This window comes from Heterodontus francisci, chromosome 16 (genome assembly GCF_036365525.1).
Source record: "Heterodontus francisci isolate sHetFra1 chromosome 16, sHetFra1.hap1, whole genome shotgun sequence".
Taxonomy (NCBI): domain Eukaryota; kingdom Metazoa; phylum Chordata; class Chondrichthyes; order Heterodontiformes; family Heterodontidae; genus Heterodontus; species Heterodontus francisci.
Window position 1 is genome coordinate 25,065,566 of NC_090386.1, and position 144,179 is coordinate 25,209,744.

At 45.8% G+C, this 144,179-nt stretch overlaps 1 protein-coding gene across 1 annotated transcript; it reads right to left on the bottom strand.

Annotated features, from left to right (window-relative positions):
• Positions 1 to 25,522: 25,522 nt before the first annotated feature.
• Positions 25,523 to 108,292, bottom strand: tfap2c (transcription factor AP-2 gamma (activating enhancer binding protein 2 gamma)). The gene is made up of 7 exons (XM_068048765.1): positions 108,154 to 108,292; positions 105,429 to 105,869; positions 103,714 to 103,765; positions 61,214 to 61,439; positions 49,418 to 49,536; positions 47,828 to 47,969; positions 25,523 to 28,062 (listed from the first exon to the last, which is right to left on the bottom strand). Exons 1-7 carry the CDS (start codon positions 108,199 to 108,201, stop codon positions 27,771 to 27,773), a joined length of 1,320 nt encoding a protein of 439 aa, XP_067904866.1. The 5' UTR covers positions 108,202 to 108,292; the 3' UTR covers positions 25,523 to 27,770.
• Positions 108,293 to 144,179: the final 35,887 nt, after the last annotated feature.

Below are 144,179 nucleotides of genomic sequence, written 5' to 3' on the forward strand. Positions count from 1 at the left end.
TGATGAAGCAGCTGAAGATGGTTTGGCCACAGACACTACCCTGAGGAACACCTGCAGTGATGTCCTTGAGCTGAGATGATTGATCTCCAACAGTATGTGGGTGTTAGGTGTTTCTCTGTGTGTGTCTGTGTGTGTGTCTGTGTCTGTGTGTGTGCACGTGTGCATGTACGCATGCGTGTGTATGTTGGGTGTTTCTCAGTGTGTGGGTGTTGGGTGTTTCTCAGTGTGTTTGTGTTGGGTGTTTCTCAGTGTGTGTATGTTGGGTGTTTCTCAGTGTGTGTGTGTTGGGTGTTTCTCAGTGTGTGGGTGTTGGGTGTTTTCCAGTGTGTCTGGGTGTTGGGTGTTTCTTAGTGTGTGTGTGTATGTGTTGGGTGTTTCTCAGTGTGTGTGTGTGTGTGTGTATGTTGGGTGTTTCCCAGTGTGTGTGTGTTGGCTGTTTCTCAGTATGTGTGTGTTGCGTATTTCTCAGTGTGTTTGTGTTGGGTGTTTCTGTGTGTGTGTGTGTTGGGTGTTTCCCAGTGTGTGTGGGTGTGTGTGTGTTGGGTGTTTGTCAGTGTGTGTATGTTGGGTGTTTCTCAGTGTGTGTGTGTTGGGTGTTTCTCTGTGTGTGGGTGTTGGTGTTACCCAGTGTGTGTGTGTTGGGTGTTTCCCAGAATGTGTGTGTTGGGTGTTTCTCAGTGTGTGTGTGTGTTGGGTGTTTTCCAGTGTGTGTGTGTTGGGTGTTTCTCAGTATGTGTGTGTTGGGTGTTTCTCTGTGTGTGGGTGTGTTGGGTGTTTCCCAGTGTGTGTGTGTTGGGTGTTTCTCAGTATGTGTGTGTTGGGTGTTTCTCTGTGTGTGGGTGTTGGGTGTTTCTCAGTGTGTGTGTGTTGGGTGTTTCTCAGTATGTGTGTGTTGGGTGTTTCTGTGTGTGTGTGTGTTGGGTGTTTCCCAGTGTGTGTGTGTTGGGTGTTTCCCAGTATGTGTGTGTGTTGGGTGTTTCTCAGTATGTGTGTGTTGGGTGTTTCTCTGTGTGTGGGTGTTGGGTTTTTCCCAGTGTGTCTGTGTTGGGTGTTTCCCAGTATGTGTGTGTTGGGTGTTTCTCTGTGTGTGGGTGTTGGGTGTTTCCCAGTGTGTGTGTGTGTTGAGTGTTTCTCAGTGTGTGTGTGTTGGGTATTTCTCAGTATGTGTGTGTTGGGTGTTTCTCTGTGTGTGGGTGTTGGGAGTTTCCCAGTGTGTGTGTGTTGAGTGTTTCTCAGTATGTGTGTGTTGGGTGTTTCTCTGTGTGTGGGTGTTGGGTGTTTCCCAGTGTGTGTGGGTGTTGGGTGTTTCCCAGTGTGTGTGGGTGTTGTGTGTTTCTCAGTGTGTGTATGTTGGGTGTTTCCCAGTGTGTGTGGGTGTTGGGTGTTTCCCAGTGTGTGTATGTTGGGTGTTCCTCAGTATGTGTGTGTTGGGTGTTTGTGTGTGTGTGTTGGGTGTTTCCCAGTGTGCGTGTGTTGGGTGTTTCTCAGTATGTGTGTGTTGAGTGTTTCTCTGTGTGTGGGTGTTGGGTGTTTCCCAGTGTGTGGGGGTGTTGGGTGTTTCTCAGTGTGTGTGTATGTTGGGTGTTTCTCGGTATGTGTATGTTGGGTGTTTCTCAGTATGTGTGTGTTGGGTGTTTCTGTGTGTGTGTGTGTTGGGTGTTTCTGTGTGTGTGTGTTGGGTGTTTCCCAGTGTGTGTATGTTGGGTGTTTCTCAGTATGTGTGTGTTGGGTGTTTCTCTGTGTGTGGGTGTTGGGTGTTTCCCAGTGTGTGTGGGTGTTGGGTGTTTCTCAGTGTGTGGGTGTTGGGTGTTTCTCAGTGTGTGTATGTTGGGTGTTTCCCAGTGTGTGTGTGTTGAGTGTTTCTCAGTATGTGTGTGTTGGGTGTTTCTCAGTGTGTGTATGTTGGGTGTTTCCCAGTGTGTGTGTGTTGAGTGTTTCTCAGTATGTGTGTGTTGGGTGTTTCTCTGTGTGTGGGTGTTGGGTGTTTCTCAGTGTGTGTATGTTGGGTGTTTCCCAGTGTGTGTGGGTGTTGGGTGTTTCTCAGTGTGTGTATGTTGGGTGTTTCTCAGTATGTGTGTGTTGGGTGTTTCTCTGTGTGTGGGTGTTGAGTGTTTCTCAGTGTGTGTGCGTTGGGTGTTTCTGTGTGTGTGGGTGTTGGGTGTTTCCCAGTGTGTGTATGTTGGGTGTTTCCCAGTATGTGTGTGTTGGGTGTTTTTCTGTGTGTGGGTGTTGGGTGTTTCCCAGTGTGTGTGTGTTGAGTGTTTCTCAGTATGTGTGTGTTGAGTGTTTTTCAGTATGTGTGTGGGTGTTGGGTGTTTCCCAGTGTGTGTATGTTGGGTGTTTCTCAGTATGTGTGTGTTGGGTGTTTCTCTGTATGTGGGTGTTTCCCAGTGTGTATGTGTTGAGTGTTTCTCAGTATGTTTGTGTTGGGTGTTTCTCTGTGTGTGGGTGTTGGGTGTTTCCCAGAGTGTGTGGGTGTTGAGTGTTTCTCAGTGTGTGTGTGTTGGGTGTTTCTGTGTGTGTGGGTGTTGGGTGTTTCCCAGTGTGTGTATGTTGGGTGTTTCTCAGTATGTGTGTGTTGGGTGTTTCTCTGTGTGTGGGTGTTGGGTGTTTCCCAGAGTGTGTGGGTGTTGGGTGTTTCTCAGTGTGTGGGTGTTGGGTGTTTCTCAGTGTGTGTATGTTGGGTGTTTCCCAGTGTGTGTATGTTGGGTGTTTCTCAGTATGTGTGTGTTGGGTGTTTCTCTGTGTGTGGGTGTTGGGTGTTTCCCAGAGTGTGTGGGTGTTGGGTGTTTCTCAGTGTGTGTATGTTGGGTGTTTCCCAGTGTGTGTGGGTGTTGGGTGTTTCTCAGTGTGTGGATGTTGGGTGTTTCCCAGTGTGTGTGGGTGTTGGGTGTTTCTCAGTGTGTGTATGTTGGGTGTTTCTCAGTGTGTTTGGGTGTTGGGTGTTTCCCAGTGTGTATTCGATGTTGAGTAGTTTTGAATATCACATTGAGCTATCAGCTAAATTGTGGTATCTTATGTAGCACACACATTTTCATTTTCAGGAGTAATACGGAAACAACTGCAGATGAATTTAATAGTGTTGCCATTCATATTAACATGCAAATCACTGGCACATAAGCACCACAAGTTGTCGTTGGTGCAACATGCTAGTTGTAGAGTACATGCATATCAGCAGTGTAGTTTCATGAAGTAATATCATTTGATATATGAATCTGTCTTTACTATCCCAGAGGCTGAAGGAAATGTTGGTCCAGCACTTGTGAAGCTTTATTTGCTAAAACTCAGCCTCCCATGTTGTAGCTGTGTGTCTGACTAATACTCAGCTCCTGTCAGGCCCCACACTGCCAGCAGATCCTCACTTCCTCTATCCTATTTTATTTCTAACCTTCGCAGATTATTTAGTTTTCTCACTTCCAGGTTAAGTGATGCAGACTGAGATCGCTGAGCTCTTCCCATTTGAATTGCTGTATTAATTGGATCCGAGCAATATTCCCGTTCGGAAATCAGTGTGGGATTATTAATCTACATGGAACATCACTTGGAGGAAGTGTTGTGGAGAGAGTTTGCAGTGTGATTTAATTAGCTGAGCAGGCTGCGAATGTTTATAATGAGGAGACAATGCAGTCAGAGAGAGGCAGCATCTGCCTGGCACTGTCTCAGCAGGGTATCTGCCTCTGCTCTCACACCCCACACTGACATATGGGGTAGGCCTGCCTCGACCGCACTGCCAGCCTCAACCAGGTTTAGCCTGAGGGGAAAGAACACAACAGCTATATCTTACCAGCTATGAGAGTTGGGGGAGCAGAGAGTGAGGGATCGGGAGCAGGAGTGGCAGAGATCAGAGGGGCAGACAGCAAGGGATGCAGAGCCTGGGGGAGAAGAGTGCAAGAGCAGAGCAGGGGTGGCACAAAGAGCAGGTGTTGCTGGAAATCTGCTGCACATCTTGTCCAGAGGAGGATCAAAATGGCATCGGGTCCTCAAAAGGATGTCAGACCTCCCCCTCCTCAAACCCTGAATTGAAATATTCTAATGAAGCCACACCCACCCCCACCCCCACCCCCGCCCCATCCTCTGTCTCGGGCATCGGTGCTCGCCACCTATATCAGAAATCACATTGGTTAGGCATCAGGTGGCAAATAGAAACAAAACAAATTCGACCTGCTTTCCTTCACTATGAAAAATGGTGCAGCCGCCCATGGGAATCACCCCTCAGAAACAGAGACTGCCTTTGTCAGAACTAGGTGTCGTGGCAATTACAGAGTGACCATCACAGGGAAAGTTCATCCGTGAAAATAATGGAGACAGTTAAGATTCGATGCAAGTTCATACAATAAATTCTGCTTTTCTAACCCATTCTGTATCAAATCAAAATCATTCTCTCACGTCCAGCAATTTTAAAGAGCATGACAAACTGCGATATTCTGAACAACAAATGGTCCCTCAACTCGAAGCTTATATGAACATTGGCACCCGGTTTAGCAACATCTCAATTTTAAAATTCTCATTCTAGTTTTCATATTCCTCCAGAGCCTTGCCCCTTCCTAGCTCTGTATCCTCCAGTCCACAACCCTCCAACATCTCTTCACTCATCGAAATCTGGCCTCATGAGCATCCCCATTTTAATTGCTTACACCATTGGAAGCCGTGCCTTCAACTGCCTGGGTCCTAAACTCTGGAATTCCCTCCCTAAAACTCTCTGACCTTCTACCTCTCTCCTCCCTTAAGATACTCTTTAAAACCGAACTCTTTGACCAAGCTTTTGGTCATTTGTCCTAATATCTCTTTATGGCCAGAATTTTACATTGGGCAGGAGGCCCCGCCCACCAGCCGAAAAGTTGGTGGCGAGCCCACCTCCGCTGGGCCTGGGGAGCCAGACTGGAATTTTTAGTTCCCTAGGCCCTTAATTGGTCTTGAGTGGGACTTCCACCTTCTTGAGGCAGGAAGACCCGCCTAATGGAGCTGCCGGCCAATCAGCGGGCTGGCAGCTCTTCATCGCAGCAGTGCTATCGGGAGCGGTGGCCACTGTGGAGACTACACCCAGCCACCACAGCAAGAGGAAAGACAGCCCTGGAATTCAGGTAAGATTTTGGGGCCTTGCCGGAGACAATCAGCCAGGTCCCGGTGAGGCAAGGGGGGGTCTGTGGGGGGTGTGGGGGTGTGTTGTGCATTGGGGGCAGTTGGGGCTTCGGGGGCAGCCCTCCTTGGGGCACAGGGTGCCCAATCAGGAGGGCCCTCCCAGCCCGCAAGAAGGCCAGGTGAGGTACTTGAGGTTTTTGCCATCCAGCCGCCGAGGGTAAAATACCCGCAAAGGCGGGAGGAGGTCCTTAAATGCCAGTTAAGTGGTCACTTAAGGGCCTTGATTGGCCTGGGGTGGGCGGGCTGTTTCTCGCCGCCGCCACCCGGCGGAAAATTGCAGCAGGGGCAGGAGGGGGTCAGGAACGGCACCATCCCCGCCCCCGTCACCCACCTCCCACTCAATTTTACGCCCCCCACCCCCCCCGCCACCAGCTCGCCTCATCTGGGGGCCATAAGATTCCAGCCTCGATGTCAAATTTTGTTTGATAATTCTCCTGTGGAGGGCTTTGGGACACTTTACTGTGTAAAAGGTGCTATATAAATACAAGCTGTTGTTGAAATTAACAGGCAGGAAAAGATAAGCTGGTCATGAAGCCAGACGAGCATTAGTATTGTGGCTAAACATGGTCTACCACCACCCAAAACCACTGCATACACCTCCACCCCAACACCATCAACCTTCACCTACAGCCAAGTAATCTCCTGGGAGTGGCAATGAAACAAAAATAAAACCTAGGGTCAAAAAACTGCAGGAGGTGTGGTGAGAAATCTGTACAATTCATTTCTGACTCCCGCAGGTGAGCAAAACGAATCCAGGAGATCAAATAGACCAAGTGTTATCTATAACGCCACTTACCTTCTTTCTAATGTGATCTCCGCCCCAGTCAGGAACCAGTCCAGCCCCCTCTTGAAGGCACCCACCCAACAAACCAGCAACTCATTCCAGAAGCTTACTACTCTCTGGAAAAAGGTCCACCTAACACCCAGATCAACAGTTCCAGTTGCCTCTTACTCTGTGACAGAATAACCAGAACATCAACTGTAAGAATAATCCCCTTTCTATGCTCACTTTTAGTTGCGTTGCTTAGAGGCAGGAAGCAAAGGGTAATAGTCGATGGTGTTTTTGTGACTGGAAGGCTATTTCCAGTGGGGTTCCGCAGGGCTCAGCACTAGGTCTCTTGCATTTTGTGGTATATATCAATGATTTGGACTTGAATGTAAGGGGTATGATCAAGAAGTTTGCAGACAATACAAAAATTGGTAGTGTGGTTGATAACGAAAAAGAAAGCTGTAGACTGCAGGAAGATATCAATGGACTAATCAGGTGGATGGAACAGTGGCAACTGGAGTTCAATCCGGAGAATTGTGAGGTAATGCATGTGGGGAAGACTAACATGGCAAGGGAATTCACAATAAATGGTAGGATACTGAGAACTGTAGAGAAACAGGGGTACATTGGCCGGTCCACAGATCCCTGAAGGTGGCTGGACAGGTAGATAAGGTGGTTAAGAAGGCATACAGGATACTTTATTAGACGAAGCACAGAATACAAGAGCTAGGAGGCTATACTGGAACTGTATAAAACACTAGTTAGGCACAGATGGAGTACTGCGTGCAGCACTATAAGAAAAACGGGATTACACTGGAGAGGGTAGAGGAGATTCATGATGATGTTGCCTGGACTGCAGAATTTTAGTTATGAGGAAAGATTGGTTAGGCGAGGGTTGTTTTCTTTGGAACAGAGGAGGCTGAGGGGAGACCAAATTGAAGATTATCATCTAGATGGAGTGGATAGGAAGGCCCTGTTCCCCCTGGTTGATGGGTCCATAACCAGGGGGCATAGATTTAGGGTAAGAGATAAGAGGTTTAGAAGGAATTTAAGGGGAGATTTTTTTCACCCAGAGGATGGTAGAGATATGGAACTCACTGCCTGAAAGGGTGGTAGAGGCAGAAACACTCATAACATTTAAAAAATACTTGGATATGCACTGAAGATATGTAACCTACAAGGCTACGGATGAGCAGCTGGGAAGTGGGATTAGGTTGGGTGACTCCTTGTCAACCAGCGTGGACACGATGGGCCGAATAGCCTCCTTCCATGATGTAAATTTCTATAATTCTATGATATGACATGTATACCTCCCCCATGTTACAGAGGATTCCATACAGTCACTTGGGGCTTCAACCTTTGACTCAGTGCCATTATTCGCATCTCTGAGTCAGACGGTGCAGGGTACAAACCTACTCCTTCAGTCCTGGCGAGTGGAGACTGGAGTTCCGGCTCTGAATTCTGTGTTGACATCCAACTGGATACTGCTGTCCAGTGGGTGTAGGTGCCCCCTCCACATCTGATGGCTTGTTGGAGCCCAAAAAACCCTCCCACTGTACAGAACTAACCACTCTATTGGCTGGTAAAAGGATGGTTATGACCATGGAAGGAGTATTCACATCACAGCCTGTCAGATTGTCAATCAGCCTGTGAATCCTTCCACTACTGCACACTGTTCTCCGAGGGAAGAGTTTAAGGATGCAAGCATGTAATCCTGTAATTAGCATTTTAGTAGAACAAGCATTGGCAGAAAGACAGACGTTAGTTAAAAATAAAGCTGATCCTGAGATCTTGGCCCAGGGTTTGTTTACATTTGCATTTACATTTGAGTATTATTTGTTTTACACATGCACACAGATACACATATACAGCAACAACGACAACCTCAATTTATATAGCATTTTTAGTGCAGCAAAACATGCCAAGGAGCATTAGCAAACAAAATTTGACACCATACCAAATAAGGAGATATTCAGATAGCTGACGAAAAGCTTGGTCAAAGAGGTAGGTTTTAAGGAGGAGAGTGAGCTCGGGAAGTTTAGGGAGGGAATTCCATCATGGATTGAAGAAAGCGGGGAATGGACAAGAGGCCAGAGGTTGACCAGAGTTAAAGGAACACACAGTTCTCAGAGGGTAAAACCTGGTGCCCCACAGTGGGCCCCCCAACAGCACAAGCCGCCACCGATGAAGCACCTCTCCCTGCCCTCCTGAGTCATCTCCACCCTCTTCACCAGGGCTGAGCTGATTGTCCCCAGCAAGGCCCGAAACCCCATTCACCTTTATGGAGGCCAACATGTTCTTCTGGTTGGGTGCAGTACTAGCAGTGGCCACTGCTCCCAGTGGTGCTACAGGGACAGAGGAGCTGCCAGCCCTATGATTGGCTGGCAGGTCTTGAAGGTGGGACTTCCTGCCTCAGAGGGGCAGAAATCCCACCCAAGGCCAATTGAGGGCGTGGGCCATGCAAGATCACTTCATGGCTTCCAGGCCTGGTGGAGGCCAGCTTGCCCTGACTTTTAAGCTGGTGGGTGGGGCGCCCGCTGCCACATCAAACTCCAGCCTCTGTTTTTGTGATATTAATTGAGAAATTAATATTGACCATCATACTGGAGATAATTCTCCTTTTACATCCATCTTAGAGGATAGACAAAAACCTCAGTTTAATATCTCATTCAAGAGGCAGCAACTCCTCAGTACTGTACTAGATTGTCAACCTAGATTTTTGTGCTCAAGTTTCGGCAGTGGGATTTGAACCCACAACCTTGTAACTCAGAGGCAAGAGTGCTACTTGCAAGTGCTGAAGCTATAAATGCACAGCTGAGGGTTTCAGCAGCAGATGAGCTGAAGCATGGGTGGTGACCGTCAAAAATACAGAGATGGAAGTAGGTGATCTTACTGATGGAGAGCATATGAGGTCAGAAGCTCATCTCAGCTCAGAGTCAAATAGGACGCTGAGGTTGTGAACAGGCTGGTTCAGTCTGAGATAGTGACCATGCACACAGCTATGCACACACACACACATAGGTACAGAAACGTGCACACAGAGAAACATGTAGAACCACTGACACATAACACTACATATAGCACAACATATGTTGTGCACTTAACTCTCACAAAGACTCTCTCACATACACACACACAGTCACAGAACCATACAGACACACAAACATAGACACACACTCAGACTCACACAGATTCTGTCTTTATGAAAGAATGACCAAATTATTCTTTGTTTCCCTCCAAGATTTTCTCAGCTGTTACACATCTTCTGTTAAAAGGCTGGTTAAAAATCCTTACTCTGCACACTGTGGAGTAGATTGTGACTTTGTACGACAATGTGAAACAGATGAAGGCACGATTCGGCAGAATCTTTCACATTTCTCCACGTTCTTGTTTTAATTAACTTCAGGAATGAGGGCAGATGTAAAACATGCTGTCGATTTGTTATCACTCATTTTACACTATTGCGCAATGTCACAAAGACCCTCCCCCAAACCCCCCAATTTTAACATGTTTCCCTCATCCATGCAGCTTTCCAGTTCTGTCCCTTACTCAGCGAGCTCCTGATCTAGCATGGATGCACATTATTATTGCTAACAGACAGCTGCTGAGGGTTCTGACGATTTAGCATATGTTGTGCCTGAGGCAAGGGGAGCTGCTTCTTTCACACTGCCAATAGGGCAGAGCAGCTACTAATCGAGCCTGCACTTTCAAACAACTAGGAACATTAGCATTGGGAGCTCGATGCACTCTGCATCTCTGTCTGCACTTGGACATCATATTTCTCACAACCCTCAGAGCAAGGTGACAGTTAGATGCTGTCTGTGGCTCAGTGATAGCACTTATACCTCAAAGTTATAAGTTCAAGTCCCACTCCAGAAACATGAGGAGTGGGCTATTTAACACTCATGCATAATATTCCAGCCTAGTGCAGTAAGGGAAAAGAAAGACCTCAGGACATCCCAAAGTGATTTCGAACCAGTGAAGTACTTTTCAAGTGTAGTCACTGTTGTAATGTAGGAAGTGTGATAATCAGTTTACGCACAGCAAGCTCCAAAAAACTGCAATGAGATAATGACCAAACAATCTGCTTTTGTGATGTTGGTTGAGGGATAAATACTGGCTAAATCAACAGGGAGAATTCCCCTCCTCCACTGTCAAAGGTGCCGTGGGATCTTATACACTCTCCTGAAAAGCTCACAGGTCCTTGAATTATTCATTCTCATTCAAGAGACTAAAAACATACACAGTGTGTAACCTGTATTGTGTATAATCACTACAGAACCCACTGCAAGCTGCTTACATGTAAATGTCAAGTAACATAATGGGCTGAATTTTATTGAGGGCTTTGGGATCCTGACATTGGGACCAAATAGGGGTCCCAATCCGGCACTTGCCAGCAGTGGGAACAGCTCAACGATTTTACCACAGGCGGCCTCCTCATTGGCTGCAAGTCCAAAAATTACATTAATAGTGGAGCCACTTACCTGAGGTTGTGATAGAGCATGTCTAACCCAGCCCGACCCGACCCGAGCCCAAATGCCAGACCCGGAAATGAGACCTGACCCGAACCCAACATATGTCGTCGGGTCCCGTTGGGTTCAGGTCGGGTAGCCAGTCTTTACCTCAGCCCAGCCTTATACAAGCTCTAATGCAACAGTGTGACGTTTCTGTATCAGGGGGATGGGAATCTGAGCAGGGAGACAGAGGAGGGGGCAACAAGGATAGAAATGAAAGACAGAAAAGCAAGAAGCAAAAGTGGAAGGCAGAGAACACAAGGGCAAGAAACAAATGGGACCATAGTGCAAAATAAAGCTAAGATGACTAACAATGTTAAAAAGACAAGTCGAAAGGCATTGTGTCTTAATGGGCGGAGCATTCGCAATAAGGTAGATGAATTAACAGCGCAAATAGATGTAAACTGTTATGATATAATTGCGATTACAGAGACACGGCTGCAGGGTGACCAAGGATGGGAACTGAATGTCCAGGGGTATTCAATACTTAAGAAGGACAGGCAAAAAAGAGAAAGGAGGTGGGGTAGCATTGTTAGTAAAAGAGGAAATCAATGCAATAGTGAGGAAGGATATTGGCTTGGAAAATCGTGATGTGGGATCTGTATGTGTGGAGCTAAGAAACACCAAAGGGCAGAAAACATTGGTGGGGGTTGTCTATAGGCCCCCAAACAGTAGTGGAGATGTAAGGGATGGCATTAAACAGGAAATTAGAGATGCATGCAATAAGGATACAACTGTAATCATGGAAGTCTTTAATCTATATAAACATCTAAACAATCTAAACATATAGATTGGTCAAACCAAATTAGCAATAATATTGTGGAGGAGGATTTCTGGGAGTGTGTATGTGACAGTTTTTTTAGACCAATATGTTGAGGAACCAACTAGAGAACAGGCTACCCTAGACTGGGTATTGTGCAATGAGAAAGGATTAATTAACAATCTTGTGTGGGGTCCCTTGGGGAGGAGCGACCATAACATGATAGAATTCTTCATTAAAATGGAGAGTGAAGTAGTTGAATTCGAAACTAGGGTCCTGAATCTAAATAAAGGAAACTATGAAGGTATGAGGCGCGAGTTGGCTATGATGGATTGGGAAACTTTACTAAAAGCGTTGACGGTGGATAGGCAATGGATAATAATTAAAGAATGTGTGCATGAATTACAACAATTATTCATTCCTTTCTGGCGCTAAAATAAAACCGGAAAGGTGGCTCAAACATGGCTTACAAAAGAAATTAGGGATAGTATTAGATCCAAAGAGGAGGCATATAAAATTGCCAGAAAAAGCAGCAAGTCTGAGGACTGGGAGCAGTTTAGAATTCGGCAAAGGAGGACAAAGAGGTTGATTAAGCGGGGGGAAATAGAGTATGAGAGTAAATTTGCAGGGAACATAAAAACTGACTGTAAAAACTTCAATAAATATTTGAAGAGAAAAAGATTAGTGAAGACAAATGTAGGTCCCTTACAGTCAGAAATGGGGGAAGTTATAATGTGGAACAAAGAAATGGCAGAACAATTAAACATATACTTTGGTCTGTCTTCACAAAGGAGGACACAAATAACCTCCCAGAAATGTTAGGGAACCAAGGGTCTAATGAGAGGGAAGAACGGAAGGAAATCAGTATTAGTAAAAAAATTATTTTAGGCCTCCTTACCTCGAGAGACAATGGATACGCTCCTGGAGGTGGTCAGTGGTTTGTGAAGCTGCGCCTGGAGTGGCTATAAAGGCCAATTCTAGAGTGACAGGCTCTTCCACAGGTGCTGCAGAGAAATTTGTTTGTCAGGGCTGTTGCACAGTTGGCTCTCCCCTTGCGCCTCTGTCTTTTTTCCTGCCAACTACTAAGTCTCTTCGACTCGCCACATTTTAGCCCTGTCTTTATGGCTGCCCGCCAGCTCTGGCGAATGCTGGCAACTGACTCCCACGACTTGTGATCAATGTCACAGGATTTCATGTCGCGTTTGCAGACGTCTTTAAAGCGGAGACGTGGACAGCCGGTGGGTCTGATACCAGTGGCAAATTCGCTGTACAATGTGTCTTTGGGGATCCTGCCATCTTCCATGCGGCTCACATGGCCAAGCCATGTAGTGCTAGGGAAATTAATGGGGTTAAAGGCTGACAAATCCCCAAGGCCTGATAATCTACATCCCAGAGCACTGAAGAAAGTGGCCCTGGAAATAGTGGATGTATTGATGGTCATCTTCCAAAATTCTATAGACTCTGGAGCAGATTGGAGGGTGGCAAATGTTTAGTGGCACTATTTAAAAAAGGAGGGAGAGAAAAAACAGGGAATTACAAACCAGTTAGCCTTACATCAGTAGTGGGGAAAATGCCAGAGCCTATTATAATGGATGTGATAGCAGAACACCTGGAAAGCATAAACGGGATTGAGCAAAGTCAGCATGGGTTTAAGAAAGGGAAATCATGCTTAACAAATCTACCAGATTTGAGGATGTAACTAGTAAAATAGATAAGGGAGAACCAGTGGATGTGGTGTATTTGGATTTTCAGAAGGCTTTTGATAAGGTCCCACATAAGAGGTTGGTGTGCAAAATTAAAGCACATGGGATTGGGGATAATATACTGGCATGGATTGAGAATTGGTTGACAGACAGGAAACAGAGAGTAGGTCTTTTTCCGGGTGGCAGGCAGTGACTAGTGGGGTACCGCAGGGATCAGTGCTTGGGCCCCAGTTATACACAATATATATTGATGACTTGGGTGAGGGAATTAAATGTAACATTTCCAAGTTTGCAGATGACACAAAGCTGGGGCGGGCGGGGGGGGGGGGGGGGTGGTGGGGGTTGGCGGGGGGGGGATGTGAGTTGTGAGGAGGATGCAAAGAGGCTCCAATGTGATTTGGACAAGTTGGGTGAGTGGGCAAATGGCTGGCAGATGCAGTATAAAGTGGGTAAATGTGAGGTTATCCACTTTGGTTGTAAAAACAGAGAGGCAGATTATTATCTGAATGGTGATAGATTGGGAAAGAGGGAGGTGCAACGAGATCTGGGTGTTCTTGTACAGTCGCTGAAAGCAAGCGTTCAGGTGCAGCAAGCAATTAGGAAAGCGAATAGTATGGTGGCCTTCATTGCAAGTGGATTTGAGTACAGGAGCAAGGATGTCTTACAGCATCCTTGGCCTGTGGCATTGATGAGACCACATCTGGAGTATTGTGTGCAGTTTTGGTCTCCTTATCTGAGGAAGGATGTTCTTGCCATGGAGGGAGTGCAAAGAAGATTTACTAGGCTGATTCCTGGGATGGCAGGATTGACGTATGAGGAGAGATGGGTCGACTAGGCCTATATTCACTAGAGTTTAGAAGAATGAGAGTGGATTTCATAGAAACCTATAAAATTCTAACAGGACTAGACATGCTAGATGCAGGGAGGATGTTCCCGATGGCTAGAGAGTCCAGAACCAGGGGTCACGGTCCCAGGATACGGGGTATACCATTTAGAACCAAGATGAGGAGAAATCTCTTCACTCAGAGGGTGGTGAACCTATGGAATTCTCTACCGCTGAGGGCAGTGGAGGCCAAATCATTAAATATATTCAAGAAGGAGATAGATCTATTTCTTAATGCCAAAAGGATCAAGGGATATGGGGAGAAAGCGGGAACAGGGCGCTGAATTAGACCATCAGCCATGATCTTTTTTGAATGGCGGAGCAGGCTCGAAGGGCAGAATGGCCTACTCCTGCTCCGCTTTTCTATGTTTCTATCTGCAGCACCAGCCTTCCTCTAGCCTCTCTGAGTGAGAGTGAGTGCTGAATTGGGACTGTTATTTTACACTGTGAAGTGCAACAGCTGGTAAAGATTGGATTAAGATTGCTCAATATTCCTTCAGTATATAGAATACAACTCTCCCTGAGCAAGTGCTCCTTTTAATTTTCAGTTAACCAGCAGATTATACTGAAATTTCCATTTTTAAGAAATGTCACTACTACAGTATTAGGATCTGAGTGGGAGGGAAGACTAGATTGATTTAGCTCAGAGAGAGGGAGATAGTGGGTGTAAGACTTGGAATGGGACCAAGGCACAGTTACATAGAATTACATGGAATATACCGCACAGAAACAGCCATTCAACCCACCTGGTCTTTGCCAGTATTCATGTTCACACAAGCCTCCTTCCACCCTATGAGCATTTCCTTCTATTCCTTTCTTCCTCATGTATTTATCTAGCTTCCCCTTAAATGCATCTGTACTGTACACCTCAACCACTACCTGTAGTAGCGAGTTCCATATTCTAACCACTCTCTGGGTAAAGAAGCTTCTCCTGAATTCCTTATTGGTTTTATTCGTGACTGTCTTATATTTATGCCTCTAGATTTAGACTTCCACACAAGTAAATATCTTTTCTATGTCTATCCTATCAAACCCTTTCATAAAGATCACTATCAGGTCACCCCCTCTGCCTTTTCTTTTCTAGAGAAAAGAGTACCAGCCTGTACAATCTTTCAGTGTGTGATGTAATTTCCACACAGGAGGTCAAACCACTAGCCCAGACATCCTGCTGGGAGGTCATTCCCAAACCACTAGCCCAGACTTCCTGCTGGGAGGTCATTCCCAAACCACTAGCCCAGACCTCCTGCTGGGAGGTCATTCCCAAACCACTAGCCCAGACCTCCTGCTGATCTCGTTGTGGGTTTTGCTTCCCATGGAGTTTTGCAAATTAATTACATCCAAAGAATTAAGCAGCTCCCATACCATCTGGTCACCTTATGGGGGGGAGGGGGAGGGGAGGAGGGAACACTGCACTAGCTCCAGTGTATGTAAACAGGGCCATTTGTTTTCGGGGATTCAAAATGTCAAATCCCATTTTTACTACGTGGGGTTCTGAACCTTTGCATCTTGAAAGGTTCCTTCCGTTGTCTGAGCTCTCAGGCGGGACGGCAAGAGGAGACCATCACTGCCCTCCGTGTTCCTAGGTCCAGGAGAGAAAAATACATACATACGAACATACAGATTCGGAGCAGGAGTAGGCCACTCGGCCCTTCGAGCCTGCTCCGCCATTCAATAAGATCATGGCTGAACTGATTACGCCACATTTCCATCTACCCCTGATAACCTTCCACACCCTTTGCTTATCAAGAATCTATCTACCTCTGCCTTAAAAATATTCAAAGACTCAAAGTCAGACAGCATTCCTACTCCTGATCTCTATCCAGTGACTTCTGCTGGAAAACACGAGTAGATGTCGAGTTCAGATCGGTTTGGCCTTCTACAGACGAATAGCTGATTGACACACAGGCCATAAAATTTGGTTGCACAGCACCCATATTTTGATGAAATGAGTGCCATCTTGGTTCCAAAATGGCATCCATGGCACGCAGGCACACCTCTGGCGTGAGCTATGCCAGACGCCATCTTGCGTAGGGTGTTAGTGCGGACAGAGGGATTGTGCACAGGAAGTATGCTAAGTAGGCAGATCTTGACATCATCAGCGTGTAACATTGATTTGATGCCAGCGCTGTCATTTGGGAGTTCAATGCTCCAGCTAGCAACCTCTCAGCCCTTGTACCAGTGCTAATTAAAAGCATCATCAACTACCTTCTGGTTAGTTGCTGATTGATTTTACTGGGTCTTGCTGCAATTGTAGAAGTGTTTCGTGGTTTGTACAGTTACATAAAGTTGCTGAAGTCGATAGGGAGTAGTGTGACAGGTGATGATTGTCCAGACTGCAAGGATTCTGCACAGACCACTTTCTCCCAGTCATGGGTGCTGTAGTTTCTATCCGCCTTGGCCTGCAGCATGACAGAGAGGATGAGTAGAGGAGAACAGGCTACTCGAAGAGGGAGAAGTGGGAAGAGAAGGACTCTCTTCAGAAGGCCGTACCCGCCCAGAGATGTACCACAACAGGAAGGGATTCCACTACCTCAATGTCCACTGGGGTGAGACCATATTCAGTGCATCATGCAGATCATGCCCAGTATCCTGCCAGTAGTCATGATGCCATCATTCTGCGCAGTCCACTGTACCATCTGCTTTCAAGGTGTAATGAGAAATCATGACAAACCAGAGGGAGGTAATTGGGTGAGAAGGGTTATCTGCTGACAACATGCTTGATGACTCCGGCGCGCAACCCAAGCACACGTGGGCAGCATGTATAATGACAGCCATTATGAAATGTGATCAATTGGGGTGCTTAAACAATGCTTCCGCTGCCTGGACCACTGTGGAGGAGCCCTGCAGTACACGGCAGAGTGCATGTCAAGATTTGGCGAGGGCCATTGTATGCTGCAGAACCTCGTTATCCTGAGGACACAGCCCTTGCCACCAGGTATACAGTGAACAGTTGAGGAGAAGGAGGAGGAGGAAGAGGAGCGTAAGGATGAGGAGAAAGGGAGGAGGCAACCATCCCATCCCCTTTCTGACCAGGTTGTCTGTGATCCAGTCATCCGACTGCAGTACCAGTGGACGAAACCTCAATCCCCCATTCACCAACTTCCCACTGTCACTGATCATCACAGCATCTGCTTGACCACAATGCTAAAATAAAAGGCACCACAAAATAAACATTCCAAACCAAATTTATGAATCGAACCATCCAACATTCCAAACAAAAATCAACTAATCATCCTTCTGCATTCCCTTAGCGCCTGTCTTGCAGGTGCCTTTGCCTGTCCTAGTGCTCCTATTCATTGCTACCCCAGTGGCTGCTGCAAGGCTGGTGGAAGTCTGCTTACATCACTAGGGAAGACTTCACATGGCCTTATAGGATGGTCTCCACCAACTTTGACTCTAGAAGACCTGGCTTCAGTCTGTGCCATATTGGCATGGGTGCAGCATTCTGGGCTGGCTGGCTGGCAGAAAACATCTAGGGCACTGGCAGTGACAATGGTAGGAGGATGAATGCTACTGTCCTCAGAGGAGACAACAGGTTCATGCTTCATCACACCACTGCCGCTCCCACGAGGCAGTGCCTCTGCAATCCTCAGCAATGTATCGGAAGTGAGACCCTGTAAGCACCTTTGAATACTGGTATCCACAGCTATGACAGCCATCTGAGCTTCCACTGCAGCACCCAAACGTTGGATGGCTTCTGCTTGTGTTTCAATGGAAGCTGAGACATCAGCCATTAAACATTACATCATGGATGGGTCCGCAAGTGTTCTCATGGAGTTGGCCACTACTTACACGCTGGAAAGGGTGGGCTCCAAACTCTGCACAAAACCCTGTACCAAGTTGGTGCTGAACGCCTTCATGCTCCTTGACATTGACTGCAGGCTTTCTGGAAGGCCTGTCAATGCACCAAGCATTTCAGGTATTCATTTCAGGATGGCTTATCCATCATCCTTCTTCTGTAGGCCACACCACTGAAGTCCTCATCTGAGTTCACTGCAGCAGAACTCATGTATGTCCTCACCTTCTGGCACGCTGGCACCTGTGTTACACTTACCCCCTGCCCTGTCTGCAGCACACTCATGCCCCGTGTGTCACTGTGTGCCGATCCCATCTCTAAGCTATCTTCTAAAGTAAGCATCGTGTCAATATCTGAGGTAATGGCTGCCAGTGGGAGAGAGAGTGTTTCTTCATCACTGTCTTCCTGCACTTCCACCTGTTTCTCTTCCACCACTGCCTGCCCAGGTGATAGTTCTTGGGTATCTGAAAGCAGAAAGGCCCAAGGGTAGGGTTGTGGTGGGAGGAGGTGGGGGGAAAACAATAGGTGCATGCTTACACCATCTGCAGTTTGTGAATCAGAAAGGACTGGGATGAGGGGGAAGTGGAATGTGAGGATAAGGATTAGGTATGAGAATACTGTCATCTACGATGGTTTCTGTCCCCCACTACTCCTTGCTGGTCAGGGCATCCCTATAATTTTATTTTGAATTTATTTATTTAGAGTTACAGCACTGAAACAGGCCCTTCGACCCACTGAGTTTGTGCCGACCAACAACCACCCATTTATACTAATCCTACATTAATCCCATATTCCCTACCATATCCCCACCATTCTCCTACTACCTACCTACACTAGGGGCAATTTACAATGGCCAATTTACCTATCAACCTGCAAGTCTTTGGCTGTGGGAGGAAACTGGAGCACCCGGCGGAAGGACTGGAGGAAAAGGGGTAATCTGCCATGGGTGTCTAAGGAAATAAGGGAGGCTATCAAATTGAAAGAGAAGGCATACAAAGTGGCCAAAAACAGAATGAAACTAGAAGATTGGGAAAACTTTAAAGGTCAACAGAAAGCCACAAAAAGAGCTATAAAGAAAAGTAAGATAGAACATGAGAAAAAACTAGCACAGACTATAAGGACAGATAGCAAAAGTTTCTATAAATATATAAAACGAAAAAGAGTGGCTAAAGTAAACGTTGGTCCTTTAGAGGATGAAAAGGGGAATTTAGTTATGGGATATGATGAAATGGCCGAGGCATTGAACAGGTATTTTGTATCGGTCTTTACAGTGGAGGACATTAATAACATGCCAGTAATTGACAAAGAGACGAACGGAGTTGAGGACCTGGAAACAATCATTATTACGGAAGAGGTAGTGTTGGGCAAGCTAATGGAGCTAAGGATTGATAAGTCTCCTGGCCCTGATGGAATGCATCCCAAGGTACTAAAAGAGATGGCAGGAGAAATAGCAGGTGCACTGGCAGTAATTTTCCAAAATTCGCTGGACTCTGGGGTAGTCCCAGCAGATTGGAAAACAGCAGATGTGACGTCACTGTTTAAAAAGGGAGGTAGACAAAAGATGGGGAATTATAGACCGGTTAGCTTAACCTCTGTAGTGGGGAAGATGCTTGAGTCTATTATCAAGGAAGAAATAGCAGGGCATCTCGATAGAAATTGTCCCATTGGGCAGACGCAGCATGGGTTCATGAAGGGCAGGTCATGCTTGACAAATCTTTTGGAATTCTATGATGACATTACGAGCAAGGTGGACAATGGGGACCCAGTGGATGTGGTGTACCTAGATTTCCAAAAAGCCTTCGACAAGGTGCCGCACAAGAGGCTGCTGCATAAGATAAGGATGCATGGCGTTAGGGGTAAAGTATTAGCATGGATAGAGGATTGGTTGACTAATAGGAAGCAGAGAGTGGGGATAAATGAGTGCTATTCCGGTTGGCAATCAGTCACTAGTGGAGTGCCTCAGGGATCGGTGTTGGGACCGCAATTATTTACAATTTATATAGATGATTTGGAGTTAGGGACCACGTGTAGGGTGTCAAAGTTTGCAGATGACACTAAGATGAGTGGCAGAGCAAAGTGTGCAGATGACCGTGAAACCTTGCAGAGGAACATAGATACATTGAGTGAGTGGGCAAAGGTCTGGCAGATGGAATACAATGTTGATAAGTGTGAAGTCATTCATTTCGGTAGGAGTAACAGTAAAAAGGATTATTACTTGAATGGTAAAAAGTTGCAGCATGCTGCTATGCAGAGGGACCTGGGTGTCCTTGTGCATGAATCACAGAAGGTTGGTCTGCAGGTACAGCAAGTAATTAGGAAGGCAAATGGAATTTTGTCCTTCATTGCTAAAGGGATTGAGTTTAAAAGCAGAGAGGTTATGTTGCAGCTGTATAAGGTACTGGTGAGGCCGCACCTGGAGTACTGTGTGCAGTTTTGGTCTCCTTACTTGAGAAAGGATGTACTGGCACTGGAGAGGGTGCAGAGGAGGTTCACTAGGTTGATTCCGGAGTTGAAGGGGATGGCTTATGAGGAGAGACTGAGTAGATTGGGATTATATTCATTGGAATTCAGAAGAATGAGAGGGGATCTTATAGAAACATATAAAATTATGAAGGGAATAGATAAGATACAAGTAGAGAGGATGTTTCCACTGGCAGGTGAAGCTAGGACAAGAGGGCATAGCCTCAAGATTAGAGGGAGCAGATTTAGGACTGAATTAAGAAGGAACTTCTTCACCCAGAGGGTTGTTAATCTATGGAATTCCTGGCCCAGTGAAGTAGTTGACGCTTCTTCAGTAAACGTTTTTAAAGCTAAGGTAGATATCTTTTTGAATAATAAAGGAATTAAGGGATACGGTGAGAACGCGGGTAAGTGGATCTGAGTCCACGAAAAGATCAGCCATGATCTTATTAAATGGCGGAGCAGGCTCGAGGGGCCGGACGGCCTACTCCTGCTCCTAGTTCTTATGATCTTATGAACCCACGCGGTCACAGGGAGAACTTGCAAACTCCACACAGGCAGTACCCAGAACTGAACCCGGGTCGCTGGAGCTGTGAGGCTGCAGTGCTAACCACTGCGCCACTGTACCACCCCTAATGGAAAGCAATGTCTCCTCCATGGAGGTTAGAATATGTGTCTGTCCCCCGCTGGTTAGCTCCTGCTGCCTCTGATTATGCGCCACCTACAAGAGAGTGGGAAGTGTGTCAGGGAGAGTGGTGCTATGTGTTTGGGTGTTGTGGCTATCGTGGTTGAATAACTGGCAGCGTGTGAAAGCTCTGAGATGTGAGTGTGAGATTTGCAGCAGTGTTATTTGTGCAAGGGTGAGATGAAGCAATGAATTTTAGGTATGAGTCGTGATTGATAAAGATTGTTGGCAGGTGAGTGATGGAGGTGTGGTGCATAGAGCAGTGCAAGAAGCTAGTTGGGCCATTGGTGGGATATCACATTTGAAGATGTGCTTACTGATCTTGACCACTCATGTGAGGTCATTGAATTCTTGCAGTATGGCATTCAGGTCCTCGGAGCTACTGTGGCATTGAGCCCCCCAGGGCTATCTGGCCCCACTGCCTTTGCAATCTCTGTCTAGAGGGTCTCCTGTGGATAGAGGACCTCTCTACTCCCATCCCACTCCTCCACCAAGGCCTCCAGTGCAACATCTGAGAAACTTGGAGCATGCTCTCTCTCTCCCCTGTTGCACTATAGTCACTCTTCTTGCAGGTCAGACATTCTTCCCCAGCCACTTCCAGCACCTATTCCAGCCAGAATGTACATCTCCTCTTCAAGCCTCCGGCTGAGGCCTGCAGCCACTCAACAGCACATTTCAGAATCACAGAATTTAGCAGTAGGCTGCCACCTACAATCATTTAAAAAAGCAGGCTGCATGAAGTTTGTATGCTGCCTGCATTGGAAACAATGGGCATGAGTTAATGGCACATCACGATTCCCATGCTCATTTTTGGGGGCTATCCAATTTTGCACCCTCAGTGTCTGAAGTTGACATAAGACCAGCTGAAATACTAGAGGCACAGCAACTACTGGTGGGGGAAATGAGTGACTTACGATCCTCCAGCTTTTTGACATTAGGGGCTTGATTTTCAATTCAGGGTCAGGAACCCGACAGCCGGATAATTTCCAGATCCCGCCCCCACTGCGTCATTCACGCGACACAATCGACAAATGTAAATGCCGTAATTGGGCCGGAGGTGAACTCGGTGCCCAGTTAGTGGCACTGAGCGTTAGCAGGAGTCGGGAGCTGCCTGCGCAGCAGGAGCAGCAAAGGCAGACAGCAGCCATGATGGGGCCTGCTGCTGCCTTGCAAAAGAGAGGAGGCACACTGTGGAGGGACAGCAGCGCTCACACAAAAGTGAGCAAATGGCCAACTGAAAGGTACAAAGCCTGATCCAGAGCAAAATCCCCCACGTTCCAAAAGTTTGAAGCATAAAAAAAAACCTTCATACCTGCCCACGTTGAACCAAACTGCTGTGCGCTATTGTGCACCAGACTGGTCAGGTTTGCTGGTTTATAAAATGAAAATTACCTTCTCGCCATCCCCATCCCATTAACAAGCTCCTCATGGAGTTTAACAAGCCATTAATTGGGGACAAGTGGGTTTCTGAATTACACCCCCGCAACTTTGAAAATTGGAGCATGTCCTGGAGGTATTGGGACACTGGCAATGCCATCCAGGAGCACAATTTTCAAAGCGTGCCCACTTCTGTTCCCGCCCCCATGGGCAATTGAAATTGCCAGACTAGGTTAGCAATGCTTATTGCCCCAGTTTCGAATCGTTTGTGAAAGAGGGCAGCTGGGATCCTTGGAATAGAACCCCCAGCAGACCCCTGAGTGAGCAGTTTTAAGAGTGGAGAGATGCAGCTGGGAAGATCATTTCAAGCCCCAAAACCAAATAGACTGGCCTCAATTATCATTTTTCTATAATGTGGTAGAGAGGTGTTTGTTAATGGTAGACAATGAATGTAATGCTTCAACCCCATCAGGTTCAAATATTACAGATACTGAACACCATTTTACACACTTGTTTTCTCCGCTTCTGTCCTGAAGCTCGTCACCTGCCTGGTTCGATCTCCAGCTTACCCCATGATTAATATGGAAATCTAAGGAAGTCACAATCAAACTGTACAGAGCTCTATGGAGACTGTCCCTCAAGTACTGGGTCCAGTTTTATCACTGAGACACAAGGGAGATGTTCAGATGTTGGAGACAAGGCAAATAGGAGACCTGAGGCTGAGCTATAAGGAAAGATGGGAGACACTTGGGTTTTTGAGGCATAAAAGGAGGCATCTGAGAGGTGATCTTAGAGGTGTAGAAGATGGATAAGGGAATGGAAAAGGGTAATCCAGGCTATTACTTTAAATTAAATCGCAAAAGTACATAGAAACAAAAGAACAGGAGTCTCGTCAGCCGTTGGAGCCATTCTGTTAAATAATGTCTGATCTGTATCTTAACTCCATTATCAGCCTTTGCTTCAAATTCCTTGATGCCCTTACCTAACAAAAATCTCTGTCTTGCAAGTATCAATTGACACCAATATCCACAGCCTTTTCATAGAGTTCCAGATTTTGAATACCCTTTGTGAAATAATTTCTGCATCTAACCTATCCTTTTAACTTTTTAAAGCCAATGATTAGATCCCCACTCAATCTCCTATATTTAAGGGAACACAAGCTAAGTTTTCTTGCAACCTGTCTTCATAATTTAACCCTTTAAATCCCTGCATCAAATAATAACAGTTCAAGCAGGTTTAAGCTAATAATGGCAAATTTAGGAATTGTATCAATAAATTCTTCATAAAAAAAGTCAGGAACCCTTGGAATGGACTTGTGGATAGTGAAGTGGAGGCACATTTCCTGGAAGCATTTTAGAAACAACTGGGTGTTGCTGTGGATTTTACTAACTGGATCAAGTTGGACTCAATGACCTCCCTCATCATCAACTGTTCTCACCTGGCGAGATATGGAGTGAGTGCATTTTAACCCCCCCCCCCACACCAGCCCCCTGCCTGATGGAAGTCAGAGGGGTGTGCAGTTAAAATCACCCAGGTTACTTTCCCCCCAGGAACTCTACTGTTCAAAATTGTAACCTGCTGTACTGAGCAGACAGCAAGGACAGCTGGGGTCAAAGAGGCCCAAGCAGGTAAATGTATTAACTTTTCTTGTGGGGCCAGTTGGAGCACTTAGGAAAGCTTAAGACTCTGTTGCTGCAGACTGCTTCCCTTTCCTGAAAGCAAGATCCCCCCCGCCCACGAGACCTAATGTCGGCGGGTGACCTCCGGGCCAGGCAATATTCCGGGCCAGAGGCCCAGGAGTTAAAATAGCATGGGCTTCAATTCTGCAGCAGCAGCTGAGTTTCCATCTTGCCTCTTTACCCATCCAAACAGGGAATAAATAACTAACTCAACACAGACCCAGTGATTTGAGCTGAAACACCATGGTCTGTAGAGCTGAATTATTCGAGGCTTAAATCAAACCAAATGCCAGCTTTCACTTTCACTAAAGGACAAACCAGACAGGGTGAACAAACAGTGCCTTAAATTCAGAATATCTTTATTTTTTTCTCAATTGATGTTATATTACAGGACAGAAAGACACTGAATCCACAACTTTTCAGGAGCTGCACCTAAAACATCCATTCGCTTAAAATTCACAGAAGAGATTTAAAAAATTCTCACTTCATTTACAGAAAGAAAATACCGTACAACTCACACCGAGAATAATTATTGCTTTTTCCAGAGAGTTGGGTGAGTGTTGAGGAAGAACACAGCTTTCAACTCACTGCCAGGCACTCTGCACCTCCAACACATTTAGATACCCTGTTTTATGTTTCTCGTCATTATAACTGTGCAGGAATGAATAAGGAATTATATCCTAGCTTACCCATTACCAGGAAAATACTTTTCCAAAAGAATAAGAAAACGGGAAGACTAAGCCCTATTTACAAGAGGTAAACAAATTTTTAAAAAAGGTTTTAAGGTTGCACCATATTTACATTACCCATTAAATTACACATAAATAAATATGTACATTCAGAACACTGGTTCCCTTATTACCCTATTTACCCTGTGGAGGAAACTCTCCCGCCATTTGGTGAGAAACAAGTTGTTGGCTGCCTGGAGACCACACACACACACTGCTTTTCAAGTAGATTTGTAACTGGCCAAAGACCGGCCTCTGGACCACAACAGGTGAACCGCAGGGTGAAGGCCAGATGGGAAAAGGCTCTTTGCACCCTATGAGTTGGCACATGCAGCCTTTCAGTGTATAGGTTGTAGGTCAGTTACTGTCGCGTTCAATGCTGATGCGACAACGATTGACCTGTGACCCCCATGTCCCAGGCCACGATCATGGGAGCTCTCATGCTCTAGGGTCGGTTTGACTGCCCTAGACTCCTGCTGGCCAGTCGCAAAAAGAAAAAAAAATGATGGTCACATGTCCCTGAAATTGGGCCGAAGGAGACTCTGTGAAGGTTTACAATGTTCATTTGACGTTCCTTTCTGTGCTGTTCTGGCCCAGGGGTGTTAATCCTTTTAAAATAAGCTATAAGCACCTCCTCTACAATAACAGAGAAAATTTCAGACAAACCTGTTAAGAATTAATCCAGTACCATTCCCAATTCAAGGTCTCTCCCTCTTTTTCTCTTTGCACCCTATGTGAAACTCTGCCCACAGACACAAGCAGCAGCAGAGGGGAACAGGTGAGAGGGCAATGGACGACAGTCTCGTCTCCAGAGGACAACAATTTAAGGTGATTGGCAAAAGAAGCAACAGTGACATGAGGGAAAAAACATGTTATGCAGTGAGTGGCTAGGATCTGGAATGCACTGCCTGAGTGTGGTGGGGACAGGTTCAATCCTGGCTTTAAAAAGGAAATTGGATAATTATCTGAAGAGAAAAAATTTGCAAGGTTATGATGAGAAGGTGGGGGGAGGGGGGGCGGGGACCGGGATTGTGTAAGATGCTCCTGCAGACAGCCAGCATGGACACAACAGACCGAATTACCACTTTCTATGCTGTAAACATTCTACGATTCAAAGATTTTCCACTTTCCCCCAGGTTGTGTACTAGGAGCACCACTGAGCCAATAGCGCCTCATCTGTCTCAGTGCTGTCAATTCTTTAGATCATTTGGACCCACCAGATAAATAGTTTAATTTTTAAGATTTAAGCTGCAGGTTAAAGGATGTGCAATGAAAATCACTAAAACACTTTATAAAATGGCAGGAAAACCCAGAAACACCCATTGCCATTAGCAGACAAACATTTAATAAATATGTTTGTGTAACATTCCTCAGTCTCCTATTTTCACCAGCCGTTGATCAGTTTGTTTTAACAGGTTAATGCTTAGTATGAACCTGTCAAGTACGGGTCTTGCCTGCCAATATTTTCATCAGTAATTTCTAGGCTCAAGCTCAAAAACATTGATTTTTTTCTAATTTCTTAGCTGCACTCACTTGTGGAATAAACATTAATTAAAAAGATCAAACCCATTTCAAAGATCTGAGCAGCAGAGCCAGTGACATGGAATCGAAGAAACCATTGTCCTTCCGATACACTGACACCCTATGCTGTCCATAGACTTGGGCATCTCACATACCTGGCCCAGATAGAGCTTTCAAATTAAACAGAGCTTCATTTACTTTTCAAAAAAATATTCAATTAAGCTTGTTTCAAATGGGACATCTCCATAGCTAGCCAAAAATGTCTTTAAAATGGGATTAAACTGACACCCGTTTGAATCCCAGTTCGATAACACGAGTCTGGAATGTACTCAGCTGAAAGAACCTCATCACATCCACACTCCAACTCCCCGTGATGGGCTGTACGTGCAATTAAGTTGTGAAAAAAAACTTTTGAGTCCCTGAATAAAGCACAGCAGTAGATTCTCCACAGGGATTGTTCAAGTTCAGTGGCCTTTGCGTTATGTAGTGAGCAGAAGATCTAAGGAAGCATTGAAGGTTAAAACCATCCTTTTGTACCTGCATGGATCAGAGATTCAATTGACACTTTCAGCAGTTTGAATCCTGCTCCTGTCAAAAATACAAGTCCGACCTGCTCAATCTGCATCATCTACTTCAGAGCTCACAGATGATCGCTGGTCATTAGAGGTTAATCATTGGTAAATCGAGAGCATGAAACATATTGACTCCTTTCCAGCATGTTTTTATGTACATGCTTCAGCCTAACTAGGTAACACCTGTGTATTGACATCTAAATCTGCGATCCGGTCCGAGATGATAATGATGCAACAAAGTGTAGGCATCAGAGCGTTGATTTCTGAGCTCAGACAGCAATGTGAGCAGCCCCAGGACATGGACAGGGAGTCATTGATTATTGGTACCCATTGTAAGGGCTGGGACCATTTGCAGTCTTTCAACCTATGACCCCTAGGCAGACTGATCATTCCATCTTCCTTGACCTATGACCCCTAGGCAGAATGATCATTCCATCTTCCTTGAGGCTACTGTCATGTCTAGCTGTGCGCTATTGGCAGAGCTGGGAATCCGTCTGCTTCTCTGGTTATCTGGTGAGAAACAACAAGGAGCTGCTATTGGAAGCCAGCTATCCCAGCATGCACAATGCAAGTGAAAGGGCCCTATTGAAACTAAAGAGCCTTTTGTTTTATGAAGCTATTAGTCCTGCTTTTTTTCTACTCCCTTAAAAGAAGTGCTCAGGCCCCACTCATCAACTCGGGATGGTACGTTTGAAACCAAGAGCTCACAAGCTGTCAACATGGATTCTGATGTCATCACTCTGTGGCAACGGTGTGTTGGGAGCCTTCTGTGCGTTGGGGAGTGGGGATAGAATATAGCTTGGCATTTCACCTCTGACAAGCTGGTGAATAGCAATCATCTAGATACCATTGACACTGCAAAGGAGGCCAGTCTGTTTCATCAACTCTCACTCTGGCAAAAATGACCACCGGCCCAGGGTCTCAATTGGAAACCTGATGACAAAGCATGTACACTCTGAAGGAGCCGGTTGTATTTGATATTTGGTATATGAATAAAACGGTTGGTCCTGGAGTAGTAGTGCAGATCTGCAGTCTTCATGATGCACAGGAGGTATCAGCCAGCACCTTACCGTCGGGTGCCATTGTGCTTTTCTGTTTTGTTGGGTGTTGACCATGTTTGGATAGTCCCAGATGCCAAGGGGGCGGGTGAGAGGGTTAAAGTTCACAAGGTCATGGCCAGCGGCTCATTTCCTGTGCTTCTCATCTTTGTCCACGATTTTGTTGGGGTTGTCCTGTGGGCTCTGGCCACTGCTGCTAGTCATGTACATTTTGTCCAGGGCCCTCACTGCTTCGTTCAGGTAATTCTGCAGTGAGGTCATGGCAGCACAGATGGCCGGGCTCCCGAAGCCATGCGTGATGAGGCTGAAGTGGGTCAGGCAGCCCTGAATGCCAGGTTCCAGGATTGGGCCGGGCCGGGCGTTGCCCAAGGGAGACCGGTCCTGGGTCAGCATGTCGGTGAACTCCTTGAAGATTTGCCTGGAAACATAACAGAAAAAAAAGATGTTCACTCATGCAAGGCTAAGCAGTAGAAACAGGTTTCCCACAAATGATTGCATTATATAGAATGTACTGCACTGAAACAGGTCTTTCAGCCCAACAAGTCTGTGCCAATATTTATGCTGCACATGAACCTCCTTCCACCTTATCAACATACCCTTTCTCCCCAATAGAAAATAATATATAATTATATAGTTATAGTTACATAATTATATAGTTCCAAGTTCCTGACGTGAAACTATATCGCCGTCCCTTCACTGTCACTGGGTCAAGATTCTGGAATTCCCTTCTAACAGCACTGTGGGTGTACCTACCCCACATGGACTGCAGCAGTTCAAGAAGGCAGCTCACCACCACCTTCTCAAGGGCAATTAGGGATGGGCAATAAATGCTGGCCTAGTCAGCAATGCCATGAATGAATAAAAAAACAAAGTGCTGGAAATATTCAGCAGGTCTGGCAGCATCTGTGGAGAGAGAAGCAGAGTTAACGTTTCAAGCTTATGACCTTTCATCAGAACTGGCAAAGATTAGAACCTTCCTCCCTCATCCAGCTTCACCTTAAATGCATCGACGTTATTTTCCTCAACTACTCCTTGTGCTAATTAGAGATGAGGGAGACCATTTTGCCCATCTCGGTTATGCCATCCAGAGACAGCCTAAAGTAAACCCCCCCCCCCCCCCACAATGCAGCATCCATTTGTTTCTTAAAAGATTCCACGGTTTTCACCTCCACTGCTCTGTATGGGACTCTGTTCCACAAGTTGATCATGGTGTGGGAAAAATGTCCAAATAATCAATCCTAAATTTACATTAGTTGTTTAAACCATTCTCCCTACCCAAATCTCACAATTTAAAAGTAATATTCTAGATTAAACATTTACCATCTTATACACTTCTATAAGATCATGGGGGAAAAAATTAGATTAACACACATGCATTCATTTTGCATTCCTTCATGCAAACTTTGTGCCATCTGCTTATTTAAATGATTGCAGCATGTAGCCAGCGTTAAGTGGTTGCATGACTGAGTACGGGGCAAGAGGCTAGAATGAGTTCGAACTAGCCTGCACTACTTAAAGCCAGCCTACACCTCAAAGAGGAGATGCGTTTTGGTCGGGACAAGTGTTGGATTTGACCTGGGAAAGAGTGAGGAATGACACACATGGCAGACTGCATGCTCCAATGTTCTCTGACACAGCACTGGAGGCTTTGGTGCAGGAGCTGGACAGGAGGAAAGAGGTCCTCGGGGCCAGGAGGCCCTGCAGACAAACTCTGAGAAGGGAGTGGGTGTGGATAGCCGGACAGGTCAATGCCAGCAGTGTAGCCCCAAGGACCTAGTTGCAGTGCTGAGAGAAGCTCATTGACCCCAAGATCAGTCAAGATCAGTGAATACATCTTCAAATGCCATATATCTTTACAACGGCCCCAGTAGCTTCTCAATGCACCACACCTCCATCACTCACCTATTATCAATCATGATTCATACCTAAAAGCCATTGCTTCACATCACCCTCAAACGCTTAGCACTACAGCAAACCTCCCGTTTCCATCTCACAGCTTGCACATACTGCCAGCTATTCAATGATTGCCACATCACCCAAACACATTGTGCAACACTCACGGACACACGTCTGTCTCTCTTGCAGGAAAAGGTGGCTCACAACCAAATGCAGCATCAGCCAATGGGCAGGTGACAAGCACCAGTATCTGCTGACCACCTGCCTTGTAACTCCAGTGCACAACCCAACTACACATGGGCAACATGCATCTAAGAGGAGCCATCCTGCTACACAGAATGCCATTGAACAGACCATTGGGGTGTTTAAGCAACACTTCCACTGCCTGGACTAAACTGGAGGAGCCCTGCAGTATTCTCCAAAGCACATGCCACAATTTGTCATGGTCTGTTGCATCCTGCACATCCTCAGCATCATGAAGACATCGCTCTTGCCACTAGGTATTCAGTGAACAGCTGAGGAGGAGGAGGAGGAGGAAGAGGGGGAGGGGGAGGAGGCAACCAACACATTCTCTTTCTGGTTGGGCTGTCCGTGATCGACTGATCAAACTATGGTACTAGTAGACACAACCCCAATTCCTCATTCAATGATAGTCCCACACCTTAACAGCAAGCTGTTATAGACCATCACAAGGGGGAATGGTAACTACAGCACCATAACAGAGCAAGTGGTGGGAGCAGAACCCTTGAAGTGAGAATCTGGCCTTCACCAGATGCAACACTGCTCCTTGTAAACTTTACCCAACTTTAAATGGGAGTACAAACCCCAAAACACTTTTACTAACTCATCAACAGCCAGCAGAAATCAATCAGCAACCAACCTGAAAGTAGTTGATGATCCTTTAAATAGCGCTGGTGGGAAGGGTCCTTCCTGCTGCTGAACACATGTTCAGCTGTGCGAGGTTAAGCAAGGGCATTAGCTGGAGCCTTGAGCTTGAAAATAGCACTGCTACAGTTAAATCAGCGCTACACACACAATATTGATCTACCTGCTGTGCATACTTCTGGCAGAAGCTCCGAACACCCGTGCTATGCCTTCACCAACATGACATCCAGCACAACCCATATTGGAAGTGTGTACACATGGTGCAGATGCCATTTTGCACACAAAATGGTACCCATAGCACCAAAACTACAGGTGCTACAGAACAGAGTTTTGCAGTCAATATCTGGTACCCGTATCTGAGACTGAAATGTTCAGTGCCCGACAAACTAGAGCAGGGCTTCACATTAATCTGAAGGACAACCAACACTCAAACAACTCCACCGTACAACATGCTTACATTTTCCTATGAAGCATTGTAACGTTTGGAGAGAACACATTATCAGGAAACAAACACACGTGATGCAGTTGATAAATTGTGAACTTTATTCTTCCTATTTGTTCTCAGTCCTCTCCTGAAGATGCCGACTCTCATCGGGGTATGCTCCATGGGTGACAGCAGCCACCATAGTCTCCCCTAAGTGGCCATGACCTAGGCAGTGTAAGTCAGTGGGCTGTTCCACTACAAAAGGTTTCACAACTGAGTCCAAATCATGTCCTCAGCAGATATCCATGTACTGGATCCTGGTCAGGAACAGGGACTCTGGCTAGCTTTCCTCTTTCCAATTTGCTATGCCTCCTGTTTTAGTTGATTTTGACCTTCACTTCCTGGGTGATAATCTGGGAGGGTTCACCTCTCCCATTTTGTAGTACTCATCCAGTTTTCATCCCATCAGCCAGCAGATCAGTTCTGTCTGTAAACTCTTCTGGGTCTCTATCCAAATCACTGATACATAGTGAGCAGAAGTCCCAAAGCAGAACCCTGTGGGACACCACTGGCCACTTCCAACCACACTGGAAAAACTGCCCTCAATCCCTACTTTGTTTCTTCCCTTCTAACCAGTCTTCAGTCTAATTTACTACACACTCTACCCAGATTTCCTTACCCCTTGATTTTCTCCAGCAGTTTCCTCTGTGTTATCTTGTCAAAGGATTTCTGGATGTTTATGTACATCACATCCATCATATCTATCATCTCCTCAAAGTTAGCAGCCTGGAACCAGGCTTGTTACTTTGGTGACTTGAACTGTTAGTCATTCAAAGTCAAGTGCACTGAGATGGCTAACTCAATGCAGGCCCCTTCTAATACTTATGCTTCTGAAAATACAATCACAACCAACATGGGACAAAATGTACTTGAGTGAAGAAATAACCCGTCCAGCCCATTCCTCTCCTCCCTCAATGTCTGAGTGGAGATGTAGACAATCAGGTTTTCTATCGAGTCCTGTTGACCAAGAAGACCCATGTTCAATCAGTGTGCTGTGCTCCGTTGATGGATTTCAGCAGAGAGTGATGGGGTTGAAGACAAAAACACAGCCAACTGTATAACTGCAGTCTTCCAGCCCAGTCTCTTAGGTACCAGTCTATGACCCAGTGCCTGGAGAATAACTCAAGAACATAAAGAACCATTGACAATCTCAACATTTTTTGAACAGATGTTTGAAATAATGAACCGAGCATTGATTAGTGGAGAGTATAGAAAATTATATGCAGTCATTATGCATCCTACAATCCCAAACCACAGTGACGTCGGCCAGAGTTAAAGGCCTTGCACATTCCTCAGGATTTCCTGGTTTAAACAGTGAAAACCACAACACTAAATTCCAGGGCTCAGTCTGCCACCGGGCTCACATCTTCCAGCTGATGTCGTCAACTACAACTTTAAACCGTCTTAAGTTAAACCTTTCTTAGCAATGCTCTTGACAGCCAAGCCCTTCTTCGTCAGTACGAACCCAAACACTAACACAAACATACATTTTCACCTTTGCTGATTGGATAGTAACCTGGTAGACTATCTGCTCCCTTTTTAGAATCAGTCTGCTTCCTGTTCTATTCATTTCTATAAAGGGCAAGTGATTATTCCGGCAGATTAGTGATCAGGTGGCAAAGATTAAAAGCAACCCCATTGTGTTTTGAGTGTCAGCTTGACTCAGTTGGTTGCACTCTCAGAAGGCCATGAGTTCAAACCTCACTCCAAGATTTAAGTACCAGAGCTCACACTCTCAGCACTGTACATAGGGAGCACTGTGTAATCAGAGACACTGCCTTTCATCTGAGATGAGATATCAAACTGAGGTTCCCGGTTTCTGCCGACCTGCTCAGCTGGAGGGTAAAGATTTCATTGCACCTGTTACGACCAGGTGAGAAAGGGGTCTACGGTTCCCTCTCAGCCTTCACCTGGTCTTACCATAACAGGGTTTAATTTTTAAAGACACTGTGTTTTTAGCTCCCCCTTGTTCATTGCTTTCCAATTATAAGGCAAAGAAACCAGCACAAACAGGTTTTCTTAGGTTTAAAGAAGAAAGGTTAAAATTTATTAAACTTAAACTCTAATTCGGTTAACGTTTACGGATACACAATGCGCCCACGCTAGCATGCATACGTGATACACACATGCAGATAGAGACAGAAAAGAGCAGAAGAAAATAAAGTGGAAAAGTGTGAGGCAATATCTGAAGAGTTTTTGTTACGGTTCTTCAAGCTCACTGTAGAGTCCTTGATTGTCGGTAGATCTTGCTCTTCGTTGGGGCCCAGTATTCTTCTAAACCTTGTTCACTGTAGGAGACCTTTCTCTCTTGGGGTGCACGTGTCTTCAGTGGATTTGGAGTTCCATGAGAAAGATAGGGAGAGCCAGACAGGAGAGGTCTTCTTCAGTCCAGGAGCATACTGCAGTCTCTCTGTTCAAAAACCCTTTGTACAATTCAGAAAAACCAGGTTGCCAAGCAGGCTAGTCATGTGACCAGCTGGTCTGACCACATCTATTTGTGGATTCGGCCATCCCTGCAGTCATCCTGAAATTTGAGCTCTCTCACCTTCAATGTCTGGTGCTCAAAGTTCATTGTGAGTTAAATTGGATAAGGGAAGTAACCACTTTGTCTCCACAAGCACTGTCTGTTAATATGCAAATGTCTTTCCAGCCAAGGGCCTGGTGATTTCTTTTTTTACACAAGTCCTTTCTTCTCTTCAGCAACAATTTTCAAATCAATGCTAATGTGCCTCATTCTTGGCAGGTGGGGGGTCTGCATGACACACCTTTTGGAAAAAGAGCAGGAGATTTCCCCCCAGTGTGCTAGATACCATTCCTCCTTCATCCAACACCACTAAAAACAAATTATCCAGTTATTTCTCTCAGTACTGTTTGTGGGAGGTGCTGTGTGCAAATTGACTGCTGTGATTTCTTACATTGCAACAGTGACGACACTTCAAAAAGTATTTGATTGGTTGTAAAGAGCTTTGGGGTTTACTAAGGTTGCAAAGGCCCTATAGGAGTGCAAGTCTTTTTCTTTTATCAAACCGAGGCCCCAAACCAACAACCCAGGGGCCCCCACCACAACAATAACTTTTAGTGCTTTTACCACCAAAAAACATTCCAAAGCACTTCAGAAATACAAGGTAAAAAAAACACAGACCAAAAGTCAAAGAAGAAAAGATTAGGAGAAACCAAATTGGGGTCCCAGGCTATCAGAATCAGGAGAAATACCGTCTAGAAAAGCCAGTCACATTAAATGATCAAACACGGGCAGAGAGATTGTGCTACACATTAATGGATGTACCAGCATGTTTGCATGCATTTCCTCAGCCCACTATTTGCTCATTATAAATTATGGAGCTACCTCATATGAACAGCTTAGTGCACACACTTTTTTGTTTTTATATTCATGTACAGGATGTAGGCATTGCTGGAAAGGTCCTTGCTAGCTCATTACAGAGGGCAGTTAAGAGTCGACCACATTGTTCTAATTCTAAAGCCACATATAGGTCAGACCAGATAAAGATGGCAGATTTCCTTCGCTGAAGGACATACGTGAACCAGATGGGTTTTACAACAATCCAGTCGTTACAAGGTCACCATTACTGACACTAGCTTCTTTATTACAGATTTTCTTAACTAACTGAATTTAAATTCCCTAGTGGTCATGGTGGGATTTGAACTCATATCTCTGGATCATTAGGCCAAACCTCTAGATTACTAATTTAATAATAAAACTGCTATGCCATACCTGACATTTTACATTAATATCAGTAAGGGCACAACTCCAACCCTTAACCTCCATTAACACTTGCATATAAGGGTAACTGTTGGCTGCTGCTGTTCTCACACTCATGGTTGACACATTCCTGTGTAATTTTAACTCAGGCATTAACCAGTTGAACTCCAATGTTAAGATAAGGCAAAGATTGATTGATTGGATTGTCAGAATGTGATTAGACACTGTCCACCCACTCAAGCTGTTTAAAATGTAGCAATAGGCATCCATCTGTCTCAGAAGATAATGGGCTGCGTCTGTATCACTTTTGAGTTGAACATCGTCTAATGTGGCTGCAGAGGCCGACTCGTGAGTGGCACTCCCTTCCACAGCTGGCAGATAAATATCATTAGCCCAAGGTTGACTGATGTTTTTTCCTTCTACCAGGCTCTCTTTTCCACCAGTCATTTTTTTCCATCCTCTGCTTTTTCCACACTCTGACTGACTGCCATTCTCCAGGAACTCCAGTCAGCAGCAAGGACTTCCCATGCATCGATACTAACCAGGGTCAACTTGAGGTCTTGCTTGTAGACTTCCTTGTTTCGCAGACACGGGAGACCTGTTGGTGTCGTGCTGACAGTAAGCTCGCAGTGGAGCATGTCTTTGGGGATGCGGCCGTCATCCATTCAGCTCACATGACCCAGCCAACAGAGTCGCTGCTGACTCAAAAGGGCAAACATGCTGGGGATCCCTGCACGCTGGTGTACCTCCGTATTTGGCACTCTGTCCTGTCAGGAGATGCCCAATATCCATCTGAGGCAGTGGAGGTGGAAGCTGGTCAGCCGCTTTTCTTGGCTTGCATAAGTTGTCCATGCTTCTCTACTGCAAAGCAGGGTACTGAGAACACAAACCTGGTACACGCCGAGCTCTGTATTTTCAGTTAGATTGCTGTTGGTCCACAGTCGTTTGAGACGACAGCTGCAGCCTTGGCAATCTGGTGCTGATTTCAGCATCAAAGGACAGATTGTTGATCCATGGTATGTGAAGCTGTCGATAACCTCCAAAGTGAAATTATCACGTTGATGGAAGGTTTTGTCTCTACGTCTTGGCCCATAACTTTGATCTTCCTGATGCTGATCGTCAGTCCAAACTCCTTACAGGCCAGGAAGAACTGATCTATAAGCTGCTGCAAGTGAACTTCATAATGGGATATCAGTGCAGCGTCATCAGCAAACAGCAACTCACAGACTAGGACTTTACAGAGTTTGGTCTTGAAACACAGTCTTGCCAAGTAAAACAGCTTGCTGTCAGCTCTGGTATGCAGGTGGACACCCCCATTTGAGTCACCAAAAGCATCAATAGCAGGAATATGCCAAAGAGAATTGGCGCCAGGACGCAGCCCTGCTTTACCCCGCTGCCAATCTTGAAAGTGTCTGATGTTGCTCCATTGTAACTGATGGAACTGTGCATGTTCTCGTGGAAAGAGATGATGCCCAGGAGGGCAGCCTATTTTCCGTAGCAGTTTGAAGAGTCTGTCTCTGCTGACAAGATCGATGGCCATGTTGAGCTCTACTATGGTGGGCTCACTGTCCAGCTCTTCCATGACAGGAAAGTCTGGAATGGCGCTGAGAGCTTCTTCAGCAACAACATCCTCCGTTGTAGAGTTCGAGGTAATGCTCCACCCACCTTTCCATTTGCTTACTAGGTTCAGTGATGATCACCCCTGTCTTTGTCTTCTAGGGAGTTGATTTAGTTACTGGTGGCCTGTTGCTTTCTTAATTCCTTCATACAACCCTCTAGCATCCCCTGATTCAGCAGCAGATTGTATGCTGTTGCAGAGTTTCAACCAATATTGATTGGCGCAGTGCCGAGTGGCCTACTGAGACTTGTTTCTGGCAGCTCTGAGCACATCACGGTTTTATTTGCTGGGGTCCTGCCTGTAGTTCATGAGCCCTCTTCTCTTACGTTGCAGTAACTGGCTCCATTTCAGTCCATTAAGCCCCAAACGCGTACTAGTGAGTATAGAAATAGGAAAATACACCAGATGAATGCGTGGCTGGAGAGATGGTGCAGGAGGGAGGGTTTCAGATTTCTGGGGCATTGGGGCTGGTTCTGGGGAAGGTGAGACCTGTACAAGCCGGAGGTCCTGCACCTGAACAGGACTGGGACAAATATCTTTGCAGGAATGTTTGCTCATGCTGTTGGAGATGGTTTAAACTAGATTGGCAGGGGGATGGGAACCTGAGGGCAGTATCAGATAGGACAAATTCAGGCAGGGAACGGGAGGCAGCAAATTAGCAAGAGACTCTGAAAGACAGAAGAAGCAAAGGTTAAAAAGTGTACAGCACAGGAATTTGGCAGTGTTAAAAGGTATTTAAATGTAAGGAGTATAGTAAATAAAGCTGACGAGCTGAGGGCATAGATAGACACAGGGCAGCATGATATCATAGCTATAATGGAAACTTGGCTTAAAGAGGGGCAAAAATGGCAGCTCAACATCCCTGGATAAAGAGTTTTCAGGCAGGATAGAGAGGGGGATAAAAAAGGAGGGGGTGTAGCATTATTGGTTAAAGAATCAATTCCAGCTGTGAGGAGGGATGATATGCTAAATGAATCATCAAATAAGGCCATTTGGGTTGAGCTCAGAAATAAAAAAGGGGCAGCCACATTACTAGGAGTGTACTACAGAACCCGAAATAGTGAGATAGAAGAGAAATATATAAGCAAATTTCTGAGTGCAAAAACTATAGGGCAATAATAGTTGGGGATTTCAACTACCCCAATATCAACCAGGATACAAACAGTGTGAAGTGAACAGAGGGGACAAAATTCTTGAACTGTATTCAAGAACATTTTTAGCCAGCACGTAACAAGCCCAACGAGAGGGGATGCAATTCCTGATTTAAGAAATGAAGCTGGGCAAGTGGATGAAGTAGCAGGGGGTGACCATTTTGGAGATAGCGACCATAATAGTTAGATTTAGCATTATTACGGAAAAGGATAAAGCAGGGGTGAAAGTTCTAAATATGGGAAAGGCAAATATTATGACACTGAGAAGTGACCTGTCGAAAGTGGACTGGATACAGCTACTTGAAGGAAAATCAGTGACAAACCAGTGGGAGGCATTCAAAAGTGAGATTCTACAAGCACAGTGTAGACATGTCCCCACAAAGATAAAGGGTGGTACTGCCAAATCTAGAGCGCCCTGGTTATCTAGAAGCATACAGGGTAAGATAAAGCAGAAAAAGAAAGTTTATGACCGTTACAAAAAACTTAATACTTTAGAAAGCCGAGAGGAGTATAGCAAGTGCAGGGGTGAAGTAGAAAAGGAAATTAGGAAAGCAAAGAGAGAAGGTGAAAAAATATTAGCAGATAAAATCAAGGAAAACCCAAAGATGATTAATCAGTACATTAAGAGCAAGAGGATTACTAAGGAAAGGGTAGGGCCTGTCCGAGATGTACAAGGTAATTTATGCGTAGATGCAGAAGATGTGGGCAGGGTTCTTAATGAATGCTTTGTCTCTGTCTTCACAAAGGAGAGGATTGATCCAGACATTGTAGTTAAAGAGGAGGAGTGTGAAATATTAGATACGATAAGCATAATGAGAAGTACGAGATCCGTGAAAGTGGATAAACCACCAGGGCCGGATGGATTGTATCCCAGGCTTTTAAAGGAAGCCAGGAAGGAAATAGCAGATGCTCTGAGGATCATCGTCAAATCCTCACCAGATACAGGTTAGGTACCAGAGGATTGGAGGTCTGCAAGCTTTGTACCATTGTTTAAAAAGGGAGCGAGGGATAGACCAAATAATTATAGGCCTGTCAGTCTGGGCAAATTATTAGAATTGATTCTGAGAGATAGCATAAACTGTCACTTAGAAAGGCATGGATCAATCAGGGTTAGTCAGCATGGATGTGTTAAGGGAAAGTCGAGTCTTACTAACTTAACTGAATTTTTTGAGGAAGTAACAAGGAGGATTGATGAGGGTAGTGCAGTGGATGTGGTCTACATGTATTTTAGTAAGGCCTTTGACAAGGTCCCACATGGCAGACTATCAGAAAAGTAAAAGGCCATGGGATTCAGAGGAATGTGGCAAGTTGGATCCAAAATTGGCTCAGTGACAGGAAACAAAGGGTAATGGTCGACAGATGTTTTTGAAAATGGAAGGAGGTTTCCAGTGGCATTCCATAGGGCTCAGTGTTGGGTCCTTTGTTGCTTGTGGCATACGTTAATGATTTGGACTTAAATGTGGGAGTCATGAGTGGGAAATTTGCAGATGACTCATAAATTGGTCGTGTAGTTGATAGTGAAGAGGATAGCTGTAGACTCCAGAATGATATCAATGGTTGGTCGAGTGGGCGGAAAAGTGGCAAATGGAATTCAATCCGGGGCAGTATGAGGTAATGCATTTTGGGAGGGTAAACAAAGCAAGGGAATACACAATAAACAGGAGGAGATTGAGAGGGGTAGAAGAAGTGAGAGACCTTGGAGTGCATGTCCACAGGTCCCTGAAGGTGGCAGGACAGGTAGATACAGTGGTGAAGAAGGCATATGGAATCCTTTCCATTAGTGGCCGAGGTATCTATGATTCTATAGAATACAAAAGCAGGGATGTAATGCTGGAAACGTATAAAATACTGGTTAGGCCACAGCTGGAGTATTGCGTACAGTTCTGGTCACCACATTACAGGAAGGTCATAATTGCTCTGGAGAGAGTACAGAGGAGATTTACAAGAATGTTGTAGGGCTTGAAAATTGCAGCTATGAGGAAAGATTGGATAGGCTAGGGTTGTTTTCCTTAGAACAGAGGAGGCTGAGGGGTGACTTAATTGAGGTGTACAAACTTATGAGGGGCCTAGATAGAGTAGACAGGAAGGACCTGTTTCCCTTAGCAGAGAGGTCAATTACCAGGGAGCACAGATTTAAGATGACTGGTAGAAGGATAGGGGACACGAGGAAAAACTTTTTCACCCAGAGGGTGGTAGGTGTCTGGAATTCACTGCCCGGATTGGTGGTGGAGGCAGAAACCCTCAACTCATCTAAAAAAGGTACCTGGACCTGCACCTGACATGCTGTAACCTGCAAGGCTATGGACCAGGTGCAGAGTAGGTGGGATTAGATTGAGCAGCTAGTTTTTTCCAACGGCACAGACATGATGGGCTGAATGGCCTCTTTCTGTGCCGTAACTTTTCCACAGTTCAAACCAGTCAGCGTTGCTCCAATCTCTTTTCCTGTTCACAGCGAGTGTAGTTATATATGGCGACTTGCAGATGATCCCACTTTGACACTGCACTGAGGCCTTGGGCATTGTTGTCCAAAAGAGCCTGATCGGGAATGTTGAGGAACTCCAGGGTCCTTTTTGGGTCAGTGGTGTGGCATGTGCTGATGCGAGAATGATGTCTTTTGGAGTGCTGTAGCTTCCTTGTCTGAAGCCCGACCTTGCTACACATCAGGGAGTGGTCAGTATCACAGACAGCACTGTAATAGCTGTGAGTGATGAGAGTGGTACGTCTGGTGATAGGATCTCGCTGTTGCCATTGGTGTGATCTCAGATGTCATCAGGACACCTTGTGGCACGGCTTGACCTGGAAGTAGCTGTTCATCACAGAGTCCATGGTAATGACATAGCTCCAGCAACCTCTGTCCATTTTCATTCATCTTGACAATCCCCTGGTGCCCTGTGCACGTCGGCCAAGCTGTGTAGTCGGTACCCACGCTTGCATTGAGGTCCCCTCAAAGATACAGTCCCTCGGTGCTGGGAATTCTACTGATGGTAGTGTCAAGTGTCTCATAGAACTGATCCTTGGCATCTGGGGTAGAGGTGAGTGTTGGGGCATAGATGCACATGAGATTAACTGGGCCCGCAATTGTTGACAAGTGAGGAGTGCTGAACCTTTTGTGGTGGATTCAGTCATCACATGTAGCCTGTTTTTTTACTGTGAAACCCACTCCATGCTCACGAGTTGCCTCTTGGGTTTTCCCCTGCCAGAAGAAGGTGTAGTATTTCTCTGAGGGATCCACTTTGAACGAGCCTAGTTTCTTGCAGCACAGCAATATCCACATTGAGCCTTGTGAGTTCTTTGTCGATCACAGCTGTCTTGTGTGTGTCATCAACCTGCAGAAGGTTGTCGGTAAGGCCAGAACACCTGATCTTTACGTTCCAGCTTGCGATGCGAAGGACTGGTGTCTTCTTTGTTGAGTTTGTCTTGCCTGGTGTATAGATTATCAACCTGCCTGTTGAGAGATGACTCTCTAAGCTCCAAGCACCCATTGAAGCAAGCAGGTCGTGGCAGGACAGCACCTAACTAACTGGGGGCTGCCTAGCTTGGAACGGCTGGTAGCTGTCCAACGAGACTCGATGATCTCTCCCACCGTTGGAAGTAATCCCTGGTGCTCATACTCTACACCAAATCGAGCAAGAGCTTATAATTGGTAACTGTTGCTTCCCGTGTTGTGCCAACATTTAACCACGTAGCTGGAGTGTCCTCTCCAGGGTGCGGGCCTGGGCAAATAGTATGGAGACTCTGAGTTGCTCAAGCACCTGAACCCCCTCTAGGCATTGCTACTGTTGTCCAAAAGGAAAGGAAATAAAGTACTGTTTGGAACCAGTTCTGCTGCAGGATTGTCAGGTAAGCTGCCTGATAAGTAACAGGTAACCACCTACAGGACTCCACTCTGGATTTTCTGTCAGGGTTTGCTCCCTTAGCCTTCTTCTCTGCAGAGACACCCACAAGGCAGTGCGGCTGTTTATCCATAGCTGGGGATCTGTTTCTTGGCACCAGGGCAGAACCACATGCCAGTGGGATGGCATGCCATGCAGCTGGGCGCCAGGCCTCCCAGTAACCCACAACCACCCAGGGATAAAACCCCCAACAACTCAGGGATGGAGCCCTCAACAACCTGTTGACAAAACTCCAATGACCCAGGGACAAACCCCCAGCATTCCCCACCTCCCCCCCGACTCCCTGCAACAATCACAACCTCCTAGCTCCCCAAACTCCAATCCCATTGCACAGGTCCGCCCCCACAACCCAGGGCCAGGAGGCACGCCCACACCCCCCCCGCCCATTGAGGGCAAGGGGGCACGCCCCGTCCTCACTCTGACCCCCCCAGGGCCAGGGGGCACGCCCCAGCCCCCCCCCCCCACTCCCAAGAGCCAGGAGGCACGCCCACACCCTCCGCCCCTCAAGGGCCAGGGGGCATGACCCGCCCCACCCCGCGCCCCCCCCCCAGGGCCAGGAGGTACGCCCCCACCCCCAGGAGGCACACCCCACCCCACACCCCCCCACCAGGGCCAGGAGGCATGCCCCACACTCCCCGCACCCCCCAGGGCCAGGAGGTACACCCCCATCCCCACGGCCAGGAGGCATGCCCCACCCCGCAGCCCCCCCCAGGGCCAGGAGGCATGGCCCCCCCCGCCAGTGCCAGAAGGCACACCCTCGCACTTCCACCCCCTCCAGGGCCAGGAAGCATGGCCCCGCCCCCCCTCCCACAGGACCCAGGCAAGCAACCTCCGCCACGCCCTCTTTGTGCAGGCTGAGCTCATTGTGCGGAGGCAACATGGTGACCTATGGGGAGATCATCACGCACAGGTTGCCGACATGAACTCTTCCAATGCCTGAAGGTGAGGCAAGTGAGGGTGATTCTTGCCGAACATAGACCTGGGATATCTCGGGGAAGAAGCACATGGTTTTACTTTCTTTCTTTTGGGCCTCCTTATCTCGAGAGACAATGGATACGTGCCTGGAGGTGGTCAGTGGTGTGTGGAGCAGCGCCTGGAGTGGCTATAAAGGCCAATTCTAGAGTGACAGACTCTTCCACAGGTGCTGCAGAGAAATTTGTTTGTCGGGGCTGTTACACAGTTGGCTCTCCCCTTGCGCCTCTGTCTTTTTTCCTGCCAACTACTAAGTCTCTTCGACTCGCCACATTTTAGCCCTGTCTTTATGGCTGCCTGCCAGCTCTGGCGAACGCTGGTAACTGACTCCCACGACTTGTGATCAATGTCACAGGATTTCATGTCGCGTTTGCAGACGTCTTTAAAGCGGAGACATGGACGGCCGGTGGGTCTGATACCAGTGGCGAGCTCGCTGTACAAGGTGTCTTTGGGGATCCTGCCATCTTCCATGCGGCTCACATGGCCAAGCCATCTCAAGCGCCGCTGACTCAGTAGTATGTACAAGCTGGGGATGTTGGCCGCCTCGAGGACTTCTGTGTTGGAGATACGGTCCTGCCACCTGATGCCAAGTATTCTCCGGAGGCAGCGAAGATGGAATGAATTGAGACGTCGCTCTTGGCTGACATACGTTGTCCAGGCCTCGCTGCCATAGAGCAAGGTACTGAGGACACAGGCCTGATACACTCGGACTTTTGTGTTCCGTGTCAGTGCGCCATTTTCCCACACTCTCTTGGCCAGTCTGGACATAGCAGTGGAAGCCTTTCTGCATCGAGAGACAGGTTACTGGTGATAGTTGAGCCTAGGTAGGTGAACTCTTGAACCACTTCCAGAGCGTGGGCGCCAATATTGATGGATGGAGCATTTCTGACGTCCTGCCCCATGATGTTCGTTTTCTTGAGGCTGATGGTTAGGCCAAATTCATTGCAGGCAGCCACAAACCTGTCGATGAGACTCTGCAGGCACTCTTCAGTGTGAGATGTTAAAGCAGCATCGTCAGCAAAGAGGAGTTCCCTGATGAGGACTTTCCGTACTTTGGACTTCGCTCTTAGACGGGCATCATACTTAGGTATCATTATAAGCTGCAGATCAGGAGAGATGGTCACTGATGGTGAGACGGTCTGAGGGGAGGTTAGGATCAACAGAAGGGAAGCTGAAGCCTTCTTTGAGGAGTCTAATGAAATATCAAATGACAAAAAAGAAAGCCTCATCACACAGACTGGTTTGTCTCTGCACATTTGTACCACCCCTGCGCTACATGGTTTGAAGGAACGTTTCTTCTTTCAGATCAAAAGAATGTTCTTGAAGAATGTTCTTCAAAAGAAGTCAAAGAATGGGGGAAGCTTTTGCTGGTAATATCACTGAACAGATGGTGGGTACTGTAAGCAGGATATTGTTGTACCATCCAAAACCAATTAAAGCAGGGTAGATAGGAATATTGAATGAGCTAGCAAACAAGAGTTTCTAAGAGGAGTACCACACGCACACAGCTTCAGGCTGAATCAACTCTTTTTGGAAGATCTGCAGGGCCTGAACTGTGCTGTGATTTGATGGAGGCGAACTTGGTGAAGTGAGTGAATCAGCCTCAAGAGGGTCTCATTTTAACACCATTCCATTTGTGAGGAAGAATCCTTTTGTATTCCTGGGACTCTGACACCCTCGGGCACACTCTTGCCATGCTTTCTTTCCTGTTTGCCTCGTTGTGCCAGTGTGCCTATTTAATATAAACATCCAGCCACGGTCTTTTTCTGTGGGAACTTCCCCAGCTGCTGACAGATTTCACGAAAGGGACCCCCATCTCTGCCAAGTTTTGGAGCTATCCGTCAGAAACTAGCTGACAGTACTTCCCCATAACAAGACAGTACCGGAACCTTACCACACTTCTTCATTTACTGCTTGATTTATCATTGCAACAGCATCGTTTCGACTTTGTGTGAATGTGTGAAACAAGTGATAGTAAATCAGGAGCCTTTACTAATCGCTCCCATTTTCCATTTAAAAATGGGGAGAAATGCAACATTGTCTACCGATTCACTATCATCTGTTTCACAAAAAGTCATGATTGCCTCCATCTAGTCAAAGTGTAGAGTCTTTGATAGAATTGCTGCTAGGTTCGATCCTTTACTCAGCAATAAAAAGACCGTGCACACACGAGCGAGTACGCAGACACACACATACAAATGTGAGCAGCGGACACAAACGAGTACAATTCACACACGAGCGAGTATGTGAGCACACACGCAAACAAATACACACACTGCAGCGAGTACATGCAGCCACTGGCAACACACCCAGACTCCAGACTTTGTGAAAGGCCATGACCAAGAAGACGGTTATACACAATTTGATTACTAAACCAAATTAGGAGTCAGGAATAATTTTAATTTGTCAAAAAAATGTTGCTAGCAATGCTGCTGTAATCAGGCCTGTGCACACACATCCAACTGCAAAACTGCACAGGCAGCCAGAGTGAGGGAAAACAAATACCTCAGCCCACTTGGCATAGAACTAAGTCAAAGATGCCCATTAGCATGGAACTCATGCTCACTTTATAGAGACAATATTCCACTATTCCATCCTTACAGTTTGGAGTGTGCTTCACACATCAGTGGAAGTGGATGCCTCCTGGCAATCAGCTTTTAATCTCTTGTCTGCACATTGACCAAGATGAATCTTAGATAATTGGTCAAACTGCAAGGAGTAGGCTCAGGATGAGGGAGGGATTTCAGACAGAGGATGTAAGAGAAGTTAGGCTGTTGGAGATAACTACCTAATTCAGTCCAACACAGGCAACTAAAGATCATGCATTCATGACATCAGGAAGTTCCAAAACACTTTACAGCCAATGAAGTGCTTTTGAAGGGGAGTCACTGTGGTAACGTAGGAGACTCAGCAGCCAATTTAGCAATAAGCTCCCAAAAACAACAGATAACAGTTAATCTCTTGCAGGCGTTAGTTGAGGGATAAATATTGACCAGAACATTGGAGAGAACACCCCCGCTTTTATTTGAAATAGTGCCATGGGATCTTTTACAACCAAGTGAGAGGGCAGACAGGGCCTCAGTTTAACATCTCATCTGAAAGACAGCACCTTTGGCAGTGCAGCACTTCCTCAGTACTACACTGGAGTGTCAGCTTTGATTATGTGCTGAAGTCTCTGGAATGTGGCTTGAACCCAAGATCTTCTGTCTGAGCCAAAGCTGAGAACCAGCATCGAACATAACAGCACCAACTGGCCATCTCATCACATGTAAAAATTCCAACATATACACCATCAGCGCCAAGACAATGGCACTTAGTGGCAATGGTGCTTCTTACATTTTACCATTCTGAAGAAATGGTCATCTGGCCTCAATAAAGACATAGAATCATTTTCCATCCCTCACACTATACCTCAAAACTGGATTTTTTTTTAGATGGTGGCTCCATCACCCCAAAGCCTTCAACAACAAATGAGAGACTTCCCAATAACTCAGTGGTGAACCATTCACCTTAACAGACCAGGAATCCCCAAGTTCAATCCCTACTCTGCTAGAACAGTACCTGGACACTCCCAAATCTTTCAATTACCGCTGGGTTAGGGAGTTGGAAAGAGACCAGCCAGGGCTCCTGCTCGCTGTCACTATCCAGTGGCTCCTGCTGGGAGTGTAAGTTAAGTGAGGGCAGGAACAAGGTCATAGAGTCATAGAGTTATACAGCACAGAAACAGGCCCTTCAGCCCATTGTGTCTGTGCCGGCCATCAAGCACCTATCTATTCGAATCCCATTTTCCAGCACTTACACGTAGCCTTGTATGCTATGGTGTTTCAAGTGCTCATCTAAATACTTCTTAAATGTTGTGAGGGTTCCTGCCTCTACCACCCCTTCAGGCAGTGTGTTCCAGATTCCAACCAGTCTCACTATGAAAAAATGTTTCCTCAAATCCTCTCTAAACCTCCTGCCCCTTACCTTAAATCTATGCCCCCTGGTTATTGACCCCTCCGCTAAGGGGAAAAGTTTCTTCCTATCTACCCTATCTATGCTCCTCATAATTTTGTATACCTCAATCAGGTCCCCCCTCAGCCTTCTCTGCTTTAAGGAAAACAACCCTAGCATATCCAGTCTCTCTTCATAGCTGAAATGTTCCAGCCCAGGCAACATCCTGGTGATTCTCCTCTGCACCATCAGCTGTGACACTGCAGAATGGCCGAGGAATTTCAAAGAAAGAAAGATACCCATTTCAAAAAGTTACAAAAAACAACTTTCAGACACTATGACACCAGTCCACGTCTGTGGTGAAGTTGAGATAGTTGCTAATGGACGTGCTATCAAGTCTCCTACTGACTGTAGGAATGGGTACATGCCAACTGTTTTCAGCCCTGTTCATGTTACTGGTATCAGTTTAGCTAATTTTAATCTCCCTGAAGATGCCCACCATCCACCATGGCTCACCTACCCCACATGTTGTGACTTCAGTGAGTCCCAAATCAGGCACCAGCACTGGCTGCCTGGAAAGAGGGGCTAAAAAAGCTGAATATCATGTGAAAAGCAATTAACTGGCATGTATAGGAATTTATCAGACCGACAGTGCGAGGGAACTGAATGAAGGCACGGTACTGTTGTGTTTGTGACTTTCTACTGATTTGAATTCAGGGAGCCACTGCTGGCTGGCTGGATGGAGTGCATCACTGGGTGTGGTACTGAGTCGTACCAATTCACACTCAACGTATATTGAGTGACCACACCCCCTGAGCAAAACCAGAAAGTGAGTTCTTTCAAAAAATAACATTTGTGACATGTGGTGAGTGTAGTGTGCTTGGAAGGTACAGGTGACTTTTGACCTATGGTTCCCAAAGCTCTCCACCACTGGGGCTTTCCTCACCTCACGTCTGGCTGTGTTATAGACTAATTGATGGAGATCGATTACTATAATTAGTCAACAATTCCTTTATCATTGCATCATGTGACTACCAGGATGGTAGAAGAACAAGATGGACCTTGATCATTTCTCATTTAGCAATTCCTATATTCCTACGCTCGATATCCATCATTCTAGTTTTCAGCTGCATAAACATGGAATCATACAGCACATTGTGTCTGTGGTTACAAGTATATATTTAATCCACATTTGAAGCTTACTGCTTCCACCACCTTTTCAGGCAGTGTATTCCAGATCACTCATGGTGTAAAAAAACCAATTGCTCCTCATCCTCCCTCAGATTCTTTTGCCAACCATCTTAAATCTATCCCTTGTTTACCCACTCTCCTGCCAGTGATAACAGCTTCTCCTTAATTACTCCATTAAAATCATTCATAACCAGTGTTTTCTAAAGGCTCAGCATAACTTCCTTGCTTTTGTACTCTATACCTCCGTTTATAAAGCCTACAACTCAACAAAACAAAATGGTAATGGTAGAGTAGCCAAGGGATGTTCACATTGATGAGAACAATCTCTGTTTACATATCTCTTCCCTCCCCCTCTACACCCACTTCTTCCCACGAACACTGCCTTTCACAAGACCCCAGTTGCTCCTCAGTAGCAATTCTAACAGGAGGTGAAACTTACTTTGCTGCGAGCAGCATGTTCTTCCGGCTGCCGATCTCACTGCGGTCTATATGCTGTCGAGTCAGGTATTCTGCGGCTGCTTTTGCGGGGAATTCTGTCTCACACACATAACCAAAGTCACGGGCCAGATGCACAGCTTCACCTAAAGGTAAGGTATCACATGGATTTAGCAACTCAAAGCGGGCAGCATCTACACCCACCTGATGGAGCATAATGGATGGCAGTGGAGTGACAAACACAGGAGAGCTTTGACACATCTCTTAAACATGATTCACATCCCATTCTGGAGCTGGAGAGCACCTTTGGCTTAGTGGTAGTATTCCCACCTTGGAGTCAAAAGGATTCAAACCTCACTACAGATGGTCCAGCGAGTGGAAACCAGAGCTCTGGCTCGGAATTCTGGGTGGACATCCAGCAGGATGCTTGTGTCTGGTGGCTCTGGGTATTTTATAAGGGAGCCCATAAAACTCTCCTATAAAAAACTAATCACCCAATTGTCTGGTATAAAGATGGTTACAACTATGAAAGGGGTGCTCACACCATGGCTTGTCGGCCTGTGAATCCCCCCACTACTGTACGTGTTCTCCAAAGAAAGAGTGTGAACGTACAAAAATAACATCCCCATACAGTAAACTCTATGGCAGGGACATGTGTGGGAAAAGATTATAAATGGGTAGAGTCGAGTCCACTTTAAGGGATTTATGTACAAGGAGCTTTTCTCATTCTATATTTTCTTTAAACTGTGATCACATCACATTCAGACTGATGAGTACAAAATTATGTATTTTTGGTGTCATCACCCATGTAGTATTGGTTGTAATATTCAAGTCGTTTCCGCTTGGATCTACAATGGGGATTGTTGTGTGATTGCCTTTAAGAGTGATGTCCCTTTCAGATCTTAGTATGCTAAGGAGCGAAGTACCAGTAGTCATGTGACTCCATGCCAGGTTCACTCTGCTACTGTAACACCAAGAGGCATGGCCTGTATATAGATAACTCTGTACTGTATATATTAGCTGTTTAATAAACCTGTTTGAGATCTTCAACAACCTGAACTCCACGCATCTCATTTATGTTGCATCAGACAACATTAAAAAAGCTTCTCATTACAGGGATTGCTTGGGTTGGGAATGAAACATGTCAGGGGACAATAAGCATTACAGGTTTAACATCCCTGTGTTTGTTCTGAAAATAAATCATGAGGGGAGAGAAGCAGATAAATTTTGTCTTTAATTATTTAATGTCCCAGCCTAACTTTGTGAATCTTTGGCAGTATTGGTTTCAGGTGACCTATCTGGTATTCCAAGCAACACTGGAGGGATGGGGGACAATTTTCCTTGCCTCACCTTATGTAATACAATTATAAGCCCCTTTTATAACAAATTGCCAGAACCTTCTTTCATCTCCTGCTCAGTCATTGGAACATCAATGCAAATCCTGGATAAACCACGTAAACATGGTTTCCACCAATATGATGTCTGGTGTGGAGCAACCCCGAGGAAACTCCCAGTGAATGTGATTACAACACGTCACACAGAGATTACCCTGGGCTTTCATGTCCAATTAGGGTGAAATGGAAAACTAACGTACCTTCAACTAGTGAGGTCAGCAGGGTCACATTGGCAGCTTTCCGTCTCCCAGCAGGAAGGTTTAAACCTATTTTGTCGAGCCTCTCACGTAATGATCTTCCTCCATTTTTTGACTTTGCCCTGGAGGTAAAACAATTGACAATTTTACTTTCAAAGCACGAAATTGTGTGACACATCACAAGAGAAAGGCAGTGAAGAGACAAGATTTCTCTGCTCCAGCACTATTCCAGTGTGTGTGTGCAGCAGGGTGGGACAAACACCGCCACCCAGACCAGGCTTTAATGGGACTTCACAGAAATGGCTGCATGAGCTAAACTTCTGCAGTGGTTTAAGGGGCCACCAGATTTACTGCCGAAGAAGAGGCAAATTTTAATATAACCCAGCCAATCCATTGTCCCTCATTCGATTGATGTTATTTTTGTTTCTTCTCACTGTCCCCTTGGAGAATAGTGTGAGGTAGGGGAAGGACTCATAAGCTGATTAGTAGTCTGCAACAAGGGTTCTTTCCATGGCCATAACCATCTTCATACCAACAGATGGGGTGGATGGTTCTATACAGTGGGACTGTTTCATGGGCTCCCACAAACCATAAAATGAGGGAGACCGTCCAGACTGGATATGTTGTCATCCAGAATTCAGAGCCAGAGCAGTCAATACAAGGAACAGCAACATAATCAGTCCAGCAAAAAGTTCAACATTTCAATTACTTTGACTAAAAATATGATAGCATAAGTTTAGTCATGGACATTTGATTGGTCCTGTGGCTCAGTCGGAAAAGGTAGCACATGGTGTAGCACTTCACTACACAGGCCTAGGAAGATCCTGTGCGTCTTTGGTTGGTTGATCTCCATTGGGAATGCTAAAATTAATATGGAGGTCTCCATACTACAGAGAGGAAAATCAGCCTGGATTCCTATTCATAGAATTTAACAGCACAGAAACAGGCCATTTGGTCCAACAGGTCAACGTCCCACCTTACTTCATCTAATCCTATCAGCATATCCTATTCTTTTCTCCCTCATATACTTATCTAGTTTCCCCTTAGATGCATCTATACTGTTCACCTCAACTACTCCACTTGGTAGGAAGTTCCACATTCTCACCACTCTAAGTCAAGAAGTTTTTCCTGAGTTCCTTATTGGGTTTATTAGTGACTATCTTATATTTATGATACCTAAATTTGATGATACTTTAAAAGAGAAAAGCTCACAAGTACTGGAGAGTATGTCCTTAGTTTGAAACCAGTACTCTTGAAGTTTGTCTTGTTACGATCACCTGGTTTGCATTAATTTTCTAGAGGTACTTTTAATTTGGGAATTCAATTTTTTTTAATGCAAGACAATGAAAAAACCTGGTTTGAGAATCTCGCAAACAAACCTAGGGTGGTTACAAATCAATGGGTGACCGATGTTTCTTTAGTAAGGTCATATTGGGAAGTGTAAAGAATGGGAACCCCTCTTAACTGCTTTATGGAGACGGTGCATCAGCAGCTGCCATAATCAGGGGTTTAAATTATTCATATGATTTCCCAGAACAAAGATTTGGAGTTGGCAATAATTAGTTTAAATTGCTTCCTGGGACATCCAATATGTACCGCCTTGCTATGGAGATAGATGATGCAGGGGGTGCCTGTTTTTTGATCTGTGTGCTTGCTGACACAGCCAGACAGACAGAGACAGACTAGACATTGGAAAGCTGTTGGTTTCAGACGAGGAATTGGCTTTTGGAAGTTAGTTGGACTCAGGAGCAAAGAGACCATCAGGAACCAGGAATGTTTCTGTTTTAAGGTAGGCCCGCACTCAAGCTGGGAAGTCCAGATTTGGAAGGTGATCTTGTACTTCAGAAGACAGCTGAGAAATTAAGGAAATTTAAGTGCATTCCAAAGAGCTGTGGTATACTTTGGTGAAGTGAACAAATGACCAAGATCCTGTAATATGTAGGGAAATTCTTGGGGTGGAAGTAACAGTCAAACTGGAGTGACTGTTGAGATTTAGAGTTTGAAGTATACAACGTCATGTTCTGTTAAGATTTTAAGTTTCAAATATAAATGTTCCCAAATTATAGTGTCAAGTTAGTGGTGTTTTGCTTTGTTTAACTCTTGTACAGTAAAGATTTTTATTTAAAATGTGAAATCTTGTGATGTAATAACTGGGAATTTGACTTCCTCTTTTGAAGAGTTAACAGTCCCTAACGGGATTGTAACAGGGTACTCAGAAGCTATTGCACCTCAAAATAATTCAATGTGTGAAGCTCTTTGAAAGGTTTCTGAGGGACTTGTAAAAGGGATTTCCTTTACACTCAAAGTATCTGAAAAGCTCCATCAGATTCACCAGTCCAATCCTGCAGAGCGACTGTTTCTGAGGTTATTCGTTCTGTGAAAAACTTTTGACTATTTCATTGTGAAAGTTCCAGTGATTATGACATTACATACATGGAAAGACCAGAGTTCAATTGATTAGAGAGACCTGATCAATACAGAGAGAACAAATCAAGATCTCATTTTAAAAATACATTAGTGAGTTCAAAATATCAATAAAGAGAGTAAGTTTTGGACAGAGATCCTATTTTCATAGAATCATAGAATACTACAGTACATAAGGAGCCCATTCGGCCCATTGAGTCTGTGCCAGCTCTTTTGAAGAGTAATCCAGATAGTCCCACTGCCTGGCTCTTGCGCCATATCCCTGCAATTTTTTTTCTCCTTCAAGTATTTATCCAATTCCCTCTCGAAGGCTGCTATTGAATCTGTATCTACCAGCCTATCAGGCAGTGCATTCCAAATCCCAATAATTCGTTGCAAGAAAAAACATTTTGCTCAAGTTGCTTCTGCTTCTTTTCCCAATCACTTTAAATCCGTGACCTCTGATTATTGACCCTTCAGCCATTGGAAACAGTTTCTCTTTATGTACTCTTATCTAAAACGCTCATGATTTTAAACAGCTCTATCAAATCTTCTCTTAGCTTTTTCTGCGCCAGGGAAAACAACCAGTCTATCCATGTAACTGTAATCGCTCATCCCTGGAGCCATTCTAGTTAATCCCTTCTGTACCCTCTCCAAAGCCTTCACGTCCTTCTTGAAGTGTATGCCCAGAATTAGAGACTATACTCCAGCTGCAGCTGAATTAGTATTTTAGCATTACTTCCTGGCTTTTGTACTATATTTATTTATAAAGCCTAGAGGCTTTATTAATGGCTTTGTTAACCTGTTCTGCCACCTTCAGAGATTGGTGCATAAACGCCCCAAGGTCTCCCTCTTCTTGCACCTCCCTTTTAAAAGTATACCATTTAGCATGTATTGTCTCTCCTCAGTCTTCCTACCAAAATGTATCTCACACTTTTGTGCTGAATTCCATCTGCCAAGTGTCCGCCCATTCTTGCCTGTCTTTGTTCTCTTAAAGTCTATTACTATCGTCATCACTGTTTGCTACACTTCAGTTTTGTGTCACCTGCAAATTTGAAAATTGTGCCCTTACCCCCAAGTCCAAGTGATTAATGTATAGCAGCAGTCCTAACACTGAACCTTGGTGAACTCCTCTATAGGGCGGCACAGTGGCGCAGCGGTTAGCACCGCAGCCTCACAGCTCCAGTGACCCGGGTTCAATTCTGGGTACTGCCAGTGTGGAGTTTGCAAGTTCTCCCTGTGTCTGCGTGGGTTTTCTCCGGGTGCTCCGGTTTCCTCCCACAAGCCAAAAGACTTGCAGGTTGGTAGGTAAATTGGCCATTATAAATTGTCCCTAGTATAGGTAGGTGGTAGGGAAATATAGGGACAGGTGGGGATGTGGTAGGAATATGGGATTAGTGTAGGATTAGTATAAATGGGTGGTTGATGGTCGGCACAGACTCGGTGGGCCGAAGGGCCTGTTTCAGTGCTGTATCTCTAAACTAAACTAATATACAGCCATTCACAACTCTCCGCTTTCGGTCCCTTAGCCCATTTTGTATCCATGCTGCTACTGACCCTTTATCCCACAGGCTTCAATTTCGTTAACAAGCCTAATATATGATATTTTATCAAATGCCTTTTGAAAGTCCACATATACAACATTAACTGCACTGCCCTCATCTTCCTCTATTACCTCATCAAAAAACTCAAATCAAGTTATCAAACACGATTTGCCTTTAACAAGTCCGTGCTGCATCTCCTTTATTAGTGCATAGAGACTCTTAATTTTCTCCTAGATTACTGTTTCTAAAAGCTTCCCCACCACTGCCATTATACTGATTGGCCTCTAATTACCAAGTTTATCCTTTCCCACTTTTTTGGACAAGGATGTAACATTTCCAATCCTCCAGTTCTTTGGCACCACTTCCGTATCAAAGGAGGATTGGAAGATTGTGGCTAGCACCTCCGCAATTTCTACCCTTCCCTCAGCAACCGAGGATGAATCCCATCTGGACCGGATGACTAATCCACTTTAAGTACTGTCAGTACTGCCTCTCTAGTGCCTCCTCTATCTATTCCAACAAGCTCCTCATTCCCCACAGCTTTGGCAAAGTCCTCTTCCTTGGTAAACACTGATGCAAAGTACTCATTGTAGTACCTCAGCTATACCTCCTGCCTCTACCAATAGATCTCCATTTCCTGAAATTTATATGCAAAGCAGATGAGAAGAAACCCCACACAACACGAGACACCAGCCAGATTCTAATCTAATCCTGCCATGTATCCAGTTTCATCATATTGTAGTCTGTTACCTGTCCTAATTTCTCAGATCCTTCCTCGTGATTTTCCCAATCTGCCATTAACTTTTCTGACTCAGAATTCATGGAACTTCAAGCAGTCAATTCTCCAAAAATGTCAAGTGATTAAATAATAATTTATTTTTCTGCTTGCTCTAAAAAATTTTGTAAATACCACTCAAGCTTCATAAGCAAAATCCTTCCTTTAAACATTAGTCTCCCATCGGTAATGAATAAGAATATAGGAATTCTTACAGCAGGACGAGGCTCATCCTTTAACACACATCAGCCCCACCTACCCGCCTTCTCATATATCTCAGCCTTACCTGACAGCATTAATTGCTATTTAAAAACACTTATGCTGTGTGGTTTAACAATCTTTCCTGGTAACTTATTTCATAACTCTGAAAATAATTCTCTTCTGACTTTCATTCTTATCTTATGCCCACTGAGATTTGAACCTGTGACTACAATGAATAATTTGCCCAGATCGGTTTTGTTGCATTTATATAGCACCTTCCATATTTAACCAATTCTTTAGCATTTCAGACATTGGACTGCTGTTTCCCCAAACAAATTTTCCCTATTAATACAGAGCGATTTGTAGCGAACAACCTGGCACCATCACTGGCTGGAGATTTCTGAACTTTTCCCATAATGATTCTCTTTAAAGAGCTCGGCAAATCATGTGAAGAGTTAGGCAGCATATTGGTGATTAAAAAGCTGAGACAGACCATGCTTGGCTCCTACTAAGTCCATGGAGTTGAGAGGCAGCTGCAGTGGGGCCTTTAAGGCCTGATGTTCCACCCCTTGAAGTCCAGTCAACACTGGCCTAAATCATCCCTTCGACTATTGCAAATTTGCTAGAGTTGCTTGTCCGACAGCAAGTACTGGATGAGCAGAAACTTTCTCCAGCTAAACATTGGGAATACCAAACCCATTGCCTGCAGTCCCTGCTACAAACTCTGTTCCCTCGCCACTGACTCCATCCCTATCCCTGGCCATTGTATGTGGCTGAGCCAGACAATACAACCTTTGTGTTGTATTTGACCCTGAAATGAGACTTCTGATCACATATCCACTCCATCACCAAGGCCACCTACTTCCACCTCTAACATCATCCGACTCTGCCCCTACCTCAGCTCATCTGCTGCCGAATTCTCATTAATGCCTTTACTACCTCTAGACTTGGCTATTCCAATGTACTCCTGCTTGGACTCCCATTGTCCACCCTCCATAAAATTAACCTCATTCAAAACTCTGCTGCCTGTATTCTAACTTGCACCAAGTCCCATTCACCCATTACTCCTGGTGCTCACTGACCTACATTGGCACCCAGTCAAGCAACACTTCAATTTTAAAATTCTCATCCTTGTTTTCAATTTCTTCATGGTCTCGCCCCTCCCCATCTCTGTAACCTCCTCCAGCCCTACAGCTCCTAAATATCTGTCCTCCTCCAATTTTGGCCTCTTGTGCATCCCTGGTTTTAATCATTCCACCATTGGCAGCAGTGCCTTCAGTTGCCTAGGCATTCCCTCCCTAAACCTCTTCACCTTGCTACCTCGCTTTCCACCCAAGACATGGCTTAAAGCCTACCTCTTCAGCAAAGCTTTTGGCCATTTGTCCTAATATCTCCTTATGTGGGTCAGTTGTCAAATTTTCTTTGATAACATTCCTGTGAAGTCCCTTGAGATGTATCACTGCTTTAAAGGTGCTATATAAATGCAAAATGGGGTTGTTACATTTTTCAGATTTGTCCTGTTTTGAGTTTTGATCATTTAGAAAGGGTGCTTTTTATAGTGGTGTTGCCTCACTGGTGGATCAGCCCCAATACAGTTGTGTTAAAGGAAAGCAAATGAATTTATACTTCTTACAACTGCAGGGCATCCCAAAGTGTTTTACAGCCAAAGTAGTACTTTTGAAGTGTAGTCATGGTTATAAAGTGGGACACACGCCAGCTATTTTATGCACAGCAAAGTACCACATTTGCAGGAGAGGCTGGAGGGCAACTGGCAGACTCGGTCCTGGTCCTGACATCCAGCACAAGTCACTGCATACAGGGGAGAACATTGAAATAAGAACTGTATATTGTCTGCTACTGTAGGCAGTCTCACTCTACTGTTTGCATTCAATGATCACATTCAGTTCTTTTTAAAGCTTTTTCTAAGAGGTCGGACAACCAAGTCAAAGTCATAAGTCTTAAAGAGAGTCTACAAGCAGGGTTTATTTAAAGCTGTTCAGTTACAAACACAGGGGGTGAAACTGGGCTGTACTTGTATTGACAGAAAGGCTCATTGTGCATCAGCAGCCCAGAGAGAATTTACACCGTGTCTTATTTTCTGTACCACAATAGGAAGAAGATGGAAAAATCGAACAATGTACAAGGAACTGCTGAGCTATGAGTTCAAATGGCGGAGATCAATTTCACCCCCAAAATATTAAATGTGTTGTGAAAATGTAAAGACAGAGAAAAAGAATACACTTCACTACCATGAAAATTAAACCAGCTTACTCACTTACACAATATTTGCATTTCAAATTCAAGCTTAGTTGGATTAAAGCAGACCTACAGATGGTCAAAATCCTAAACTCATGAAGATTCTGCAGTCTAAAGTCTGTCCACTTGACTGAACCTAGAACCAAAGGCTTGAGGCCACATCACACTGGTCCAAGGTAGCTCTCTCAGCAAAGGCTAAGGGGCTTTTCACACTTATGACAGTATTTGGCACCTGCATAATGAGATTCATAGACCTCAGGTCTACTGTAATGCACAAAGAACAAAGAAAATTACAGCACAGGAACAGGCCCTTCGGCCCTCCAAGCCTGCGCCGATCCAGATCCTCTATCTAAACATGTCGCCTATTTTCTAAGGGTCTGTATCTCTTTGCTTCCTGCCCATTCATGTATCTGTCTAGATACATCTTAAAAGACGCTATCGTGCCCGCGTCTACCACCTCCGCTGGCAACGCGTTCCAGGCACCCACCACCCTCTGCGTAAAGAACTTTCCACACATATCCCCCCTAAACTTTTCCCCTCTCACTTTGAACTCGTGACCCCTAGTAATTGAATCCCCCACTCTGGGAAAAAGCTTCTTGCTATCCACCCTGTCTATACCTCTCATGATTTTGTACACCTCAATCAGGTCCCCCTCAACCTCCATCTTTCTAATGAAAATAATCCTAATCTACTCAACTCTCTTCATAGCTAGCGCCCTCCATACCAGGCAACATCCTGGTGAACCTCCTCTGCACCCTCTCCAAAGCATCTACATCCTTTTGGTAATGTGGCGACCAGAACTGCACGCAGTATTCCAAATGTGGCCGAACCAAAGTCTTATACATGTCTTATACATAGACATCACATGGTTCAGTGTCACAATACCCAGAATCAGGTCTGGCTCTGGGGAGCAATCTGGCCATTTATAAGTATAATGAAGCAAAATTTAGAAACCCCAAAGTGAAATTAGCAGTCTTTAGAAGAGATGAGCCATTTGGGACATACAGCAATGAGACAGCAACTGACTGACAAACACGTGGATTATTTGTTGAGTCTCGCAGAACCACAGATGCATCATCACTATTGCCAGAGGAACACTTAAAATTGCACAGGAGCAAGAGCAGTGCCTCTGACACTTCGTTCAAACTTAGGTGAAAGATTTGAAGCATGTGCCAAAAGCAATGAAAGCACGATGGAAATGGGTAGAATGTTGGATGTAGACAATGAGCTGCACTTTCTGACACAAAGCATTTGCAAAACCACACCATGAAACCAGCGAGCAACAGAAGGCCGACACCTACTGTGTCCACGGGACCCGCTCACCACCTCTCTTGAAGGTGCCAACACTTGCTTGGTGCAGTTCCATGAGCATCAAGAGCCATCGCATAGCTCACACAAATGACCATTCTTCATGTGCGAGCCCATTCAGTGTGTGCTGGTTGGCTGCTATACTGCGAAGGGCATCACAATCCTCAACTCAAGGAACATCCACAGATATGTACTTTCCATTAGAGTTACTAGACAGTGATCAGGAGCAGTATCCCTGACTAATTCTCCCACTCCCTAGTCTAGAGATGCTGAGAACAGCAGTGGCATCACAATCAATTCTCATAAAATCACAGCACTGCTGTGTTCGAGCAAAGATAAACTTAATACAAGAGCAGCCAATGGAGGCCAGCATTAACTCAATCGTGCTCAATTTCTTGTCCAATTGATGAGTATATATTATTTGCAAATGCTCAAGTGATACCATAAAGATCAGAGAAAAGTCAAAATTCGATCTATGGGATTTTACAGCACAAAAACGGGTCATTCGGTCTACACTGGTGTTTATGCTCCACACGAGACTCCGGCCATCTAACCCTATCATTCAACTCCTTTCTCCCTCATGTATTTATCTAGCTTCCCCTTACATGCACCTATGCTATTTGCCTCAATTACTTGTGGTAACAAGATCCACATTCCCACCTGATGATGGGTCACTGACCTGAAACGTTAACTCTGCATCTCTCTCCACAGATGCTGCCTGACCTGCTGAGTATTTCCAGCACTTCCTGTTTTTATTCCACATTCCCACTACTGTCTAGGTAAATATCTTTCTCCCGAGTTCTCCATTGAATTTATTGGTGACCATCTTTTATTTATGGCTCCGAGTTTTGGACTCCCCGACAAGTGGAAACATCTTAACTAAAATTATTAATGGTTTAATAGACCTCAAATAGGCTGCCCTCAGCCTTCTCACTTCTACAGAAAAGAGCCCCCAGCCTGTTCCGTCTTTCCTGATAGTTATAATCTCTCAGTTCTGGAATCATCCTTGTGAATCATTTTTTGGTACTCTCTCTCTGGAGCCTCAATGTCCTTTTCATATTATAGGCCAGAACTCTGCACAGTACTCCAAATGTGGTCTAACTAAGGTTCTATACAAGTTTAACATAACTTCTCTGAAGGAAGAATAACTATTAAGTTAAAAATGTCACAGTGCCAAGGGGCTTAGGTAGAAATCACACATGCATTAGCCATTCAGTAGCCTTAGGTCAGCATTGTGGGTTCTGGAAAGTTCTCCTGGTAAACCAGGATGAAATTAGGAATGATTCAGTAGATGTGCAGAGTTTTCAGTAGAACCACAGCAACATAGAGGGTTGTTCCAGAGACCCCAGGTGTGGTCATTTGCTGCATACTTTCTACTCCAGATAACAATGCACCGGGAATGGTGATGTGGGACTTGCTCTTTAAGTGCATTAGCTTGGCTCAGTTGATAGCAATCTTCCTGTGGGTCAGTGCAGATACTACCCTTTGGACAAGATGGCAAAGAGCAGGAAGGTCTCCTGGTCAATATCTTTCCCTAAATAAACATCACCAAGACAAGGTTCTCCTCGACGATTTTGAAATATTGATCTCACAGAATTGCTACAATGTTGAATTATATTGAGGTCTCAGTCGTGGCCCAGTGGTTGCACTGAGTTAAAGGTTCTTCGTTCAAGCACCACTTCAGAGACTTCAGCCCATGATTCAGGCTGACACTTTAGTACAGCACTGACAGAGTGCTGCACTGTCAGAGGTGCTATATTTTGGATAGATGCAAAAGATCCCATGCAGGATTCAAAGAGGAGCAGGGGAATTCAGGCCAATATTTATCCCTCAATTAAAAGTCACTAACTCAGATTACAAAAGCCTCCCAGTTTTTCCATCACAACTTCCAACCCAGTGCTTCCAACATGTCTTCTTTGTTCCTTATTCGAAGATTCCCCTTCACCGTCATTGACAGGGCCTTCAACCAGGTCCATTCCATTTCCTGCACTCCTGCTTTCACCCCTTCCCTCCCAGAACAACAATAGGGTTCCCCTTTTCCTCACCTTTCACTCCACTAGCCTCCACATTCAGTGGATTATCCACTGTCAATTTCTGCCACCTCCAGCATGATACTACCACCAAACACATCTCCTCCCCTCTGCTTTCAGTATTCCAAAGGAACTATTCCCTCTGCGACATCCTGGTCCACTACTCAATCCCCCCCAGCACCCCTCCTCTTCCCATACAAGCACAGGAGTTGCAATACCTGTCTTTTACCTGCTCCCTTCCCATTGTCCAGGGTCTCAAACACTCCTTCCAAGTGAAAGAACAATTTACTTGCGTTTCTTTCAACTTAGTATACTGTATTCATGCTTATGATGCGGTCTCCTCTACATTGTGGAGACCAAACGCAAATTGGCTGACTGCTTTGTGGAACACCTCCATTTGGTCTGTATGATACAATAAGCATGGCCCCAAGCTTCCGGTCTCCTGTCATCTTAAACTTTGCCTCACTCCCACTCTGACCTTTCAGTCCTCAGCCTCCTATACTGTTCCAATAAAGCTCAATGTAAGCTCAAGGAACAGCACCTCATCTTTAGACTCGCCATTTTACAGACTTCTTGACAACATTGAATTCAACATTTTCAGATCATAACCTTTGTCCCCAATTTTTGGACGGAGCTGTTTAGTGATGATTCTGCTATTTCCATTTACACTTCCTCTAGACCCATATTTTTGTTCTTTATTTGTCCCATTACCATTTTCTTTTGCTTTGCACCATCAACCTTTTTATCATTTAATCCACCTACCACCATATCATACACCTTTCCTTTTGTTCTTACCCCCACCTTCTGTACTTGCTTAAAACCTGTTACATCTTGAACTTCTTCCAGTATTGACCAAAAGTCATTTCCCCGAAACATTAACTGTTTCTCTCTCCTCACCCTGGCCTGCAGAATACTTCTAGCATTTTCTGTTTTGTGTACTAAAGCAGAGCATCTGGGCATTTATCTCATTGCTGTTTCTGGGAGCTTGCTGTGCACAAGTTATCTGCCATGTTACCTACATAACAATAGTGACTACACTTCAAAAATACTTCATTGGTTGTATAGTTGTTTGGGACTTCCTGAGGTCATAACTAGGTGCTATAGAAATGCAAGCTCTTGCTTTCTTCTTTATATAACAATTATTACACTCCAATCAAAGCAACTCACTGAATGAGTTCCAAAAATGCTGCCAATCTTAAAGTACTTATTATAAAACACCCCTCTATTCCCTCCCAAAAAAAATAATTAACAGCCGGCTTCCTTCTACAGTTTGTCTGCTCACCTCCGCAGGACTCCCCCTAGAAGCGATGCATTCAGACACTCGGGTGGAGACAAGCGTCTCTGGACTTCTGCCACCGTCACCTTGTACTTGGATGTAGAACTCAGGAGTGAGAGCCGACCAGGAACTGAACAAAACACTTCATTGGGATTGGTAACTCCCGCAGTCAAACTTTCCTTCTGGTAGGTCAATGTAGACAATGCTGTGCTTTTGGACATTGATATTGGCCCTTGGAAAGGAAAAACATAATGTTGGTTAGTTGGCACAATAACAAAAGGACACCAATAATGTAAGTTTGGCTGCACTTAGTCCTGTACCAGCCAAAAATAGAATGGGCAGCTTTACAGCCTTGAGCCCCATATTGACAACAGGTGGGAGCTGGGTATTTTTATACTCCACAATGGGTTATGCATTTCCAACATTTTGCCAACTATGTCAGCTTACAGGAAACTGAGAGTGTGCATCCTTTAAGGGAGATAGGGAAGGAGTTTGAATTAATTATTTGAGACATACCAATTGAAAAACACATCCAATCAGAATTCAGAAGAACTCAAAGTATTAGATTGTACCATTGCAAACTCAACCATGGCAAGACTCCAGCTTAGGAAGCCTGGCTGAAGCAGCAGAGCTAAGTCAGAAACTAAAGCTCAGATGTTATGGTTCTGTTATACAATTGTATTGACAGACTTCTAAACCTCTCTAAAGTTGGAACCCAACTCTAGCATCCAAACAAGCAGAGCCTATTCCACAAGGGAACAAGCAGGCACCTGCCACTAAGTCACTACGAGAACACTGTCATTTTTTGCCTATCCTTCCATCCACAGCTCAATATGGAGCATTGCATGGAACGACTTGCATTTATCTAGTGTCTTTAGCATAGTAGAATGCCCCAAGGTGCTTCACAGGAACATTACCAAAAAACATTTCATGCTGAGCCATATAAGGAGATATTAGGGCAGATGACCACAAGCTTGGTCAAAGAGGTAAGTTTGGAGGAGTGTTTTAAAGGAGAAAAGAGAAGTAAAGAGGCGGTGAGGTTTAGGGAGATAATTCCAGAGCTTATATGTCCTCGATAGCTGAAGGCACAGCCATCAATGCTGGAGTGATTAAAACTGGGAATGTGCAAGATGCCAGAGTTGGAGGAATGCAGGTATCAGAGGGTGGTGGGGCTGGAGGAGATTACAGAGGTAGGGAGGGTCAAGGCCATAGAGGAATTTAGAAACAAGGATGAGAATTTTAAAATTGAGGCATTGCTTGACTGGGACCAAAGTAAGTCAGTAAGCACAGGGGCGATGGGTAAACAAGCCTAATTGCAAGTTAGGATACAGGTAGCAGAGTTTTGGATGAGCTTAAGTTTATGGAGGGTCGAAGATGAGAGGCCGGCTGAAGTGCATTGACATAATCAAGTATGGAAGTAATAAAGGCATGGCTGAGGGTTTTTGCAAACACAGATGTACAAATGATAGCCTTAAGCTAATCCACATTGATAAAAAACCTGCATATTCTTATCTGGTAGGAGAACAAATCTAAAGATGCTATGAAGTGTCATGAGGGGTGAAATTATAAACACCCTGGGCCTAATGGATGTTTTCTGCTCTCAAGAATTCATGTATTTTATTAGCCTGACACAGGAGAACCAAATTGAGTATGTGCATGGTTAAAGCAGATATTTTAAATAACCCTTCCGAATGAACTCTGGTTGAGGGAGGAATGTTGACACGGACTCCAGGAGTACTCCCTGTTCTTCTTCAAATAGTTCTAGGTCTTTAACATCCACCTAAACAGGAATACAGCCCAATGTCTCACCTGAAAGAAACCGCCTCTGAAATTGTAGCACTCCCTCAAATACTGCACTGGAGTGCCACTCTGGAGAATAGAACTGATATACCAAATAGAGTCATAGAGAAATACAGCACTGAAACAGGCCCTTCGGCCCACCGAGTCTGTGCCGACCATCAACCACCCATTTATACTAATCTTACATTAATCCCATGTCCCCTACCACAGCCCCACCTTCCCTCAATTCTCCTACCACCTACCTATACTAGGGACAATTTACAATGGCCAATCTACCTATCAACCTGCGAGTCTTTGGCTGTGGGAGGAAACCGGAGCACCCGGCAGAAACCCACGTGGTCACAGGGAGAACTTGCAAACTCCGCACAGGCAGTACCCAGAACCAAACCTGGGTCGCTGGAGCTGTGAGGCTGCGGTGCTAACCACTGCCAAGAATAACCAGGAATGCATTGTGGGTGCACTTTCTCGATAGCATGATTTCCTAATTATACAAGCTTAAACAAGTTTCCAGCTTAGAGGAGAAAGGGCTACCAATCATGCTCATCTGACACACAAGACAAGTCAGAAAGGCATGTTATTCACACTCAAAGAAGTGAAGTGAAGTAGCAGCAGTGTGACTCAGTTTGAGTCACACCATCACATTTTTTGGCTATGAATGGGAAATACTTGTCCAATTCTTTGATGAAAATTGTGTCCCATTAAAAACGCCCAGTAGTATTCTTCAGTCTATTAAAGACAATATCATGATATCCACCAAAAAGAGGAGTGATCCACTCTGTTCCTGTGAACTTTGGTTAGGCAACACGAAGTATTGTGTTCAGTTCTGGTTTCCATACTACAAAAATCACTGGAGAAAGTACAGGAAAGATTTACAAGGATGTTAGCAGAAATGAGAGGATGCAACTATTAGGAAAGACTAAGCAGGCTGGATTTTTTACCCCTCAGGAAAAGAGAAAATGGAGGAAACTCAATAGGTATTTTATATTATGAAGGAGTTCGACGGCATGGATGTGGAGAAACTGTTTCCACTTGTGGGGGAGTCCAGAACAAGCTGACATGAATTTAAATAGTCACTAACAGATCAAACATACAATTTAGGTGGAATATCTTTACACAGACAGTGATGAGAATGTGGAACTCTGTCACATGGGCTGGTTGAAGCAGAGAGCATTAATGTATTTAAGGGGAGGTTTGATGCAGACATGAGGAAAAGGGAGTGGAGGGATGTGAAAGCATGATGGGAAGAGGACACGAGAGCAGGCAGAGGTTTGTGTAAAGTATAAACACTGACAGAGCAGTTGGGCCAAATGGCCTGTTTCTGTGCAATTCTATGTAGTTTAACACACAGAAACCCACAAACAATACAGTCAAGGGTCTGTTGGATCTAAGGAACAGGGGGAAATACTAGCTTTGGTGTCTTGTAAAACAGACGTTCCAAGCCCTCGTTGTCCCCAAGCATTATCAGGTACTGGACTTCCAATCAAAAGGACCGAATATTGAATCTCAGCTTGGCTGCCACTTGAACTTTCCTATTCTTGAACAGGTTCCACCAATTGACAAGTGGGTTTTGTTTAGGTGAGCCACACAGGGAAAAGCTCAGAAGGTCTCAGGGTCAATCCCTGGTCAGTGCTGAGTTGTCTGTGACTCAGACAATGTGGAGGCAACACATGTGTATCAGAGCTTTGCCCACCACCCTCCCAGCACCATTGAAACATCTAGGAAGGAGCTGATGGATTTGTAAGCTCTTTCACGTGATGCAACCATGGTGTCGCAGTGAACATCCTAAGGTCTTTTAATCTCATCCCTCACTGCTTGTATACCTCACTCAATAGACACAAATGGCCTCACATCACTAGCTCTTTACTATACAATGCCAATGCAAACAAAAACACCACAAGGAGATTGAATAATTACAGTCACGGGGTTTAAAAACAGGAGGTAACAGATATAAACCATCTAGACACACCTATGCATGTCAATACTCTGCAAGTTATCTAAAAGCTTTATTCACATCTTCGCATCAAGCCAGTGGAAACCTAGTCTGTAATCATTTTATACTTTGCTCATTGTGTTGCAAGCAACCAATCTGATACCATTAAAATTAAGAAAGCAGGAACACTTGCATTTATCTAGTGTCTTTTACAACCTCAGGAGGTCCCAAAGCACTTCACAGCCAATGAATTATTTCTGAAGTGTTGTCACTGTTGGTAATGCAGCAGCCAATTTATGCACAGCAAGAACCCACAAACAGTAACAAGGTAATTACCAAACAATCTGTTTCAGTGATGTTGGGTGAGGGATAAATAAATAAAGAGACAGACATCAGCCAGGACATCAGTAAGGACTCCCCTATTCTCCTCAAAAGCACTACAAGATGTTTTACATCCATCTGAAAGCAGATGGGGCCTCTGATGTCTCACTCAAGACAGCACCTATGACAGCGCAGCACTCCCTCAATATGGTTTATTCGCTGTAGTCGCTGGAGTAGGATTTGAATGCATGATCTTCTGCCTCAGAGATGAGAGTATACCCATGGGCCACAGCTGAACATCAAGCCTTCATGATGAAATAAATGGCCTTGTGGTTAAATATAAACCATGCCCCACATCATTGAATGGTACCCAGTAACCAAACTTCTTTTTTCCTGCATCTGAAAATGATTGAGGTGATGGCTGAGGCGCAGAAACATGTAGCCAAGGTGGGCACCAAGAAAGCCCTGAGTAAAGTCACAGCAAAGGAGGGCAAGAGGTGGAGAAGGTGGAGGAAGCAGAATTACTCTTTCTACATCAACAAGTCAATGAAGCAGATTCACCTGAATACCGGCATCTCCAAAGGCCACAAGCACCATGAACTCCCCTGTGAATGATGTTTGACAGCATCGCGGGTGAGGCTTCCCACCTGGCCTATTTCAACAAGTGTTCAACCAGCAGAACCAAGTAAAACTCCACAACGGACAGGAGGTAAAACCACCAAACTATCCGATGGCCTGCACACTTTTGCTGCTGTAACAACAATGCTCGAAGATGATTGGAATGATACACAAGACTGCGTACTCTAAATAACTAACTACAGCAGCTACAATACTCACGAAGCAAAGTGGGTTCTCAATTGAAAATTACCTTGTGCATGAGCACCCAGTAAAGCACTGAGCCCTCTAGATTGAGAACATTCTGGTTTTGTCTCCCAGCTGTGTGATCCGATCTCAGCCAAGGTAGCAGCTGTGATGCGATGATTGATCTGAGTGTTTTTTTGGGCCACAGAAGGGAGAAAGAAATCCATCCAGGGCTCCCAGCCCTAATTACCATCCAGCAACCCCTAGCTGCCTGGTGAGAGAGTATAGAGGTGCAGTGAGGACAGAACCAAGCTTGGCTGTGATCGGATAAACTGCCAACTGGCACTCAGGGTGCTGGGTCACACATGGTGTGCAAGAAAGAAAACCATGGAACTGAGCCCAGCTCGAGTCAGGGCAACAGAGGAGAAAATAAGGAAATCTTCAGGGAGGCACATCTCAACATGCAGCCTCTTTATTTTGACCATAAAATACATCCCCCAGGGAATAAGACAGTGAATTCCAACATATGTGAGTCTCTGTTATTGAACATTCATTGCCTGAATACAGGAAAAGCTTTTAATTGCAATTCACCATGGCAACCAAAATAGGCTTTTTATTGGTGGATGAAAAGAAGACCAAGGTCCATCTAGTTCACCTTCTACCATTCTGTTATCACATCAAAAAATCATAGAAATTAACAGCACGAAAGGAGGCCATTCAGCCCATCAGGCTCTAGCTGGCTGACAAGTAGCCATCCAGCCTAACCCCACTTTCCAGCTCTTGGTCTGTACCCTTGCAGGTTACGGTACTTCAAGTGCATATTCAAGTACTTTTGAAATGTTATGAGGGTTTCTGCCTCTACCACCCTTTCAGGCAGAGATTTCCGGACCCCCACCACCTTCTGGGTGAAAAGATTTCCCCTCAAATCCCCTCAAATCCCCTCTAAACCTGCTACCTCTTACCCTAAATCTATGCCCCCTGGTTATGGACCCCTCAACCAAGGGGAACAGGGCCTTCCTATCGGCTCTGCCTAAACCCCTCAATTGTACACTTCAATTCAGTTTCCCCTTAGCCTCCTCTGTTCCAAAGATAACAACAGTAGCCGATCTAATCTTTCCTCAAAACTTAAATTCTCCAGTCCAAGTAGCATCCTCGTAAATCACCTCTGTACCCTCTCCAGTGCAATCACATCTTTCCGACAGTGGGGTGACTAGCACTGCACACAGTACTCTAGTTGTGGCCTAATTGGGGGAGAGACAGAGACAGAGAGCGAGAGAGAGAAATAGGGGGGGGGGGGGGGGGGGGGAGACAGAGAGAGAGGGGGGGAAACAGAGAGAGGGGGGGGAGACAGAGAGGGGGGGGGTAGATTGAGAGGGGGGGGGGAGATAGAGAGGGGGAGACAGAGAGGGGGGGAGACAGAGAGGGGGGGAGACAGAGAGGGGGGGAGACAGAGGGGGGGGAGAGACAGAGGGGGGGGGGAGAGACAGAGGGGGGGGGGAGAGACAGGGGGGGGGGGGAGAGACAGAGGGGGGGGGGAGAGAGACAGAGGGGGGGGGGGGAGAGAGACAGAGGGGGGGGGGGGAGAGAGACAGAGGGGGGGGGGGGAGAGACAGAGGGGGGGGGAGAGACAGAGGGGGGGGGGAGAGACGGGGGGGGAGGGAGAGACGGGGGGGGGAGACAGGGGGGGGAGACAGGGGGGGGAGAGACAGAGGGGGGGGAGAGACAGAGGGGGGGGAGAGACAGAGGGGGGGAGAGACAGAGGGGGGGGAGACAGAGAGAGGGGGGGGAGACAGAGAGAGGGGGGGGGAGACAGAGAGAGGGGGGGGGAGACAGAGAGAGGGGGGGGGAGACAGAGGGGGGGGAGACAGAGGGGGGAGACAGAGGGGGGAGACAGAGGGGGGAGACAGAGGGGGGGGGAGAGACAGAGGGGGGGGGAGAGACAGAGAGGGGGGGAGAGACAGATGGGGGGGGAGAGACAGATGGGGGGGGAGAGACAGAGGGGGGGGGAGAGACAGAGGGGGGGGGAGAGACAGAGGGGGGGGGAGAGACAGAGGGGGGGGGAGACAGAGGGGGGGGGAGACAGAGGGGGGGGAGACAGAGGGGGGGGAGACAGAGGGGGGGGAGACAGAGGGGGGGGAGACAGAGGGGGGGAGACAGAGGGGGGGGAGACAGAGGGGGGGGAGACAGAGACAGGGGGGAGGGAGACAGGGGGGAGGGAGACAGGGGGGAGGGAGACAGGGGGGAGGGAGACAGGGGGGAGGGAGACAGAGGGGGAGGGAGACAGAGGGGGAGGGAGACAGAGGGGGGAGACAGAGGGGGGAGACAGAGGGGGGAGACAGAGGGGGGAGGAGAGACAGAGGGGGGGGGAGAGACAGAGGGGGGGGGAGAGACAGAGGGGGGGGGAGAGACAGAGGGGGGGGGAGAGACAGAGGGGGGGGGAGAGACAGAGGGGGGGGAGACAGAGACAGATGGGGGGGGAGAGACAGAGGGAGGGGAAACAGAGAGGGGGGGAAGACAGGGGGGAGAGACAGAGGGGGGGGGAAGACAGAGGGGGGGAAGACAGAGGGGGGGGAAGACAGAGAGGGGGAAGACAGAGAGGGGGAAGACAGAGAGGGGGAAGACAGAGAGGGGGAAGACAGAGAGGGGGGAGACAGAGAGGGGGGAGACAGAGAGGGGGGAGACAGAGAGGGGGGGAGACAGAGAGGGGGGGAGACAGAGAGGGGGGGGAGACAGAGAGGGGGGGAGACAGAGAGGGGGGGGAGACAGAGAGGGGGGGGAGACAGAGAGGGGGGGGGAGACAGAGAGGGGGGGGGAGACAGAGAGGGGGGGGGGAGACAGAGAGGGGGGGGGGAGACAGAGAGGGGGGGGAGAGACAGAGAGGGGGGGGAGACAGAGAGGGGGGGGAGACAGAGAGGGGGGGGGGAGACAGAGAGGGGGAGGAGACAGAGAGGGGGGGGGGAGCCAGAGAGGGGGGGGGGGAGCCAGAGAGGGGGGGAAGGACAGAGAGAGGGGGGGAAGGACAGAGAGAGGGGGGGAAGGACAGATAGTGGGGGGGGGGACCAGAGAGAGGGGGGGGGGGACCAGAGAGAGGGGGGGGGGGGGGACCAGAGAGAGGGGGGGGGGGGACCAGAGAGAGAGGGGGGGGGGGACCAGAGAGAGAGGGGGGGGGGGACCAGAGAGAGAGGGGGGGGGGGACCAGAGAGAGAGGGGGGGGGGACAGAGAGAGGGGGGGGACAGAGCGAGGGGGGGACAGAGAGAGGGGGGGACAGAGAGAGGGGGGGGACAGAGAGAGGGGGGGGACAGAGAACACAGAGTGAGGACCACTCAGAGAGCGGGGGCGGGTGGGGGGGGAACACAGAGAGGGGGGAACACCGGGAGAGAGACAGAGAGAGAGATCAAGATCACTCCTTACAGATGGATCTCTATCCAGAATATTCTGCATCGCTACATCAAGTGTGCGGGCAGAGACTGTACTTATGCAAGCAAAAACAATGGCAGGTATGTCACTAAATCAGTTTTCAATTTAGTGACAAGAAAGTAAGTCAATAAATTAGTCTTCTCATTTAAAGCTTCTTCATAAAAATGCACATTTGTTGTTGTTTTTATTAGTAAATTTTTAATGCCTTTATCTTTCAAAATTTGCTCGCCGGTCCCCTGGGCCAAGCAAAAATCATAATATGGCCCGCCGCCCAAAAAGGTTGGACATCCCTGTTGTAGATGTTCCAGCCCTGTTCCAGTGTGTACACTGCTGCCACTGTGCATCTGTGGTGAAGGGAGAGAATGTTGAAGGTGGTGGATGGGGTGCCAATCAAGCATCCTCCTTGTTACCCCCTCAAAATAAATTTGATCATGTTAGTCAGACACGACCTTCCCTTAACAAATCCTTGCTGACTATCTTTGATTAACCTCTGTCTTTCTATATGACGATTTATCCTGTCCCTCAGAATTTTACTAACAATTTTCCCACCACTGAGATTAGGCTGACTGGCCTGTAATTACTTGGTCTATCCCTTTCACCCTTTTTAAACAATGGTACAACGTTAGCTGTCTCCAGTCCTCTGGCACCACACCTGTAGTAGAGAGGATGAGAAAATAATGCTCAGATCCTCCATTATTTCTTATCTTACCTTCTGAAACAGCCTCGGATACATTTCTTCCAGGCCTGGAGATTTATTCACTATCAAAGATATTAAACTCCTTCATACTTCCTCATTCACTATGTTATCTAGTATGTCACACTCCTCCTCCCTGATTGCAATGTCTGTATCATCCCTTTTTGTGAAAATAGACACAAAGTATCCATTAAAAACCACGCCAATGGCCTCCACCTCCACACACAGGTTATCTTTATGGTCCCTAACAGGCCCTACTCTGTTAGTTACCCTTTTGCTCTTTATGTATCCATAAAAAAATCTAAGGGGTTTCCTTGATTTTACTTGCCAATATTTTTTCATGTCCCCTCTTCATTTCCTTTTTGATTTCACCCACACACTTATTATATTCCAAGTTTTCAGCAGTATTGAGCCCTCAGTATTGGTCATAAGCTTCCCTTTTTTTCCCATTTATCCTCTCCTTTAAGCCCGGGATTTGTTAGTCCCACCCTTTTACTTGAAGGGAACATATTTGTTCTGAACACTCACTCTGTCTTCCTTGAATGCCTCCCATGATCTGCACTGATTTACCTTCAGGTAGCCGTTTCCAGTCCACTTTAGCTAAATCACCTCAGCTTCATCAAATTAGCTTTTCTCCAATTGAGAACTTTTATGATACACATGATACAATTATCGAGTTGTTATCTAATGACAACAATCCATCAATCCTATCAATTAGTCTGCAACACACAGGCACGAGGTGAGGAAAACCCCAGTGGTGGAATGGGTCCAATATCACCTGTTCCTCCTAAGCAGACTGTACTTACCACATGTCATGTCTTTACATTCTTTTGGGCCTCCTTATCTCGAGAGACAATGGATACGCGCCTGGAGGTGGTCAGTGGTTTGTGAAGCAGCGCCTGGAGTGGCTATAAAGGCCAATTCTGGAGTGACAGGCTCTTCCACAGGTGCTGCAGAGAAATTTGTTTGTTGGGGCTGTTTACATTACTCATGCACTATCCCACCGCTTCTACTGAATGTGTTGATAGTATCTCAATTTTCCTGCTATAAGCACTGGGCGATATATTTGGTATTTCTAAAATTATAAGAGAAGCATATGCCAAGGTGAAAAAGACCTGCCAAGTTATTTTAAAGGAAATGGCACCATAATTATTTTATAGGAACCCCGAGTTCAAGCCGTTAATATCCATTTTTAGGTCTGTAAAAGCTCTTCAAAGGAGTAATGAAAGCCCATAGCTAAACATAGGCATAAAATGTATATATGCACTCAGAACCAGCTAGCAAAAAGTTGGCTATGCTGAGCTTTGTTAAGTATAGAGGATTAAGATAATTGCAGTTTAACAAGGTGCCACAAACTGCTGAATCTGTCTGAAGTAGCCAGCACCTTTGTCATCAACTCCTATGCTGATGGAAAATGGCCATCATTAATGGCCTGGTATAAAGCACAGTTTGTCATAATTGTAGACAGTATAAATGGTCAGTACTGTACCTACCAAAATGTTACTTTCTGAAAGAAATCTGATTAGAATGTGAACCAATCAATACTATCTGCTTCCATCAGCTCCTGAGGGAGTCAGTTTCATAGATTGATCACTTTCTCACTGAAATATTGTTTCCATAGATTAGTTTCCAATTTACTTGCATTTCGAAAGCAGTCACTGGTTCGACTGTTCTACATCATTTGAAACAGCTCATCATTGTCTACATTATCTGGTTATATTAAAGTATCTGATCTGCTTAAAGTATTCTGATTCACCAATAGCCTACCTTCTAGCTATCCGATATCCCGGGCTATTCAATAGGTCAGGGGTTCTCAACCAGGGGTCAAGGATCCGCCATCAATAACCAACAGGGTTTCAAAAGATAAAAGGGATTGGGTGACCGCTTTGTGAAACACCTCCGCTCAGTTCGAAAGCATGACCCCAAGCTTCTGGTTCCTGGCCATTTCAACACACCTCCCTGTTCTCATGCCCACATTTCTGTCCTTGGCCTGCTGCAGTGTTCCAGTGAACATCAACGCAAGCTCGAGGAGCAGTACCTGATCTTTCGATTAGGCACACTATAGACTCGTGGACTGAACCTAGAATTCAACAATTTCAAAGCATGTCTGGCCTTTTTTGAAATATATTTTTCTTTTTTAAAATTATTTTATTTTATTTTTTAACGATGTGCGTGCTTTTTCATGAGGACAGAGCTGCTCATTATTCTGCCATTAACACTCTCTCTTGACTAATGCTCTGTCTTTCACCACAACCAGTAACACACTCTTTGCCTTTGTCCCATGATAGCTTTGTCATTTAATCTCTCTTGCCCTCCGCCCTATCCTTTTGTTCTCTTTCCCAGCAAAACCCCCTCCACTTCACTTGCTTCAAACCTAATTCTTTTCTAACCTTTGCCAGGTCTGATGAAAGGTCACAGACCTGAAACGTTAACTCTGCTCCTCTGTCCACAGATGCTGCCTGACCTACTGAGTATTTCCAGCACTTTCTGTTTTAATTTTAGGGTTTAAAAAGACTCGGATTTCAAGAAAAATACACCGTTGTGTGAAGGTGGGATGCAGCTCAGCAAACTGGCGGCTCTGGCCGCGACTCAGACTGGTTTGACCCTCCCAGATGTCTATGCAATGATGGGGACTGCTGCAGCTGAACAAAGGCCGCCGTTTACTGAGAAGGGAGAGGGGTGGTGGTCGCTGAGCACAGATCTCTGGGCTTGAGCTCTCTGCTCTCCTCTCACCAGGCCCTGCTGTATATTTGTCCCACCATGCTGCAATGGGTTGTCGTTTTCCCCCCTCCCCCCAGGCTCATTGTGGCAGTTGCTGTTCTACTTCCATCCCTTACTCCCTGAATCCTCTCACTGCTATACATCACCACCGGCAACTGTAAACCATTCAGTTCAAGTCTCCCGCGATAATTTAAATCAGCCAATGGTTGTTCCACGCACAAGCATACGTCAGTTCCATTTCAGATTTGAAATTTTGTGCTATTTGTTATTCATACAGTCGCAATTGTCAGATGAAGAAAGGGCAAAGGAAATAGGCAACAGCTGCAAGGAGGAAAGGAGCTCCTTTGGGGTCCAGTCGACATGGGGAAAGAGCAGAATATGTCAACTTCAGGAAATTGATTAGGATTGATACTATCAGCAAAACTGAAACAGTTTGCAAACTCATTTAAATATTCTGCACTGTCTAATTTCCACCCCCACCCTCCCACCATTTTCAAAGTGTCTTCAAAGTGTGAGTCACACAGTGTGGTATAGTTACAAGCTGCTAGTTGCCCCTTGGTGCCTAACCTCACTCATCCTTCACCTGTGAGCCTATACCTTGAGCGTTAGCCGTCTTGCTCTACCAAAGACGGTATTCAAAGGCAGACCCGAGTGTTCACACCCAATGTCAACTTCCAGTTGGGATTTCAACCTTCCAGAATTGTCAGGAATAAAACATTAATTTGGATGCTGTTGTGAGCAATTTGTGGGAAAAATCGTACAGGCCTTAAAGAAAATGCTTTTTTTCCATTTTAATTGTACACCTTTGTTTATTAGCTATAAAACTATTGGAGTTTGGGGAGAAAGGCTGTTTGACTGACAAACAAGCAGAGAACCAGGAATGCCCAATGTGCTGGGAACAGTCGGTGAGCAAGTTGGAGTTTGAGGGGGAAAGAGGGAAACTGAGATTCGGGAGACTGAGATTCAGGTGACTGGGACTCATATGGAGGGAAAGAGGGGATGGGATGAGCGTGAGGACCAGTGTTTTCTGTAGTGCTGGAATAGCAGAAGCAGTGACATGGTGAGTGGGCGCAGTGCTGAGAGTATTTTTATACAGAAAAAATACTGGTCTAATGTTAGAGGGTTTGTGGGTTTTTTATAATCTGCAGAGGATCTCAGAGGCAAAAAGATCAAGAACCCTATAAGTGGTTCTGTTTCACTGACCAATAATTCACTTTCTATAACAATAGTGGGCACATCCCTCACTTTCCAATAGTCCACCTCCTGTTATATTGGGACTATTCCTCGCTACCAAATAGGCCAACTCCTGTTACTGGGTTTGCCCCTTACTATCCGATAGCTACCCCCCCCCCCCCCCACTGTGCAGCTTTATATGTAAAATAAACAGTGCTTCAGCCCCAAGCTCAGAAGAGCAACACATCCTACACTAGTGTGATTCTTTGCCATTTCCCACACCAGCCATCCTACTGCCTGTTGAAGTGAGACTAAGAATTCAATCCAATTAATGCTGAATTTGGGGCAGGTTTGTATTGTAGCTTTATGGCTGCTAGGGCCTGGATTGACACCACTCTTCCGGTTCTAACAGCCTCAGTACTGCATCAAGCAAGATGTGTGTACGCACTAATGATTGGGGAGTTGGCTGTAATTTCACCTTTTCTCTCTGTCAGGTTTTCTCCTTCCCTGTCATCTCCTGAAGGTGTTAATTCTTTCGCTGGAGCATGGCTCAGTGGATAGCAGACAAACTCTGTTTCCTGAGTGGCCATTCTTCAGAACGACAATGAGGCTAAAGGATAACTGAATGAAATCAGGGCTTAAAGGGTTTAATTATGAGGACAGTTTGTATAAACTTGGCTCATTTTTCCTGGAGTATAAAAGATTGAGGGTTGATTTAATTGAGGTTCTTAACGTGATAAAGGGGTTTAATAGTGTAGATACAAAGATACTTCCTCTGGGTCCTGGAAATCTGAAACTATCTCCCCAGAAGGCTGGTCACTGGTTAATTGGAACTTTCAAGACCGAGATAGATAATACCATTACCCAACAAAAATCTAAAGGACATAGAACAAAGGTGAACAAATGGATGATATACAGATCACCCATGATCTCATTGAATGTCAGAACAGGCTTGAGGGGCTGAACGGCCGACTCCTATTCATATGTTCCTATGTGTGAACATCGGCACTGAATGCTGATAGCTATAATATCTCTGCCAAAGGTTTAATAGCCTAAGCCTGGACCTTTCTTCACCTGACAACCGCGCTTGGCCTTTCAAAGAGAGGCTGTGTATACTGCAATCAGGAGTGCATACCCTGCCTCTTTATTCCCTAGCAGTGCTGAAGCCGGGATTGCATCCAGGATTGCCTGGCTGAGATTAACTGGCTCATTACGGATTTGGGCCCTTCTCAGTCTGTATGGCTGAGTTACTCACTGGATAAAACTCACTGACTTATGGGTAGTGAGGGAGACTCCCACTATATGGGAGGTGGGCCAATGGTTAATGAGGGACAATTCCATTCTCAACCAGCACTCTACCAGGATGAACCATCAATGTCCAGCACTGGGATAAACCAGTACTGTACCAGGAAAATCCCATCCTCAGTCACTAGAGAAACACATTCTACTCATTGAGTATTCATGACCAAAGTACAAAACCATGTAGAGGAAGAGGGACAAAGGAATCAGGAGGCACCATGCCACCATGGGTCAACCAATGGGTCTGTTGCAAATTAACCCCGTTTTAACTGGTGGGAACATATGAAATAGGAACAGGGCCCTTCAAGCCTGCTCCACCATTCAATGAGAGTATGGCTGATTTTCTACCTCAACTCCACCTTCCCTCACTATCCCCATATCCCTTATGTCCCTTAGTATCCAAAAATCTATCAACCTCTGTTTTGAATCCACTCTACAACTGAGCATCCACAGCTCCCTGAGGTAGAGAATTCCAAAGATTCACAACCCTTTCGAGTGAAGAAACTTTTCCTTATCTCAGTCATAAATGGCCTACACCTTATTCTGAGATTGTGACCCCTAGTTCTACACTCCCCAGCCAGGGGAAGCATCCTCCCACCATTTACCCTGTCATGTCCCTTAAGAATTTGAAATGTTTGAATTAGATCACCTCTCATTCTTCTAAGTTCTAGAGAATTTAGGCCTAATCTGCTCGACCGCTCCTCGGCAGACATTCCTCTCATTCCAGGAATCAGTTTAGAACCTTTGTTGCACTCCTTCAAAGTCAATTATGTCCTTCCTTAGATAAAGGAGACCAATATTGTACACAGTACTCCCGGTCTCACCAAGACCCTATACAATTGTAATAAGACTTCTTTACTCTGATACTCCAATCCTTAGGTATTAATAAATGCTAACTTACCATTTGCTCTCCTAAAGGATTGTTGCACCTCTATGTTAACTTTGTGATTTGGGTACAAGGACATCCAAGACCTTTTGAATAGCAATATTTCCCAGTTTTTCACCATTTAAAAAATATTCTGCTTTTCTATTTCTCCCCACCAAGGAATTCAGGCTGTGCCTGCTTTAACCTGAGGCAGACATTGAAAACCAGGGCACTCTGGTTTTGAGCTGCATTCACACACTGCGACCAAGCCAAAGCCAGGCCAACACCATCTCAGGAATGGATCAAAGAGAGTACATCCAGTGAGAAGCTGAACCTTGGGAGGCCAGCCATGTCTCAGCACCAATCCCCTGTTTGTGTTCAGTTAGTTAATGTCAGCTGGGAGAGTGGCAGGACTGCTAAAACTGAATGAGAGCCAGGGATCCCACTCCAAGTACTCCACTGCTGGAAATTACTGGGGTGAGGTCAGGATTAAGGTTGGTTGCAATGCCTCCTGTGATCAAATATCCTATTGAAACTTATCAATAAGGCTCGTGGTGAATAATGGCTAGTTTGGTAATTTACCCAAATACTCTCAGCCCCACAACACTATTTTAACAAGGAGTCAGTGCTTTCAAGAGAGAACAAGGAAACTGGCAATCATTGTGCTGCTCCTGCATCATGGTTCATATGGATTGTGAACCCATTAAATGGCTCATACCCAGAGGGGGAGTGGCTCTCTTTAGATTAGTGTGTCCCGACCTCAGTTCACTGAGGGTGACCACACAAACAAAATTTAACAAGTTAGCGACAGTCACCACCTTAAACAGTACATGAAAGCCATTTAACCAAGGGGCTAAAGCACCCTACAGACCCAAGAGCCTGGGCACAGAGCACAGACCTGGACATGGATACATACAGAGCATGGGGCCTGGCCATCTGTATATACCACAGTAGGAAACATCTACGACTACCTCATTCTTTTCAGAAGCAGGAGAATAGAATGGAATTATCCAGACTGACAATTAGAATTTTCACTTGGTAGAATAGCAGCAAGAGTAAAACTATTAATAAGATAAAGTATGAGGTATGATTCTAAAGTTGTAATATCTTAAAATGGTTACAGGTCAGACAGAGATCCGGCAGAAATTCTCCTTCTGTTCATTCATTAGAGTGAAGGCCTTAAAGATAAACACTTGCCTGAGAAGGACCATAAATCAGGGACTCAGCCAGATTTCTCCGATTGCTAGGATTAGTGCTTTGAATTGAGGAGAGTACTGGGGACGGTAGCATTATGGCAATGTTACTAGACTAGTAATCCAGAGGCCCAGACTAATGCTCCAGAGACATGGGTTCAAATCCCGCCATGCAACTGGGGGAATTTAAATAAAGCTGGAATTTTTAAAATGCTAGTCTCATTAACAATGATCATGAAACTAATGCATTGTTATGAAAACCCATCTGGTTCACTAATCCCCCTTAGGGAAGGAAATCTGCCGTCCTTACCCAGTCTGATCTACATGTGACTCCAGATCCACAGCAATGTGGTTGACTCTTAACTGCCCTTTGAAATGGCCTAGCAAGCCACTCACTTATATCAACCTGCTACAGGAAAAGCACTGTAGGTGTACCTACACCACGTGGACTACGGCAGTTCAAGAAGGTGGCTTACCACTAGCTTCGCAAAGGCAATTAGGGATGGACAATAAATGCAGGCCTTGCCTGTGACACTCACATTCCCAAGAACAAATTTAAAAACAAAAGAGTACTGGCTCGTTATAGCAAAAATTGGAACCAGATGAGTTTAAAGAAACATATTTGAACTTCAAGAAACACAATTTGTGTTGGACATGGTTGGACTTGAAGACACATTTTAATGTGTTGTAGACCTCTTTGATGAGGAGTCGAAGAGAAAAAGGGGCCTGGTGGTCCAAGGGTTGTCCATAACCTGTAAAGTCTTGGGCAAACAACTAGAACACTGCTCAACAGTGTAATAAATTCAGTGAGAAAGGATGGGAGGAACATGGGCATGTTTTAAATGCAGTTGTAGCGATGAGACCAGCAGCCAAGGGAGATAGTTGTACATTGAAAAAGGGACTGGACACTCAACTGGTTCCCCAAAGCCCCCATTCCCCTGTATTCTGTGTCATCACACCCTTGCCGTTGTCCAAAATTAGAGAGAGTATAAAAGTAAACATCAAAAATGAAAATTGTTGAGAGAAACAAGAAGCAATAAAAGTTAAAGGGTTTCTTTTGTTTGTGGACTGTCATTTTAAAATTCTTTAGAGCTGCAGCTAGCTCTCCCTCTTTTTCAACCTGCAGTGTTAAACTAAACTAATTTGTGCACAAAAGGGTTAACATTAAAAATGTTATAAAGATTTTGATCTGTTTTTCCTGAAAAAGCTAACTTTTCTTTAGTTATATTCAGTATTGTTACAGTTGTTTTGAAAGAAAGAAAGATAAGACTTGCATTTAGATACTGCTTTTCACGACCTCAGAACGTCCCAAAGCGCTTACAGCCACTGAAGTACTTTGAAGTGTAGTCACTGTTGTAATGTAGGAAGAAAGGCATGCTGAAGGAAGAACAAGAGGAGGGTGACTTGTAATTTACTAGATATTTATTGGCACATGGTGATTTATATATGTGTGTTGTTCTGAAATATTGGGTGGAATCTTCCTGGCCCTGGAGACAGCTTTGCAGATGGAGGGAATGGAAATTCGAACCAAGGCATGCCAGGTCCGCTCCCCGTCGTGTTCCCACTCTCCAGGAGATTTTCCTGGAGGTGGGCTCCCTGCAGCAGCGGCTGCCTGATGGTCTGGCAGCTAGCCAATCAAGGCATGCAAAAGGGCAATTAGTCCTTAATTGTGTGCAGCAATGTGATCTTACGGGAGTCGTGCGGAGCCCGCACTGTGTCGGGGCCTGGCATTGCATTTTAAGCTGCTGTCCACACTGCTATCAGAGCCGTAAGACTGAAACGGGCAGAGCTGCAGCCAAATGCATTTTTATGGAGAGGACCCCCCGCCACAATGATGGCCCGAACAGTTGTGAACCTTCTTTTTATTAATTACTCTGAATCCTGCAACAACGCCTCCATTTTGAGGCACCCTCATGCTTTCCATCTGCCTCAACAGTGCCCACCTCTCCCAGTGGACCCTTCCATTGGGCCTCCCCCATCCTTGTCCTGCCCACTGTCCTTAATTTGATGGCAAACACGGAGGTGGCCTGTTAATTGTCTGCCTCCCGTAATATCGCACTACTGACACAATTGAGGTCAGGACCCACAAATGATCCAGACGCCTGAAAATCTTTAAAGGGGAGAAGATAGATTGATAGATAGGAAGAAACTTTTTCCTTTAGCAGAGGGGTCAATAACCAGCGGGCATAGATTTACGGTACGGTGCAGGAGGTTTAGAGGGGATTTGAGGAAAAATGTTTTCACCCAGAGAATGGTTGGATTCTGGAACACACTGCCTGAAGTGAAGGGGTGGTAGAGGCAGGAACCCTCACAACATTTAAGAAGTATTTAGATGACCACTGGAAATGCCATAGCATACAAGGCTACGGGCCAAGTGCTGGAAAATGGGATTCGAATAGTTAGGTACTTGATGGCTGGTACAGACACGATGGGCCGAAGGGCCTGTTTCTGTGCTGTATAACTCTATGACTCTATTGAGTTGATCTATTTTGTATATGAACTGAATTGGAATTTACAGGATGAGTGCCTAATCAAATTATTAAATTCTGAAAACTAGTCTTTTATCGCAGCCACTTTAAGATTGGTTCTTATAAATTATGTGAGCAGTCTCCGGTTCATGATATTGTCAAGTAGAAATTGGGACTTCTGAGTTCATCATCCCCAATGGGGATTCATTGATTTAAAATGCTAATTTTGAATGTAACCAAGATAACTGGAATTATTGTTAAGTATCGGAGAATGAGGATACTGTTGACAACTAAGAAAACGTCATCTGAGAAAGGTAATGGATTTCTTCAGCGTGTTCAAGATAGCTTGCTGCAATGATATGCCCTTGGACCAAAAAGGGGGCATGCCATATTAGACTTAGACTTAGTAATGAGTAAGGAGCCCGATTTGGTTAACAACCTCACAGTCCGTGAACAGTTATCTAATATTGATCATAACATAAGAGAGTTCAGCAGTGTTTGAAAGGGAAAAACGCAGAACAGCTCTTAAGATTCTAAGATTCATGGCTGACTTTAATGAAGAGTCAGGAACTGTCCACAGTAACCTGGGCAAATCTGTTAATGGGTAAAACAACAGAGAATCAGCAAGAGGTGTTCACAAAGGATTTAATGTGATACAGAACCAGTTTATACCCCCAAGGGGTAAGAGCTCTACGTGCCAATAAAAAAGCCATGACCCTCTAAAGAGATGAGAGACATCATAAAACTAAATGAAAAGCATACAAAAATGCAAAAAATAGCACAAATCCTGGCTAATGGGAGAGATACAAAGGACAACAAAAGATAACAAAACACATCATAAGAACTACAAAAAATGGATGAAAAGAAACTCTCAAAGAGCTATCAAAATTAACAAAAGAAATTTACAATTATATGAGGAAACATAGGGTGGTGAGAAACAATGTGGTCCCTTTCAAAACTGATAACATTGTTGTCAATGCAAATAGGGAAATGGCAGACATGTTGAATAATTATTTTGTGTCAGTATTTACAGTCGAGGAAGAGATCAGCATGCCTGACATCCTAAGGAAACTAAGGAGACAGGGGCCGGAATTTTACATTGTGACGGAGGCCCAGCCCACCAGCTGAAAAGTCCAGGGTGAGCCGGCCTCTGCCGGGCCTGGAAGCCACACTGTAATTTTCTGTGGCCCAGGCTCTTAATTGACCTCACTCGGGACCTCCAGCCCTCTGAGGCAGGAAGTCCCACCTCCAAGAAATGCCAGCCCTCTGATTGGCCAGCAGCTCTTCAGTCCCAGCAGTGCCACTGGCAGTGGTGGCCACTGCTGGAACTGCACCCAACAGGAAGGGGATGATGGATGTCACCCTTCAAAAAGGTAAGCAGGGATCGGGCCTTGCTGGGGACAATCGGTTGGACCCCAGCGAAGGGGGTGGCAGTCGGACAGCAGGGCAGGAGGAGTAGTTTTAGCAGGGACAGCTCATGCTGCTGGGGGACCCCTCTGTGGGGCACAGGGTGCCCGATCATGATGGTCCACCCAGCCCGCAAGGAGCCACCAGGTATTAATGGGCAGTCTCTTCAGTGCTGAAGTGTCCGTCCGCTGCTGGTAAAATACCAGTGACGGCGGGAGGACGCCTTTGGTTGGCCACTTAAGGGCCTCAATCAGCCTGGGGCAGGCAGGCCATTTGCCACATCCCCTGCCATTGGTAAAATAGTAGTGAGGACGGGTAGGCGACAGGCTTGACTCCCACTTGATTTTATGCCCCACCCACACCCCAACCTCCCAGCCCGCTCCCTGGGATGGCAGGAGTGGCATAAAATTCCAGCCAGGGACTCACCAGAATTAATGTAAGTAAAATTACAGTAATTAATAAAATGATACTAAAGAGTGACGAATCCCCAGCCCAGGTGTTTTCATCCAGAGGTTTAAAGGATGTAGGTGAGAAAATCACAAATGCTCTAACTATGATTTTCTAAAGTTCTTGATTTGGAAACTCTTCCTTTGAATTGGAAATTTACCCATGTCACTCCGCTATTTAAAGTGAGAGAGAGAAACCGGGGAATTATAGATCTGTTGCCTAACATCTGAAATTACTAGATATCTATAAGGAGTAGAGTGATTGTACATGTTGAAATATTTCAGTGGATCAGAGAGCCAGCATGGATTTGTAATGGGTGTTGGGAGAACTGCAGTCACAGGACTATGTTCTGTTTTATTTGAGATGTGAGATCCAAATATGTCGTTTTCTTTTCAATTTTCTTTTGAGTTTATCTGAAATCTGCACGATTCTCCTGCTGTTTGGGCTGAAGCTGGTTCTGCCCCTTCTTTCACAAACAGCGTGATTTAATTTCCTTTCCTAGTACAAGTGCATGCTCTGCTGATTAACCCATTCCAAGGGTGTCCAGAGGCACAGTGGATTTCTTATCCTTTATTACAGGTGATCATGGTTTTCAGGATTGTATCAGTGCTGGTGGTGCTGGATTACCAAAGGTATTTCTTTCACATGAAGGTAAGCTGCAGAGTTAGTATTTGCTGGAAAGGCAAAATACCGTGTATGTAGGAAATCTGAAATAACAGAAAATGCTGGAAAGGTGTTGGTGCAAGGAGGAGATCCAGTAATGTTGAGAATTTAAAATCAGAACTACTGATATCAGAATATCAGCAAATGTCACAACCTGGTGACATGCTAAACTACTATCTTCCCTCTCAGGCTTGGTTTTAACATATGCAGTGTCCTATCTCAACTTGCGAGACGGAGTGATCGGAGTGGTAGGAAGGGGGGAATGGGAAGAGATATGGAACTTGCCACCAAAAGGGAGTGAAAACACTCCTATCTCTGCTGTAAAACCACCAAGCCTAAGCATCATCATCAATAAATCAAATCTATTGATGTGAGTTGCTGTTCAAGGACTGGAGAAGATAAACATTTAACTGAATGGTTTCTATTAGAACATTACAGCGCAGTACAGGCCCTTCGGCCCTTGATGTTGCGCCGATGTTCTATGAACGAACAAGGGTTAATCAATGTTTTACTATAAAGTTTAGTTGGTTCTTACAGAATGCTGCATAAAGTATGATTGCAAGAGAGGAAGCAAGTTTTATTTTTCGATGTCAGTCAGCTGAAATTGGTGAAAATTTTGGGAATAACATTGATAGGAGAGAGATTAATTGACTACAAATCCTAAGCACTCTGGAACCATCAGGATCCAGGGACCAGTACTCAGGAATCCATACAGAGTAAGATTATTGAACATGCCCAAGTCCTGCCAGGCGAGTCTGAACTTAATCTTGGTCTCCAGGGGAATTGAGGCACACTATAGTGAGATAATTAGAGAAAAACATCCAGAGGGTTTAAGTAAAATAAGCAAAAATGTTAATGATACATGGGACCAAACCATCACGATTATATTGGATAATTAGTTTCCTCTAGGGCTTATGAATATGATGGCAAAATTGTATTATGGGATGTGTAAAGTAAACAGAATGTGACTAAGGGTGTAAGGTAGAAACAGGAGAATTACCGCATCAAATGGTCATTGTCTGAGGTGATCATGGGTAAGTTTCAGAAACCACAACAGAAGGGTTAGGGAAGAAATGTGCAATTGCACCTGTGGGTAACAAATGACCAGCGCTCGATTCACCTACAGATATCAATCTGGTATCAATAGCAAACTAGAGAAAGTCAGGATAGTGTAGTTCAGAATAGTTACTGATCATTTTCTTGGAGATGATATTGCTCATTTTAAGCAAGAACAAAAAGAAGAATGCATTTGATAGCCTGGTCACCGCCATGCAGGAGGAGATGAGCAAAAATTTACAGACCACATCTCCACTCACGATCTTTTGACAAGGTAGCCTGAAAACACAAGAACAGTTTGTATTTGATGTCAAGTGTGGCATGATCTCCGGATACCACTGTGTGTTGAAATGAGTGCATTCCATGCGAGACAACCAATTTACAGTGTCCATACTAGTCCATATAGAAGATGGACCTGGTCATCCATCCATATCGAGCAAGGACCCAGGCATCCATACAAATTAGCAAAGGGGAAGAAAGCAGAGAGTAATGGCAAACTATTGTTTTTCAGACTACAGGGAAGTATATAGTTGTGTTGCCAGGGTCAGTATTGGGACTTTTCTAATAAAAAACTCCAGCGTGATGCCACTACCAGTCGCATCTTCCCCTCCCTTCCCCTGTCAGCATTCCGAAGGGATCGTTCCCTCCGCGACACCCTGGTCCACTCCTCCATTACCCTCACCACCTCGTCCCCGTCCCAGGGCACCTTCCCCTGCAATCGCAGGAGGTGTAATACCTGCCCATTTACCTCCCCTCTCCTCACTATCCCAGGCCCCAAACACTCCTTTCAGGTGAAGCAGTGATTTACTTGTACTTCTTTCAATGTAGTATACTGTATTCGCTGCTCACAGTCTGGTCTCCTCTACATTGGGGAGACCAAGCGCAGACTGGGTGACCGCTTTGCGGAACATCTCCGCTCAGTCCGCAAGCAGGACCCTGAGCTTCCGGTTGCTTGCCATTTCAACACTCCCCCCTGCTCTCATGCTCACATCTCTGTCCTGGGATTGCTGCAGTGTTCCAGTGAACATCAACGCAAGCTCGAGGAACAGCATCTTATCTACCGATTAGGCACACTACAGCCTGCCGGACTGAACATTGAGTTCAATAATTTCAGAGCATGACAGCCCCCCATTTTACTTTCATTTTTAGTTATTATTTCTTCCTTTTTTTTTACATTCCTTTTTACATTTTTTACAATCTTTTTTTGCATTTATTTCATTTCATCTTAGTTTGTTCAGTTTGCTTACCCACTTTTTTTTTCAGGTTGTTTTTCTTCAGGTTTGCACTTGCTGCTGTTCAATATTCAGTGTATTCACATCTAATCTGTACTAATGCTTTGTCTTTCAACACACCATTAACATATTGTTTGCCTTTGCTCCATGACCTTTTGGTCAGCTATGTGGCCTGGTCCAATCTGCACCTTCTCCTTGGTTATCTCTTGCCCCACCCCCACCTCACTTGTTTATAATCTGTGACTTTTCTAATATTTGTCAGTTCCGAAGAAGGGTCACTGACCCGAAACGTTAACTCTGCTTCTCTTTCCACAGATGCTGCCAGACCTGCTGAGTGACTCCAGCATTTCTTGTTTTTGTTTCAGATTTCCAGCATCCGCAGTATTTTGCTTTTATTTTAGTGTTTAATTCACTGCCACTTCTCTTCCAGGAATGCCTACCTTGAAGAAGTTCTGCTCTTCTCTCCGACGGGATTTTCGTTTGTCTCTTTTACCTTGTTCACCTTCATTGCTTTCTATTTCCCTCCTGGTGTTTGATAAGGTATCTACCAAAACTCGTTTTCACAGCCACATCTCCTTCCTCAGTGACTGTCTCCGGCTCCGACTTATTCCACGTGGATTCCAACTGCAGTTTCACCCATCATGCTTTGAAACCACCCAGGATCACAGGTATCTCCGAGAAATACAACGTTCCTCGGACTGCTACTCTCGCCGCATCCTGAGATCCACACTCAGTGCTATGCGCCGCCATATGCACACACTGGACCTCTCTCTCCAGCAGCACCGTCTCACCTTATCTCAAATCTGTTCTACTCCGCAGTTTCATCTCATCTTACGTCTCATCCGACGCATTAACAAAAAACTTTTTTTCTTCCTTTCAGGTGTTAAGGAACGCAAGCTCCAGCAGCTGATGGGGACTAATGCCCCTCCAGATCCTCCTTCCGCTTCACTTCCCTCTGACCCCACCCCTTCTGATCTGACCCCTTGCCGTGTATTCACTATACCCTCTGACCTCCCCCTCTCTGATGCTGAGCGTTCTGTACTCAGCAAAGGTCTCAGTTTTATCCCCTTACGCCCCCACCTCAATGAATTTCGCGCTCGGCATGACGTTGAGCTCTTCTTCCGTCGCCTCCGCCTCCGGGCTCACTTCTTCGACCAGGAGTCCTCCCCCCGACCAGCAGACCCATTCACCCGCCTCCAGCATTCTCCCTCTACCTGGACCCCTCCCCCTGGCCTCTTACCCGCTCTTGATCTCTTCATTGAAAACTGTCGGCGAGACATTGGTCGTCTCAATTTCTCTGCCCCCCTCACTCACTCTAACCTGTCCCCCTCTGAACTTGAGGCCCTCCGTTCTCTCAGGTCTAACCCTGACATGGTCATCAAACCTGCAGACAAGGGTGGTGCTGTTGTCGTATGGCGTACCGACCTCTACCTTGCAGAAGCTCAACGCCAACTCACAGACACCTCTTCCTACCTCCCTCTGGACCATGACCTCACCACCGAACATCAAGCCACCGTCCAAAGGACTGTCACTGACCTCATCTCCTCTGGAGATCTTCCCTCTACGGCTTCCAACCTCATAGTCCCACAACCCCGGACAGCCCGCTTCTACCTCCTTCCCAAAATCCACAAACGGGACTGTCCCGGCAGACCCATTGTGTCAGCCTGTTCCTGCCCCACTGAACTTATTTCTTCCTATCTTGACTCTATCTTTTCTCCGCTGGTCCAGTCTCTTCCCACCTACATCCGTGACTCTTCTGACGCCCTACGTCATTTTGACAATTTCCAGTTTCCTGGTCCCAACCGCCTCCTCTTCACTATGGACGTCCAATCGCTCTACACCTCCATCCCCCACCAGGATGGTTTGAGGGCTCTCCGCTTCTTCCTGGAACGGAGGCCCAACCAGTCCCCATCCACCACCACCCTCCTCCGCCTGGCTGAACTTGTTCTCACATTGAACAACTTCTCCTTCAACTCCATGCACTTCCTTCAAGTAAAAGGTGTCGCTATGGGTACCCGCATGGGTCCTAGTTATGCCTGTCTTTTTGTGGGATATGTCAAGCATTCTTTGTTCCAGTCCTACTCCGGCCCCCTCCCCCAACTCTTTTTCCGGTACATTGATGACTGTATCGGTGCCGTTTCCTGCTCCCGCCCCGAACTAGAAAACTTTATCAACTTTGCTTCCAATTTTCACCCTTCTCTCACCTTTACATGGTCCATCTCTGACACTTCCCTTCCCTTCCTCGACTTCTCTGTCTCCATCTCTGGGGATAGGTTGTCTACCAATATCCATTATAAGCCCACCGACTCCCACAGCTACCTCGACTCCACTCTTTCACACCCTACCTCCTGTAAGGACTCCATTCCATTCTCCCAGTTTCTCCGTCTCCGACGCATCTGCTCTGATGATGCTACCTTCCATGACGGTGCTTCTGATATGACCTCCTTTTTCCTCAACCGAGGATTTCCCCCCACTGTGGTTGACAGGGCCCTCAACCGTGTCCGACCCATTCCCCGCACCTCTACCCTCGCCCCTTCCCCTCCCTCCCAGAACCGTGACAGGGTTCCCCTTGTCCTCACTTTTCATCCCACCAGCCTCCATATCCAAAGGATCATCCTCCGCCATTTTCGCCACCTCCAGCGTGATGCCACTACCAGTCGCATCTTCCCCTCCCTTCCCCTGTCAGCATTCCGAAGGGATCGTTCCCTCCGCAACACCCTGGTCCACTCCTCCATTACCCCCACCACCTCGTCCCCGTCCCAGGGCACCTTCCCCTGCAATCGCAGGAGGTGTAATACCTGCCCATTTACCTCCTCTCTCCTCACTATCCCAGGCCCCAAACACTCCTTTCAGGTGAAGCAGCGATTTACTTGTACTTCTTTCAATGTAGTATACTGTATTCGCTGCTCACAGTGTGGTCTCCTCTACATTGGGGAGACCAAGCGCAGACTGGGTGACCGCTTTGCGGAACATCTCCGCTCAGTCCGCAAGCAGGACCCTGAGCTTCCGGTTGCTTGCCATTTCAACACTCCCCCCTGCTCTCATGCTCACATCTCTGTCCTGGGATTGCTGCAGTGTTCCAGTGAACATCAACGCAAGCTCGAGGAACAGCATCTCATCTACCGATTAGGCACACTACAGCCTGCCGGACTGAACATTGAGTTCAATAATTTCAGAGCATGACAGCCCCCCATTTTACTTTCATTTTTAGTTATTATTTCTTCCTTTTTTTTTTACATTCCTTTTTACATTTTTTACAATCTTTTTTTGCATTTATTTCATTTCATCTTAGTTTGTTCAGTTTGCTTACCCACTGTTTTTTTCAGGTTGTTTTTCTTCAGGTTTGCACTTGCTGCTGTTCAATATTCAGTGTATTCACATCTAATCTGTACTAATGCTTTGTCTTTCAACACACCATTAACATATTGTTTGCCTTTGCTCCGTGACCTTTTGGTCAGCTATGTGGCCTGGTCCAATCTGCACCTTCTCCTTTGTTATCTCTTGCCCCACCCCCACCTCACTTGTTTATAATCTGTGACTTTTCTAATATTTGTCAGTTCCGAAGAAGGGTCACTGACCCGAAACGTTAACTCTGCTTCTCTTTCCACAGATGCTGCCAGACCTGCTGAGTGACTCCAGCATTTCTTGTTTTTGTTTCAGTATTGGGACTACTGCTCTTTGTGATATATATTAATGACGTGAACTTGGATATAAAGGGAATAATTTCAAAGTTTACAAATGACACAAAGCTTGGAAATATAATAAGCAGCAAGGAGGATCGTAGCAGTCTTCGGGAGGTCAAAGACAGTGTGGTGAAATAGGCAGACACATGGCAGATGAAATTTAATGCAGAGAGGTGTGAAGTGATGCATTTTGGAAGGAAGAATGAGAACAGGCAATCAAAACTAAATGGTTCAATTTAAGAGGGTGCAGGAACAGAGAGACCTGAGGGTTCACATATACAAATCTTTAAAGGTGGCAGGACAAGTTTAGAAGGCTGTTTAAAAAAAAAAGCATACAGGATCCTGAGCTTTATCAATAGAGGCATAGAGTGCAAAAGCAAGGAAGTTATGATAAATCTTTATAAAACACTGGTTAGGCCACAGCTACAGTACTGTGTCCATTTCTGGACTGAAGGATGTCAAGGCTTTGCAGAGGATGCAGAGGAGATTTGCTAGAATGATACTAAGGATGAGGAACTTCCAGTTATGTTATCAGACCAGAGAAGCTGGGCTTTTTCTCCTTAGAGAGGGTTAAAGGGAGATGTAATAGAAGTGTTCAAAATTATGAGGGGTTTTGATAGTGTAACAGTTGCACCCTATTTACTCTATCAGAAGGACAGGTAACCAGAAGACACAGATTTAAGGTAAGTGGCAAAAGGATCAGGTGAGATGAGAATTTTTTCCATGCAGTGAGTTGTGGTGAGCTGGAACGCACTGTCTGAAAGGGGTGGAAGCAGATTCAACAATAACTTTCAAAAGGGAATTGGATAAACACTAAGAACAAAAACTAGCAGGAGTGTAGCAAAGAGTATTTTGGACTGGTGGGAAGCCATGAGATTTTTCGCATAGTCACAAACTACTGGTTTCTAATCCCGGCCAACTAATGGTCTCCAATCTCTTCAAGTACAAAGTGGTTATGAAAAGATGTAATTTTAAATTAGCTAAATTCTGCACCCAGTTGTATTGGTTACTCAGGTGTACCCTTCTTTAAGATCCCCGGCTTAAGGCCCCTGTTAACTGCTCAAAGTCAGTCAGCACGTGTCTGGTACAATTGGAGTCAGCACACAAAGTCAAGAGAGGGGAAATCAGCCAGGGTTCCTGCGCCTGCCCATCATCCGGACGTCATGTCGTCATTCATTTACGGCACAGAATGCAGCCATTCAGCCCATCGAGTCCATGCCGGCTCCCTACGGAGCTATCCACTCAGTCCCACTCCCTGGCTCAATCCCTGTAGCTCTGCAAGTTTATTTCACAGAATCGTTACAGTGCAGAAGGAGGCCATTCAGCCCATCATGTCCGCACCAGCTCTCTGAAAGAGCAACTCCCTCAGTTCCATTCCCCCGCCTTCTCCCCATAACCCTGCACATTCTTCCTTTTCATATAACTGTCTAATTCCCTTTTTGAATGCTTCAATTGAACCAGTCTCCACCACATTCTCAGGCACTGCATTCCAGACCTTAACCACTCACTGCGCAAGAAGGTTTTTCCTCATGTCACTTTTGCTTCTCTTACCAAATACTTTAAATCCGTGCCCTCGCGTTCTCAATCCTTTCACAAGTGGGAACAGTTTTTCTCTATTTCCTTCAAGCAGCCATCCAATTTCATTTTGAAGTTATTGATCATCTCCGCTTCCACCCCCCCCTCGTGGGCAGTGAGTTCCAGGTCATTGCCACCCACTGCGTAAAAAAGTTCTTCCTCATATTCCCCCTGCATCTCTTGCCCAAAAGCTTCAATCTGTGTCCCCTAGTATTTGTACCATTAGTTAATGGGAACAGATTCTCCTTGTCGAACTTATCTAAGCCTGTCATAATCCTGTATACTTCTATTAAATCTCCCTTCAATCTCCTTTGTTCTAAGGAGAACACACCCAGCTTTTCCAACCTGCCCTTGTAATTAAAATCCTCCATCCCTGAAATCATTCTGGTAAATCTCCTCTGTACCCTCTCAAGGGCCCTCACATCCTTCTTAAAGTTTGGTGTAGAGAGCTGGATTCATTACTCCAACTGGGGCCTAACCAGGGCCTTATAAAGCCTCAGCATAACTTCCCTGCTTTTGTACTCAATGGGCTGAATTTTATTACGGCTGTGAGCTTGAAAATGTGTGCAGTGCACTCACGAGACGGGTGCCACGGAGCCGGCGCAATTTTTCACGTGGCGGTTCATTAACATAGAGGGGGGCAGAACACCTGTCCCGCTACCCCCCCACCACCCTGAAAATTTCACTCCTCCCCCCTCCCCACCAGTGTCATGCCTCAGATCTCCGAACGGAATATCGGCATGGGATGGCGGTCAGGACAAGATAGGTGTTTTGGATGTATTTAAATTTATTTAAATATTGAAATGAAGGCTCCACCACCGAGTGGCAGGGGGCCGCCCTGAGGCCTCGCTGCCGCCGGTAAAATGCGGCAGATACTTTTTGGTGTCGAGGCCCACAGCAGGCCTCTTCCAGAAGGATTTTCCGGGTCCCCCGCCATGACCCCCGAGGTCAGAGGACTTATAAAATTCAACTTAATGCCTCTATTTATGAAGCCCAACGATCCCACATGCTATGCTAACTCTCTCAATATGTCCTGCCACTTTCAAAGATCGATGCACATGCACCCCCAGGTCTCTGTTCCCGCACACTCTTTAGAACAGTGCCATTTAGTATATATGACCTCTCGCTATTCCTTATGCCAAAATGCATCACCTCAGGCTTGTCAGTATTAAATTCCATCAGCCACCTCTCTGCCCATTCTGCTTGCCTATCTATGTCCTGTTGCAGGTGGTTGGTATCATCCTCACTGTTTGCCACACCTCCTAATTAGGTGTCATTGGCAAATTTGAGATTCTGCACTGTATTTCAAGATCCAAGTCATTTCTATACAGCAAAAAAAGCAATGGTCCCAGCAACAACCCTTGGGGAACATCACTATCTACCATCCTCCAGTCTGAAAAACAACCATTTAAAATAACTCTCTGTTTTCTGTCCATAAGCCAATTTTTTATCCAATTGGACCCTCCTATTCCATGAGCCTCATTTTTGTTAAGCAGCCTTTTATATGATACGTTATCAAACGCTTTCTTAAAATCCATATAGACAACATCCACCGCATTCTCTTCATCAACCTTCTCTGATACTTCATCAAAAATTAAATTAGATTAGTCAAGCATGATCTGCCTTTTACAAATCCTTAATTAACTCAAAATTCAAGTGCCTGTTAATTTTTCCCTGATTATTGTTTCTAAAACTGTACTCACCACTGATGTTAAACTAACTGGCCTGTAGTTGTTAGAACTGTCCATACATCTTTTCTTGAATAAGGGTGTCACATTTGGCATTCTCCAACCCTCTGACACCTCCCCTATATCTAGGGAAGATGGGAAGATTATGGCAAACCCTTCCGCTATCTGCACTCCCACTTCCTTTAGCAACCTGGGATGAAAGCCATCCGGACCAGGTGACTTATCTACCCTAAGCATAACCAGCCTTTTTACTACCTTCGCCCTCTCAACAGAGGAGGCTGAGGGGAGATTTGATTGAGATGTACAAAATTGAGAGGGCCTGGATAGAGTGACTGGCGGCATAGATTTAAAGTGATTGGTAGAAGGATTAGAGGGGAGATGAGGAAACATTTTTTTTACCCAAAGGGTAGTGGGTATCTGGAACTCACTTCCTGAAAGGGTGGTAGAGGCAGAAAACCTCATCTCATTTAAAAGGTGTCTGGATGTGCGCCTGAAGTGCCGTAACCTGCAGGGCTACAGACCAAATACTGGAAAATGGCATTAGGCTGGGTGGCTCTTTTTATCCAGCCAGTGCAGATAGGATGGGCCAAGTGGCCTCTTTCTGTGCCATAAATTTTCTATGATTCTATGATTTTTACCCTATCCATTGCCTCTACTCTCTCTGCTTCTACTGATATTTTGTCACATTCCACTTCCTCAGTGAACACGGATACAAAGTATTCATTAAGTATACTAACCTTGCCCTGCGCCTCTAAGCGTATATTACCCTCTTTGTCCCTAATAGGCCCCACTCCTCCTACCTGCTTACTATTTACATGCCAGTAGATGATGTTTGGTTTCCCTTTTATGTTGACTACCATTTTATTGTCATTCTCTCTTTGCCAGTCTTATTTTCCTCTTGTTTCAACAACCAGCTGGTGCTCACGGTTAAGGTGCACACGTAAGTAACAGCCGCTTGCACAAGGTCTTCGGAGAGGTTTGAGGGGAAATGTTGAGAAACTTACAAGCAAGAAGTATGAGACAGGTCACAGGGAGTTGGGGTTATTGTTTAAGAAAGAGACGCACCAACTCAAGGGAGCATGAATTGGTACAGCTTCCTTCAGAAGGGATCTTCAGGTCACATCCACAAGTCATCCCATTACATCAGTTCCTCCAGTGTTTGACATTGTTGTCGTACAATTTTAGTACTAGATTTTGATCTGATCATGCTAGCAAACCTAGTGCTGAATCCAGGATCCAGCCACAGGATTAGTGCAAGTGATTAGCAGGATCAGCAAAGGGACCAAGTGAAGGTGTCTCAATTATCCAGAGCTGTGATCAGTTTAGCAGGCTGATCCAGGATCAGTAAAGGTCTCTCCATTATCCAGAGCTGTGACCTGTAATCAGTGAAGGAGGCTGAATGGAGGTGCTCCAGATATACACAAGGGTCTCAGTGGGGCACCTCAACATTGAACTCCTTCTTGTATGCACTGTGTCCGCACAACAAACCAGCATTCCTCTGCGAAATAGGACAAGACAATTCTGGGGGATGAGCGGACAAGGGTGACTATGCAGAATGGTGACAGAGAACTGAACAACTGTGCATTAGCACTAGAGCATTGTACTGTAAACAGGGTATTAATGACCAGCAACCATAGCCTTTTAATTTTACTCATTGAATCAAGGACATTTTTTGCAAGCAATCTCAATTAGGTTGCTATTTGCATACTCTTGCTAGTGCCATACACAGACATGCAATATTGCTTGTCCTGGCCAACAATCTATCCACAATCAACACTGTCAAAAAATTTTTTTTTACCATTGTTGTGGGACCTTGCTATGCAAAAATTGATTGCCACATTTGCCTACAAAAACATCACTCACTGCACTTCAAAATAGCTCTTTAGTTGCAAAGTGCCTGAGGACATCTGGAGGATATGATAATGCACTTTATAACTACAACCTCTCCTGGATGTTATAGTGGGATTGGACTTCCCCAAACCCATGAGACTGTATAACACAGGTAATACAATTCATTCAACAGTTTGACTGACCCCTTTTGTCACCTCTTACAAAGCTGTTCAAAATGGCTACACTTACACATAGAAATACATACAAGTTACAATATGGCAACACTCAGCCCAACCAGTTGGCGGAAAAAGAGAAAAACTAAGAACAAGGGACCAAAAGAACGAAGAAGCAAAAGAAAAAAAGACGTGCATTGATTATAGCAGCTGTCATGAAATCCCAAAACATATTACTGCCAACGAAATACTTTTAAAGTGTCGTCACTATTCTGGATAGCTCTGTGGAGAGCCAACGTGGACTCAATGGGCCAAATGGCCTCCTTCTGTGCTCTAAATGACTATGACTCTGACTATTGTAATGTAGGAAAGTGCAGCAGCCAATTTGCACTCAGCAGAAGCCTACAAAACAGCAATGAGATAAATGATCACCTATTTTAGTGATGGCATCCTGAGCCTCGGTTTAATGTTTCATCTGAAAGTGACACTCGCTCAGTAGCAGTGAGCAGATAATGTAGTCCCAAGACACATCACTCACACAAGCTTCCATTTTACATCACAACCCAAAACCTTTCATCCCAGGGTGCTTTGTTTTCTGGGGGAGCCTGGCAGTAATGAACAGGAAGGAGAAGGCACTGCGTGACAAATAAAGCATGGTCAAAGGGGTAGATTTAGACATTGAAAGATGACTTGAATGTAGCACATTGATAAGGTTCAGGCTGAGAATTCCAGTGAGTAGGGTGCTGGTGTCTGAAACTGTGGAAGCAGTGAGATGGAACAATAGGTCAGAGTTGGAACAGTACACATGCAATCTGGAATGTAGGATAGGATATAGACACAGAGGTACAGTGAAATAGTTGTCATTGTTTGAGAGCTCTAATCATTCTTCCATTTCCAACAGCAGATTAACATTGGGTGACAAGAGGGTGTGAAGCTAGCCCACTAAAACTCCTCGAAACTAAAACCATTACATGACAATAAACAGAGATTAGGGCAGATCAAACTAATTGTGCAAATATAGTGCAGAGAGATTGAATTCCAACAGGCAAGGATTTTTTCCTGTGGACAAACTTCCTCAGTGACAATTACTTGCTCAGGATTTGGGTGTTCGCTTCACTTAAGTAGTTTCCTAGAAAAATAGCTATTACCTGGTCCACTCCTCCATTACCCCCACCACCTCGTCCCCGTCCCAGGGCACCTTCCCTTGCAATCGCAGGAGGTGTAATACCTGCCCATTTACCTCCTCTCTCCTCACTATCCCAGGCCCCAAACACTCCTTTCAGGTGAAGCAGCGTTTTACTTGTACTTCTTTCAATGTAGTATACTGTATTCGCTGCTCACAGTGTGGTCTCCTCTACATTGGGGAGACCAAGCGCAGACTGGGTGACCGCTTTGCGGAACATCTCCGCTCAGTCCGCAAGCGGGACCCTGAGCTTCCGGTTGCTTGCCATTTCAACACTCCCCCCTGCTCTCATGCTCACATCTCTGTCCTGGGATTGCTGCAGTGTTCCAGTGAACATCAACGCAAGCTCGAGGAACAGCATCTCATCTACCGATTAGGCACACTACAGCCTGCCGGACTGAACATTGAGTTCAATAATTTCAGAGCATGACAGCCCCCCACTTTACTTTCATTTTTAGTCATTTTTAGTTATTTTTTTCTTCCTTTTTTTTTTACATTCCTTACAATCTTTTTTTGCATTTATTTCATTTCATCTTAGTTTATTCAGTTTGCTTACCCACTGTTTTTTTTCAGGTTGTTTTTCTTCAGGTTTGCACTTGCTGTTGCTCAATATTCAGTATATTCACACCTAATCTGTACTAATGCTTTGTCTTTCAACACACCATTAACATATTGTTTGCCTTTTCTCCGTGACCTTTTGGTCAGCTATGTGGCCTGGTCCAATCTGCACCTTCTCCTTTGTTATCTCTTGCCCATCCCCCACCTCACTTGTTTATAATCTGTGACTTTTCTAATATTTGTCAGTTCCGAAGAAGGGTCACTGACCCGAAACGTTAACTCTGCTTCTCTTTCCACAGATGCTGCCAGACCTGCTGAGTGAATCCAGCATTTCTTGTTTTTGTTTCAGATTTCCAGCATCCGCAGTATTTTGCTTTTACCAAATAACTGTGGCTCAGTTGGTAACGCTTTTGTCTCTGAGGCTCCAGGTTCAAGTCCCACTCCAGGGCTTGAGCACAAAAATCAAGGCTAATATTCCAGGGCATTACCGAGGGAGCCTTTCGATGAGACATGAAAGCGATGCCCCATCTGCCTGCTCGGATGTATGTAAAAGATCCCATGGCACTATTTTGAAGAGGAGGAGGGGAGTTCTCCCCAGTGTCCTGGCCAATATTTATCCCTCAATCAACAACAAAATCAGATTTTCTGGTCATTACCACATTGAAATGTTTCCTACATCAGTGACTACACTTCAAAAGTATTTCATTGGCTGTAAAGCACTTTCAGACCTCCGGTGGTCATGAAAAGCTCTATATAAATGCAAGTTTTTTTTTTCTTTTTAGCTTACCAGCATTTAATTGGATTCATAGAAAATGAAACCTGCGTGCATCAATTGAATAGCTGCTGTGTTAGCTGAACGACAACAACTTACACATTTAAATACGACTCAAGGCACTTCACAGGAGCATAATCAGACAAATTGCATTGGCTAATAGCTTTATTTCAATTTTTATAATCCACTAATGAGTCACCCTGCCAGTTCCACCAGCAAAATATTTTCGGAACATGGGAATAGGAGTAGACCATTTAGCCCTACGAGTCTGTCCATCAGGTAGGTGGTAGGGAAATACAGGGACAGGTGGGGATGTTTGGTAGGTATATGGGATTAGTGTAGGATTAGTATAAATGGGTGGTTGATGGTCGGCACAGACTCGGTGGGCCGAAGGGCCTGTTTCAGTGCTGTATCTCTAATCTAATCAGTCAACTAAATCATGGCAGATCAGTATCAAGCCACCTTTTTTCCATAACCCTTACTACCCTTAGCTAACAAAAGTCTATCCATCCAAGTTTTAACATTTGTAAGTGACCTAGCCTCAGTTTTTTGGAAGAGAGATTCAGATTTCCACTTGCCTCTAAATACCCAAGGCTTAGGCATCAACCTTCATCTACACGGCACCCAAAGCTGGCAAGTCTACATTGGGCTCACTGCTGGATGTGCGAAACCCTTCCCCACACATGAGCCAAGGAGACTAATTGCTGCCATTTCAAATCTGAACCCAGGAGATTGCCATTCCTGAACCAGCCCCAACATTCACATTACTGAATCTACCTGACAAATGCAGAGCTATGTAAAATTGATGTTAGTGATCCTAGGGCAGGGGCCAACAGCCTTTTTTACCCGAAGAGCCTTTGTTAATAAATTTGCCTAAAATAATAACTATTGGGAGCTGCAAGTTGAAAATTCGGCATTTCTTAACCAAATACTTGGCAAATTGCCAAGTATCTCTGGTAGAATGCATCATATGTAATTAATACATGTACTGAATTTATGTATCAATATGGAACAAAACAAAATTAAAATTGACATCCCTGAATTTCACTTTTTTGACTTTTTACTATAATTGTCAGTAAAGTCATCTTTCAAACAAACTTTAACTTAAGACACGTAGAATTAAGACAATTTTTGGCTATTGATTTTCGTGATAAAAAAGCTTCTAATAGCACATTCAGAATAATTTATCATCTCAGCTGTATTAGAAACAATAATGGTTGCAACCATAAAACACAAGAACACAAGAAATAGGAGTAGACCCTATGACCCATCGAGCCTGCTCTGCCATTCAACTCCACTTTCCCTCCTGCTCGCCATATCCCTTGATTCCCTGAGAGAGCAAAGATCTGTATACCCCAGCCTTAAATAAATTCAATGATGGAGCATCCATAACCCTCTGGGGTAGAGAATTCCAAAGATTCACAACCCTTTGAGTGAAGTAATTTCTCCTCATTCGAGTCCTAAATGATCAGCTCCTTATCCTGAGACTGTTTTAGATTCCTCAACCAGCGGAAACAATCTCTCAGTGTCTACCCTATCCAGTCCCGTTAGAATCTTGTGTTTCAATGAGATCACCTCTCATTCTTCTAAACTCCAGACAATACAGGCCCAATTTACTTAGTCTCTCATCCCAGGGACCAATCCTGTCCTGTATCCCTGTGATGGCTCTACATGCCACGCTTCCCAGCAGGGGTCACCAGGTTGTGGCCGGGACAGAAATACTGGCTGATTTGCCCAGGCAGGTTAACTGAAATGATTTGGTCCATGAATGTGCTGTGAAGGAGAAAGAAAGGAGTTTGCAAGGTATTCTTGCATTAAAGTATCAGCCTGGACTATCGGCTCAATTCTTTGCAGAAGGAGGAGGGTCATTCCCAGTATCTTGACAACAGGTGAAAGGGCTACTCAGGGGTCACAAGGTGATATCTTTGGAATTAGGAATTCACTATGTATGGAATTATGGAGGCAATCACAAACTCCATCAGTCCATTGGGATCCTGATGGAAGTCACCCATGGAATTATGGCATTTCACAAAATATGAGCAAGGACTTGCCTTTCGAAACATTCAGCCTCTCGAGCCACTTCCTCCATTCAGTTACATCACAATTGATCTATATCTTAACTTCATTTACCCACCATTGATCCATATCCCTTCCAACTTTTACTTAACAAAAATCTATCCCTCAGTCTTAAATTCCGATTGCTTTTGCCCATCTGTTTATTGCCCCACCATGGCCTGATTCACCTGTTTTTTGCTTCCCCCTTTGTAAAGGCCTTGGGATGTTTCCTATATTAAAAGTGCTGTCTAAATGCAATAGAACTCAGTTTACACCTTGCTGGCCTTTAGAGCTTCCCCCAAAATCAGGCCACAAACACACGCATGTGCACATATAGACTTACATGTACGCAGGCACACACAGTCACTTTATCACAGGAGTTTTCAACCTGCAACCCCTGATTCCTGATAATCAGACCCTTAAAAGGTTGGGTAATAGTTCATTTTTGTGCTTGGATTTCTTATTCACTGGCTGGTCCTGTTATGAAATTCATGAGTCTGGACATTTGGAAAGGGTGGTTCTTAATGTTGTTGCCTCATTTGTGGGTAAATCCTAAACACAGCAACTTGAGATATGTGAAAACTAAATGGAACAGAGATTGAGACACTATGAGGTCCCAGGGGCTCCACGGTACACACCTGTATGACCCAGAAAGACAAAGGCCTAGTATAGATGCATTGACCTAAAAAGCTCTCCACACTTCAACACTAGTTTTGTAATGTTAATCTGGAGCCCAGGTCTGACCAGAGATCAGAGTAATGACTGGGAGGATATAATGCAATGTATAAAACTGCTCAGACCTCCCATTGCCTGAAGTTTGATGAAAAGTTTAGACAATGCAGGTCATTGCTGTTTACTTTGACTGAATTCAACTACTGGGAGAGAAACTTGATCAGTGAATACAAAAGGACATCTGAGTGAAACCCAAATTACAGCTCCCAGTCTCAGATTACAATGTTTAGTGTCATAAAGTCAACCCCATAATAAACAGAGAATGTGACACAACGGGGAGAGTAAAACCAGCAGTGGGATCTAATTCACTGCATATCAGCTAGTGGTGGCCCCAGTTAAAGGGACATTAGTTCAGAATTCCCAGGCATTCTCCCCACCCCCAAACGTGGCAGCATTGTTGCTGCTAGTATTACCATGAGGGGTATATGTTAGGTATTTCCATCAAGATGCATGGAAGGGGCTAAAGACAGATGTTCATCACTAAATAAGACTGCAGTGGTTCAAGAAGGCAGTCCACCATCACCTTCCCAAGGGCAACTAAGGCTCAGCAATAAATGCCAGCCTTGCCAGTGTTGCCCACATCCACATAATGAATTTAGAAATTTTGGAAAGTAGAAAATTACATTCTACACAACTGCATAAGGGGAGACCAATTATGTTTTCCTTAACATTTTGGACATTTCTGTTTAGTTAATCTTTCCTCATTGTGTTGGCGAACTCAATACGCAAAAAAATGCCCACAACAAAAAGCAGGGTGCTGTTTTTCTTACAAAAACTCGTTCCTTATGTGTGATCAGGCTACTGGACTGGGCAAGGAACCAGAACCAAAATCTACCTCCTAACGAGAGTCACTGACCATTGGGACCCTCCACAATCTGCAGTCCGGAGATCAATGGTAGGGCCCCGACCCTGGCTGCGATTAACTGGGATCAATAGCGCCTTTCATTCAAATTTTAATACTTAAATGCAACGCATTTTTAAGCTTCACACTAATGATGGGAGTACACATATCAGTAAATGTGCAGACAGGTCATTCCAGACATTACTTCTCCATTCTCTCTGAGATGCTGACGGATCTGCTGCCCGCCTATTGTACATGGGTTCAGACTAAACTGGAGCAGGGCAGAGCTGAGATCTGACTGCATTCCGGAGAAATGAGACAGCGAAGGACTGTAAAGACGGAGTAACCACCTGACCACACTGAGAGCTGCAAGAAGCTCCCCAGGGACTCGATCCCGACCTGGCGATCCCTGACCACAGTGTAAACACGGGCAGATACAACATCATAACAATGCTGAGAGAGCAGGAGGCAGAGGCTGAGAATCGCCTGTGTCAAACCAGCAGAGAAAGAGCCGAGAGACTGGAAGTAGTTTCATTGCAGCCGCTGATAATGTCCCTAAATGGAGCGGAAATTTAGGTTTCAGCCAAGCGGAATCTTCTTCCCATTTCTTTGCACCAACACTAAACTGCACTCCAAATGCAACTAAATCACTCACTAGTTTTACAACTGAGAACAGACTTTGATTGGAGGCAGATTGAACCACATTGACGATTCTATCTTAACAACATTGCTTTAGGCAGAGTTCAGAAGTCAGGGAGTTACGGGAAATGAAACAAAGCCAGAATCCCACAAGCAAAGGCTGATTCTTATCCCTCGATATTGTTAAGTCACTGGCACGGGATAGATTCAGTTACCAACTGGTTCAACGTATTCCTGGAGGTTTCATCACATGACCTCCGGACATCAAACAACCCCGCCCCATACTCCTGTCATTGGTCAGCCCACACGTCCATCTTCACCTTCCTGCACCAATGGGAAAGGGAACAGACCTGATTGACACTGAAGAATCATCGAATCTTCTTACCTCATGTCTGATATTTATATCACTTTAAAAAAACTGATTTTTCTCCCGGGTTTGCTCGCAGCGCTGAACTGGACATTAATCTTTAATAAAAAGCAAAATACTGCAGATGCTGGAAATACTCAGCAGGTCAGGCAGCATCTCGAGAGAAAAACAAAGTTAATGTTCCAGGTCTGTGACCTTTCATCAGGACACCAGAGTGAAACCACCACTTGTTTTTCGGGTTACCAACCCTCCCGGATTTCCCTGCAGTCTCCCGGGATTAAAGACCTGCTGAGTATTTCCAGCATTTATTTTTATTACAGATTTCCAGCATCTGCAGTATTTTGCTTTTATTTTGGTGGTTTTTCCCCCGTGCGAGTGTGCAAGAGGAGGATATGCAACTGATACAGTGCAGTTACAGTCAGCACAAAGTACATTCACCAAACACCACTTTGCATTCAAGCAGACGACAACAAAATAACCCCCCCCCCCCACCAAATAACCATCACCACCACACCCCAACCCAGACTCCAACAGAATAACCATCCCTCCCCCCCCCCCATAACTATAACCACCAACCCCCCCAACCCAGACTCCAACAGAATAACCATCCCTCCCCCCCATAACTATAACCACCAACACCCCCCCCCCAACCCAGACTCCAACAGAATAACCATCCCTCCCCCCCCCCCATAACTATAACCACCAACCCCCCCAACCCAGACTCCAACAGAATAACCATCCCTCCCCCCCATAACTATAACCACCAACACCCCCCCCCCAACCCAGACTCCAACAGAATAACCATCCCTCCTCCCCATAACTATAACCACCAACCCCCCCAACCCAGACTCCAACAGAATAACCATCCCTCCCCCCCCATAACTATAACCACCAACACCCCCCCCCCAACCCAGACTCCAACAGAATAACCATCCCTCCCCCCCCATAACTATAACCACCAACATCCCCCCCCCAACCCAGACTCCAACAGAATAACCATCCCTCCTCCCCATAACTATAACCACCAACCCCCCCCCCCCCAACCCAGACTCCAACAGAATAACCATCCCCCCCCCCCATAACTATAACCACCAACATCCCCCCCCCAACCCAGACTCCAACAGAATAACCATCCCTCCTCCCCATAACTATAACCACCAACATCCCCCCCCCAACCCAGACTCCAACAGAATAACCATCCCTCCTCCCCATAACTATAACCACCAACCCCCCCCCCCAACCCAGACTCCAACAGAATAACCATCCCTCCTCCCCATAACTATAACCACCAACCCCCCCCCCCCCAACCCAGACTCCAACAGAATAACCATCCCTCCTCCCCATAACTATAACCACCAACATCCCCCCCCCAACCCAGACTCCAACAGAATAACCATCCCTCCTCCCCATAACTATAACCACCAACCCCCCCCCCCAACCCAGATTCCAACAGAATAACCATCCCTCCTCCCCATAACTATAACCACCAACCCCCCCCCCCAACCCAGACTCCAACAGAATAACCATCCCTCCCCCCCCCGCCATAACTATAACCACCAACATCCCCCCAACCCAGACTCCAACAGAATAACCATCCCTCCTCCCCATAACTATAACCACCAACATCCCCCCAACCCAGACTCCAACAAAATAACCATCCCTCCCCCCCCCGCCATAACTATAACCACCAACATCCCCCCAACCCAGACTCCAACAGAATAACCATCCCTCCTCCCCATAACTATAACCACCAACATCCCCCCAACCCAGACTCCAACAGAATAACCATCCCTCCCCCCCCCATAACTATAACCACCAACCCCCCCAACCCAGACTCCAACAGAATAACCATCCCTCCCCCCCCGCCATAACTATAACCACCAACCCCCCTCAACCCAGACTCCAACAAAATAACCATCCCTCCCCCCCCCGCCATAACTATAACCACCAACCCCCCCCAACCCAGACTCCAACAGAATAACCATCCCTCCTCCCCATAACTATAACCACCAACCCCCCTCAACCCAGACTCCAACAGAATAACCATCCCTCCCCCCCCCCCATAACTATAACCACCAACCCCCACCCCCCCAACCCAGACTCCAACAGAATAACCAAAGCAGATTCCGAAGAAGGGTCACTGACCCGAAACGTTAACTCTGCTTCTCTTTCCACAGATGCTGCCAGACCTGCTGAGTGAATCCAGCATTTCTTGTTTTTGTTTCAGATTTCCAGCATCCGCAGTATTTTGCTTTTATTAAAAAGTGGAGTGATTGGGAGAGAGGAGGAAGGCCATTCGGCCCATTTTAGTCACCCCTCTGGAAGCACCTGACCTCTGACAGCTCTGCAGACATCAGTTAAAAACAGCAACAGCCTATCAATAACAAAGAATAGTTTGAGGGATTGGGACAATGACCCTGGCAGTTGATTGTTCGCCGATTCCAGCCCCTCTGCCGATGAGCTTCCATCACTCCCTCTCCCCTTCCTTCAACAAGCACAGTGAGGGCTTTTAATGTTGGAAGATTTCTATTGGAATCAGCATTCGGGTTTAAAAGATTGCGGGACAAGAGCCCTCCATAGGCTATGAGTGATCAACCCAGACAAACCATTTCAGTTTTATGGAAAGAGAGAAGACAATCGAAAATAAATGTGAAGTTTGTCCCCTCCGCCAAGAAAAACTCACCGCGGCTCGGAAATCCCTAATCCAGAGACACATTCCCGCGGGGATTAGACTCAAAGCCAACATTCTTCCTCAGGGGGAATTTCTCAAATAACAGCTCTATGATTGATAAACGTTCAAGAAATGACTGGTGACCAAAAGGCCGTGTTTTACAGACACGGTCAGTGCCGCCAGTGTCCCGGGAGCAGGCGGGTGTTTATAATGAATCGGGCACAGGGTCGGGGCAGACAGCCTTGCCTTACCTTTCTTTATAACTCCGTGATCCTGGATGAGCAGGTTCGGGTCCTCCGCGTGCTGTAACCAAAAATAAATCCGGTTTTGAGGGCTGACTCCACGCTGTAAAACCGCAAGTGGGTGTCCTTGCACTAAACCGGACTTGCCCATTCCCCCTTTACACCGAGAAGCTCGGGTACTAACTATTAGAGCCACATTGAAGGGTCAAATTAGGAGAAAACATTAAATAGAATCAGACAGCACAGAATACGGCCAATGTCGTGCCTGGACTTGGCATTTTGAACCTAAATCCCAATTGAAAAGACTTTTGAAAAAAACCTTCAAAAACATCAGAATGAGGCTGTGAACGATTATTTGAAACATATCAACATGAAATATATCAAAACTAATATTTGAATGAAATACGTTATGAAAATGAAAGTATCGGTGAAATACTTTTGGCGGATTTTCGTGCTTTTTTCGTAAGGAAGAATCAGGAATGAAACACGCCGTTTGCAGTAAATGATGTTTTGAATCAACATTTAAAAAAAATACAACGGTAAATGAATTAATTAGTCCCCCGGAATTCTCCATGACTGGTGTGTTGCTTTTATAATTTCCCCTCAGAGTGAATGGGATTCGTTTCCCGGTGTGTTCCCACAGCATGCGAAACTTCCAACCCCGACACCTGTGTTGCGTTAAAGATGTTTCAGAGAATGTGATGAGGACCTCTGGCCCCGGGCCTCCTCCCACCGCCTTGATCATTAAAAGAGGGGCCCTTGTTCAGAGCTCACCTCCTTTAATGACATCCACCGCCCGCCGCTGGCTTGTCTTTTACTGTTTCCTCTCCACACAACTCTGAGACATCCCGTCTAGAATTACCCAGCAGATAGCAGCTTCCAAACGACAAAAGCATTCCTCATTCCAAAGATTAAATCAAATGCATTTAAAACGTTTTACAGGGCGAGATCTGCATTCGTTTAAAACAAAGATTTATGTCATGATCAATCTATTCTGGTTATGAAGTATTTGAAGTTACTCATTGTTTACATGTGGATAATAATCTGTCAGAGGGCGCTGGGAAATCAGAGCGAAACATCCGCCCGTTACCATTAACATTCAATTATGTTTCTCCGAATCGATTTGCAGAAATTGCTTAGTTTAAAAAATGTTTTTACTTTGATGTAACTCTTGCTATCTATTTGTCCATGGGGTCTATTTAAATACTTTCTGTGAGGGTCTCTCTTTGAGTGCCTATTATGTAGAGGCAGTTATAGGATTTTAATCGGTGAAAGGACAGAATGATACCAAGAGCGGAGGCGAGCAGCTTCCACTAACGGACAGGTTCGTACAGTTAAATATATCCCTGTGATATCGAAGTATGTTAACAGATAAATATCCTGTAATCACCAGGTAAGCTATCGCAGTATTTTTACAGGGGGCTGGGGGCCGGGTGGGGCGAACTTTCTGGACAGCTTTCCCCTCTGTGTCTCTCGGTCTAAATCCCAGGATATCTGCATCCCCAGATCTCTGGCTATTCTGAACCAGCGCTGCCGCCGAGGCACCCTTCAGCCGCCCCCGTCTTGTATTCGTTCCGACATTACAAAATTAAACAATTAAAGGTTAATTTGCAGTGATTTATTTTCGAAATAATGAGAAATGCATTATTTAGTTGCTTTTTTTTCCCCGGATACTGAAGAGATAATTAGCAAAACATTGAGCAAAGAATGAAGGCTCGGCCTACCTGCACTTCCTCCATGGCGTGCACCACATCGTGCATGTTCAGGTTTTCTGCCAAGACCGTGTCCATGTGGTGAGCCCCGGGGATGAGGATGTCCGGGCGGCGGATCTCCCTCCGGGGATCCAGTGCGGACAACTGTGCTGCCAGCCCGCCGCGTTGGTGGTGAGAAAGTGCGGCCTCTTGGTTCTGGCGGCCCGGCCATCCCGAGTGTTGTTGTTGCTGGTGCTGGTGCAGGGCGTTGAGAGAGTACGGGTCACTCAGGTGAGAATAGTGGTCGGAGGATTGAGTGTAGGCGAGGGGCTGGTACGGAGGGGGAAAGTAGGGCGGCTGGAACTCAGAACTCGGGGTATGAGACAGAGGAGGAGCTGCGGAATACAAGTGCTGGGTAATTGCCCCGAGCTGGGGCAACCTCGGAGTCCCATTGCTGGTCCCATCGTGTCGTTCCTGGGGAGACAGGCAAATTCAGGTTACTGAGGATCTGAAGTCTGAACACGTAAAAGACAGTAAACGGCATCTGTTGTGCTCGGAGGCTCTTTAACAAGACTCTGTATTACAGCGTTATCCTTAATAAACTACCCCCAAATCAGTCTGTACATTTTATATACACTGCTTTCCTCATGAAATATGTATTTAAAAAGTTAATGTTCTAACTTTAATTCATCGAGATCCCTGACCAATCTGACACTGATGAATTTAGTGCTGGGGTATCGAGGGAAGAGAATTGCAGTTTAAATATTAGAAGCTGGGGAATATCCTGGGGAACTTTCATTTCCTAATAGTGACCAAACAAAACAACCCCATTTTCCTCCAAAAGCTCCAGCCAGCTATCCCCAACCAAAAAGAAATTCACTTCCATCCGCACTCCTCTCAAGATAATTGATCAGATTTTCATTAGTCTCTTAAATGTAATAATGCATTTTAAATTATTGATTCAACTCTTGCAGCATAACCCTCCCATTGCCTGCCAGCTCACTAAATCGTGAGTTTTCTGTAAGAAATTCACGAGTGGATAATTTATTCATCCACAATTGTTTCCAATCGGATGTGTTTTCAGTATTTAATAGCACAAGCACCAAATGTGATATTGTTAAATCGCAGGCACGCTCTGCACCCAGAATGAAAGCAAATTAACGACTTATTTATTTGATATATATTTGAATACTAAACATAGGCCAAAATAACATTGCTAAGAGATTTCCTGACAGCAGGTTAAAACACACACACTGGATCCCAAATGGTTTGTATTTGCGTCAAAAAATAATGAAAAATTAAAGTTATAATTTTCCAGAGTTTGGAAACCAAAACACAGCAACTGCTAAAAAGAACTTGTACACATTCTTAATCTCATGTCGATCAGATGTAACCTCCGAGACACCACTTTCCATTATGAGCAACATTGAGCGACAACAGTGCGTGACTCAAACTAGATAGCAACCGTTTCATCTTCCCGCAAAGTCCGGAATTAATGTGGGGTTGGCGGCGACACGAGAGAGTGAGCAAGACGGCGGATGTTCCTGAAAGCATAGAGTTGCAAAGATGAGTCAGTGGCTCAGATTGCTTGGGGAATGTTGTGAAAGGTGCCAGACACGACGGGATACACGGGAGGGGGGGGGGGGTTAGATATGGTGTCATTCCTGTTACCCCGACAGTTAATGAAGAAAGGCGGCTGGTAATGCAGAGTGAAGCCGGCCAATATCTGCTCGGTGTATTAAATTATATACTTTGAGTGGTAGAAAGTGCTGTCCCGATCCCCGAGACAAGGCAGTGACTAAGTTACCGACTGCGAGCAACAGTGAAGGATCCTTGATCGCCAAAGAAAAGGAAAACGTGGAGTGGGAGAAAAATTAGGGAAAGAGGCACCTCGGGGCCCTGTTCGATGTTGCAGGGAGGAAGGAGATGATCTGGGCTCACGGGGGGTTCAATCCTGTGGGGCCCATGAGTCTGAGTGTCAGGTATCTGTCAGTCCCTGAAAGAAGGGGGTTTGTGGTCATTGAACAGTTCCCCTTCCTGCCCCGTTCCTCTGCTTTCCCGCAATCTCTCCAGCGTTGGCTTGCTGTGAAATTCCCGGAATTGCTCACCAACTAAACCAGTCAAACTGGATGGTCAAGTCCGAGGCCCTGGGTGCTGCTTTCATTGGGGAGCTCAGTGTCACTGGGCGGATACTGCAATGCCTTCACTCCAGTCTGTTGCTTGCAAAATGTTACCGACCGACCAGAGCCCCGTTTACCCGCGCCTGTAATCTCATCTTAAAAAACACAATTTGCACCTGTCTGAAAATTATCTATTTAAGAACGAAAGGCCTTGAAAAAAAACGTCCATTTTGTTGAAATTACGCAATCGGTTGGTATAAAAGTTCTAGCTGAAGAATATTGGGCTCCGGATGTCACATTAAAGGTGCGACCCTCAAAGGTTAGGTTCCCGGACATTAGTTAACACAAAAGGATGAATGAGATACGAACGATGAAGGAGAGGATTATAAAAAGCTGTAAGTCATAAAACTGCCAAAACTGGCACTGGAATTTAATCAGACATAACTTCTCTATCACATTTCTAACGTTGTTCGCTCAGGCACTAAGGAACCAACTTCACTCAAGTCATTTAGAATGTTACATTTGTTACATTTAGAAAAAAGGGAAGGTGTCTGAGATCGCCCGGAGTTAAAGCGATTTACACCCCCCCCCCCCCCCCCCCGATCAATGCAGGTCACCCGTTTTGAGCTCATTCTCACCTCGCAATCTTCTTCATACTTGACATTGTCAGCTAATTTCCACAACATGTTTTGTCCCCGCGGTGAAATAAACTCAAGAGCAGCCAAGCCTCACAACCCAAGGAGGCAAAGTATTCAGTGATATGAAACCTCCTGCTGTCTCCCTCTCTCTGATCTCCCTCTAATGGTCAATGCTTCTTGGCTGTGCCGCCAATGAGTATGTAGCTTGACGGGCGGATAGCGTCAGGAATCTCCGCCCTGGGGGTGGGGCTTTATTGCCCAACGTCATGTCAACGCCGAGTGATGCAATCGACCCATTGACCAACCACAAGCCTCCCGGCGAGGGGAGGCGGTATCTGCTTCAGATGGGTTTTTTCTGATGGGTGTATTACTGAGCAGTCTCTCTACATCTTGCATAGAAAGTAGTTGACCCATCCAACTCTCATATTCCATCATTCAGCATTGAGCCGCCTTTTCATTTCAATGTGCTTTGCAGCGCTCCCATTCTAAACCCGCGGAATCCCACTCCAGCTTGGAAATCAGTTATACCACTGCAGTAACTCCCTAATTACACAAAAGGAGCCCTTTCACAGAACCTTGACCGATTATCCGTTCAGGGGGATCTATTAGATCTGATCCATGATCCTACTTGAAATGTGACAATGTTGACGGGGTCACCGAGTGGCTTTTGGAGACATTTATCAACTCCTGCCGACAGTTCCAGGTTCAGCTCCCTGCTCATCCATCCACACTGCCAGTTCCATCCCACCACTAGTAACCCATGTCCAGTCTCACTCTGACCCCTCCGTGACCAGGTCTGATTCCCTCATGAGGGTTTTCCGGTATCTCACTTTGTAAAAATAATAAATCGAAATGTTAACTCCGAGAATCTCTCAGCTAACAGTTGAGGAGTACTTGGGTTATGGGATTTGGTGCATTTACGCTGAAACTCCCTGCTACTGGATAAACTACGAGAATCAGTTGGAAATGAAGTCGCTGGGGAATTGGTAAAAGCTGCCCCATCATTACTTCATTGAAAGTCGTTTCTGAAGACATCAGGACAGGCGGTGAGGTGTCACAGCGAGCCGTTCCCCAGTACCACTCTTTACCTGAAGAACAAATACACTCCAAAAGTTTCACAGTGCCTTCTGAAAACTTCTTCGGGATGTTTTTAAGGGAAGGGGCAGAAGGAGGGAGAATCACCTCGCAACTGAGGATGGAAATGGGAATATTTGGACGGTCTCCAGGTAGGAATCGGATTACACAGTCCAGTTCCAAGCTGCTTCTCCTTTGCTGACTGCACCAAATGTGTCCCGTGGAGAGAGATCGATTGTCCTCCACTTAGAGACTCCATGGAGCAAATCCTTCTGTCCCCCTTGATAACAGTTCGTGTGCTGTCAGGTTTTCATTATAAAAGGGTCGAGTCGGAGTGCAAAAGCGATCTGGGATATACACACACTGTCCATTCCCCAGTCTCTGTGTAAAATCTAGAAGTATTATTCAGGGGAGATGTGTTCACAGAATTGTTACAGCGCAGAAAGAGGCCATTCGGCCCATCGTGTCCGCACCGGCTCTCCGAAAGAGCACTTTTCATATTTCCTTCAACGTACAACGGCTGACAGCCCACAGGGTCAGCTTTGAGCCTGGACTGCTGTCAACTGTTAGCCTGAAGTTCGCATTAACGAGACAGATTGTTTGCTTGGATTAAAATATCCCATTTACTTCTAAATCAGTCGGTGTTGCAGAATTTACAGTCGCTAAGATACCGAAAGGAAACTGCTGTAAATGTGCTCCCCCAGTAATGCAGTATCTATCTGCAAGAATTCGCCTTGTTACTCTCTAAAACTGCTTTGAATTTACTGCCCTTATTTTTAATTATAGGATTACAGATGGCCTTAATTATTGTTAAAAGGTTTTCAGTAAACAGCTTGCCGTTTGCTGTCTGTTGTTTGTAACTTGTTTTAATGTCCCGGGATTAATAGTGCTTTTGTTCAAGAGTTTTACATTATCTACACTGCTATATTCATAGAGAAATAGCAATGACTGGCAGGAATACTTGGCTAGATTTTTAACAGGAGATATATAATCCCGTTTCCCAGCCTCTTTCCCATTTTGTTAGTCTTTGTTTCCAAATACTTAGTCGAGTCAAATGAAATTTCAGCCGCTTGCCTGAACGGTTACTTGGAAAGCATTGCACAGATCTCTGCGTGAAAAACTATTTTTCTATATTCCCCCTTCGTATCTTCAGCTAGTACCCTCGGTCTGTGCCCCTTGTTACTGATTCACCAACCAGCCGAAACAGCCTTTTGCTACTTACCCTCTGAATTTTTAAAACTTCGATTAGATCCAACCCCCCGCACCTCCTTTAACCTTCTCTGTTCGAGTGAGAAAAGCCCGTGTTTTAGACGCGTTGCCTAACTAAACAATTAAATCCGAATTACTATACAACCTGGTATAAAACGTCTCTGCATCATTTTTACGGTTCAAATATCTGCTCAGCACGGCATAAAGTGTATTATGTATACACGCTCCTAGATGTATATGTAATATTGTGCGGTGATATATAACTGTATATTGTCCTGGACTGTCGTAAATAATTAATTGTGGATTATGTTAAATTATCTTATATAGGTTTAAATTGTATACATCTATTGTACGGTATTAAATTATAGCATTGAAATGTTTTGCGTTATATTGCATTGTATTATCCGGTACTATGATATATTGTTATATTTCATAATACTGTACAGGGTTTTACTTTTTTCTGTATTATATGGCACTCTATTGTATGTTGCTGTTTTATATATATATTTCTATCTGATCATGACGTATTATTCTATATTATACATGAGCGGTGTTATACCGAGATCTCACTGCAGTGATACACCAGCGTTCCTTTTGCAGTTATTAATACTGCCTCTCCTCCTGTCTCTTCTGCACATTAAAAAGGTGCTTGGTGAGACAAAGGGCAAAATAACAGCTGTGCTTTCATAACATGGGTGTTATATCCAGATATAACACATGGGTAGGACTTCGTCACCATTGAGAGTATTCGGGAAATTGGCGAAATGTAATTACTGGAACTCAATATTTAAAGTCCAGCCCAGCGGCCAATAAAGCTCTCTAAACACTCGAGAACTGACTGCTGACACTGTGTCTATAGAGCTGAAAATTCAGCCCCCTGTACCTGCTAATGACCAGCGACTTAGACTCTCCTTCCTCGATAATAGTCTCATTACCATTTTTGGTGGAGTCTATTATGAACTGAGCCGTTAACAAGCGGCATTGTCCTATCTGGGGAATTCCATTTGAATTGCAAGAAAACAGTTTCAAAGTCGCTTAGAGGGTTATTCAGTGATTGGAATCAGCGAACCCATGCAGCCTTTTGATAAGACTCAATTCCCCCACGCTACTTAAAGTTTGGAAACCGTGTAATTAGATTGTATCAAATTCCTGTCTGCGCTATTTATTAAAGAATATCACCAGGATATCCCAACGCGCAGTCACTAATTCTCACCGGTCGCTATGAAGAAAGAAAGAGGAAGGGGAGAGATGGTGGGAGGGGCATTTAGGGATTCCCTTGAAACCCCGAACGGTGGATCTGAGCAAACTCAAACCAGAGGAACTCAAAGCTCTGCGTTTGTATTGATTCATTGGTAAACAACCAGTGCCCAGTTAAATGCAGTCATTGGTACAGAGCTCCCCAAATGTATCAATCAAAATATGTTCATATATTAGGGAATATCTGTGTCTGAATTCCTAGATATGAAGAGGGGGAAATTAACTGCAATTTCTGGGCAGCTTTTCCCATTATCGCCCGATTAAAAATAATTTTAAAGGGCGTTCTCTTTAACAACCACATCTCGATAGCTTTTTTAAAAGAGTAACATGTATTGTGTCCGGTTTATTATTAGGGGCGGACTCAACTTGCAGTGCTAGTGAGAGGTTCGTTCAATATGAATGTGAATTGTTCGCCATCCTTCAATCTACAGATGGAACGAAAGCTTGGGGGGGGGGGGGGGGGGGGGAGGGTCAACTATTCTTCATGCTTTTCAGTCCTGCTTTCAGCCTGTGGAAGTGTCCTGCACTATGGACTTTGGTTTTTAAGTATACAATAGTTTGTCACTGCATTGGCAGCACCAAGACTAAAAGTGTTAAATTGTGACGACATGTGGCACACACAAGGCTTGTATTCCCTTGAGTATGGAAGATTAGTTAAGGTGTTTAAGATGATTAAAGGTGTTGTTAGTGTAGATGGAGAGAAACCATTCCTGTAGTGGCTGAGTCCAGAACAAGTAGAACATTTGAAAACTGAGACTGATGGATATGTGTCCGGCAAGGGTACAGAGACGACCAAATGAATGGTGGAACAGGTTCAAAGGACTGAATGACCTACTCCTATATTCTTATGTTTTCGCATCTCTGTATTCATTTCATAGAATGATACAGCACAGAAGGAGGCTATTCGGCCCATCGTGCCCGTGGAAGCTCTTTGAAAGAGCTTCAATTAGTCCCACGCCCCCTTGCAATTTTTTTCTTTTTCAAGTATATATCAAATTCCTTTTTCAAATTTACTATTGGATCTCCATTCTTTCAGGGAATTAATTCTGTGTCATAACAACAACGGTTTGTAGAATATAAAAACACAAAACTAATTCCCTTAACAAACTTCTTGCAATCTACCAAAAATCTACCAAACGTAACACAGAGCAATGTGAAATATAACTCTCCCCGTACTGTTCTCTGGAGGGGTATTCACCTGTCAACGATGTGGGGGGGGGGGGGGGGGGGGGGTGGCGGGGGGGACGCGCGTTTTCCTAATCTTTCATTTTTTTACGGCCATTATGCTGACATTCTTTGTGTGGAACTATTACATTTTTGTGCTTCCCCCAAGGGGTTCGATGCACTTAACTTTAATCACATGATCTGTGAACGGGAGTACTGTTGTCACACCGTCAGTAACCGCAGAGAGCGGCCAGAAACAGAGAATGTTGTATATTACCGACTGTTTTCAGCAGGTGTTCGGAGCCGTGTTTGAATTATTCACCCTTCACCAAGCGGGTCTTTCCCAGTTCCATTTCAGGCTGCGGTGATTATAAAACCCTACTCGAGATAGGCGCCCCTAACCCTCTCCTCCCTTTTAAATACATCTGTTTCACTGGCGGGATCTCAGAGCTCCCTGAATTCCTCCTCATTATTTTAGGACGAAACAGATCAGAAAGTTAAAACCTCGAATGTAACTGGAGCGCAGCTGGGAAGGTTTCGGTGTAGTAGCCCCTGTCATTCGGTGTTTAATTACAAAACAGTCTTGTCCATCTATATCCCACGCTGATCTTTTTAACGAATAAACCCTGGTCCATCACACCTTCACCTCCTCCAATACCCAGTGTGTTGGACTAAAGGGGCAGCTTTTACCTTCTGAACAAAGCATTGCCCCAAACGAATTTAAACAAACCCAACAGATCATCCGGCTTTAAATCAACAGGCAGTGGACATTGTAAATCTTGTGCTCCTATTTTCGTGCAACTCGCCGTCAAAATGATATCTGATTGGTCGCCTTGGGATTTTTCCCCCCTAAATTGTCCTCCGGTGTATTTTTTCTCTGTTTTCCCCCGTCCTAAGACAACGTGTTGGTTGGTGGCGGAGAGCAGCAGATGGTGTTCAGAAGTTATGTACCAGTATAGGTTTTTGCCTGCCCTTTTTCGTATGTTCGTATGTCTGATATAACAATTATTTCATAACGGCCTAGCTACCTTTGAAATGGAACTGTAAGATAATGATTAGTGAAACTCTAGGCCCTCTGACAAAGTAAAGGAAATGTGTAACTGTGAAGATTTCAGTTAAACATAGCAAGTGTAAAAACTCAACAGCCCGCGTTATATCAATGGGTCACTCCTGTTAAACGAATACGTGGGTTTTGCATGTAAGGATGCTTAAAACTGTTAAATGGACATCGACTGACCCTTTTTACCCAGCTTCAGACACAAACGAATCGTCAATTTCAGACTGAAAATGTATCTGTGGGACTAACGCAGTGAAAGCCGGCCCACTTTGCAATTCACTTAAATATGATCTAACCGTTTATGCAAAGTAATATATCATCGTTTCGTTTACATTTAACTAGTTTACATAACATATCGGTTAGTTACTCGCATTGGAAGCGCTCCCCTTTGAAATGTGCTTTTTCTCTAAAAGCTATAGTTTATGGTATGTACAGGAACCTCCGCCCTCACAACGTGTTCCCCAGTTATCAAGCTCGTAATAATGGTTAGAAAACGGCTCAATAACAGACGGAAGCTAATCGCAGCTCTAAATATGACGGAGAATACGCTGCTAGTAACCCTATACAACCTGACTCCTGCTCCTTTCAACACTTTGCTCTTTTAAAGTTGAAAAAGTATATCGTGCGTGTTGGCAGCTCGGGGACTCCTGCTGGGCCCGTTCTCGAACCGGGTTCTCCTAGTTCCTCTCCAGTTGACAACTTTATTTTGAAGTTGCAACTTGTTGTGAGAGTTTGTGGGGAGGATAGGCCCGGGGAATTAGCAACGAGTAACAGTGTGTCAGTGATCAATTGATTGAGCAGGCACACACACACCCAGCACCGGCTGTCCGCTGGAAAGATCCCGTGTTTGATCTCATCATAGACCGGGTGCCGGGGGGAGCACTTGTTGCAGCTGTTGGGAGCCCGCATCAGGCGGGATCGCACCGTGCACACAGCAGGCTCACTTTAGGGCAGGTTTAAGGGGGACATTTTCTGGGATCCGAGGCTCCTTGGGGGCGAGGGGCTGGCGTGTGGCACCGAGCCGTGCCGTGCCGAGCTCATTCAGTACATACAAGCCCTCCTGGGCCACAGGCAGCCTCAGCGCTCTCTCTCTCTCTGTGCCAGTACATGAGATACTAGGATATCGAAAGCTCCCCTTCGAAAATGAGACCCTCCCTAGGAATATAAAATGGGACAGTAAGTGAATTAAAGTTTAAAGTGATCCCTCCCCTGTACCCTCACTGTACAATCCCACCCCCCAGCACTGAAAGCCAAGCCCCTGAGCCCCTTCACTGCAGTGAATGGGAGGTTAGTGTCCACATACCTGCCAGTCGCCTACTTTCCCCAGTAAGGACATACTCGGTGCTCGGCCAATGCTGCAACGTGGAGGAAGGAACCAGTGAAGGCGAGAAATATTTCACTCGCTCGAACCCTGCGCGACTGTACCTGGGCGAGACGTGCGCCTGCGCATGGCAGCCAGACCCACCTGGCAATCATTTACCTGAGAAAGAGTGGGGCAGCCTGTCGTCCCAGAGACACGGCTCCTCTCCCCTGTGGTTCACCCTTTTGTTTCTACCTCTTGTCATTCAATTCCATCGATAGCCCCGTTAAAGAGACGATGGTTTTCCCTTTGTTAAGCACAGGCCTGCACGCATTCCTCCTGCAATTCACACTCATTCTGCTCAATTGGCGCTGACTGTAAACAGCCAAGTTTAATTCCCTCACCAGGGGAAATCGAACCGAGATCCAGCGAAAGGAACATTATCGAGAAAAGGGAGAAACACCAAAATAATTACAGCCAGCATTTATTCAGAGAAACAGCTGATTTGTAACATGGTTTTGCGTAAGAAATCCTCAGTCTTTCATACTCTTTCACTCGCTGTTTGTCACTGAATTTCCCTTCCTCAGTCTGTCACTCGTTCACTATCTCCATTTCTCTCTGACACTATGTTGTTCCCATGATTTATCTGTTACTCTGTATCATTTACTGTCACCCTATTTCACTGCTACTCTATCATTTCCTTGTTGTCACTGTTCCTCTGTAAACCTCTCTCTCAGCACAGGGACCACCCGCTGCTCGGCTGCTTATCCCTTGCTCTAAGGCTGACATGATGTCGGAATGGTTAAGAGCTGTCGTCTTGATGAGAAGATAACTGGTCAGTGATCCAAACTTTTCCAGCTAAACAGCTGGAAAGCAGACGCACGCCATTCCACGATTGACTGCATGCTCCCTAAACTCCAGGCCGGAGCCATGTCCTTGTGAGCTTCAGGAAGGAAGCAGAGAAACACAGCTGAAGCACCTGTTCAGGTATATCCCTGTTTCCCAGGAGGGGAATGCCGGTCAGTCAGAAGCTTGCTCTGAGGCCAAGCAGAGAGATACCTACAGTCTTCAGGGCCCGTGCAATGCGCAGCTCATTCTGTGCTCAGATCCCACAAGTCAAGGCCTGGATCCAATCATACATAAGAACATACCAAAATACGAACTAGGAATAGGCTATTCGGCCCCTCGAGCCTGCTTCACCATTCTATAAGATCAGGGCTGATTTGTTTGCGGACTCAACTCTTCGTTCCTGCCTACCCCCGATACCCTTTGACTCCCTTGTTTGTCAAGAATCTGTCTACCTCTGCCTTAAAAACATTCAATGACCCTACCTCCACAGGGGAAGAGAGTTCCACAGAATCACGACCTTCTGAGAGAAAAAAATTCTTCTCATCTCTGTCTTAAATGGGAGAACACTTATTTTTAACTGTGCCCCCTAGTTTTAATCTCTCCCACATGCTTTCAGCATCCACCCTGTCAAGTCCCCTCAGGATCTTACATGTTTCAATAAGATCACCTCTCATCCTTCTAAACTCCAATGAATACAGACCCAACCTGTCCAACCTTTCCTCATAAGATAACCCTCTCATCCCAGGAATCAGATGAGTGAACCTTCTCTGAACTGTTTCCAATGCAATTATATCCTCAGAGAACGTTACTCCAGCACATCCCCCATCCCACTGCGAGTAGACCCTGGTCAATGCTCAGATTCATGCCCTGGACCTATTTATACCTGGATTCACAGGCCCTTCAGATATTTGATCACCATGGCAATGTTCACAGACCATTTCACACATTTTCAGAAAGTGAGTTCCTAGAAAGCAAAGGTCTGAATTTGGGTAGCAACAGAGAGGCCAGGATTTTAAGATGATCCTGGCGCTGCTGCGATGAGGGTTCAGTGTGCTGACCCCCACTCCCCCTCACCCCCATTCGGTGCCCAGACTCATCCAACTAGCACCTATTGTCAGCTGTTAGTGCCTGAGTCATTGAGAGCTCAGTTTCCAGCAGCTCTGCATCCCTGGTCTCAAGTCAATGAGTTCTGAGGAAGGGTTTGTTAACCTGGCCAATTTCTCCACAGAACCGCAGTGTATAGCAATCTTTGTGTGCGTCTGGTGTCTGATTTCACTGATAGCACATTTGCAGATCTTGGAACAGGGAACCATGGTGGTAGCTTTACAGGCCAGTCATTGAAGTTCCAAGAGGATTCAGTCAGTGATTTCTACTCACCTACCAGAAGCGCCCCAGGTAAGACAGGAGGCAGTGATGTTCCCCATTGACTTAACCGTGTGACCGGTGCAGTTGGAAGGTTTATGTGCTTTTGGAGTGCCTTTGTAATACTTATGTGCAAATAGAAAATATTGCAATGAATTTGAATAAACTGCATCGAGAATTAATCACGCACAACACACTGATGTGTTGGTTTACACACGTACAGACACTGTTTGTAAACTAATATCGGTAAATAATGAAGGCACCCTAGGTAGCAGTGATCATAATATGATTGAATTTTACATTCAGTTTGAAGGAGAGAAGAATGGGTCTAAGACTAGTATTTTAAACTTAAATAAGGGAAATTATGAGGCCATGAAAGCAGAGCTTGCGAAAGTGAACTGGCAAATCAGGTTACGGGATATGTTTATAGCGATTCAGTGGCAGACATAAAAGGGGATATTTCAGAATTGTTATGAGAAAGAGGTCTAGGGTTTCCTTTCAGCCATCACCTGGTCTTACCATAGCAGGGTTTAATTTTAAACACACCATGTTTTTAGTTCCCCCTTGGTGAATCCTTGTCCACCGCTTTCAATTATAAGGCAAAGAAACCAGCACAAACAGGTTTTCTTAGGTTTAAAGAAAACAAGATTGAAATTTATTAAACTCTAATTCGGTTGATGCCTACGGATACACGACATGCCCATGCTAGCATGCATACATGATACACACATGCAAATAGAGACAGAAAAGAGCAGAAGAAATAAAGTGGAAAAAGTTTGAGGCAATATTTCATTACAGTTCTTCGAGCTCACTGTAGAGCCCTTGATTGTAGGTAGATCTTGCTTTTCATTGGGGCCCAGTATTCTTCTTAAACCTTGTTCACTATAGAGACTTTCTCTCTTGGGGTTCATGTGTCTTCAGTGGATTCAGAGGCTTGTGAGAAAGAGATGGGAGCAGACAGGAGAGATCTTCTCAGTCCAGGAGCAAACAGTCTTTCTGAGTTCAAACTCTCCGTGGCTAGTTCAAAAGACCCTGGAACAGCCAATTAGTCATGTGACCAGCTGCTCTACCCAATCTGTATTGTATCACCTTAGAAGTCTCTGGAATGCTCCTCTTACACACAATACCTGGTGATCAAGGTCCATTGTGGGTTGAATGTGTCAGGAAATAGTTCTTCGTCCTTCCAAACACTGTCTGTTAATATGCAAATGTCTTTTCCAGCCATGGCTGATCTGTTTAATAAGTCCTTTCTTCACTTCAATAACAGTTTAAAATCAATGTTCATGACAAAATTGATGTGCCTCATTCTTGGCAGGTGGGGGCCTAGCATGACAGAATACACAGAATAGATACATTCTAATGAGAAAGAAAAATTCCAAGGGGAGGGCCCATTATCTGTGATTAACTAAAAAGTTAAAGATTGTATCAAACTTAAAGAAAAAGCATATAGTTGCACAAAGACTGGTCAGAAGATTTGACAGAATATAAAAAACAGCAAAGAATGACTAAAGAATTGATAAGGATGGGAAGATTAGAGTATGAGAGAAAGCTAGCTAGAAATATAAAGACAGATAGTAAGAGTTTCTATGTATACTTTAAAAAAGGAAAGCATTAACAAAGTGTGTCTGGGGAATTAATAAGGGAAAAAAAGGAGATGGCAGATGAATTGAACAGGCATTTTGCATCATCTTTAATATTGAGGATACAAGTAACATCCCAGAAATAGCTTTAAATCAGGAAATGGAAGGAAGGGAGGAACTCAAGAAAATTACAATCACCAGGGAAGTAGTACTAAGCAAATTGTTGGAGCTGTGGGTTGACAAGTTCCCAGGTCCTAAAGGACGTCATCTGAGTGTCCTAAAAGAAGTGGCTAGTGAGATAGTTGATGCATTGGTTTTAATTTTCCAAAATTCTCTAGATTCGGGGAAGGTTCCGTTAGATTGGAAAATAGCCAATGTAACTCTTTTATTCAAAAAGAGAGGGAGACAGAAAGCAGGAAACTACAGGCCAGTTAGCTTAACATCTATCTTAGGGAAAATGTTAGAAGCTATTATTAAGACATTATAGCAGGGCATTTAGAAAAATTCAAGGTAATCAGGCAGAGTCAACATGGTTTTTGTGAAAGGAAAATCATGTTTAACCAATTTATTGGAGCTCTTTGAAGAAGTAACATGTGCTGTGGATAAAAGGGAACCAGTGGATGTACTGTACTTAGATTTCCAGAAGGCATTTGATAAGCTCATGGTATAGGGGGTAACATATTGGCATGGATAGAAGACTGGCAAGGTAACAGTAAACAGAGAGTAGGAATAAATGGGTCATTGTCTGGTTGGCAAGATGTAATGAGTGGCCACAGGGATCAGTGCTGGGGCCTCAACTTTTTACAATTTATATAAATGACTTGAATAAAGGGAATGAAGGTATGGTTGCTAAATCTGCTGATGACACAAAGATAGGTAGGAAAGTAAGTTGTGAAGAGGACATAAGGAGGCTACAAAGGGATATGGATAGGTTAGGTGAGTGAGCAAATATCTGGCAAATGGAGTATAATGTGGGAAAATGTGCAATTGTCCATTTTGGCAGGAAGAATAAAAAAGAAGCATACTGTCTAAATGGTGAGAGATTGCAGAGCTCTGAGATGCAGAGGGATCTGTGTGTCCTAGTGCATGAAACACAAAAGGTTAGTATGCAGGTACAGCAGGTAATTAGGAAAGCTAATAGAATGTTATCGTTTATTGCGAGGGGAATCTAATACAAAAGTAGGGAGATTATGCTTCAGTTATACAGGGCATTTGTGAGACCATATCTGGAATACTGTGTGGAAAATTGGTCTCCTTATTTAAGGAAGGATGTAAATGCATTGGAGGCAGTTCAGAGAAGGTTTACAAGACTAATACCAGGATTGAACGGGTTGTCTTATGAGGAAAGATTGTACAGGCTAGGCTAGTATTTTCTGGAGTTTAGAAGAGTAAGAAGTGACTCAATTGAAACATATAAGATGCTGAAGGGTTTCGACAGGGTGATGTAGAAAGGACGTTTTCCCTTGTGGAAGAATGTAAAACTAGGGGTCACTGTTTAAAAATAAGGGGTTGTCCATTTAAGACAGAGATGAGGAGAAATTTTTTCTCTCAGAGGGTCGTGAGTCTTTGGAACTCTCTTCCTCAAAAGGCAGTGGAAGCAGAGTCTTTAAATATTTTTAAGGCAGTGGTAGATAGATTCTTGTTAAGCAAGGGAGTCAAAGGTGATTGGGAGGTAGGCGGGAATGTGGAGTTGAGGTTACAATCAAATCAGCCTTGATCTTATTGAATGGTGGAGCAGGCTCGATGGACCAAGTGGCCTACTCCTACTCCTAATTCATATTTTCGTAAATTATACAGCTAGTGTATTTTAATCTCCAGCCTTGCTTCTGGTTGCTCTGTGTGAGCATTCTAAGAGAGTGAAAGCGTCAGATTAATGAAAGTTTTATTGTAACTAACACCGCTCAACGGAACTCACAGCCAGACATTCCAACTCCAGGCCAAAGTGTGCTGTGCCCAGGTAGCCAGGGATGGAGAGACAAGTGTTATAAGGCGAACGGGCTCAGTCCGTGCACTAGTGAATTTTAAAATACGTTTTGTGAATTTAGTGAATTTTAAAATACATTTTATGAATTTTTTAAAATCTTAAAACAGTAAAGTATTTGGTGCAAGGCACATTTCAATGTGATTTATCAAGTTACTTGTTGCAGAAATGATTCAATCTGTAAAATTAAATGAATTCCATTTTGATCGCTGCAAAATGTTTTTTAATAAAAGGGTGATAATTAATATAATTGATAGGATGAAAATTAATAAATATAATAGATTGGGGTGACAACTAATAAAGTAATGAATATAATGAATGAGGCGGTAATGAACAAATATGGTAGGGTTGATATTGAATAAATTTCATGGCTGGGGTAACTTTTGTGCCGATATCAGGGACCAATTTTTGAGCAGTGTAAATAGAGGACAGGGGTTTGGACTGAACTTAAAATGCAGTACAGAACTGGGAGGAGACCGCGGTGGCGCCATTCCCTACACATATTCAGATAACACATTAAATGCTTTCTGGCTTTGGCACCGGTTAATCCCACCTCTGGCAGTGGGACAGAGCAAAAGTGGCCGTTCAGGCCAGGGGCTTCTAGTTGTGCTTGTTAGACACTCTGGATCTGATCACTTGTCTAAGGTCAGGCTGCAAGGTCAGGAAATGGAAACGATTCAGTGGAATTTGAGCGGGATTATAGGCTAATATTGTGAAGAGCAATGGTCCTATTTGGAACATAGGAAGATAGGAACAGGAGTAGGTCATTCAGCCCTTCGAGCTTGTCCCACCATTCAATGAGATCATGGCTGATCCGCGGCCTAACTCCATATACCTACCTTTGGCCCATATCCCTTAATATCTTTGCTTAAGAAAAATCTATCTATCTCAGATTTAAAATTAACAACTGTTCTAGCTTCAACTGCTGTTTGTGGGAGAGAGTTCCAAACCTCTACCACCCTTTGCATGAAGAAGTGCTTCCTAACATCTCTCCTGAACGGTCTGGTCCTAATTTTTAGACTATGCCCCCTAGTTTTAGAATCTCCAACCAGTGGAAATAGTTTATCTTTATCTAGCCTGTCTTTTCCTGTTAATATCTTGAAGACTTTGATCAGGTCACCCCTTAACCTTCTAAATTCCAGCGAAAACAGGCTTAATTTGTGTAATCTCTCCTCGTAACTTAATCCCTGTAGTCCAGGTATCATTCTTGTAAACCTACGTTGCACTCCCTCCAAGGCCAATATATCCTTCCTAAGGTGTGGTGCCCAGAACTGCTCACAGTATTCCAAGTGGGGGCTATCCAGGGTTTTGTACAGCTGCAGCATAACCTCTGTGTCTTTATACTCCAATCCTCTAGACATAAAGGCTAGCATTCCATTAGCCTTTTTGATTATTTTTTGCACTTGCTCATGGCATTTTAAATATCTTTGCACCTGAACTCCCAAGCCTCTTTGGATATCCACTGTAGTTAACCTCTTCCCATTGAGAAAGTACCCTGCTCTCTCCTTTTTTGGTCCAAAATGGATAACCTCACACTTGCCCGCATTGAAATCCATCTGCCACAGTTTTGCCCATTCACCTAGTCTGTCAATATCTCCTTGCAATTTTATGCTATCATCTAGACTGTCTACAATGCAGCCTAACTTTGTATCATCAGCAAATTTTGATATATGACTTACTATGCCATCATCCAAGTCATTAATGAATAATGTGAGTAACTGAGGCCCCAACACAGATCCCTGTGGGACACCACTGGTCACATCCTGCCAATCAGAGTACTTACCCATTATCCCTACTCTCTGTTGCCTACCACATAACCAACTTCCTAACCATATCAATAATTTGCCCTCAACTCCATGGGCTTCTACCTTAGTTAACAGTCGCTTATGTGGGACTTTATCAAATGCCTTCTGGAAGTCCATATAAATAACATCCATAGGTATTCCCCTCTCCACTACCTTAGTCACCTCTTAAAAAATTCAGTGAGATTTGTCAGGCATGACCTTCCCGTCATGAATCCATGCTGGCTGTCCCTGAATAACTGAAATTTTTCTAGGTGTTCAGTCACCCTATCCTTTATTATAGACTCCAGCAACTTCCCCATCACAGATGTCAGGCTAACTGGTCTGTAATTTCCTTGGTTCCTCCTTTCACCCTTCTTAAAAAGTGGAGTGACATGTGCAACTTTCCAATCCAGAGAGACCACTCCTGAATCTAGGGAACTCTGAAAGACTATAGTTAGGGCATCTACAATGTGCTCCCCTACTTCCTTTAACACCCTCGGATGGAAACCGTCAGGTCCTGGGGATTTCTCACTCTTTAGTTCCATTAATTTCCTTGTTACTGATGTTTTACTTACGTTAATTGTATTAAGTCCCTGTGCCCTATCGGCTATTAATTTTTTCGGGACTTCTGGCAAGTTATCCTCCTTTTCAACTGTAAATACTGAGGCAAAGTAATTGTTCAACATGTCTGCCATTTCCCCATTATCAATGACAATATCTCCAGTTTCAGCTTTTAGTGGGCCTACATTGCTCTTGACCACCCACTTTCCCTTTATGTCACTATAAAAATTCTTCTTATTGATTTTGATGTCCCTTGCAAGTTTTCTTTCATAATCTCTTTTAGTAGCTCTTATAAGCTGCTTTGTGACCCTTTGCTGGTCTTTATATCTACTAATTAAATTTGGCTCATTACTCATAACTAAATCTAATATTGCCTGTCCCCTTGTTACATCTAGGACATATTGTTGTAGGAAACTATCCCCGACACATTCCAGAAATTCACTACCTTTCTGACAGGCACTAGTCTGCCTCTCCCAATCTATGTGTAAGTTAAAATCCCCCATTAATACTACTCTGCCTTTGTTACACACTCGCCTAATTTGTGCATTTATACAATCTAACACCTCAGAACTGATACCAGGCGGTCTATACACAACATCTATTACAGTTTTAGATCCTTTTCTGCTCCTCAGTTCCACCTATAAGGTCTCCACTGGATGCTTTCCCCTCATTATATCCTCCCTCACCCATGAGGTGATATTATTTCTAATCAGTAAGGCTACTCCACCCCCTCTGCTATTTTCCCTGTCCCTCCTGTAAACTTTATAACCAGTTATATTTAGTTCCCAGTCCCGACCATCCTGCAGCCACATCTCCGCAATGGCCACCACATCATAATCTTCCATTTGAGTTTGCACCTGCAGTTCATCTGGTTTATTCCTTACACTCCGTGCATTTGTATATTGAATACTGGGCTATACCCCCTAACCTGTCCCTCAGCACTGATGCTTTATTCGCCTGTTTATTATCTATCTCTTCTGGTTTAACCAGTATACTTCTTGCAGTTTTGCCATTACCTGCAGTCCCTGAAGTAGGGTTCCTGACTCCTTCTTTACTCTCTGCCCTGTTACTTGTTTTTGAAACTGTATTGACTTCCCTAAGGCCTCCTCCTCCCCCACCCCCCCATTTACTAGTTTAAGGTCCTTGTGACCATCCTATTTATCCTTTTCTATTTGGGGCAGACACACATTCTGAACTAAAGCAATACTGAAACATTAATTGATAAATCCAGCCAAATTAACAACGTATCAGCTTTACAAACAATTAAATACAAATCAGATCCAAGTTGGATGAAAAGCAGCACACTTTACAACCAGTAACCTTTTCCATCACCCGGCTTGGAAAATCTATAGCGATATTAATAATTATGAATACTGTAAAATCAATTATTAAGTATATTGGTGTGATATAACATGTTATCTTTGCAGGAACTAATTTAATATAGCACAGTAAGTTTTATTTCATACAATTGCCAATGTTAGACATGGCTCAGTTGGCAGCAGTCTCACATCTGTGTCAGAAGGTTGTGGGTTCAAGTCCCACACAAGTGCAAGAGTTGAGGGTGATGCTCCAATGTGTTATTGAGGGAGTGCTGCCAGAGGTGTCATCCTTTCGGTAAATGTTAAATTGAGACACCATCTGTCTTCTCAGGTGGAGGTAAAAGATCCTATGGTGCTATTTTGAAGAAGAGTAGAAGGTTATCCCCAATGTCCTGGCCAACATTTATCCTTTAGTCAGTGTCACAAAAAACAGATTTTCTGGTCATTGTTACATTCCTGTTTGTGGGAGCTTGCTGTGCACAAATTGGCTGCCTGATTTCCTACATTACAACAGTGACTACACTTCATAAAATATATCTTTGACTGGGAAGCACATTGGGACCTCATGAGGTCATGAAAGGCACTAAATAAATGCATGTCTTTGTTTTTGTATATCAAAGTAATGGTTGGTTGGCATCCTCCCATCTATGAAAGACATGCAGCAAACAATCCATTTAGGTGGGGTGTTTTCTCTTGGTGCACCTTTGCTGATGGCTGTGAAGGCCAATCCTTGAAAGGCAGGTTCTGCCACAAGTGCTGTACATGAAGCTGCCAAGTGACGCTGTGAGTTGTTGTTTTTGATGTTGGCACCTGTTGCCAAGCTGCTGTAGCAACTGGTCATCGTGGTAGTGCACTCCAGTCACAGGATGTGTGACCATACACCAGTCACAGGATGTGTGACCATTTCCCTCTTTCACCAGCTAGTGACTCCTAGACCTTTAGGGCCTTCATGTCATGCTTGCAAGCATCCTTGAAGCAGAGCTTTGGATGCCCCACTGGTCATCTGGACCCTCACCATAGAGAAGGTCCTTGGGTATGTGGCTGTCTTCCATCATGCAGACATGTCAGTCCACCAAAGCTTGATCAGTGCCAACACACTTGGGAGCTCTGCCTTTAAGAGGACTCAAAGGGCAGCACAGTGGCACAGCGGTTAGCACCGCAGCCTCACAGCTCCAGTGACCTGGGTTCAGTTCTGGGTACTGCCTGTGTGGACTTTGCAAGTTCTCCCTTTAACTGTGTGGGTTTCCTCCCACATGCCAAAGACTTGTAGGTTGATAGGTAAATTGGCCATTGTAAAAAAGAAATTGCCCCTAGTGTAGGCAGGTGGTAGGAGAATTGAGGGAAGGTGAGGATGTGAGAGGGAAAATGGGATTAATTTAGGATTAGTATAAATGGGTGGTTGATGGTGGTCATTGTGGTTGATACAGCCTGTTTCAGTGCTATATCTCTCTATGACTCTAAATTAATAATGGATACTATATATTTACAATATATGTTGGCATTATACAATATTGTATTTGGGCTGAATTTAACCAACATGCACCCCACCCCGCTGCCTGGCAGCCGGCCCTTCATCTGCATATTCAAATGAATTTAAATGAGACGCAAGTAAACTTACCTGCAGGCGGCGGAGGTCTCACACCGATTTTACCAACTCTGAACACAGCTCGCGTGCCTTTGGAACTCCGTACGAAGTTCCGAGGTGAAAACCTGGTGGGAAGGGGGGAATAATAAAACTTTCAGGGGTGGAGGAGTCGGGAAATTATTTTTCATTGGCTGTGCAGATGGTGGGAAGTGCTTGAGGGGCAACGAGTGCAAAGTTTGGGGTTTAAAGGTCAGGACTGTCAAGAATGGCCTTTTGGGGGGGTGGGGGGAGAGGTAAATAAATTTATTCTGTGTTCTTTGTGGGTGGAAGTGGTGCTTTTATGTAAAATGCACTGTTTTTAATAAAAGTTAAAGTCCTGGTCCCTTTAAAAATTAAAACCTCTGCTAAGGGCTTCAAGTCCTTTAAAAATGGCGCCGGCACCTGCAGGGTGGCACCGGACACCATTGCCGGGGACACAGCGGCTGCCCCCCCACATCATTGGGGCAACCGCTCCACCCCCTCTATTTAAATCAGCTGGGAACTGCAGCGCACTCATAAAATTTAACCCTTTGTGTTATCAAATGAATACTATAGAGATAGTGATGCATTGGTGGTTATCTCTCAAAATTCTATAGATTCTGGAAGGGTTCCTGCAGCCTGGAAAGTAGAAAATGTAACCCCAGTACTTAGGAAGGGAGTGAGAGAGAAAATGGAGAACTACAGACCTGTTAGTTTGACGTAAGTAGTAGGGAAAATGTTAGAATCTATTATAAAGGATGTGATAACTGGACACTTGGAAAGCAATATGATTGAGCAGAGTCAACATAGATTTGTGAAAGGGAAATGACGTGTGACAAGCCTGTTGGAGCTTTTTGAGGATGCTACTTGTAGCATAGATATAAGAGAACCACTGGATATGGTGTATTTGGATTTTCGGAAGGCTTTTGATAAGATCCCACACAGGAGGTTAGCAAACAAAATTAGAGCACATGGGATTGGGGTAATATACTGCTATGGATTGAGAATTGGTTAACAAACAGAGAACAGAGAGTGGGAATAAATGGGTCATTCTCAGGATAGCAGGCTGTTACTAGTGGGGTACCACAAGGATCAGTGCTTGGGCCATAGCTGTTCACAATCAATGTAAATGATTTGGATGTAGGAACCAAGTGTAATCTTTCCAAATTTGCTGATGACATGAAACTAGGTGGGAATGTAAGTTGTGAGGAGGATGCAAGGAGGCTTTAAGGGGATTTGGACAGGCTTAGTGGCAGCAGCCTGGCAACAGGCGCCAATGTCAAAAACAACAACTCACAGGGCAAGAACATGGCAGATGGATTATATTGTGAATATGTGTGAAGTGATCCATTTTGATAGAAAAGACAGAAAGGCAGAGTATTTCTTAAATGGTGAGAGGTTGGGAAGTGTTTATGTCCAAATGGACCTGGGTGTTCTAGTTCATGAGTCACTAAAACCTAGTATGCAACTGCAGCAAACAATTAGGAAGGCAAATGGTATGTTGGCCTTCATTGTAAGGGGATTTGAGTACAGGAGTAAAGATGTATTGCTTCAATTGTACAAAGCCTTGGTGAGACTGCACCTGGAGTATTGTGTGCAATTTTGGTCTCCTTACTTAAGAAAGGACATAATTGCTTTGGAAGCAGCTGAGAGAAGGTTCACTCGACTGATTCCTGGGATGAGAGGGTTATCTTATGAGGAAAGGTTGGACACATTGGGTCTGTATTCGTTGGAGTTTAGAAGGATGAGAGGTGATGTGGATTTTACATGGATTTTAGCAAGGCTTTTGACAAGGTCCCACATGGCAGATTGGTTTAAAAAAAAAAGCCTAAGGGATCCAGGGAAATGTAGCAAGCTTGGCTCAGTGGCAGGAAACAGAGGATAATTGTTGACGGGCGTTTTTACGACTGGAGGGCTGTTTCCTGTGGAGTTCTGCAAGGCTCAGTACTAGGTCTGCTTCTTGTCGTACATATATTAACGATTTGGACATAAATATAGGGGGAATGATCAAGAAGATTGCAGGCAACACAAAGACTGGGCGTGTAGTAGATAGTGAGGAGGATAGCTGTAGACTGCAGGAAGATATTGATGGACTGGTCAGGTGGGCAGAAAAGTGGCAAATGTAATTCAACCTGGAGAAGTTTGAGGTGATGCATTTGGGGAGGTCAAACAAGGCAAAGGAATATATGATTAATTGGACAATACTGAGAGGTGTAGAGGAAGTGAGGGACCTTGGAGTGAATATCCACAGATTCCTGAAGGTAGTAGGACAGGTCGATAAGGTGGTTAAGAAAGCATATGGAATCCTTTCCTTTATTAGCCGAGATATAGAATACAAGAGCAGGGAGGTTATGCTGGAACTGTATAACTCATTGGTTAGGCCACAACTTGAGTACTGTGTGCAGTTCTGGTCACTTCATTACAGAATGGTTGTAATTGCACTAGAGGGGGTACAGAGGAGATTTACGAGGATGTTGACAGGACTGGAAAAATGCAGCTATGAGGAAAGATTGGATAGGCTGGGATTGTTCTCCTTGGAACAGAGAAGACTGAGGGGAGATTTGATTGAGATGTATAAAATTGTGCGGGGCCTGGATAGAGTAGATGTGAAGGGCCTATTTATCTTAGCAGAGAGGTCAGTGACTAGGGGCATAGACTTAAAGTGATTGGTGGAAAGATTAGAGAGGGGAATGAGGAAAAAAATGTTCACCTCACTGCCTGTAAGGGTAGTTGAGGCAGAAACCCTCAACTCATTTAAAATGTGTCTGGATATGCACCTCAAGTGTCGCAGCCTGCAGGGCTACGGACCAAATGCTGGAAAGTGGAATAAGGCTGGGTGGCTCGTTTGTCGGCTGGCGCAGACACAATTGGCCTCTTCCTGTGCCGTAAATGTTCTATAATTCTATCTTATTGAAACATGTAAGATCCTGAGGGTACTTGACAGGGCGGATGTTGAAGGATGTTTCCCCTTGTGGGAGAGACTAATACTAGGGGACCCAGTTTAAAAATAAGGGATCTCCCATTTAAGACAGAGATGAGAAGAAATTTGTTTTCTCTTAGAGGGTCGTGAGTCTGTGGAACTTTCTTCCCTTGAGAGTGGTGGAGGCAGGGTCATTGAATGTTTTTAAGGCGGAGGTAGACAGATTCTTGACAAACAAGGGAGTCAAAGGGTATTGGGGGTAGGCAGGAAAGTGGAGTTGAGTCCACAAACAGGTTAGCCCTGATCTTATAGAATGGCAGAGCTGGCTCGAGGGGCTGAATAGCCTGCTCCTGTTCCTAGTTCTCATGTTCGTTTGTTTGTATGATCCCATATAGTGCCTTGGCATCATGAGGATGGCCTATTACACGGCCCTGTGTTGATAGTTGCACAGTATGCCACTCACTGAATAGCATTTTAATATATATTTCATACCTGGAAATTCCTTTTGACATATTGTCCTTTCAGAGTAGTAAACTGGGTTCCTCCGTACTCCCCCGTGTCAGGAAATCCAAAAGCTGCTTCCCTCTTTTGCTTCTCCACTTAATGGGTGTTCAGTGCAAATTGTATGGTCAGGGTGGGGCACGTGGGAAAATCCAATCTGTCTTTGATTGGCTGAAAATGATTTGCAAAGGCCAGATTTTTCAGCCACCTTCTTGGTCTTTGTCTGGCTGAGTGAAAAGAGAAGCTGTTCAAACAGTCCTGGTGGCTCAGTGGATTTATTCAATGAGGAGGTGAGCTGTGCAGATTTGCAAAGTCCACAGCCTATTCTCCATTCCATGCTGAACTAGCTGATCTCTTGAGGTAGTACCAGAGGCCTCTCTATTCACATAGGAAAAGATCAGCAGGCCTTCTGACTCCTGAAATTTATTCACAGCCAGACTCTGTAATGGGTGTGTCGGCATCAAATGACAGACGGAATTGGACACTTGTAGTCAAGGCCCACACTTAAATTATGCCCACTTGGGATATCAGGTGGTGGCTGATGAATGTGAAACTGTACCCCACAGAAAGAGTGGGGGTGGGGGAACTAGTGACAATAAAGAAATACTTGCATTCATGTAGCACCTTTCAGAACCTTAGTACATCCCAAAGTGCTTCATAGTCAATTACACTCTCCTGTAGTGTAGTCACTGTTGTAATGTAAGAACTCCACTTTGGATAGTTTCCTGCTACCCAGATGAGGGAGGGCAGGAGATACCTCTCCTGACTTGCGGACTCAAATGCAACACAGAGTCATGTACTGCTCAGATCCTGCAGTATCGTACTTCAAGAAATAGAGAGCGTCACTGGAATGGGAAGGTTGTTGCGATGTGATTCTGACTGGGCTTTTTGTGTACACTCCAGCAAGACTCCCTAAGAAAGCTGTGTGGATCTCTCTGCTGTTGGTTTGTTCAGCAGTTGGCTGTTAGAATAAATTAACTCTGCTCTTTATGTTCCACAAGTCCCTTGGGCGATAACGCTCACTGTTCAACCAGTCAGGTTGAGATAGCCCCTGTGGCTATTCTAAGGTCCACCCTCACTGTGCAGCCAAGAATTCTCTCTAAACAGTTGCTGCAGCTGCTGACTTCTCTGTCTGTTTGATGTTCCGTGTTAGTATTGTCGAGGCCATTTCAGGGAGCAGCAATTCCCAGCTACACCAACTTTAGCAAGAAAGTACATCTGAGCAATAAGTGATAACTCAGCACTCAGGTAATGATATTCTTGATCTAAGTCCAGAATTCCAACCAGGAGCTGTTCACTGCCTTTCTGAATTACTTATCCAAGCAGATACTTACCTGGCAGGGGAAGAAACCATGATCCGGAAGGTGGTTCTCCCAGGGGAGAGACTATGATAAGTGGCCTTTGATCCTGTTCCAGGTAGGTTTTGAGTAAAATGGCTGTAACCAATTTTAGAGCTTCAGACCAGGGAGTGTGTAACACCGTTCGGGTGGTGGTGAAGGATAAGGAGATGCACCGCTCAACCGTACCTTTTTCATCAAGAAAATCCTGATTGATTGCTGTGAATTCCAACCTGCAGACATCTTCTGCCTGCAGGACTTCCCCAGCAGTGGATATTTCAACGTGACTTTCGAGAACGCGGCGGGATGCATCAAGTTCCTGAAGGTGTTCAAGGAGAAGGGAAAACAGGCGCCGCTGTCGATCCTCACAGCGGAACCGCTCTTCATGCTGCCGTCACAATGTGACCGGGTGGTGACAATTCACCTCGACAACCCCCATGTTCCTGTCGTGAATGTACTCACCTTCCTTGACAGGTACGTCGAGGTGGCCGGCAGCAGCACTGATGTCAAGGACCTATTTGGGATTTGGACCAGTGAACGGCAGGTCAAGGTGACCTTGAAGGTCGACGCCAACAGAGCCATCATCCATCCTCCTTCCAGCTTCACTATCGGGGGAAGTAGAGACTTCTTGGTCTATGTGGGGCAACCCAGAGTTTGCCACACCTGTGGCAAATCTGGTCACGTGGCAGCTAACTGCAGCACAGTCGTCTGCAAGAACTGCAAGAAGGAAGGCCATCAGACCAAGGACTTAAGCAGAGTAAGTGCTGCAACCTGTGCGGTGCGGCAGGCCACCTCTACAAAACCTGCCCCAAACGCTGCCTCAGTTATGCTCAGGTGGCAAGGTCCAAGGAAAGGCTGGGAGAAGGAACAGCGAATGCGTCTGGTGCTGGGAAGGAGACAAGCAACCTTCTCTGCAGCGAGGAAAGTCTAACTGAGAAGGAGAAGAAAGGGGAGGCAACTGAAATCAGTGACCCAACACCTACCCTGTGCCCGGAAACCTCTCCTCTACAGACAGAATCAATGGAGGAGGAGGCAGCAGATGGACAAACAGGTCAGTGGCAAGTGGTACAAAGGAAAACCACAAAGAAAAAAACCTCCAAAAACAGAACAGGCCACCACCCAAACCAGTGGCAAGAGGAGGCTACCGTTTGAGACAGACTATGGCAGCTCCTCCTCACTGGACGAGGAAGGGCCGGAACAACGGCACCTGCAAAAGAAGCGGAAGAACTCAAAGGAGCTGGAAGATAAAGCCCCCCAGCTCCAGGGCACTGGAAGCTGTGATGGGCCCAGCGTGCCTCAAACCCAAAGCGCTGAACCTAGCGACATGCCCTGTGCATCCCAGCTCCGGGACGCCAAGAACAAAGAAGCGTCGCGCGCACTCCAGCTCTGGGAAGCTGGGAGCAGTGATGATTTCAAGGAAGAACAGAGGAGAAAGATACCAACAGCAGAAGACTGCCCAATTCTTGCTGCCAACAAAACCCCCCACGATGTCACACCAGCAAAACAAAAGCCTGCATGAGAAACCAGGAGGGGTTTCTGAGCCCAGCAAACGTGAAACAGGTTGTGTACACTATGGGCATGCAGGAACATACCGAAGGACTGGGACTAGCAAGGTCAAATGGTGTGGGAAGAAACAACTAACTTAAAAATGGGTATAAAGATTGCTTCAATTAACGTGTGTAGCATTAAATCTACTACGCGATGTGTTTCAACCTTGGACTACCTCGCCAAGGTCAAAGCCAACCTACTGTTTCTGTGGAGTGTGGAATACCACACCTCAGCACCTACAGGCAGTGGTTGCGATGGTGGTCCCATAGGCCATCGATCTGGTCAGGGGGGAATGATTCCCGTTCCTCCGGCCTGGGTATTCTGCTGCAGAGAGGTAACTTCATCATCTCCGAAGTTAAGGAGGTGGTGGGCGGTCGCCTCCTCATAGCAGATGTAATGTACAACAATGCTCTGCTCTGGTTGATCAACGTGTACGCCCCGGTTCAATGCAGCGAGCGGCTGACCGTCTTCCAGCAGCTCCTACTGCTGCTGGCGATGTCCAGGCCGGTCATTCTAGGCGGTGACTTCAACCACATCATCGATGCGGCTGGACGATCTGGCAGTGATGACAGCAAACTGGACGCTACGTCCAGATTCCTAATAGAAACAGTAAAGATGCCAAACTGCACGACGTCTTCAGCAAACCTGCAGACGCAGCGCAGCGCAGATACACATGGTCAAGATCGGACGGATCTGCCCGTTCCAGGATTGACTTCCTGTTTGCGTTCCGTGCTGTCACGGTCGGATCCATTGACGTCAAGCCGGTGTTCTTCTCCGACCACTGCCTCTTACTGGCTGACTGTCACTTACAGGATGACCAGCGGGTTGGCAGGGGGCCATGGAAACTCAATGCGACACTGCTAACCCCAGAGAACTTTGAGGAACTCAAAAGGGATTACAAAGGTTGGAGAACCATGAAACCCCTCTTTGAGTCTCCAGTTCACTGATGGGAGGCGATCAAGGGGAACATCAAGAGGTTCTTTATCTCCAAAGGTGTTCAGAGGGTGAGAGAGAGACAGAGGAAAATGTCCCGACTCCAGAAAAGAATGCAAAATCTGCTCCGGCTGCAGTCGATGGAGGTAGAGGTCAAGGAGGATCTCCAAGAGGTGAAGAGCCAGCAGGCTTCGCTCTTTGCCACGGAGGCCTCCAAGAACATCTTCCGGCCCAGAGTCCGCTCCACTGAGCAGGATGAGACGTGCTCGCGTTACTTCTTCCAAAAGGTACACAGAAAGAGCTCTGTTATCAGCAGCCTGAAGGAAGAGGATGGCTCGGTAACGTCTTCACAGTCTAACATACTAAGGATCAGTAAATCCTTTTATGCTGGGCTATATGACGTGAAGCCCAGACAGTACAGCCTCCCAGTCCTTTCTGTCATCTATCACAGAGGTCTTAGATGACAGCATGAGTGAGAGACTGGACAAACCGCTAACTCTGGACGAGCTGACAAAGGCCGTCAGGTCCTTCGAGATGAGTAAAACTCCCAGAAGCGATGGCTTACCGGTCGAGTTGTATTCGGCCCTGTGGGATTGGGTTGGCCCGGACCTGCTGGAAGTATACGAGAGTATGCTCCTGGCTGGCAGCATGTCAGAATCCATGACGAAAGGCATCATCACCCTCATCTACAAGCGGAAGGGGGAGAGAGCAGAAATCAGAAATTAGCGGCCCATCTCACTGCTTAATGTAGACTACAAGATTCTGTCGAAAGTTATCACCAGTCGGGTCAAGTCTGCTCTGGAGTTGGTGATTCACCCCGATCAGACCTGCACTGTACCCGGCAGGAAGATCTTTGATAGTCTCGCGCTACTCAGGGATACGATCGCCTATGTACGGGACAGGAAGGTGGACACCTGTCTCATCAGCTTGGACCAGAAAAAGGCTTTTGACAGGATGTCGCACACCTACATGATGGACGTCCTTTCCAAAATGGGATTTGGGGAGGGAATCTGCAATTGGATCAAACTGCTCTACACAAACATCAGTAGCGCAGTCTCAATCAATGGGTGGGAATCAGAAATTTTCCCGATCCAATCTGGAGTCAGACAGGGCTGTCCTCTCTCCCCTGTCTTGTTTGTTTTCTGTATCGAACCCTTTGCTGAGTCTATTAAGAAAGATGCAGGCATAAAAGGGTGACAATCCCAGGCAGCGGGCGCACTCAGGTCAAAGCCTCCCTGTACATGGACGATGTCGCCGTCTTCTGCTCGGATCCGCTGTCCGTTCGCAGACTGATGAGCATCTGCAACCAGTTCGAACTGGCCTCAGGAGCCAAAGTAAATCGCTGCAAGAGCGAGGCCATGTTCTTTGGGAACTGGGCTGACCGATCCTTTGTCCCCTTCACCGTCAGGTCAGACTACCTGAAGGTGCTGGGGATATGGTTCGGAAGGGCTAGGGTATGCACCAAAACCTGGATGGAGCGAATAGCCATGGTACACCATAAACTGAGCATGTGGGAGCAGCATTCTCTCTTCATTGTGGGTAAGAACCTGGTCATCAGGTGCGAGGCGCTCACGTTGTTGCTGTACGTGGCACATTTCTGGCCCATACCCCAATCCTGTGCCGTGGCGGTCACCCAAGTCATCTTCTGCTTTATCTGGGAATCCAAAATGGACTGTGTCCGGAGGGACACGATGTTCAAACCTCTGGATAAAGGGAGAAAAAACGTACCCAATGTCGCCCTCCTCCTGATGGCTGTGAGTGGCTGCATTAAGCTGTGCATAGAACCCCAGTACGCAAACATCAAGTGTCACTACGTGCTGAGGTTCTATCTGTCCCCCGTGTTGTGAAGGATGGGTCTGGTCACATTGCCGCAGAACGCTCCATCCAGTTGGACCATGCCGGACCACCTATCCTTCATGGAAAAGTTTCTGCAGAAAAACACCTTTGACCACCAATCCATCAGGCAGTGGTCTGCACGGAAAGTCCTCAAGGGTCTACGAGAAAAGGAGATGGTGGATCCTGTTGGATGGTTCCCTGAGCAGACTGCCAAAGTCATTTGGCGGAATGCCTCATCACCAGAACTTTCAAACAAGCACCAAGATGTAGCTTGGCTGGTGGTGAGAAGGGCCCTCTCTGTCAGATCCTTCCTGCACGCCCGGACTCTCACCGTGTCCGCATGCTGCCCTCGAGGTGGCTGTGGTGGGGAAGAGACTGTTGCCCACCTCCTTCTGGAATGTGCCTTTGCAAAGCAGGTGTTGGAAGAGATGCAGTGGTTTTTGTCGAGGTTCATCCCAAGCAGCTCTGTAACACAGGATTCGGTGCTGTACGGGCTGTTCCCAGGGACGCACACCGAGATAAACATCAACTGCTGCTGGAAGACCATCAATTCGGTGAAAGACGCTCTTTGGTCTGCCCGAAACATGCTGGTCTTCCAGCGCAAAGAGTTGTCCATGACCGAGTGTTGCAGACTGGCACATTCCAAGGTCCAGGACTACATGCTAAGGGGCGCACTAAAGTTTGGGGCAGCTGTTGCAAAGGCACAATGGGGAAAGGCCACTGTGTAAGGTCCTTCCACCATCGTGAACCGACGGGCAGGAACCCGTGTAAAACCCCTTGGGCTGTATGCACCAAAATATGTTTTACTGTGTAATGCAAATATACATTGCATGTAAAATGGAATGGAAGGGTTGTGAGGAAACTCACGTTCTGTATTGAAAAAAAATGAATTCATTTGCACATTCTGGAATGACAACTTGGAACTGTTTTGTAATGTATTTTTTACAGAACTTTTGGAAAAAAGAATATTTTTGGAAAATAAATAAGTAGGTGCTGACCCCTGGGGTGCAGTTCCATGGACCCGCTCCCTGTCCTGTGGGTACTGACTCCTGGGGTACATTTCCATGGACCCACTCCCTGTGCTTTGGTACTGACTCCTTGGGTACAGTTCCATGGACTCACTTACTCTCCTGTAGGTCCTGATTCCGGGGGTACAGCTCCATGGACCCACTCCCTGTCCTGTAGTTGCTGACTCCTGGGGTACATTTCCATGGACCCACTGCCTATCTGTAGATTCTGACTCCTGGGGTACAGTTCCATGGGAACCACTCACTGTCCTGTAGTTGCTGACCCCTGGGGTACATTTCCATGGACCCACTCCCTGTCCTATAGATGCTGACTACTGGGGTACAGTTCCATGGACCCACTCCCTCTCCTGTAGGTGATCATTCCTGGGATACAGTTCCAGTGGACCCAATCCCTCTACTCTAGTCATTGAAATCTCGGGTTCATTTCCATGGACCCCCTCACTTTTTTAAAAATTCATTCATGGGATGTAGGCGTCACTAGCCAGACCAGCATTTATTGCCCATCCCTAATTGCCCTTGAGAAGGTGGTAGAGAGGTGCAGTTCCATGGACCCACTCCCTGTCCTGTAGGTGCTGATTCCTAGGGTACAGTTTTATTATTTTTTTAATTTACAGATACAGCACTGAAACAGGCCCTTCGGCCCACCGGGTCTGTGCCGACCAACATCCACCCATTTTTACTAACCCTACAGTAATCCCATATTCCCTACCACCTACCTACACTAGGGGTAATTTACAACGGCCAATTTACCTATCACCCGCAAGTCTTTGGCTGTCTGGAGCACCCGGCGAAAACCCACGCGGTCACAGGGAGATCTTGCAAACTCCGCGCAGGCAGTACCCAGAATTGAACCCGGGTCCCTGGAGCTGTGAGGCTGCGTTGCTAACCACTCCTTTTCCTGATGGTGCTGACCCCTGCGGTACAGTTCCATGGACCCATTCCCTTTCCTGTGGGTACTGACCACTGGGGTACAGTTCCATGGACCCACACCTTGTCCTTTGGTACTGACTCCTGGGGTAGATTTCCATGGACCCACTCCGGTCCTGTTGGTGCTGACCCCAGGGGTACAGTTCCATGGCAAGCACTCCCTGCCCTGTAGTTGCTGAGCCCTGGGGTACACTTCCATGGGTACCACTCCCTGCCCTGTAGTTGCTGAGCCCTGGGGTACACTTCCATGGACCCACTCCCTATCCTGTAGGTGCTGACTCCTGGGATACATTTCAATGGAACCACTTCCTGTCCTGTAGGTATTGATTCCTGGGGAAACTTTCCAAGGACCTGCTCCCTGTCCTTTGGTACTGACTCCTTGGGTACAGTTCCATGGACCCACTAACTCTCCTGTAGGTGCTGATTCCGGGTGTACAGCTCCATGGACCCACCCCCTGTCCTGTAGGTGCTGACTCCTAGTGTACAGTTCCATAGACCCACTCCCTCTCCTGTAGGTGCTCATTCCTGGGATACAGTTCCTGTGGACCCAATCCCTCTCCTGTAGTCATTGAAACCGCGGGTACATTTCCATGGACCCCCTCACTTTTTTTCAATTCATTCATGGGATGTAGGCGTCACTAGCCAGACCAGCATTTATTGCCCATCCCTAATTTCCCCTGAGAAGTTGGTGCTGATGAGGTGCAGTTCCATGGGCCCACTCCCTGTCCTGTAGGTGCTCATTCCTAGGGTACAGTTTCAGGAACCCAATCCGTCGCCTTTAGGTGCTGACCCCTGTGGTACAGTTCCATGGACCCACTCCCTCTCCTGTGGGTACTGTCTCCTGGGGTACAGTTCCATGGACCCACTCCTTATCCTTTGGTACGGACTCCAGGGGTACATTCAAATGGACCCACTCCGGGTACTGTTGGTGCTGACCCGAGGGGTACAGTTCCATGGGAAAAACTCCCTGCCCTGTAGGTGCTGACTCCTGGGGTACAGTTCCATGGACCCCTTCACTGTCCTGTAGGTGCTGACCCCAGGGGTACAGTTCCATGGACCCCTTCACTGTCCTGTAGGTGCTGACCCCAGGGGTACAGTTCCATAGACCCATTCCTTGTCCTGTGGGTACTGACTCCTGGGGTACATTTCCATGGACCCACTCCGTCTCCTGTAGGTGCTGACCCCAGGGGTACAGTTCCATGGAACCACTCCTTCTCCTGTCGGTTCTGACTCCTCGGGTACAGTTCCATGGACCCACTCCTTCTCCTGTAGGATCTGATTCCTGGGGTACAGTTGCATGGATCCACTCCCTCCCTTGTAGGTGCTGACTTCTGGTATACTGTTCCAAAGTCTGATTCCCTGTACGGAAGTTGCTGAACCCGGGGGTACAGTTCCAACAGACACACTCCGAGCCTTGTAGGTGCAGACACTTGGGGTACAGTTCCATGGAACCACTTCCTCTCCTTTAGGTGCAGACTCCAGGGCTACAGTTCCATGGACCCACTCCCTGTCCTTTGGTACTGACCCCAGGGATACAGTTCCATGGACCCAATCCCTATCCTGTACGTGCTGACTCCTAGGGTACATTTCCATGGACTCACTCCCTGTCCTTTGATGCTGACTCCTGTGGTACAATTCTATGGACCCACTCCCAATCCTTTGGTACTGGCTCTTGGGGTACAGTTCCATGGACTTACTTCCTGTCCATTAGGTACTGTCCCCTGGGGTAGGTTGCATGGACCCCCTCTTGTCCTGTAGGTGCTGACTCCTGGGGACAGTTCCATGGATCCACTCCGTATCCTGTAGGGTCTGACTCCTGGGGTACAGTTCCAAGGGACCCACTCCCTGTCCTGTCGGTGCTGACTCCTGGGGTACAGTTCCAGGAACCCACTCCTTCTCCTGGAGGTGCTGACTTTTGGGGTACAGTTCCATGGACCCACTCCCTGTCCTGTAGGTGCTGACTCCTCAGGTACAGTTCCATGGACCCACTCCTTCTCCTGGAGGTGCTGACTTTTGGGATACAGTTCAGTGGACCCACTCCCTCTCCTGTAGGTGCTGGTTCCTGGGGTACGGTTCCATGGACACACTCTCTCTCCTGTAGGTACTGATTCCTGGGATAAAGTTCAGTGGACCCACTTCCTCTCCTGTTGGTGCTGGTTCCTGGGGTACGATTCCATTCCTTGTCCTTTGGTACTAACTCTGGGGTACAGGTCCATGCACCCACCCCTTGTCCTTTGGTACTGACTCCTGGGGAACTGTTCCATGGACCCAATCCGGGTCCTGCTGGTACTGACCCCCGGGTACAGTTCCATGGACCCCCTCCCAGGCCTGTAGGTGCTGACTCCTAGGGTACAGTTCACAGAATCACAGAATCACAGAATAATACTGTGCAGAAGAGGTCCTTCGGCCCATCGAGTCTGCACCAATGCATGAAAACACCTGACCTGTCTACCTAATCCCATTTGCCAGCACTTGGCCCATAACCTTGAATGTTATGATATGCCAACTGCTCATCCAAGGATGTGAGGCAACCTGCCTCTACCACCCTCCCAGGCAGTGCATTCCAGACCGTCACTACCCTATGGGTAAAAATGTTCTTCCTCAAATCCCCCATAAACCTCCCGCCCCTCACCTTAAACTTGTGACCCCTCGTAACTGACCCTTCATCTAAGGGGAACAGCTGCTCCCTATCCACCCTGTCCATGCCCCTCATAATCCTGTACACCTCAGTCAGGTCACACCTCAGTCTTCTCTGCTCCAGCGAAAACAACCCAAGCCTATCCAACCTCTCCCCACTTCCATGAATCCACTCCGTCTCCTGTAGGTGCTGACCCCTGCGGTACAGATCCATGGAACCACTTACTCTCCTGAAGGTGCTGATTCCGGGGGTTCAGCTCCATGGACCCACTCCCTGTCCTGGAATTGCTGACCCCTGGGGTACATTTCCATGGACCAACTCCGGGTCCTGTAGGTGCTGACTCCTGGGGTACAGTTCCATGGACCCACACCCTCTCCTGAATGTGCTGACCCCTGCGGTACAGTTCCATGGACCCACTCCGTCGCTTTTGGGTGCTGACCCCTGTGGTACAGTTCCATGGACCCACTCTCTCTCCTGTGGGTACTTTCTCCTGGGGTACAGTTCCATGGACCCACTCCCAGTCCTTTGGTACTGACTCCTGGGGTACATTTCCATGGAGCCACTCCGGGTCCTGTTGGTGCTGACCCGAGGGGTACAGTTCCATGGGAAACACTCAATGCCCTGTCGGTACTGACTCCTGGGGTACAGTTCCATGGACTCACTTTCTGTCCTGTAGGTACTGACTCCTGGGGTACAGTTCCGTGGATCCACTCCGTCTCCTGTAGGTCCTGAGCCCTGTGGTACAGTTCCATGGACCCACTTACTCACCGGTAGTTGCTGATTCCTGGGGTACAGCTCCATAGATCCACTCCCTGTCCTGTAGTTGCTGACTTCTAGGTTACAGTTCCATGGACCCACTGCGTCTCCTGAAGGTGCTGACCTCTCGGGTATAGTTCCATGAACTCACTCCCACACATGTAGGTGCTGACGCATGGGGTACAGCTCGATGGACCCACTACCTGTCCTCTGGTATGCTCCCAGGGCTACAGTTCCATGCGCCCAGTCCCTATCCTGTACGTGCTGACTCCTAGGGTACATATCCATGGACCCACACCCAATCCTTTGGTACTGACTCTTGGGGTACAGTTCCATGGACCCCGTCATTGTCCTGTAGGTGCAGACTCCTTGGGGACAGTTCCATGGGAATCACTCCCTGTTCTGTAGCTGCTGACACCCAGGGTACAGTTCCATGGATCCACTCCATCTCCTATTGTGTCTGACCCCTGGGGTACAGTTCCAAGGGAACCACTCCCTGTCCTGTAGGTGCTGACTCCTGAGGTACATTTCCATGGACCCTATCCTTCTCCTGTAGTTTCTTATTCCTGGGGTACAGTTGCATGGACCCACTCCGGCTCCTGTAGTTGCTGACCCCTGACAGACAGCTCCAAAGACCGATTCCATGTCCGGAAGTTGCTGAACCCTGGTGTACAGCTCCAAAAGACACAGTCCCAGCATTGTATGTACTGACTCCTGGGTACAGTTCCACGGACCCATTCCCTGTCCTGTATGTACTGACTCCTGGGTACAGTTCCATGGACCCAATCCCTGTTCTGTATGTACTCACTCCTGGGTACAGTTCCATGGACCCACTCCCTGTCCTGTATGTACTAACTCCAGGGCTACAGTTCCATGGACGCACTCCCTGTCCTGTATGTACTGACTCCTGGGTACAGTTCTATGGACCCACTCCCAGTTCTGTATGTACTCACTCCTGGGTACAGTTCCATGGAACCACTCCCTGTCCTGTATGTACTCACTCCTGGGTACAGTTCCATGGACCCACTCCCTGTCCTGTATGTACTTACTCCTGGGTACAGTTCCATGGAACCACTCCCTGTCCTGTATGTACTCACTCCTGGGTACAGTTCCATAGACCCACTCCCTCTCCTTTAGGTGCTGACTCCAGGGCTACAGTTCCATGGACCCACTCCCTGTCCTGTATGTACTAACTCCAGGGCTACAGTTCCATGGACCCACTCCCTGTCCTGTATGTATGACTCCTGGGTACAGTTCCATGGACCCACTCCCTGTCCTGTATGTACTCACTCCTGGGTACAGTTCCATAGACCCACTCCCTCTCCTTTAGGTGCTGACTCCAGGGCTACAGTTCCATGGACCCACTCCCTGTCCTGTATGTATGACTCCTGGGTACAGTTCCATGGACCCACTCCCTGTTCTGTATGTACTCACTCCTGGGTACAGTTCCATAGACACACTCCCTGACCTCTATGTACTCAATCCTGGGTACAGTTCCAAGGACCCACTCCCTGTTCTGTATGTACTGACTCCTGGGTACAGTTCCATGGACCCACTCCTTGTCCTGTATGTACTAACTCCTGGGGTACAGTTCCATAGACCCATTCCCTGTCCTGTATGTACTAACTCCAGGGGTGCAGTTCCATAGAGCCACTCCATGTCCTGTAGGTACTAACTCCTGGGGTACAGTTCCATGGACCCACTCCCTCTCCTTTAGGTGCTGACTCCTGGGTACAGTTCCATGGACCCACTCCTTGTCCTGTATGTAGTAACTCCTGGGGTACAGTTCCACAGACCCACTCCCTGTTCTGTGTGTACTGACTCCGGGGTACAGTTCCATAGACCCATTCCCTGTTCTGTATGTACTCACTCCAGGGCTACAGTTCCAGGGAAGCACTCCTTGTCCTGTATGTAGTAACTCCTGGGGTACAGTTCCATAGACCCACTCCCTGTACTGTACGTACTCACTCCTGGGTACAGTTCCATAGACCCACTCCCTGTCCTGTATGTACTCACTCCTGGGTACAGTTCCATAGACCCACTCCCTGTCCTGTATGTACTCACTCCTGGGTACAGTTCCAAGGACCCACTCCCTCCCCTTTAGGTGCTGACTCCAGGGCTACAGTTCCATGGACCCACTCCTTGTCCTGATTGGACGAACTCCTGGGGTACAGTTCCATCGACCCACTCCCTGTCCTGTATGTACTAACTCCTGGGTACAGTTCCATAGACCCACTCCCTGTCCTGTATGTACTCACTCCTGGGTACAGTTCCAGAGACCCACTCCTTGTCCTGTATGTACTAACTCCTGGGGTACAGTTCCATAGACCCACTCCTTGTCCTGTATGTACTAACTCCTGGGGTACAGTTCCATGGACCCACTCCCTCTCCTTTAGGTGCTGACTCCAGGGCTACAGTTCCATGGACCCACTCCTTGTCCTGTATGTACTAACTCCTGGTGTACAGTTCCACAGACCCACTCCCTGTTCTGTATGTACTGACTCCTGGGGACAGTTCCATGGACCCATTCCCTGTTCTGTATGTACTCAATCCAGGGCTACAGTTCCAGGGACAAACTCCTTGTCCTCTATGTACTAACTCCAGGGTTACAGTTCCATGGACCCATTCCCTCTCCTGTAAGTACTCACTCCTGGGTACAGTTCCAAGGACCCACTCCCTGTTCTGGATGTACTCACTCCTGGGTACAGTTCCAAGGACCCACTCCCTGTTCTGGATGTACTCACTCCTGGGTACAGTTCCAAGGACCCACTCCATGTCCTGAATGTACTCACTCCTGGGTACAGTTCCATAGACCCACTCCCTGTCCTGTATGTACTCACTCCTGGGTACAGTTCCAAGGACCCACTCCCTGTTCTGGATGTACTCACTCCTGGGTACAGTTCCATAGACCCACTCCCTGTCCTGTATGTACTCACTCCTGGGTACAGTTGCAAGGACCCACTCCCTGTTCTGTATGTACTCACGCCTGGGTACAGTTCCATAGACCCACTCCCTGGCCTGTATGTACTCACTCCTGGGTACAGTTCCAAGGACCCACTCCCTGTTCTGGATGTACTCACTCCTGGGTACAGTTCCATAGACCCACTCCCTGTCCTGTATGTACTCACTCCTGGGTACAGTTGCAAGGACCCACTCCCTGTTCTGTATGTACTCACTCCTGGGTACAGTTCCATAGACCCACTCCCTGGCCTGTATGTACTCACTCCTGGGCACAGTTCCAAGGACCCACTCCCTGTTCTGTATGTACTCACTCCTGGGGTACAGTTCCATAGACCCACTCGCTATCCTGCATGTACTCACTCCTGGGTACAGTTCCAAGGACCCACTCCCTGTTCTGTATGTTCTCTCTCCTGGGGACTGTTCCAAGGACCCACTCCCTCTTCTGTATGTACTCACTCCTGGGTACAGTTCCAAGGACCCACTCCCTGTTCTGTATGTACTCACTCCTGGGTACAGTTCCATAGACCCACTCCCTGTCCTG

Coding starts and splice junctions, on each gene's coding strand:
- tfap2c (XM_068048765.1), bottom strand. CDS start 108,201: ATGTTGTGGAAATTAGCTGACAATGTCAAGTATGAAGAAGATTGCGAG. Junction 103,766..105,428: donor ACGCCATGGAGGAAGTGCAG/GTAGGCCGAGCC, acceptor TTTTGGTTACAG/CACGCGGAGGACCCGAACCT. Junction 61,440..103,713: donor TCACGGAGTTATAAAGAAAG/GTAAGGCAAGGC, acceptor TTCCTTTCCAAG/GGCCAATATCAATGTCCAAA.